This window comes from Dermacentor variabilis, chromosome 6 (assembly GCF_050947875.1).
Source record: "Dermacentor variabilis isolate Ectoservices chromosome 6, ASM5094787v1, whole genome shotgun sequence".
Taxonomy (NCBI): domain Eukaryota; kingdom Metazoa; phylum Arthropoda; class Arachnida; order Ixodida; family Ixodidae; genus Dermacentor; species Dermacentor variabilis.
This window is the reverse complement of record NC_134573.1, coordinates 145,633,867-145,778,045: the sequence shown is the minus strand read 5'-3', so window position 1 is coordinate 145,778,045 and position 144,179 is coordinate 145,633,867. Positions and strand designations below refer to the sequence as shown.

Sequence of the window (144,179 nt, the reverse complement as noted above, 5' to 3'; positions counted from 1 at the left end):
TGATGGACTGCTGATAAACGTGTCACAGTTACACAATTTCATTCCAAGGCGCTGCACAAGCAGGTTACACTAAAGAAACGTATATACAGTAGGATGATGGGCTTGTAACTACATTTTATTGTGGGTACTGGTAACCACATAATAATTAAATGTCGTTTTAGTACACAATCATTCATGTCACGTTAGTTTTTTTAATTGATATAATTGACTGACCGGCCCAAAGCACGTGACCAAGTTAGCCGCTGGCTGGAAACATTGAGAGAACGCTGTGAAGGTGGTTGGCCAGCTAAGCTGCGGTATCACCTGGTCCGATAGACATATGTGACGTAGCCTTGAACTGGGTCCTACCGAGCCCGAATACGACGCCGTTGTGCACATTGACGTTGCTGTTCCTGTTTACAGCTGCTGCAGTTGCCGCTTCCTGGCAACTGCAGCTTATGCAACCGTAATCTTTACCGGGAAACGCTTGCGACGAACGTTATGCGCGAAGGTAAGCTTTCTGGTTCTTTTTTTTTCTTACCCCTGCACGGCCGGCGCCGCCGCTGCCGCGGAGGCGAGCGCCATCTGGTGTAGTGCAAGGAACCCAGCGGCGCACGTGGCTCGCGCCTCCCGCTGTGATTGGTTCGGTTTTTGCCCACGGACACGACAAACGCATATAATTGGGTGGTAGAGGTATACAGCTTCGCTGTAGAACACATGATTATTTCGCCGTAGAGATAACGGAATGCGACTTTTGCAGCATCCCGCCGAGCATGATAGTGCGTTCACCAAGAGGGGTCGTGTGCAGCCGCACTCGGCGCACTGTACCGAAGTGGAGCTACACTGAGAATGCAAGGAGTTCAATTTTACCCCAACATCAATGTCAGTGGCTATTTTCCTTCTCACCAAGACCCGGCACAAAAGTCGCGCGCACAAACGTGCACGCCGCGACTACGGAGGATGCAGCCTGCTTGTAACATTATTCTATCGTGGTGTGTATATATATATATATATATATATATATATATATATATATATACTCTTCCTGATGTGCTCACGAGCTGTCTTTCACTCGTATTCCCCCAACCCACCGTCTGTGTGGTGCCATTCGGAGGGTGTTTATTATTACTTTTTTTTTCATGCTCTCGTGACCCCGAAAGCGTCACAGAGGATAGCGAAGTTACAAAATGTCGCTAATAGAATTTGAGCGTAGCAATGGAAGAAGGAAGGTGGTTCCATTCACCGCTGCTACTATGCTATTCCTGCTACTTCCATTACTGCTGCTACTATGCTATAAAGTGATAAACCTGTCCGTCGCCGTTGTTTTTCGGAAGAATTTTAGTCGCGACGCTCGCGGGCTCCTGGTTCAGACGAGTCGCGCGAATCTACTGCAGTGATTCCAGGCTCCTGGTTCAGACGAGGCGCGCGAATCTACCGCAGTGATTCCGGGATCCTGGTTCAGACGAGGCGCGCGGATCTACCGCAGTGATTCCGGGATCCTGGTTCAGACGAAGCACGCGAATCGACCGCAGTGATTCCGGGATCCTGGTTCAGACGAAGCGCGCGAATCTACTGCAGTGATTCCGGGCTCCTGCTTCAGACGAGTCGCGCGAATCGACCGCAGTGATTCCGGGATCCTGGTTCAGACGAAGCACGCGAATCGACCGCAGTGATTCCGGGATCCTGGTTCAGACGAAGCGCGCGAATCTACTGCAGTGATTCCGGGCTCCTGCTTCAGACGAGTCGCGCGAATCGACCGCAGTGATTCCGGGATCCTGGTTCAGACGAAGCGCGCGAATCTACTGCAGTGATTCCGGGCTCCTGCTTCAGACGAGTCGCGCGAATCGACCGCAGTGATTCCGGGATCCTGGTTCAGACGAGGCGCGCGAATCTACCGCAGTGATTCCGGGATCCTGGTTCAGACGAGGCGCGCGAATCTACCGCAGTGATTCCGGGATCCTGGTTCAGACGAAGCGCGCGAATCGACCGCAGTGATTCCGGGATCCTGGTTCAGACGAAGCGCGCGAATCTACTGCAGTGATTCCGGGCTCCTGCTTCAGACGAGTCGCGCGAATCGACCGCAGTGATTCCGGGCTCCTGGTTCAGACGAGGCGCGCGAATCTACTGCAGTGATTCCGGGATCCTGGTTCAGACGAAGCGCGCGAATCGACCGCAGTGATTCCGGGCTCCTGCTTCAGACGAGTCGCGCGAATCGACCGCAGTGATTCCGGGATCCTGGTTCAGACGAAGCGCGCGAATCTACTGCAGTGATTCCGGGCTCCTGCTTCAGACGAGTCGCGCGAATCGACCGCAGTGATTCCGGGATCCTGGTTCAGACGAGGCGCGCGAATCTACCGCAGTGATTCCGGGATCCTGGTTCAGACGAGGCGCGCGAATCGACCGCAGTGATTCCGGGATCCTGGTTCAGACGAAGCGCGCGAATCTACTGCAGTGATTCCGGGCTCCTGCTTCAGACGAGTCGCGCGAATCGACCGCAGTGATTCCGGGCTCCTGGTTCAGACGAGGCGCGCGAATCTACTGCAGTGATTCCGGGATCCTGGTTCAGACGAAGCGCGCGAATCGACCGCAGTGATTCCGGGCTCCTGCTTCAGACGAGTCGCGCGAATCGACCGCAGTGATTCCGGGATCCTGGTTCAGACGAAGCGCGCGAATCTACTGCAGTGATTCCGGGCTCCTGCTTCAGACGAGTCGCGCGAATCGACCGCAGTGATTCCGGGATCCTGGTTCAGACGAGGCGCGCGAATCTACCGCAGTGATTCCGGGATCCTGGTTCAGACGAGGCGCGCGAATCTACCGCAGTGATTCCGGGATCCTGGTTCAGACGAAGCGCGCGAATCGACCGCAGTGATTCCGGGATCCTGGTTCAGACGAAGCGCGCGAATCTACTGCAGTGATTCCGGGCTCCTGCTTCAGACGAGTCGCGCGAATCGACCGCAGTGATTCCGGGCTCCTGGTTCAGACGAGGCGCGCGAATCTACTGCAGTGATTCCGGGATCCTGGTTCAGACGAAGCGCGCGAATCGACCGCAGTGATTCCGGGATCCTGGTTCAGACGAAGCGCGCGAATCTACTGCAGTGATTCCGGGCTCCTGGTTCAGACGAGTCGCGCGAATCTACCGCAGTGATTCCGGGCTCCTGGTTCAGACGAGTCGCGCGAATCTACCGCAGTGATTCCGGGCTCCTGGTTCAGACGAGTCGCGCGAATCTACCGCAGTGATTCCGGGCTCCTGGTTCAGACGAGGCGCGCGAATCTACCGCAGTGATTCCGGGCTCCTGCTTCAGACGAGGCGCGCGAATCGCCCGCAATGGTCCCCGAGGGGTTCTCACACACTCGAAGTCGCGTCGCGTTCCGCTTCCCAGCACAAAACCGCGCGCCGCTGAATAGATCGGGGGCACCCACGCGCACCATGCGCTGTGGTGCCCGCCGGTTCACCGCGCGGTGGAAAAATAAAGAAGAAAGCCAGCAGCAGCCGGGGCCACTAAACGTTGCGTCGAGGTGTGCTTGACCTTCGCGGCGCGTATAAGAACGGGTCAACGCAGCTTTCGGGTTAAGGTCTTCTTTCGTGTTAAGTCCGGAGAGGCGAAACCCATTGTGTGCGCGCGAGACTCCCATGCCTTGGCTTCGGCGGAACCCGTTTAGCTATAAGCGCCGCCCGGATTTCCGTCGTCCCTTCCCTGCGTGTACGCATACTACGCGCCCTCGTAGGCGTGAGCGACGGCTTCTTGTGCAGCCACGAACGAGCCGGAGGTGCGTCACGCGATCTTTGGCACAGCTTTCAGCGAGGTTACCGGAACGGCCGCTGCCGCGCGAGACCTGTAGCATATACAGTCCAACGGAGAGCTTGTCGCCTCCCCCCCCCCCCCCCCCTTTTGTGGCTATATAGACGAGCATGCGGATACGCCCACTTCTGGGAATGCCCGCGCTTGGTTGTCGTTACACTTTGGACACGAAAGTTACTCTCCTCGGCTCGTACTTTTCGCCTTCATTTCTTTCTCCCCCCCGCCGCCTCCACCTTCTTGAATGGGATGGAGGGCGCAAGGGTTGTTGGTGATTGGGGTGGCGGACCCTGACGTGTCACACGCAGCAGTAGAAGAAAGGCGGGTAATATAACGTGGAAGCCTCGTGCATGTGAAACGGGGTGGCGCAATTCATCACAGTGGGACACGTCCGTTATTGCTCGAGGGCGGACGCGCAACTACCGATACAAGCTGGGCAATCGTTCCCCGAGAAGAGGCATGAACCGGCGCCGCGGATGATATCCGCTGGGAAGAATGCGCCTTCGATTTGTTGCGCTCGGCTGGCTAGCTTGCCGTTCGCGTGCACATGCTCAGGTCACTGGAGCAGTTGGGCCTTTTGTTCTTTCTTTTTTTTGTTTTGTTTTGTCTTTCTTCTACGGACACTGGCACACACACACCGCCACGTTGCGGATAGCCGCGCTGAGAAAACAGATCGCTCCTTCACAGGTCGTTAAGCACGGGACTTAGTGCGGTGCGGATGCGTGTGCACTCGACACGCAAGCAGCCGCCGCCGTGTGGTTCCGAGGAGGGTTCTTTAAAGGAGCAGCGAGAGCCGGGGGAGGGAGAGGGGGGGGGGGTGCAAGTAGTGATTTCTTGGTAAAGCAGAAGCGTGTTTGAGATGACGGTGATTGCACCACGCGATATATAGGATAATAAGATACATTGTCGTGTGGAAAGATGCTCGCGCTTGGTTTGTACATGTATATACAGAGCGGCTTTGTGAACGCGAGAGGCTGAAAGAGAGAGCGATAGGATCAGTCTTTTCGGATGGACACGGAGCTCGCCTTGCTCTTGCTCGTAATTCTCATTTCCGTATTCTTGTGTCTGTCTTTTTTTTTTTTCTCCTTCTTTTTGTTCCCGTATAGACGGACGGTCGGCCGGTCGGTCGGTTGGTCGGCCCGTGCGGGGCTCTAATTGCAACTTCAATCACTGCCGCCCTGATGCGGCGCCATCGATCACCTCCGGATGTATGCAAATTGGTGGCGAGGCCGAAGCCTCGCGGAAGGAAGACGATCCGTTGTAGAAGCGGCTCGGCGATAGCAGCGGTGAAAAGTGTGTCTCCGTGGCTTATAGGCGGGCGTGCGTCATCCGCGGTCGGTGTGTTACGTGGGTCACCGGGAGGTGTTACACTGCTGCTGCTGCTAGCAGTGTGCGGGACGTCTCTCGTCGCGTCGCGAGACGTGGGCCCAGTTCACGGACGAACTCTCGCGAGCTGCCGACGCCGTTTTGCATGCAAACTCTGTCTTCTTCCTGTGGCTGCGGACGTCCCACATTGAGACGGCGGCGGCGACACCGCGTTCCTGCATGGGTGTGAGCCTCTGCTGCACGTTAAGGCTCGTGACAAATGCTGGTGGCGAATTGCTACGTCCGTGTGTCGCCTTCAAAACTTGACTGCACTGTACGACACGGTTATACATCGTTGAATGAAACCTGTTTTAAACAAAGATTTCAAAAGGGAGATGCAAGCAAATAAAGGATATAGCTTCCGGTATACCAGCGATGGGCAATGAAGGACATTAAATGCCTAAACTTGCGTAATGATAGTACTCGTAAATGTGGGGCTATAGTGCAATAATTAATGTCGCTAAGTGCTGCGACGATGATATGCTTAAAACTTTATGCAGGTCTTCAGCTGAGGTTTCCAACGCAGCAGCTCAGTGGCCGATGCTCCAACACTTCGCGAACCGTATCCAGCTACGCGAACCTCTCGAATTCAAACTCAATCTGGTGTTTTTTTTTGTTTGTTTTTTGTGAACAGAGAAAGACATGTATAGGAGTGACTAATTTCGTTATAGAGTTTCATGTAAATATTCTAGCAGGTGAGTTAATTTGTCTGACGTTGTTAGCGTACGTTATACAGGACGAAAACGAACAACGAACGAAGGGATGAGAACGCTCGAAATTGATCTCACGGTTTCTATCTATAGCAGCAGCAAAGCAGCACGTGAACATAACGAAACAAGGACGAAAGAGACATTCCTTGTCGAAACGGTGCACGTGACAACGTTACGAATGGATCGAGCTGACGTGACACAAGAGTTCATAAGGGTAGCTTGTTGGGTGAGTTAGCGCGTGGTACTTTGTGAGGATATGTGAGGAACCAGAAAAAAAAAAAAGAAAAAAAAAGCAGGAAGAGCGCTAGCTGTACCCTTCCTGTTCCCGCCTCTGTGTCCTACCTCGCGATATATATATATATATATATATATATATATATATATATATATATATATATATATATATATATATATATATATATATATTGGTTATCCTTTCCGTTTTCTGCCATACCTTTACAAGGAAAATGACAGAAGAGGCGTATGTTGGAAATCGTGCTCGCGCGGCTCATCGAAGAAGCGGAAGACAGAGATGGGCTCGCGACCGAGAGTATGCTGATGTTAGGCTTGCCACCTTGAGTACGCCACGTTAGGACGGCTTAACGCCCTGCGACAAGAAACCTGGCAGAAGTGTCTTTTCCCACAGCGTACACACACACACATCTCTGGACTACAAAAACAAGGACGCGGCGAAGCGGTCGCGTGCCCGCGGTCGATCAAACGCGCGAGGACGTCGAGATACATGAACCGCGTCGCTTCGTGCCATCCCTGTTGCGACAGACAAGCCGCATAACGACTTGGGCGGCAGCGGGCAGAGACTTGGAAGAGGGTTGGCCGGCTATGACCAAGCGTCTCGTATACTATACGGTTAGCCGCAGCGTAGCGATTGCGCGCTCACTCCGCGCCCATGCTTGCGTTTCGTGTCGTCTCGATACGCCCGCCGGTCTCTCCCTCACTTTGCCATCGCGATCTGCATATACGAGTGCTGCGAGAACTGCTGCGCTAGACCCACCAATTAATGTGCCTGGACGCGCGCCCGCGCTTCTGCGAAGCAACCGTCCCGTTGAAAGCAGTTGCTTCGCTACGACGACGACGACGACGCAAATTGTCGGGTATTTAGCGACGAGGGGGGGAGCGATGCTTTGTCGAACGCATTGCCCTCTCTATCAAGAGCGAGGCTCGAGTGTCGTGTGCGCGCACACGCCGCGTGTTTCTGGAACGTACTGGTGTCATATTACGGCCAGCTCTAGACAAGTGTACATAGTGTAACTGTGCAGTATAACTTGGCGGTGATTACGAGGGAGTTTCCACCGTCGAATCGAGGCGCGGTGGCATCTTGCGCCACATTGCAGCGTGCTTCTAATTCACTATATACATGTTTCAACACCCTATTCTATCCGCGGCCATTTACCGATTTTTCTATTGCATGCTTTTTACTCGGTTTTCGCCTGTGCTCCATGCGCCCCACGGATCTTGTAATCATCTTTCGCTTAGTTCGCCGCGCCATTGTTCACCTTCTCGCTGGTGTCCTTAAAAAAGCCCTGACGCTTCACTTCCTGCGCGACATCCAGTGCAACTTTTTTCGCGCCCCGTGTGCCTCGAATCAGGGAGTACACGAACCCTGCGACAAGACTTTCGACTCCTTATGGTGTCTCGAGTTAAACACACACACACACACACACACACACACACACACACACACACACACACACACACACACACACACACACACACACACACACACACACACACACACACACACACACACACACACACACACACACACACACACACACACACACACACACACACACACACACGCACGCACACGCACACGCGCGCACACACGCGCACACACACGCACACACACACACGCACACACACGCACACACGCACACACACGCACACACACACACACACGCGCGCGCGCACACACACACACACACACACACGCACACGCACACAGGCCACACACACACGTACGTACGTACGTACTCGCCGTGATTCTGCACTCTCATTATTACTTCACAAGTAAATACATTCGTGCAGCTGGAAAATCTTCTTTACGGCTTGAACTCGCACCTTGCGAATCACGCAGATTGCCATTCGGTTATAGAACTCTCTTCCCAATTTCATCGTCTCCGAAAAAAATCCTGACAAATTCCGCCAGCTCAAAAGTTCATATTCGACTTCGTAACTTCGGCAAAAGACATGTCTTTTCTTTTTTTTTCTTCCCAGTTTGTGCGTTCTGTACGCTCTCTTGTTTGTATTTATGAGTTCATTATATTTTTATTATTCTTGTATTTTTTTATTCCATGACGGTGGAGTGCCTACATTTGTACATTGTTATCTTTTGCTGAATGAACTGAATATTTTGTCTTTTGTCTAATATGTGCACTACCGTCTCAAGTTATTTTTGTGCAATGCTGTCATGTTCGTATAAAATGTTGTATACACATTATTATACTGTCTATTTATCATGTATGTATAATACGTTTTGTTATATGCTCATTTAGTACTTACTGTGACGCCCTCACCTTTACGCTATTCCTCACACGAAGCCCGTAAGAATTTTTTTTAAATAAATAAAGTAATAAATAAGGTTACCGAATTCTAGGTCGCATAATCCACTTAAATCAAATGTTTCCCATTTGTGCTTTATAAACAAGCTAAGCGCAGTAGAGTGCTTTACCTCCTCGATGAACGTTTAGGGGTACATAATCGTTAAAGACAACCGCGATAAATTTAACAGCAGCAGAACAAACCCCTGTGTAATTCTGACAGCAAATCGCATCGCCTCACTGTCGTTGTCGAAGCGTTGGCGAAGTCTGTTGAGATTCTTTGAGATGCGCGTGAGATACAAAATATACTGTAATCACTGGCACAGTGCCCCGACCGCCGACTAATCTAACAGCTTGAAATTAGAACTCGGAAAAAAGAGAGAAAGCGACAAAACCACGGTGCTGACAGTTTAGTCAACCAATTAGCCCGAACCTGCATCGAGTACCGAGCTTGAAGTGGAGGAGCGAAGTTAAGAACAGAGATCTGTCGTAGTCAGTAACACGTCGCTGTCGCAATGTGCGTATTGTAAATGAGTGCATCTTCGGGAGTGCTGACTATGTTTGGGACGTTAGTTTGCACTAATGTGCATGGAAGCTTGTCTCTGAAATCAAGGTCACGCCCTTCAGCCGCAGATTACAGCATCGACGTCACAATGGTCGCGGTGGGTTTCGTATATTTGTTTCTTTCTTCAAGAAACGATACGGGCGATTTACCTGGGCGTCTTGAAATAGTGTGAGCCAGTTTTTTTTTTATTGGAATGAACATAAAAGAAATAGATGTAGTCACTCTACTATAATGTTGACGGCTGCTCCTTTTTTTCATAGCAGAAATAACAATATATATAAATATATGGAGTAGGAAAAGGAAAGGAAACGACGTCACAGGGTCAGAAACCCACAACACGCAGTCGTATACTTCCATGAACATATAAATATAAAACCAAAGGCAAGTCACACCACAATGAGTTTGTAAACAAAGTCACACACAATCACACAAGCGGCCGCGATGTAGAGTGCGATGAGCATGTTGGCAGATGAGGTGTTACAGAGTTAAAATAATACACGCACGGAATATGACAGTCAAGAGTGAGTTTCAGCACAGAATACAAGAGAGTATAACACGTAATATACAAGCGCTAAATAATTGGTGATAGAGGGATGAGTTGAATTTCTGCATCTTTATGGGCCGATTTTGCCAGCGAGTCCGTTAATTCGTTGCCTGCTTTACTATAGCATGTCCCAGAACCCACTGTATTATAACTTCACGTTTTCTTTGAGTAGCCTGAGTTAAACTCTCCAGTATATTACGTATGTTATTCGTGTGTGTTGTTGGTTGTCGTCAGTGTATTCAAGACGTGCTAAAGCCGATAAGGAGTCCGTACAAATTGCCCACTTTTTGAGTATCTCGTATGTTTTGACGAAATAAGTGGCTTGGAGAATTGCCACTAATTCCGCTGTTGTTTTTGGCGACGTGCGTCCCAGCCGACACGCGTATTCTACCTGTAAGGATCGTATAACGTAAGCTGCAGTTGCACTTTCTTTGATTACAGAACCGTTCATGTACACGTGAACAGACTCCTGGTGCTTGTGAGACAGCTCATGTAAAGATGATTGTTTCGCTGCTAATGTGAAGACGTCACCTTTATTTTGGTACCTTAGATCGACGTTTCTATTTTCGGTGCCTGTGGATGCCATGGTGGGTATAGCAGTGGTCTGAGCTAGTGCCAGAAAGCCGATCGTGGAAGTCGTGATTTATGCTCCTGACACACGTGGCGTGTATCTGTGTACCCGGACGGTTCTCTGTCAGAGAGAGAAGTGTGTGCGCAGAATGCTGGGTAGAAATTCTGAAGAGACGTCGGCATGTTTTCGGGGCTGCGAATTTTGGTGAAATGTGGTTCTCGCGCATCTGCAATAGTGAGGTTACTAGTTAGAAATTTCCACACTTCGCGTTATTTTAACGTAAGGACAAAAGAATAATCATTATCGCCTAGTGAACAACGAGTAACGCCTACTTCTGCACGCTAACTACAGTTCTTTCTTCTTCTTTCTTTAAGAAACGTGGTGGGAAGCACGTCGCTGCTGTTTTGATGCTGCTATCGGCGAGATCAAGTCATATGTCCGGCGAGGAATAAACCACCGAAATTTTAAACTTTGAGCCACCGGCAGTTTCGGAACTAGTCACTTCTTTCAGATGGGACGAGCTGTCCAAGTTGAACCACGTGCGACACTTACGCGACACCTCTCACAGCTCGCAGCGCCAGCTGGGTGGCGTTAATTCAACATATATTACAAAGAAAGCACATCATCCATACTCATCAGCATAACTTAATCTAGTTAACCTCTTTGTCTTTAACCTCTTGTTCTCCTTCTTTCTTTCCTTCCTTCCTTCCTTCCTTCCTTCCTTCCTTCCTTCCTTCCTTCCTCATCAACATGCGCGATACACCTACGATACGAGAGCCAGCCACGTATATGCAGGGAGCTTGGAGATGTATAGGCTACTTTCACTGTTCACTGGACGCCTGCTGTCCCGGTTTAAATTGTTCGTTCACTCTGCGGCAGCAAATGAAAAAAGAAAAGTAAGCGCCGGAGCGAGCCTCCAGCGTTTGCGACTCGTCAGATAACTGCTCGGAGGTCGCCTGCAGCACAATGGGATAATAGAATTCAGGCCGCGATCAAGGTTGGCGTCCGCTAAAGAAATGTCGCTAATACGGCCATTTTGGAATTGAGCCGACTACTCCGACCACCTTACCCGAGCGCTTACAAGGCATTGTTGTCTTTCTTTGTCTTCTTCTTTTTTTGATGGAGCGTCCGCATAGAATAGAGCGGCCATCGCGAGCAACAGATGGAATCAAACAACGAGCCTTTCACGTTCTCGACATTGCGCCGGCCGAGCGCGTGACCAAGCACAAAGAGCGTCGTCGTGAATGAGAGAGTTCGGTCGTGCATGCAGTTAGTTAATCAGGTCGCGATTTGGATGGTCGAATTGCCGAGGTGTATAGCAAGCGTGAGCTTCAGGAGATCGGTGATTTGAGGAGTGAGCGCATAAAAGAACATTCAGTGTTTAGTTTTCTTATTTTATAAGTAAGTGAAGTTATATTATGAGGCGCCATCGGGATCGACTTCAGGGAACACCGTACAAATGTGGCACCCACACGTTTTGCACGTTCTCTTCTTTCCCTGATTTACGGAATGTGTCAACCAGCACGCTCGTCAGCCGCATGGGAGATAAGCAAACGAATTATGTCCTACTGTATAATCCGTGACGATAAGAGTATGATGGTGTGGTTTCATTATAGAGAAAAAGCAGTCCGTGGTTGCGTAAAACTAAGGTGAGTGCCCTAAATTTACCGGTGCATACACTGTGGACAATACATTTGCAAGCAATAGGTGAGTGTTTCGCCTACCCGACATTGGCCGAGGCCTTGGGCAGACGTTATGTGCACCCTTGGCTTACATTTCGGGCGAGACCTTGACCAAGAGTGTAAAATATCTCTGGGCGACGGTAGCTTGCACGACATTACCTGAAACATTGGCAGACAGCACGTGAAACGCTTATACCAGTGGTATATGATCCCTTGGCTAACACTGCACGAAGCCGAGCTGGGCCAACAGCATGTCAACCCTTGGCCGAAATTACCTGAAACATCGGTCAGCAGTTTATGAACACTTGGCCACCGTTGCATTAAACCTGACATACGCGAATACTTTGTCGACGGTTTGCGGTTCTTGACCGATATCGTGTGAAAGCTTGAGAACGCGTGCGAACACGGCAATGCACTTTAACTTTTTTTTCCTCGCGCTCATATACACGCAGCTTAAAGAAAACTATGTGACAGGCTCTGTCTGTCTCCACCTCCTCCGTAAGTGCAGACTTTTTTTTTTTTGTGCCTGAATTTTACCTATGCAGAGCGTTTCTGGGTACGCGACTGGGCAGCTGATTTCGGCCTAGTGTAATAACGTTCGCCGCAACGATAAAGCGGTGCCGGAGAGTTCCGATTCCCAAAATCGTGCCGGCCACCAGCGTCGGCGTTGAAGTGTGACCTCGCTTCTTCTCAACTTTCACTCTCCTTTCCCCCTTCCGAGAGCAGGGTAGCCAACCGGAATCAGCCTGGTTATAAGCACCCTGCCCCTCCCTTATTCTCTCTCTCTCTCTCGCTAATACTAACGTCGTCCTTTTCCAGCTACGAATCGGACTCTCTGTCCTTTAAAGCTCTGCGCTTTTGAAAGCGCTTCAAGGGTTTTCAAATTTTTGATCGGTACGTGTCTCATCGGTATCCACCCCCCACCCACCCTTTTATTTTTCTGTCCCATTCGTGTTGTCCACTTCTCTACTCTTGTGTCCTGTCTGCACGCCTCACCTTTTCTTTTTTTGCATAATGAATCCTTACCAACTAGCTCAGCTTTCTGTCGTTCTAAGCTATTTTCTTTCTTTCTCCTCGTTTTATACACTCGGCTGTTCTCTCTACCGTTCGACGCGACTCACCAGAGACCGCGGGGTTATCGCAATCGTGCGCAGACGTTGCGGGACGTTACAAGTGTCTTATACGCTAGTCAGAAACAGGAAGTGACCGCCGCCTGACGAACTGAGGCGGCTCAGTTTGCATAACCAGGCCGGCGGCCGTGCAGAAGAAAACACGCGCGGCAGCGGCCGGCGCCGGAACCGCACCGCGATGCTCCTCGCTTTTTCATCGCGGCCGCGGCGCGACCGACCTACATCGCCCCCCCAAGTGGGGGCGCTGCGGAGCGATTACAGAAATAAAGAAGCACATTAGGGGGCCTGATGCGCGAACGCCGTTCGAAGCCCGGCTGCGAGCCGGCTTGTGGGTCCTTTGTTTTCGACCGCTTTTCAAAGAGGGCGGTGGTCGCGGCGATTTCTCGCCCGGCGCTTCCGATGACTTTCTCCGCACGCATGTTTTGTTCATTTATGTTTTTTGATTTCTTTCTCTGGTTCCGCTCGATTTCGTCTTGTGGGGCATGCACGGCAGATGTTGTCGCGCGATGGCTCCGCGGCGGGCCGCCCACATGCCGATGAGCGGATGGCGAGGTACGTCCGACGATCGAGGCCGGCGCTCATTACGCCGGAGTCACGTAACGAGACGACGTGCGCGCGCCCGACGCGTGATTATTTCGCGTACATGCGTTCCATCCGAGAGCGGAAGAAGAGCGCGCCGCGCACGCGGTCATTAACATCGGGACGCAGAGCGGCAGCTCTGCGAAGTGTATAGCCGCGGGGTAGTCTGCAGACGTTGTGTAAGCAGTCCTCGCGGCAATGGCACGTATTATAAAGCGGCTATCGCTCGATAGCCCGCGCCGCGTTAATTCCCTCGCAATTTAAGGATAAGTCGGCACTCGCTTCCTGCTCCCGAACGATTTCTCGAGGGCGGGCGCGTCACCCTTGTTTGTGGAGCCCTGCGATAATATGTGTTCGTGACGGCGAGACATTCGTCGCTCATGGCTCTTCAGCAGTTTCTAAGCGGCCTCGCTTCTGTTGCCGTATGCAATTGCTTCTTTTGCCATCGAGAGATTCTGTCGAGCTTCTGCTATGGTTTAAAGTTCAGCGAGGCTCCGTGGAATATTATTTTGAAGTTACAAATATTCATGGCTACCTATACCTAGCCGTTCACTAAAGCACTGAAACGGTGTAAATAATGCAGGACGAGGCTTAACCTGTTGACAGAACTGACAACGTAAACACACTTTAGTTCCGTCCCTCGATATCCCCTGACCTCCGTAGTTGGTTTCTCCAGAGAACACAACTCGACTACACTACGTCACTGACTACTCTGTATTGACTACCGACTTGGCTGCGCGTTGACGCAGGCGCTGTAACGATAAATCGAGAAACGTTCAACTCGACTACACTACGTCACTGACTACTCTGTATTGACTACCGACTTGGCTGCGCGTTGACGCAGGCGCTGTAACGATAAATCGAGAAACGTTTTGTGCAAGTTCACTGTCGTAACAGGCTCTTCAACTTCATTTATTTTCCGGCGTATTGTTGTGGTAATGATTTCTTCTGCATCAGTAAATTACCGTTCTACAAGACCAAAAAACACCACTCTTACAACGATAAGACGTTTGGTAAGCCAGAAGAAGCGCAAGAATGAAATACGGGTGGCGACGCCGCACCTGGGGGCTGTGACGTCTTGCATTTTGATGGCATCTTCTAGGCCCTACTAATTATATATAGCGGTACAGATTGACTACATTGTGTTCTAAAGGACCCAAATATTAAATGCGGCAAGTTTCGGGAACCTTTAGTCAGCCAACGCGGCCCAAATGCAAAAACATTCTTTGGAATCCCTGACGTCACGCTGAAGTACCGGCGCTGGGATTTCGGCGCGAAATTCAAATACTGATACTTGGACCTTCGTTTTCTCATCTAATAAACAAACTATCTTTTTAATGACTGCCTGCAGGGTTCTCAAACAATGGTTCATTAGTCTAAACTGATTTATTGTTTCGCTTTAGTGTCCCTTTAAACTTCGTAAAGTAGCGGCACGCTTTGAAGAATGCCGCCTCCTCCTCGCGCGCTCTGGCCGAGGCCGACGCCGCGTCGCTATTGGCCTGATAGCATCACGTGGGCCCGCGCACCGTGGTTCAGCGCCATCTTCGCTCGAGAAGCATCTACGGCGTGGCGAGGAGCGCACGTTTGCGCCCTTGCTACGCTCGAGTGGTGTAGGCGGCGCCACGGTCGAGGAGGGAGCGTGAAGGAGAGGAGAAACGAGGAGGAGCGAAGGCGGAGGAGGAGAGTATCGCCACTTTACGAAGTTTAAGGGGCTTTAATGTTAACCAGTCAAAAGTCTGGTTGGCTACCCTAGGCTGGGGGAAGGGAGGAGGGGTTGAGAGAGAGGAGAGAGAGAAGGTATAGAGATGTGCACAGACAGCTGGTGGTGGTGGTGGGGGTGGTGATAAGTTGTAACAACTGGCGGGTTTATCCTGGCGATCAAGGCCGGCAAGCGCTCCGCCCAAGCATCTCTTATAGTAGTATCGCTGCTGTCACAAACAGCTTGAGGGGTGCCTGGAGGCCCGCGTACTCGGCAGCTTTCACACTGGCTCAGCAGCCTATTCACTGTTATTGCGTCATTTGCTATAAAAATCAAACAGTGCTAGGAAATTGCTATTACAAGCAATGGAACTTACACGTAGAAAATACGGGAAAGATAAAAAAAAAATAGAATCATGGCAGAACTCGTCTCAGGATGACAGTAACGCGATTAGCATTGGAGCAACGTCGCGACGCGCTGTATTTCTGAAGTCAGGCTTGGGTAAAATTTGTAGCGGTAATTCTGAGAGTTCCGTTGCTCCGGCTACGTGCGGCATACACCTGGGTCGTCCGACTTTTCTGTGGCAGTCGCTTGCCACGATCACCCACGAGCATGACGGCATGAAGACGATGGCTTGACGTCGACGCCGTCACGACGATGAAATGACGAAGAAAGAATGACGTCGATGGAAAGACAAAGGCGGTATGACGATTACGGCATGACGGCAGTGAAATGGCGATGCTATGCCGACGATGGCGTGATGACGACAACTACGTCAGGACAGTGGCATGGCAACGAGTGTATGCATGACGGCGTATGTATGTATGTATGTGACGACAACCGGATGACGAAGTTGTAACGAAGACAATCGTACGACCACGATGGCACGATGACGACGGTATCACAACGGATGCACGGTGACGACTATCCGAAGACGCAACCCACGAGGATAGCATAACAACGGTGGCACAATTGCGACTGAACGACGTCAGCACGATTACAATAGAATGGCGAAGAAGGAATGTGACGTCGATCGATAGATGGATCCGGTAGTATACGACGGCGGAGTGACGACAACGACATAACGGCACTGAATTCTTAGCGATGGCAAAAAAGACAGCGTGACGACAACCGTACGACGACGGCCGTGTGACGACAACGGCGTGACAACGGCGGCGTGACGAGTGTCGACGTCAGAATGATGACGATGGAACGATTGCGACGGTATCACGGCGACAGCGTAACAACGAATACGCGACAAAGACTGCATTCATGGCGTCGACGCCGTGACGACGATGGCATGACAACGAATACGCGACAGAGACTGCGTGACGTCGACGCCGTGATGACGATGACATGACAGCGCGGTATGACGAAAACGGGATGACGACGAGTGTAGGACGACATTGGCGGGACGGTGACTGCATTACGAAATCTGTATAACGAATATAGATTGGTGGCGACGGCATATCGATAAAAAATTAAATTATGGGGTTTTACGTTCCAAAACCACTTTCTGATTATGAGGCACGCCGTAGTGGAGGACTCCGGAAATTTCGACCACCTGGGGTTCTTTAACGTGCACCTAATTCTAACTACACGGGTGTTTTCGCATTTCGCCCCCATCGAAATGCGGCCGCCGTGGCCGGGATTCGATCCCGCGACCTCGTGCTCAGCAGCCCTACACCATAGCCACTGAGCAACCACGGCGGTGGCATAACGATAGTCGGATGACGAAGCTGGAGTGCACGATGACGTCACGGGAAAGGGAAGGTGGGGGGGGGGGGTGTTCCGTAGATAACTGTATTGTTACGGATGTTACGGATGTACTGTTACGGATCGAATTCTACGCTGAATAGTGAATGGAGCTGTAGATGTTTTCTTCGAGAGGTGCGAACCTCTCCATTACATAATTTACTTCTACTATTTAACCCTGTAGCGCCCAAACACAGTTCCACATCAAGTAGATTTGGAACAGTTAGTTTACCTTTATTTCTGGCTATGGCGAGCGCACTTGTGAAAAAAAAAAAAGAAAATTAAATGTTAGCAGGTGTTGGTACGTCGTTTCTGGTGTTTAGCGCAGGAACTTTAAAAATATAGCTGAAAGCGGAGGATACGCACACAAGGACTGCTTTTTAGGTGTCTGCGCTGAACACCAGAAGATAATGAAATGATATTTGAGTTAAAGATGCGCTAATACAATGATTAATTAACTAATAATTAGTTCGTTGAACTATCCGAGGGTGAAACTTCATTCCATACTCGAAAACGCAACTACTAACATTTCGCGAAGCTTCGCGCGCCTCAATCAACATGTTGAGACGTCGGACTCGGCTTAGCATATGATGATACGTTGGGAATTACGAGGTTAAAAAGAAATCTGTCACTCCTCTCCGTCTCTCTCTCTCTCTCTCTCTCTCTGCCTGCGCAGAATGGAAGCATTATCGCGTCACATCGTACGAGCTAAGTACGCTAAATGACTTTTCTCTCCTCCGGGTGCCCGAAGGGTGACAACAAAATAAAATACCGGGGGCAGCGGGCAAAAGGCCAGCGCGCATGTGCGTGCAGAAAGCTCCTGCAGCAGTGGCGAACGCCCCGACGGTTCGTCGTTGTTTCGTCAGCCCATCGCGCGAAGCTTCCACACAATCGCAGCAGCAGTGGCGGCGGCGGCAGCAGCGGCTGCTGCTGCTGGCGAGTGGGCCGAGCAGCGGCGCGGAATGCGGGCCACTCTCCTTTGGCGTTTTCCGATGGCGTGGGAAGCCTCCAAGGCAACAAGCCTCGCCGCCATCTACTCCCCCCTCCGAAAAACCTTCCGTGCGTGCGTGCGCGGCCTGGGCGAACGGGGAAGACGACCGGCAGCTCCTCCCTCGGCCTTTTCCTTGCGTCTCGCGCGAGAGCGGCGGGCGAGCCGCTTGACTCAGCTTTTGCGGACGCTCCGTGCGCCCGCCACTGCGATCCGTCTCGGGCAGTAGTTCCCTTCAGCGTTTTGAAGGGTGCAGGCAGTCTCGGCCAACCGGGAATGTGAGCACCTGCTCGAGTGTATTGATTATAGAACGTTGTCGTCTGCTTGTCGTCTTTTGTGCGCGGAGTCTGCTGCAAGACACACAGACTGACAGACTGACACGGACTGGATAGATAGATAGATAGATAGATAGATAGCTAGATAGATAGATAGATAGATAGATAGATAGATAGATAGATAGATAGATAGATAGATAGATAGATAGATAGATAGATAGATAGATAGATAGATAGATAGATGCAGCCTCTTTGTGTCGAGGTGGAGAAAGGTGCCGCTTTATAGTAAGAGATGTGTGTGACCTACATTGTCTATCTATCACGCTTCTCCACCAGTCCTATTGCCTCCTCTTACTGATATCGCCGTAAAATTTCGCTCGCAGTAGGGAGTTTTAGAAATAGCATTCCTAAGCGGCTTTGGGTAGCGGTAAAACAGCAACAAGAAAACAAAACAAAAAGTAACTCTTTTGCAGTCTTTTTCGTTCTTTTGTGGCACTTGACCGATAGTATTGCCTAACATTGGGTCCCCTATTTTTTAAATTTATTAATGACCCACCCCTCGCTTGGAACGTACACGCTCCCTTTGAGGTTGTGATAATACAAAAAGAAATATATATTTTTTAATGTTCTCTTTAGTCGTCTTAGAGAACTCTAGTGTGGTCTCTTTTGCATCTCAGTTCTTGCTCGGACTGAGAAGGCACTCGCTAGCTCATCGTGGCCATTAATAGAGGTAAACGACGGCTTCATTCTCCCCGACGTGTTCTAGTGGCACTGTCTCTGTCATTACGTACGTCATGCCTATGGAGACCGGAGCTTTAGGGAAAATGCCTTTTTTTTTTCTTACGCCCTCATCGTGCCTATTTTACATATAAGCATGAAGCATGGAAACCTAGGAACCCTTTAATGGTACTTTTATCGTGCCTATCACGCCTATGTGTCCGTTTTAATGTTGATGACATTTATTTTCAGAACCTAACAATGCATTTTTTTTTCGTGCTTTGTATTAGCCTTATTTTGTTTGCAATGTAATCACCTGCTGGAGAACTTAGCTGACGGCGGCCGATTACTACTGAAAACACTTCCCGAGTGTAATTGTTGTTATTAACAGCTTCGCACCGGACGAACGCATCGCTGTGAGAAGGGTCTAAACGGCATTACGCGACGATACACTACAAGGTGACATAGCGAACTTGTGCGCCTACATCACGCTTTTTTTTTTTTTTTTACCGACATAAAAGAGAAATATGAATGTTCGGACGCAATTCTGATCCAAAATGCGGAGCTCATTTTGGAAGTTCGGGAAAGGTTCGCGACCATTCAAAATGGACTTGTTGCTCCAAGAGATAGTCCGAAACTTCAGCCTGTCTCGAACAAAAATCCCACGTTTCCCCCAGGAAGTGGTGTCAAAGGTTGTGACCGGCGAACACTCTGTAATTCTAGAGAACATTGGATAATCGAACGTTTCAAAGTTCCGAATATGTGCCTCTAACTTCGGTCAGTGTTGAGCGTACCTTTTTTACGTACAAACTAATACTCAGTGAAAGGAAGGCGCAATGCGAATCCGCAAATCTTGAGATCGTGCTTGTTTGTCATTGCTTTCGCAAGTTTTCTTGTCATGTCTATTCACACTAAATTTCAGATGAAGCTCGTAATCTGCGCAACTTTCCCCATTCCGGTTTATCGAGAAAATAAGGTTAATTTCGCAAAACAGGGGTTTAGTGGACTGTGTTCCTTAGAGAATCATAATTTATCCTCAGATGCACAACTGAAGTTCTCTTTCTTTCCCTCCTCTCTCTCCCTGTCATCTTTGTTTTCCCATTCCCCCGGTGTAGGGTAGCCAGCCGGACGTTATTCTGGTTGAACTCCCTGCCTCCTGCTTTTCTCTTCCCTTCCTGCCTTCCTTATTGGTTGAGCTTATACATGGCCTAAAGGACTGTTCTTGGGGCCTATATATGCCTTAAATTACAGCTTTAGTGCCAGGTGTACGTGTCTAAAACAACATTTTCGGTGCCTAAACTTCCGGTGTTTAGTTATAACCGTTAGGTTACGCAGTAACTCCAACGCTACGTGCTGGTTTCCGCCCCGGCACAACGCACTAGTGAAGTCCTGTTACACCCTGTAGCTTCGACTGCGCTGAATGGAACTACAGAGATAGAGCACCGTATGTATATAACAACACAACCGGGCCTTTCTTCGCTCTCACTCTCCGCACTCACGAACAACTCGCGTGCCGGAACGAATGCAGGGCCGCTCTTGAATGCTCGAGGCGTAGTAGACAGACGCTGGGAAGTCCTCGCGCGCCGTATTTCTGGTGCAATGGCGGCCGGCTCATCGAGGGTGGTATAGGATGCACACGGGTGGAGGGTGAGAAGTCTTCCGCGGGCCAGCGCGCATGCAACACGCAACGCCGAACTAGTTCGAAGGTTGCTACGGAGTCCCGAGTCGTATCGTCCCTCACCGAGGTTGTATATATGCTTCCTCTGTCAGGGTCGAAAGCTTCGTTTCGTCTTGATTATTTTTCTTCCGTGGTTCACGCGGGCGTTCTCCCTGACAAACCAGTTGAAATGTGGACTCCTATAAGATGTTCAGATGACTTTGTTCGTAATTCATACTCTACTTTCGCCGCTCGCAGACGACACGCAGATGAAAAGAAACACAAAACAACAAGTACTGTGCAGACGACGAACAGACGAAAAGAAACAGAAAACAACAAGCAAGGGCGCTGTGTTTTCTGTTTTTCTCGTCCGAGGGTTGTTTGAGCTGTGGAATTGCGGAGAGGCGGGCGGAGTGTCGTTTGAATACTAACGCGGGAGCGTCTCTTTTCCTAAAGTTATGGGTTTAATAAAGCTGCTCCAACAGTCTCTGCTCCGGTCGCTTCTCCGCACGTTCGCTCTGCTTGTCGGAGAAGTTCTAATGCGCGGAGTTTATATGCGCGTTGGCTACATTCAGAAAATGTGGCGGTCGTTGTGCTAGAGGTAGTTTGTATTCTTTCACCGCCTATGCTGCGGTTTTTTTTCTCGGGCGAGAGCTCTGTGACGACATGCGTCCATTCAGCAGCTCGGTCTGCGTGTCAGGGCTTTTTGGCTACAGTGTGGCCACGGAATGCATCTAAATGCTCGGATTAAGGAAGGGACAAAGAACGCCTGTTTCGCGTGCCGGTCTATATGTCACGTGCTGTGCAAGGTGACATACTGACTAACCGCCCTGTTAATGAGTGGTGGGAACACCGGCTAATACGTAAGCTGTAGGATGAAACACCTATGAGATGGAAGCAAAGGCACAGAGGAGCGGACAAAGAAATCGATCTGCCTACAACCGGAGGTGGGCGAATGCCCCCGTTCTTGGTTTTTCCTCCCTAGCCCTCACGACGAAAGTAACGTCTTCACCTCGCCGTCACCCTCACGTTAGAAAAAATTGCCCGCTCTCCCTCGCCCTCGTATTGAAAAGGAGGCCGTTATTCTCTTACCTTCGGATTGCTACAATTTCAAGTAAACCATTCACTCATCCCGTGTCCTTAGTTTACAAACATGATTGCCCGCCGTGCCGTTCCGATTGTCGAAGCGTGCCACATTGCTTTTCGTGTAGGGGCATTAACTAAACTTAAGGATTAAGCCGTCCGCAATGCTCGCGAAGCGACAACCACACCTGCTGCCCCTCTTGTCTTTTTTTTTTTTGACGTGAATCCTCTTTAAAATCGGTCAGGGGGGGGGGGGAGTCGCTCGGAAAAACCGCGTGTAAGGAAAACATGTTATGCAATTGTCGCTTATACATTTCGCACCCGTACTGCCCACGCGCCTTGCTTTGGTATCGTTGTGTAGAGAAAAGAAGCCATTACTCGATCATGAATGAGTCGCGCGCCCAAGTGGCACAGTCATCGCGTTACGTATGACGCAATAGGAGCTAAACTTGGTCTCTCTCGCTCGGCGTTCAGACAGGCATAGCTCGGCGCTATACAGTTGTCGATCCGAACGGGAGGGGTCACATTTGGGAGAGCTCACTCTGTCATGGTAGGTATAATCGATCAAGCTCAAACTTGTTCTCATCATGAGTTATGTAAGGGCTACAAGTGTGCAATTTGTTTTGTTTTGTTTTTTTTCTGCAGGAATTTCACGCTTGGTCGGGCATGGTGTCTCCCCGCGTTCGACGCGCAGGGCCCATAAATGGCGTGAAGAGATTCGGGCACCGAGAAAGAGGGATGCCAGTTCACATCCACCACCTTTGACCACGGCGGGCGCACTTTGTACAGGGAGCGAGCACGTCCGTGGCCAACATGCATATTCATTGAAAGGGCGAGCGTTAATGGCGCTCCAGAGGTATGGGGATGCGAGCGATATTCTCGACAAACATTGAGTAGATTATTTATCGCCCATTGTAAGCTCAGTGTATACGTGTTTTATTTGGCCTGACCTTGTTGCACTCGGTGCCTTAGTTCATCTGCCTTCGTGTAAACTTAGCCGTGTTTTTCCCTGTGCTCTGCCTTTAGCGTAGTTGATTATCTAAACTTGACGTTTCAGCGGTTTCTCCAAAGTTTTTTTTTTTTTTAGCTTCTTTAAGGCTTGACTTTAGCACTGAGGGTGCTGCACTTATGTGGCTTGACTTTCAATATGTTTGACTCATTTATATAAGTTCGCTCTAGGTTTGAACTTGTCTTTTAATGTTATTTTGTCTTACCTGTCACCTTCATTAGTTGCATTTCTGTGTGAGAAGAAGTAAAACCGGCCCCGCTTAAGACCACCAGCATCACGTGATCATCATATATTAAAAAAAAGGGATGCACGTTTTTATATGGGCTTCTTTTATTTTATTAATTTTTTTTCTCATTATGCCGCGTGGCAAATCCTCCGAGATAAAAAAAAGAAATGCTACAGAAACTGAGAATTGTCTACTAATGCGTAAGTATTATTTGGCTCGGCTGCTACCTTGCTTTTGCTTGCTTATTTAGCGAGCTACAACCACAACCACCAGCCACAACCGTTCATTTTCTCCACACTGCAGCTTTTTTTTCCCCTTTTTAATGTTCCTTTTTTTGTTACGACCTTGACGCGGCGATGGCAAAGTCACCAGTTTTCTTTCTTCTAACGCTACCTATCATGTAATGATACATCATTATAACGATTGCATGTGTTAACTTGCTTATTTTCCTTTTTTGTTACGCCCTTGACGAGGCGATGGCGACGTAACCATTCGCTTTTGTTTTCTTTTTCTAATGCTACAAATAATCTACTATTACACTATTATAACGATGTGTTAACGTGACCGACCACGCATCTATTTTGCAGATGTAAGGCCGAGGTATACCTCGCCAAAGAATGCCTACGCATTAATAAAGCTGCATTGACTAGATGACGCGTGTGCCAACGAAGCCTCGCCGCCCGCGTCGTATCGGAGAAGCCGCCTCGAGCAGAAGAAGAAGACATTGTGCGCTACTGCGGCAATTACGGAGGGGTGCACTCAGGCCCGGCGGGTGGCGTTGCGTTGCATAATGCGCCAGCCGATGTGCGTCTTCCCCTGCAGTCCCTGAGCGCCGCGAGCCCCCCCCCCCCCTTCCCCCCCTCGTCTGTACGCTGTACTTCAACCTTGGAGGAGGATGCGTGTGTATACGCGCGATTCTCTAATCGCGCGTCGTTGTGTGCCCACCCGTGTCGTCTGCGTACATCGGTAGGAGTACGTCTCGCGTTCTAAAGCGACGTTGCCGCGTTCGGTTTTTTTTTTTTTTTTTTGCGCAGTAAGCGCAGCGGCGACGTCTTCCGTTACGCTGAGCGAAATTTTTACGAGCTCTCGTGTTGCGAGGTATTTCTTCATACGGCGCGCGCGGTCTGACGCTTCGCGAACGTCTGCTCGTGAAGGCGTCAGTGGAAAGCGGTTGTGCATTTTATTGCGATATCAATTGTGTGGACACTCTGCAGGCGAATTTCTGCCGTCGGCGTCGCCGTGAGGTTCCGTATGAGTGATAGGCGTGTGAGGGTGAGCCGGCGAACGCGGTTCAATCTCGCGTGCGCAAGCGAGAAACGCGGCCCGGATGCGTGCCCTCTCATGTCGCGCGCGAGGCAGGGGAGGGGGTGGCAGGCGAGGGAGGAGGGGCGTTCTGCCAACACCACCTAGACAAGAGAAGGCCTGAGCGCTCGGCGAGTGACGTCACGGAGAAGAGGCCGGGGGCGTGCTGGGGATACGGGTTGAATGAGGGGATTGCGCACTGATGGGCAACGTTAACCAGAGCGCAGTTATTGTTTTTTTTTAGCCATAGTTGAGCAGATGGCCCGCAGGGAACAGAGGGTGTTCCAAGACTATTTTATTTATGCAAAACTATTTACGCGCTGCTATATTAAAAAGCCCGTCCATAAAAAATGAAGTGGTTCAACCTTAGGATTGAGAACGAATTTCGGGTAAATGATGACAGGGAGCATGGCTTATATTGAAAAGTCACAGTGCTGCCCACTTCTTCAGAGTAGCTTCTTTGCCTTGATTTATCGTCGGCGACAAAGAGTTTGCCGTTCATGCGCCCAAAAAAGCTCTTCAATAAAATGTTGGCATTGCACCATAACACATATCTCACGACAACTTCACTGGTGTGCCCTTCTTCACATTCGGGACACATCTATTTATTCCAGTCTAGATTAGGCTCTAAACGAATAATTTAGCTTGCGAGGCATCATTACATACAGTACCGCAGTTCACATATTTACAACACCTCAAATGAGTTTAACACTGGAGATACAAAACATCCGTGCAACTATTTACAAAGAAACAGCTGCCTTATTCCGCAGAACTCCAGCTTTTCCCTTCTTTGCCTTAGCATTGGCACCCAATATTCTGTCATTGATCTATGTGCTCTCTCTCGATCCCCCTTCCCCATCTTTCATGCTCTCATCCCGCTCCCATGTGTAGGGTAGCAAACCAGTTAAGCTAAACTGGTTAACCTCCCTGCCTTTCCTTCTCCACCTTTTCCTTCCTTCCTTCCTTCCTTCCTTCCTTCCTTCCTTGCGGAAACATGAACGCATGATTTTCCGGCCCCGATTTGTAATTGCTCCAGCAATTGTGCACGCAGCCCTTATTAGGCATGTGCTGGCATGAACGTAATCCACATTCCGCGGCAATGAAGGCTTGCCGGACACACAGCCGCAATCACAGCACAAGCGCAGAGACTACCATGAACGGTTCACGCCCAGAAAAAAAGTGCGATCGGAAGCATGTCGCAGCATGCCAGGAGTTTTCTAAACCCTAAGCTATCCAAGGAGCAGCAGGGTTCCCGAAACTAATCGAATTGTTATCACCGTCGTCGCCCACTCGGTCTCCCGCGTCTCATTTTTAACACAGGTGCGCCGCTCGTAGGTTCGTAGCACGCTGCACGGAACTTCTATCTGGGCCTCTTTTGCGTGACGTAGTTGAAGGGGAGAGCGTACAAGCAGAAGGCCGTAAGTTCTCTAGAGGGTGTTGATTCTGCTCCGGCGGTTGCTAGGGTGCCTCAATGTCCTCCTCGCCCGCCTCTGCCTACAGAGCGGAGAGAACCGCGGCGTCTACTACGGCGTTCGCCAACCGAATGGCGGATGCCGTAGGGACGCTGAACCGGCGCTCGTGTGTCTTGAAAGCTTTGAAAGCGATACGCGACGTGGCCAGAGTGCGCGCCCGCGCGTGCCTCATCTTCAACGCAATCTGCGATGCTTGCAGAGTGGGCGTAGTGCCGGTAGTCTCGTATGCGCTGTGCTTTCGACGTTTCGTTCGCGTTGGAGCGAGAGATGCACGAAGGTCAATTCGCTTGCTGCTGCCGCGATGCCTCGCTCCAAAATTCTGACAGCGAGTTTCCGCGGTCGTCGAGTGAGGTGTACGTGTTCATGTTTGCTTGTGCTCGCATGACACCATGTTTGTTAATTTACTTAAAACACGTTGGCGGGCTAGTTGTTTTGAATCCATGGCAGAATTTCTAAGTGCGACTGAACAAGGACGTAGAAAGAAGCAGACACACAAAGACAGCGCTGTCTCTGTTTTATTCGACGTCCTCGTTGAGTCACGCTTACACATTCGACCATTGCTAATTTAATTAGTAAGCGAATGTTTACAAGTTTATACGGCCGATAAAGCTACTATCCTTACTTCGTACAGCTATCTACTAATTTGCTATCGCAATCGGTGCTTCGCCTTTCGGGCGGAACTGCGACTTTTTTTTTTCTTTTTACGCGCCTTTTAAGGAGGGCGCGTTCGTGGCCTATAGGTGTCAAATGCATTCCATTCGGTCACATATGTGGCACCCCCAGTGTGCGCTGATCGGCTATAATTAAAGGAGGGAGCGAGCGGAACGAAACAAATTACAGTCCCTCTCGTAGCGCAACGTGTCATGGTTTTATCGTTACTTTGCATTTCGTCATTGCGGGTGCATCGATGTTCGCTCCGCCGAGCCCACATGCCCGACGCTGCGTCGCGCAAGAGTGAAAACGTCCCCGAATGTGATCGGGCGAGAATACAGCTCCGGTGTTTAAGCTATGGGCGACTTTCCAGCAACCGATCTGAAATGCACGTATAGGATAAGCATGGCCACTGAAGGCTGTTATCGCCAAGACGCTTCGCTAAGCTGTTCCATGGAGCAGCAATTCACCAGGAGGCACTTCCCTGCTGCAGGGGGCAAGGCGTGTAGAGAGCCAGTTGGCTAGTAAGTAGTAAGCCCCCCACCCCACTTTTTTCCCTCTACCCTCTTTCATATAGTGGTATTGTCCACGGAGCAATCCCTAAATGTAACTTAATTGGCATCTAGCCGAATGTATAGGATATCAGATCACCAGCACCTCCCGCCCAGATGATGTAAGGGCAAAGCGAAGGCATGCGCCAATCACGTCCGTACGGCACTTTCGCTTCTGACAACCGTAGAGGTGGAAGCGCAGGGCTGATCATTCCTCGACCTTCCGGAAAACATTGTGCCGATCGACGGCCTTACGCGATAAAAGGCAGCGATACGGTTGGCGAAGACGTCGGTCCGTCATTTGGCCCATCGTTGCGCGCGCAGGCACAATTTCACCGTTAAATACCTTCGGAATATCAAATTGAACATTCCTGCCGCTTCCGAGAGACAATCACGACGACCGCATCGCTGGTCGTTGTTTGCCCTAATGTGGAGAACGCATGCTCGAACATGCAAGCGGGGGCTACACGGGCACACAATCGACTGCATTTAATGTCCCCTCGTAAGTACGTCGAAACGAGGCATAAGAAATAAAGAGAAAAAAAATCATTTGGCAATCGGGCGAGCCACGTAGCAGCAGCAGCAGCAGCGGCGAGCACTTCTTCTCCCCTTTTCACAATTCCATTTCGTGCTCATTCGTGTCTTCTGCTGGCGCAACCAAGTGGGTCACATAACTGCGCGCGTTTGAAGCCTCCGCTTGTGGCGCACACGACAGCGATAACAATGAGATGCCGCGTTCGCCGCGCACGAAGACAATCGTTAGTGCATATGTAATGCGGCGGCTACGGAATATCGATGACCGCTACGTGTCGCGCTCCGCTCCTTTTCGCAGGCCGGAGAGCGTCGGTGCGCATCGAAATCGATGCAGGGGGGGAGGAGGGTGCTGGTTTGTGAAGGATTACGTTGCAAAAGATGCGTACGATTTTCTCGTCTTTGTTTTCTTTTTCGCCTCCAACCACACGAAGTGACCGCCTCAGCACCCCGCTGCGTCCGCGGAGCGGTGTTTGGAGAATGCCTGCCTAGCTAGACGCGTTGTTGAATGGCGGATGAGTTTTAAGGCGAGAACCTCCCGTTGTCCTTCGCATCCTTTACTCTTCAAATGTATAGTTTAGGAGACGGTTGAATTTAAAGCGCACGGCGTGGATGCGCTCGCGCGGTACTGACCTAGCTGCGGGGGGAAGCTTTTCCCCCGGCTGCTTAGTAGAACAAGCTTCGCACGAAACTCTCCTCCTTACCTGGTTTCTGGCTGCGCTGAACTTTCGGTGCTTGAAGGGTTGGGGGTGTAGCAAGCGTTTCTTTTTTACACTAACTGATTTCTTTCTCTTTACTTCTCTTTTCTTCCTGACCTCCTTCTTCTCCAGTCTGTAGAACACAGGAAACTTGAATCTGGTTATACCTTCTCGCGTTTTCTCTCTTCGTTTTCTATCGCAGGTATACTGCAGACTAGAACAATATAAATTGTTCTAGTCTGCAGTATACCTGCGATTGGAGGACAATGCACAAGAAAGCGGTGTACACGTCAGAAAGTCCGTACGCATTTCTAGCGCGTTGCTTCTGAATAACGAAGGAGCCAGATTTTTAGCATTAGTAGTGTCAAAGGGGAAAAACGTGTATATGTGTGTGAGTTGCGGGAAGCCGGTCACGCGGTTGAGTCAAAGATGGAATTGGAATGGGAGAGCTTAGAAGAGCGTGTGCTATATATATATATATTTCCCAGAAGCTTAAATGTCGCTTGTGGCAATTCTTGTCCTTGAGCCGAATCATTCGAAGAGACGGGCATTTCTAGCACGGGAAATCAAAACACGCATTCAACTAATTATAGAAAAGTCACGAATTTACTACTTAATGAATTACTTTGCAATTCATGAATTGTAGCCGCTGACCTTGCAAGGCATATCCACTTGAGATAAATCTCCAGGATGACACCACTTCAGATATATTCTTTCCCAAATCGTGGGACGAAATGCGTGGATGCTTCAGTTACTTTTGTGCTTAAATGCATAAACTAGCATTTTGTTAAAAAATAAGGGGGACAACAGTGCACTTTTACAGTGAGCTTGAATTCGTAAATTGCAATATGGCCCGTGAAGTAATTAATTATGAAGTTATTTAGTGATTTTCTAATTAGTTGAATATGTGTAGCAATACCTGTCTCTCTGAGTAGTCCATCTCAATGGCTAAAATTAGGTAATCTGCAACAGGCGATTTTTAAAAATTACGGAAAGCTTATAAAATGGCCTCCAATCCACGCTGGATTGGACAGTGAAGCTGTAAACCACAACTTGAAGAAGTACCCATTGCGATGCAGGTTGAAATTATTCACGTGGCGACATTCACGTGTACTTTACCTCATTATTAGCCTAAGATGTTTCGACGGCCTGCGACTTGTTTGGCTTGCGTTGCTACTCCGGGTATCGACATAGAGTGGACCAGAGAGAAGAGAAATTCGCCTTACCTCGTCTGCACGCTGCTCTTTAGGAGTCCTTACTATACGTGGCCTTCCCCTAGCACTTTCACAACACTGATAAGTTGCTAGGTGGGTTCTTCTTTTACGTACGAAATTGCAGTTACGTCACTCCCTGCTTCGTATGCTGCAGTCAAGCTGCCGTCGCCGCGGCACCTTGAGCAACAGTCATCTTTACCGGGAAACGTATGCGGGGAGCTCTACGTGCTTCGCATTGTATGTAGGGGCAGGAGCGCCTTATCATCAATTAGGATCGAATGCTTGCTTTCAGCTTGTTTTTTATTGAAACGTACGTTGATCTGTATGTTGCATGCGTGGTTTTAAAGAGTGCACGCATTGTTCGCTCCACTTTGCTGAGTGCTTGTAGCCTCCGCCTTACGGGGGTATGAGCCATGGCATTTGGGGGTATGAGCCATGGATGATGATAGTTTTCTGTCGACGTTACGCCACGAAGAAATCTCGGGATCCTAGCCATATAGACAGCTTCGCGGTAAAAGGACCACCCCGTTTATATATAGTGCAACTGACGGTGGTCCGGAGCAGACCACCGTCAGTGGCACTTTGCTGTGTCGTGACATCCGCTGTGTCGTGACGTGTGTCGAGTGACATCCTGAACAACGCGTTACAATGTGGTGAACGCGGTTTAAAACATCAATGCGGGACTTCAAAGAGATGCGACGTAATGCTCACGCTTCTCTCTCGCATTTGCCGCTAAATCGCCACTTGTTCTTTGTATTCTTTCTTTTTCGTGCATAAAAGAGATGTCACTTGCTGTGTTTTGCTGAGGAAAGCAATCTCCGCATGTCATCCGACGAAACCAAGTCCTGTTCCAAACTGAACCGCTATGGACCGCTTCTGAACCGCTATAGCGAAATAACGGTGCAACAAAGCAACCGCCCGCCTCCTCCTCCTTCGCCTTCTTCGCTATAACGAAGCAGGATCACTGCATCGACCGTCAGTGATTACCGCATTGCGCCACGATCGTTGTACGAACATTTCGGCAGCGGCGGCACTCGGTCAGCCGACGGGTCAGTAATTGGAGCAGCGAGAGCTGCCGGCGCACTCACGAGCGCGGGGGTTGCGATCGACGCACTTGCATCACGATCGGCCGTCGCGTTCCAGTGGGATGACATTCGCTCAGCCATCCAGACGAACAGCTGCTCGTTTGTTCCGCTCTCGAAATGCATAGCGTAGCAGCGCGCTACTGCAAGGAACGCGGTCGCGTGCCCATATAATCACGGCACAAGTTCGAGCAGCTAAACCGGAGTATAGTGGGCATTACACGGCTTGCAAGAGGCGGCGGCGGCTTTGCTCATTGATAACACACAGGCGTTGTACATTACGCACGACGCATATCTTGCGTGCAGTGCTCAGTGAGCTCCTCTGCCGTTTTCCATTAACAGTGATGGTCGTACGGGCACCGCGTCGTTTAGGTAACAATAAGAACGCCTAACAGGAACATGTTGCTGCTGAACTCGAAACCAAGATTCATGATGGCGAGGAACGAATCAACGAATGACTTATTCGTAATAGCTGTCCCTCATTCCGTCTTCTTCACACGCGCCTAGCCAGTAGTTATCGTTCGTTTTTTCTTTGTTATGGGGTTTTACGTGCGAAAACTACGATCAGATTGTGAGGCACACCGTTGTGGAGGACTACGGTATAATTTCGACCACCTGGGGGGGGGGGGGTTCTGTAACGTGCACCTAAATCTAAGTACACGGATGTTTTCGCTGCTTCGTAACAACTTCGGGGAAAGCGCCCCGGTATCGGGAATGATGGATCAGCGTTACTCGGCTTGAGCAATTAACCTGGCGTTAACTAACGCCGGTTTTCCGTTTTATACGAGTCTGTGCAGTATTCGTGACACGCGTCCCGGTCAACTGCGCCGCAGCGAGAGATTGCTCACAATTCTACGGTCGCCATGAATAAGAAAAAGAAGCACGCGACCGCACGGTTGCAGACAGTTAGCTCTGGGCGCCCATGGCTTTTCGCAAACCCGGAAGCGCTCCCCATTGCATCGTGACAAGACGGTTTTGCAACCTTACGTGCTTGCAGATGCGCGGTTTCCTGGTCAAGTTAGACAGACAGACAGACAGACAGACAGACAGACAGACAGACAGACAGACAGACAGACAGACAGACAGACAGACAGACAGACAGACAGACAGACAGACAGACAGACAGACAGACAGACAGACAGACAGACAGACAGACAGACAGACAGACAGACAGACAGACAGACAGACAGACAGACAGACAGACAGACAGACAGACAGACAGACAGACAGACAGACAGACAGACAGACAGACAGACAGACAGACAGACAGACAGACAGACAGACAGACAGACAGACAGACAGACAGACAGACAGACAGACAGACAGACAGACAGACAGACAGACAGACAGACAGACAGACAGACAGACAGACAGACAGACAGACAGACAGACAGACAGACAGACAGACAGACAGACAGACAGACAGACAGACAGACAGACAGACAGACAGACAGACAGACAGACAGACAGACAGACAGACAGACAGACAGACAGACAGACAGACAGACAGACAGACAGACAGACAGACAGACAGACAGACAGACAGACAGACAGACGACGGACGACGGACGGACGGACGGACGACGGACGGACGGACGGACGGACGGACGGACGGACGGACGGACGGACGGACGGACGGACGGACGGACGGACGGACGGACGGACGGACGGACGGACGGACGGACGGACGGACGGACGGACGGACGGACGGACGGACGGACGGACGGACGGACGGACGGACGGACGGACGGACGGACGGACGGACGGACGGACGGACGGACGGACGGACGGACGGACGGACGGACGGACGGACGGACGGACGGACGGACGGACGGACGGACGGACGGACGGACGGACGGACGGACGGACGGACGGACGGACGGACGGACGGACGGACGGACGGACGGACGGACGGACGGACGGACGGACGGACGGACGGACGGACGGACGGACGGACGGACGGACGGACGGACGGACGGACGGACGGACGGACGGACGGACGGACGGACGGACGGACGGACGGACGGACGGACGGACGGACGGACGGACGGACGGACGGACGGACGGACGGACATCCGCTGTGCACTGCGCATCGAAATTTGAAAAAGTCTCACCTTTTAATGGCAGATGTGTGGGACATGTGGCGGATGCATTTACATAGAAATAAGGCGAGAAAATGTATAAATGCCAAGCACCTTAAGGGGCGAAAGGTGTCAAGGGTGCCAAAAGAGTGTCAAGGGACAAAGGCTAGTCGATGATGTCTGTTAACTGTGGGAATGAGTTAACGCACGGGTCTTTAGGTTCTCGGAGAACAGCAGGCGTCCTCAGCTTCGGCTGCACTACAGGGCAAGATCACGGACACGAGAAGACGCAGGTGCCTGAAGAAGTTCTCACTTGCTTTAAAAAGAAAAAAAAACTGATAGAATTTGTCGGTCGATCTGCAGGTTTTGCATGCACGGGTGTCCCTTATACTCGCGAAATTATGGCAATTTCAAACCGCCGTTACACCCCTACGATCACATGCCACGCGCTCCCTCTGGCTCTTTGGGTACGTTCTTCCTCGTTTTTCTTTCTTTCTTATTTTCTTTCTTCCTTTCTTTCTTTTGCTCTAGTGCTCGAGAGACAGCCTACGCAAGCACGGATTGCCTCGTTCAGTCGACGACGGCTGGCGCAGTGGTTACGAGCGCCGCCAACGTAAATCGTCTCGCCTGATTGCGTAAACAGAGTGGCAGCCGCGCGTTCGCATAACTGTGCATACCCGCGCACATCTCTGGGGTGGCGCACGGGTTGCGATGTGGCGGGCGGACCACTGTAGAGCAGGAGACCGCGGTTGTTCGTACGCTTCCGCCGTTTTTTTGTTCTGCGCTTCGTTAGCCTTTGAGGCGCGCTCGCCTGATGAGGATCCAGCCGGTTGTTGCGTGGTGCTCGATTTATAGGTTCTCGTAGAGATAAATAAACGAGCCGGATGGCACGCACTTTTGCTTCTTTGTCGCCTGAGCGTGTTCATTGTTTCGCTTCGAACGTAACTGAACCGGGGGCTTTGGAAAACAGGAGAGGAACGAAAATTTATGCACGTAAGGCGTCTACGCGCGAGAGAAAGCGAGATAAAGATCAACTTTGATCACCAGGACGGCTCAGTGGTCTGAGAAGGTGAGGCGGTTTATGGGAGAGGGTCATAAAGAAACAAGAAAAAAAGAAGCGCTCAAGCTCAAGCGAACTACCACAAGCCAGCAAGGAAACAGAAAATAATCCAAGCAAACGGACAAAAAAGAAATGCCACAGACTTCCAGTATAATCGACTGTCTTGAAAAGAAGCCTCAAAAAACTTTTTTTTTGTGTGGGATTTCACGAACGTGGTCGAGATTTATTGAAACAGCTGGTTAAATTTCTGCTCCATTGAACCTGGAGTTACTTGTTTGGTAATTACGGACCGAATCCTTAATTTCTATTACAGTGTTAGCTTGCGTCCTGGTGAATTCTATGCAAACTACTCACTGTGAGCGCTATATTTTTTTAGTAATGTTTGTTGCTTCCTTATTTATTCCACCGATTACTAGTGAGCGACCTGTCGTACGTGTTGAGTGATAAGCAGGCACCTGTACGGCACGCATTCCTCAGAATGCCTGCCGAAAGCGGCATTCCACTTTCATTAGAGGACATTGAAACACGCGCGGTATGTATCGCACATGACGCTTTGCTCTTTGAGAAAGCTATAGATATGGCAAAACGTTGCCAGTGTGACCCAAAGTGAACGGACGCCTGTGTGGATGCGGTCAGAATTAGTTTTAAAAAGCTGCGCTTACGTCACTAAACTTCAATAATATTTATTTTGGTTCATTCTCGAGCCGGTGTTTGCCGACTGTGACCCAAGGTGGCAGAAAAGATGCTAGAGTTCGGCGAAACTTCCCCCTTCCCCACTGCAGGGTAGGCTACCGGGCTCAGCTCTGTTTAGCTTTCCGCCTTTCCCTTATTTTTATGACTTCTTTCTTTCTCTCTCTGTCAGTACATCGGGTGTCGGCGCTGTCGTAGACGAAGACAGCCTGCTCAAATGAAGCGGTGTGGCGTTGTGGCGCACAACACAGCAGTTGTAGAAGTGCATTTTTCGCATTATAAGGGAACGTCGGTTGTGGGCAATTCTCCGAGGCCGGCGAAGTTTTAAGTTCGTGTGCGTAAGACGCGTAGCACATCAAAACCAGTCGGTGAAGACGTGACCGCTTTTTTGAAGCCAATCTAACCTTGCATAACGAGCGCTATTTTGATTCACTAGGTGGGAAGCCGGGTCCCCGAGAAAGCACTGAGTTGGTATACACGCAAGAGAACGCTTCAATTTTTTGGCCTTTTAGGCGAGCGAACCTTGATGAAATCATTATGTGGTCGACAAAATTATTTCCCTTTAATCTCGCCGTCTACAAATAACGGGCTTACGGCTCCCACGACGTGAGATCTTTCTCTCGAATCGGCCGCCGCTCTGATCACGCGACGGCGAAGATCTGTCTCAGCGTGCATCTATTAAGAGAGCGGCTGACCTTGAGAGACAATGCCGCAACGTCACACAGATTGCACGCACACGCCGTGACATCGTCCTCACAGCCCAACTCTTCACGCGGCAAACAAAAACCCTTCAAGGGCGTTCTCACTCGGTTGAGTCCGTCTGCAGATTTCGGTTTCCCCGGCCCCTCGGCCGCGGGTCCCAAAGGCAGCTTGCGCGAGAATGCGCATTCTCTCTTTTTTCGCTTCGTTTTGTTCCTTCGGCTCTCGGCACGCATGATAATGGACGATCTTGAGACAAGCGTTTCGTGCTGCGGCAGCCCCGGCTTGCTCGCCCGGACCCAAGGGGCGCTGTTTGAGGTCGGCTTCGGCCACTTAGGCGTCATTTGTGTCATGCAAGCATCTCCTGCCGCTCGATGCATCTTGCGTGCACGCGCGCGCGCGCGCGCGTTGGATCGTTTTCGCGAAGCAGCGTTCATCGCTCACTGAGCTAGCTGCTCCCTCCGCCCGCGGTCCTTTCTCCGGCGCTCAGAGAGGTCTTTGTCTCTTTTCCCGAACGAATCCCTGGCGGCCTGCCCAACCCACGCTCTCGCATATAGGAAGACGGAGCACAAACAGCCTCTAAAGCGTCGTCTGTGTAACGCGACGCGAAAGCGTGGCGTGTATTTAACCGCTTTCTTCTTTACTGCAGCCTATCCAACACCGTTGTCCTATCGACGCGCGGCGAAAAGCGTGACGCGAGTAAAACTTGAGTCGACAATACAAAAAGGGTTTCGCGGTACCTCGCCGCCTTTTTCGAAATGCAAATGCGATCCATCCAGCGGCCGCGGGTCGAATTGAATTGTGGCGACTCGCGGCCACGTTTCATATGGAGGCGTCATTGTGGCTCGGGTGTTTTTCTCGCGTCGAAATCTTGCAGGCACATGCGTGCGAGCTCTCGGAGAGAGATTGACGCTGCAATTACGAAGCGACCTTCGACACGTACTACGCTGCCTTCCGACGCGGGAGGTCCGAAGGCGCGATGGGCGATGCTGCAAGTTTCGCGGGTGTCGCCGAGAGAAGGCTTTGTGTGCCTTGAACAGCGCCTGGTACATAGAGTGCTGCAGGAAGTCGGAGTGGCTGAACGCATGCGCCGCGGTGGTGAGTGCTATTGCCGCGAGACGGAAGACATTGAGCGTGAAAAACCACTTGTTGCATATTCGCATCTCCGATTAGAATGTGCACTTGCATCGTTTTCTCCTTCTTACCACCATTTCTGTCTATCTTTTTGCTCAGTCCCCTGGTGTATAGAGAACTCTCTTACTCGCACGCGCGATTCTTTTACAAGGTATTCGCCCTGATCGCGGTGTGTACGGTCACGTGATCGAATCACACTATAAAGTCATCCACGCGTTATCCGCGATAGTGAGAATATCGTCAGTCCGAAATTCGAACTGGGCAAAACCCGGCCGTTCGTTAATCGTCACGCGACCGCGTTGGGTCACGTTCAGACGAAGCCCCAGCGACGTCCTTGCACACTGCGCTAACATGACGACATGTTGTGCGCGTGCGCATTGTATAGTGTACATCCGTGCTTTAAATTGGTCTTTCGTGGGCGTTCCCCAGCCAACAAAGTGATGGGGAACAGCGAAGGATCACAGAACAGTGCACAATATCCGGGGCGTATTTTTTCTGGATACTGTTAGAAAAGGAATGAAACCAAACACATCTTTGGCGTACTTCATCTCCTGCGTGTCATTTGAGAAAGGAGCAGCTGCGTTAACTGCTATATATCCTGAACTTTGGCTGCGGCTTACGACAGTTGTACTTAGCTACATGGAAAGTCTTACTGCATTTGTGCATGCAGTTACTGTAGTTATCGTAATAAACACGATTAATTTGTTAAGTGCCCATGCATAGATATGCGCGTTAAGTTGCATCCTATAATAGGGGTCATTTTTATCTAAACGATAGTCTTTCTGTTGACCTGAAACATGTATGAGGAACGAGCTATAGCCTGATCTGGCTTTCTCACATGGAGGAAGGGAAATGCTTAGGAGAGAGCGTCGCACAACTCAATTACGCGCAACCCGTGACGTCAGAGCGTGTGGCACAGTCTCAGAAGAAATTCGCACCCCCCTTTGGGGTTTATGTTGTCCCACAAAAATAATCGTCATCTATCTTGCGCGCCTTTCCTTCAACGCTGCGTGTCCAGTACTTCCAGGTCACGCACGAAATGCGCGTCATCAACGTCACATTGCATTCTTGACAGGAAAGTAGCGAGCGCAGAGTTTTCAAGAAAGGAAACGCAGGCAAGGCAGATGACGATTATTGCTCTCGAACAACATAAGCCCTAAAGGGTGCAAACATTTTTGAGAGTGCACGCACTAAGAAAAAGTACACCCCCAACGGGGGATCTTACGTCGAAACACCCTTTTTGCACCCTTCCTTCTTTCTTTATTTGCTCACTTTGAAAACTGATACATTGGTTAGCAAAACACCCTTGCAGAGGCGCTAGAAGGGTGTTTTATGCAAAGCGTGTATACCTTGCAGAATTTAAGGGTGTTCGGGAACTTCAGCATTTCAAGCAAGTGAAATGCAATCAGTGCCTATTTACCAGCGGTTTTCGCTGCATCATTGTTCGAGCACGACGTATAGTCTCGGTGTCTATGGATGTCGACCTGTTACGTCATGTACATGGCGGGGCCCAAGTAGAAAGTCATAGTTTTTCCTTTTATTTCATATTCTGCCTTCTGCTTTTTACCCCTGATTTCGTTTAAGTTGTTTGACCTCGGCGTTGTTTTATACGTAAGCTGACAGTTGTCAGCTAATCATAGCGCGTCAGCCAATCATAGTTTCTCATGCGCATGTTCTTTATGGTGTAACATTGGGGACGGCCCAGTATTGTGCACAGTAAGTCTTGCGCCGTTTCATTCACTATCGGTTGGAATAAAATGTGCATATGCATTCGGGGCAATATACTCAGCCGATATGAACTCAGAATTTATTGTGGAGGTGGAGCGCCCCGGTCGTAAAGTGGAAAGGCACAACTACTCTGTACACTTCTCTTCCTCCTGCCTTTCACATCTTACTGATATATTCACTTAAATTGTTCTAACCTTGGTGTTGATTTAAACTGAAGCACTGTAGAGCATGGCGTCAGCCTATCATAGCACGTGGAGGCGCTACTGCACTCTTAAGGTGCTGTAATATTCCGTTTGGTAGTGTCGGAAACAAAGAAAAAAGAAAAACGGGAGTGGTCGTAAAGTAGGACTTCCGACGGCCAGGACATCAGTTCAAATCGAGGCGGCGGAAGCTTTTTCTTTCTTCGCTTATTCTTTTTTAACGTCTCTGAAAGCACTTCCGGATTACTTCGGTGGACATCCCAAAGACTAAGGGAGGGATATAACAAAAGATATCGCTGTTAAAATGAAACAAAGTGTGCATTTCCGCAAAACGCACATTGGGGGAAGGGGCGCAACGCCAAGAAATCATCCTTTAAAGCGGATGTATTACTTCGCTTAAACACCCTTTTCTGTGGATTTAGGAGGGTGGGTTATATACACGAGAAAACACTCCTAAGGGTGGTGCAGTTTCCCTCAGCGTGTAGGTTGTAGTGCTCCCACTCTACAGGCACAGCTACACTCCTAAGCAAATGTGCACCCTTTGGGGTACGTGTATATTTGCCACACAACAATAATCGTCATCTGTCTTGCTTGCGTTTCCTTCTCTGAAAACGCTGCGCTCGCTACTTTCCTGTCGAGAAATGCTCTGTCATCTTGATAACGGGCATGCCGTTCGTGACTTGGAAGTACCGGGCTCGCCACATTAAAGAAAGGAAATGCGGACGAGACAGATGACGATTACTGCTGTCTTGCAGAAGGGTGTAATTTTGCTTAAGAGTGTACGACAGTAAGGCCGAACAAGTGCGTAACAGTTAACAACTACCGGAAACCAAACACTCCCGGCCAATACGCTGACTCTCAGAGGCCGCCTGTTGTTCCGATACTGCGAGGGGAAAAACAAAGCAAAGCGAATGTCTTCTCGGAGAGTTTGCTCACCAAAGATGACTTTGGAGTTTATTTCCTTCCTCCATGATTTCTATCTCGATGTTACGACAACGTAATGAGTCTCTTCGATCTGCCGTCCCCGACTGACTAAGACTACTGGAGATGCTGGTTACGTCAAAGCTACTTGGAAGAAAGTCGCAGCTCGTATACAGTCTGGCCAATCCGGGAATACAAAAACGAAGGAAAAAAAAAAAATTGTCCCAAAGATCGGCTCCCTTTCTCCTTCAAAAATGTGCTTGGGTCCTGGTCGCGCACCCCACAAGCAGAGGTTCTCGAGGCTCAACTGGATTTTATCTTGGACAGTGACTTCGTAAGTAAGTTTCTTGTGTGCAGCACTTTATATGATCTATGCTTCATAACCTGTTTATGTTTGTGCTGTCCTTATGGCCTTATAAACTTTTCCCCCCTCTATATTTTCCGTGGACTTTGTCAGTGTTTTGCTATTTTTTAATACACATTGTGCAGTGTTTTGTATTTTAACCATTTTTTGTTTTTAGTGTTTTTCCTAAGGTTTTGGGATAGCACGCTTTTTCTGGGGCCGAACTTTTGGTGTTCCGCATCTAATAATGGGAGAAGATAAATCATAGATGGTGTAGTTAAGTTGCTATAGGCCAGTGTTACCCTTTGAATCTTCTAGATTTTCTTCACGTCACCCTCCTTCTTTTGCCCAACTGCGTAGTTTCACTTTGCCGAGGTTGCGAGAGAGTCAATTGAAGGCCGCTGTCAAATAGTTCGCCTCATTTTCTGCCACTCAATTGCGCCTCTTCATAAAGACCTAGATAGCTTTATCGGCTTCTGCAGTTAGAAGAACGGGATAATCCTTACGGAGATACAAAACCAGTTGCTGATTAAAAAAGATGGCCTGTTGTGTGCGTATGCGTAAATCTATTAACACGTTACGACATCTCAAACGCTATATATTGCCCCTTATACATCATAAAGGCATCAGAGGACGCTAGCAGCGAGCACACATACGACCACTGAGATTTCGACTTAACCAGTGTCAAAATCTTTCTTTCATTTTTTCTCTCTCTAAGAAAGGGTGTTTAGCCAGCCGATATGCATCGCTTTAAACGCAAGGCTTGCAGGAAGTGTATAGATACACAGATGTCTAAGAGTCCGGTTCGCAAACAGGCTTGTAGCCTTGCTTGGTCCGATGGCCCTGTTCGATATCTGGCGGTATGATCCGCAACGCAAATTTGAGGTGCGTTTGTTAAAACTGGCTTGATTTACGTTCTCCAACGCTGCGCGGGTGTGCCGAATTATAATTAAGCACAGGTTCAATCTTGATAATTTTCGGCTAGGCTGACCATGTGGCTTCATTTGAATCCCGATGTTTTAAAGATAGCGAAGCGGAGGTTCATGTGTCGATGCCGCAGTCTGACGATCCCGTCTTGCTCTGCTCTGCTAAAGGGCGCGGCCTGTAGTAACGATGCAGATAACTAGTTAGGTATAGTTAACGATCATATGTCTTAATGGTACATTAAACATGATCTGCGCTGAGTGCGCGCCACAGATCGTATAGGGCAATACATGTTAGTGAAGTACGCGAAGACGATTGATTGCTCGTACCGTCTCTCGCGTCGTTGCCACCGCTGTTTTTCACCGAGTGGCGAATGACCGCTTAACAAGAGAGCTCACTGTTATCGACTGTATGAGAGAGGTACAGACGCATTTCCGTAGTGTTTCAGTGTCGACGAAGCCTGCAACACTATCCGACATAACAAGTGAGCCCGACTTTATGGTGTAGACTATACGCGAGAGGCACATGCATTCGAGGTATCATATTTATTTATTTGTTTATTTAGTTAGTTAGTTATTTCTCACAGTACTGCATACCAGATTGTCCCAAGCAGGAGTGGAATATGATAAAAAGAGAACTGCAAAAAAGCGAGTATCAGACATAGTTTATTAGTAGACGAAACCTTAACAAATATGAGTATTCGAATACACTAACAAATGAACAGGGTCATGTATCTCTACAACTGTAAAAACATAAATTCAAATAAAAAGTGCACTAACGAAACAACATATGTTCAAGTGGCCTCAAAAATAGTTTAGGAAGGGCGTTACAGTCTGAAATCGTCCTTGGCAAAAAAAAAGGAAGAAAAGAAGACACTCTCCTTAAATGCATTTGTTTTTGCAAAGACTGCTTTCAGCGCATGATTGTGCATGTATCGAGTCCTTCGAGTACTTGAGTGTTAGACATGTGGACATGTCTAGATTACCTATTAACATATTATGCAAATACGCCATGCGAGTATATATTTTCTACATGCGCATATTTGTAATGTTGGAACTTCATTTCACGCATAAGCTTAGTAGGGAAGTCATTCCTTCTGTATTTCCCATAAATGAACCTGTCAGCGTTCCTTTGTAACATATCTAGCTTTCGTACAGTCTGCTTATCGTGGGGATACCAAATCACGGAAGCATATTCTATTTTAGACCAGACATATGTTTTGTATACCAATAATGTGAGCTTTGTTGGAGCGTTTCCTAATTTTCTTCTTTAAAAAAAAACACAATTCGCTACATGCTGAAGCACAAATGTCACAAACACGAGCTGACCAGAAAAATTTTAAACTGAGTGTAACGCCTATTTGTGTTCAGTTACCTGTCCTATTTCTCGATTATAAAGTGCACAGGCATAAATACTACGATGTACTTTACGTGTAGTTTTTAGTAAGACGCCTTTTCTTTTTTTTAATGTTAACTTCCATGTCACATGTTCGACACCACTGCTCAACCTTCAACAACCGATCCAGTAAAACAGCATGCGTTCACTTTCGCGCAATATTTTTTTGTATATAATACAGTCATCTGCGAAAAGTTTTATACATGCCGAGTCAGACACAAATTCAGGTAAGTCATTTATATACGCTAAAAACAGCAAAGGACCCAGTACACTGCCCTGCGACACACCAGAAGAGACAGGAAAGATATCGGAAGCTTGATCAACCACCACAACAAACTGACTTCTATTCTGCGAATAAGCTTCCACCCAATTCAGTAAAAAAGCAAAATAGACCAATGAATTCTAGCTTACGTAACAATTTTCCATGCGATACTAGGTCGAATGCTTTGCTAAAGTCGATAAAGAAAAAAAACACATCTATTGACCCCGAGTGATTTAATGCCGTTAAAATATGACGCACAGGGGTATGTAGCGGAGTCGTCGTAGATTTCCAATTTATGAAACCGTGTTGAAATGGGGACAAAACATTTTTGTTATACAAGACCTGATATATAACCCGCTATGACATGCTCCATGCGTTTCGAGCAAATAGAAGTAATCGACGCAGGCCTATAGTTCTTTAATATTAGCTTTATCCCCTTTCTTGTGTATAGGCACAACGCGCGCCGTTTTCCGATATGCATAAAGTCCACTAGTGTTTAACGAAAACTGAAAAAAAGAAGACATATATTCTGCAACCCGTGCTGCAAAGCGTTTCAAGAATCCATTTGGAATTTCATGTGTGCCCGCGCTTTTTCTTGTTTAATTTCCGTGGCATTGACGGAACCCCGTCAGATGTTAAGGGTGCTATATCCGACATCGAAAGTTCCTTCTGTGCGGCATAGCTGACCTTAGAAAAAGAAGAGAAAAGAAACACTATGAAAGTACGTGTATAATGGTAAAACTGGTAAAGCGCTGGCAAAATTGCGTACGCGTGGCAACGACGTTAAATATATAGAGGACGACAAATGTCAGCTTTTTATGTCCCTCACTGCATGTCCGATGCATCCTCGCTCGTGTCTTGTGCATCGCTTCTGCCTATGGACATGTGTTATTGCGCGCCATTGTACTATAAGGTAAAGTATACCGCGGAAAAAAATGTGCACCTTTCTTGGAGAGTGCAGCAACTATAGATGCGCGGTCGTCGTATGACTAGCAAACCTAGGTGGTGTCATCAGAATAAATAGCCCAGGGAAAAAAAAAAAGAAAACCTCGTTTTAACCTCGCGGCAGCGCACTTCTGCTCGCGCCGAGGAGTGACGTCACGCGCCGTTATCGCCAGCCAATGGGAGCAACAATGGGCCTTCGGCAACAATTAAATATCCGCTGCAGGTCGTCTGCGCCAGAAGAGGGTAAAGTGCACCTCTATTACGCCGACATCCGCCTAACACAACGTGCCCATTCTTTGTTTACAATCGACCGACTCGGCACGCGTGCATCAATTGCTCTTGTGCAAACCCCTCCCCCTCCCCCACTGCCCCCCGCGCAAACGACTCGCATTGACGACCGGCCACGGCGCGTGCTAGGCAATGAATCAACAAGCCGAAGTTGACAAGGCGGACCCGGCGCAAAGGGATTTTTTGGCCGGCTCCGTCCGATTGTGTAAGGCAGATGACGGGGAAGCAGGGAGTCTCAGCAGAAGGAGGTTCTAAAGAGGCCCCCGGAGTGGAAGTCGTGCCCAAAAGGTGAAGCCGGCCCGCAGGCTTTTTGAGCTTAGCCGTGGGCATCTGGGACACTGTAAATTTGCCGTTTCGGCGTCGTTGCGCCAGAAATTCTATTGAATCACTCGTACGATGTAATACCGGAACTGGACCCGCTTCACTCCTGCCGCACATCAGCCAAACCAGATCACGCAATGCGATCGACGGTGAGTGGTCGAGCTAGGGAAGCCTCAGCCAGCGGCCAATGTTTCGACGACGGGAATTTGTTTTCGTCAGGGCAGGTACATCTTGCGACATACGGAGGTCCATGCATACGAATCTGAAAAACGTTGGAGGGCGATTCAACCTCCAGTTGAAGTCGATGAAAGACAATGTCTTCCTGACGAGTTGTTGTTGAGAATGGTGTGTGTAACCCTTATGATGTAGTGTGAAAGCCGCTGCCCGAGCGAGATCGTTTGATCGACGTCATCAATTATTGTGATCGATTATCATCAGCATCGTCATCTTTATCATCATCATCCATGTCATCATCACTGCCACCTTCATAACGATTGCAATCATCATCATTATTATCGTCTTCATCAACTCTATGAAATGCTGCCAGCTACCCCTTTGCTCGTGGTATGTTCAGTGAATCGATCACCCATAGAACTGGAATAAGTACATTAGGTTTCCATGTAGTTCGAGAGCAACGACGCGAAGAAAGCTGGAAAGGCACAGGTTCCGATATGGTCCGAGATGCACTACGCAGTGCGTTAAAACAGCCATTCCAGCAAATGTGTAGGCCAGAATAGTACCTCAATTTCGCTCGCAGTATAGTCGTATAGTTTTGCCGGGGGTGAAAAATTTCCGCCGTGGAACTTTACATCTGTTGCAAAGCGGAAATGTGAACATTCGGCTCTCAACGGAAGTCAGCTGTTCCCTTTCATATTGGCGTCTACCATGTAGAAGAGAGATGCAGAGAAAAAAAGATAGAATAGGAAGAGAAGAAACGTGTAGGTGCAGTTAAACGGAAAAGCGTCCGGTTGGCAATCTTACGCGGTTTCGTGCCCATGGCCATCGGAAATAGCACAGCGAAAAGCATTGAACTCACTTGAACATTTTTACGAAGGGACAGGCATCATTAACAAGTGCTAGATACTGCGCTGAATAATCACACGAGGTTACTATAACTTGTTCCTATAATTTGTAATTATTTGTAGTTGTATATTACGTGTTATACTGTTTATATGCCCTTCGCAATCTGCATCACGGGTGTTTGTGTGTGTTTGTGACTGTTTACAAACTCATTAGGGTGCAACTTGCATTTGACTTTCATATTGTTATTTTCACGGGCGTATAGGACTGTGCACTGTGGAGTTCTGACCCTATGGACGTGATTTCTTCTCATTTTCTTACATATATGTTTTTACATTGTTGTTTCCGCTATGAGAAAAGGAGTAGCTCCTTTTTTACTTTTACGCCTCTTTATTTTACTTTTCCTTTCAATAAAAAAAAAGAAAGGTTTCGTGAAAACGCGCGGTTCCCTGGTTGCGTGACACTTTTCTCCTGCACCAAGCTCAGGTTAACCGATCGGAATACCCACGGTGTCGCCCGTCCTCCCCTCGTACAAGCTGGGACAGGTGACTGCCACTCCAGGAGTCGTTGTTGTTATACGACCTCCCGGGAGGCTTAGCCGGCGCGGCGTTTATCCGGTCGCCACGCCGAGCAGCGTCTCTCTCCGGCGCTGGTCGACGCAGCACGGCAGCAGCCCCCAGCTGTGGTGGCCCGCGCCGCTAATGATGCGCCCGCGCATATTCATGGCGAACCGAGCCTTAAGCTGACGGAGCCGCGTCGCCGGCGGTTCCGCTCCGCTGACCTTCGCCATTTAATTTGCCTGGGCGGGGAAAAGAAGCGGCGGCGACCGCGCCGAGAGATGTCTCTGATGAGGAAGCGAAGCGAGAGCGACCGCCGGAATTGGAACGAGGACGCGACGCCGGACGACGCCGCCGCCGCAGTGCCGGGCACGACGCGCTCTTCGGCCACGCCGTGCCCGCTCCTTCAGCTGCCTTGCCTCCCTTCACCGCCCCAAGGGCGTTCGAGAACGCTGGTGGGGCGGACAGAGCCGGAGCGAGCGGAAGGGTTGGAAGAGGAGGGGGGGGGGGGGTGGTTCTGCGTTGTAGTGCCACTCGTTGGCTCGTAGCCGTATGCCCGACGCTCGGACTATAACTCTCCCCGCGAACGAAAAGCAGTGTCCAGCCAGGCGATACGCTGCACGAAGCAAGGATGGCAGATTTTCCACGCGATGTTTACGCATGTAGATTGCGGCTATTATAGTTTTGGTCATATGTTTGAGAGGGGCGGGAGAACACGAGCAAGACACTCTTGAGAGACGGGCTGGAAACAGCCTTCGGAGAATGCCGCGCGACGCTCACCTGCCTCAGAGCAGCGGGGTTGTGAAGGTACGGTGGAATGAAAAGGCGACGGATTTGCAAACAACAGGAAAGAGAGAAAGAAGTGAGCGACGAGTGTCCACTGCAGGTGCTTGAAAAGACACGTGTGATTGTGTGAAGCGTACGTGCGTGTGCGTGCGTGTGCGTGTGCGTGTGCGTGTGCGTGTGTGTGTGTGTGTGTGTGTGTGTGTGTGTGTGTGTGTGTGTGTGTGTGTGTGTGTGTGTGTGTGTGTGTGTGTGTGTGTGTGTGTGTGTGTGTGCGTGCGTGTGTGTGTGTGAACAGCAGGTTGCCATTAACCCTCAAGAGAAAAGTGTGTAACAGCTGTGTCTTACCAGTACTCACGTACGGGGCAGAAACCTGGAGGCTTACGAAAAGGGTTCTACTCAAATTGAGGACGACGCAACGAGCTATGGAAAGAAGAATGGTGGGTGTAACGTTAAGGGATAGGAAAAGAGCAGATTGGGTGAGGGAACAAACGCGAATTAATGACATCTTAGTTGAAATCAAGAAAAAGAAATGGGGGGCATGGGCAGGACATGTAATGAGGAGGGAAGATAACCGATGGTCATTAAGGGTTACGGACTGGATTCCAAGGGAAGGGAAGCGTAGCAGGGGGCGGCAGAAAGTTAGGTGTGTGGATGAGATTAAGAAGTTTGCAGGGACAACATGGCCACAATTACTAAATGAATGGGGGAGTTGGAGAAGTATGGGGGAGAGGCCTTTGCCCTGCAGTGGGCGTAACCAGGCTGATGATAGATGACTATATATATATATATATATATATATATATATATATATATATATATATATATATATATCGTCTATTAGAAAAGGAGTAGCCGTCACCATTATAGGGTGCTGAAAGAGAAATATAAAAGAAAGGTGCTCCGGCCTGTACCACTAACCATTATAGGGTGACTACATCTCTTTTATTTTCATTTCAATTAAACAGAGAGAGAGAGACGGGGTTCTGGCACCCCTTTAACGGAGCGCCCGTTTACGCCTACATAGTAAAGGACCCCCAGCTGTTTGCGCGCAGAAGAGAAAGTTCACAGACGACATGCGGACAGCCCAGGCGTCGACACCCGCGTCATGAACGATTTTGATGCTTCTCGTCGCATCGGCCGTCTCGTGCCGACTTACGGAGGCTCGTTCGTCTGGCCTTCGCCCGAGCTTCCAGTGACACCTACACCCGTCCGTTGTGCATAATTTCATCCTTGCGCGGGAAGCATTTGTGGAACGGCGCGTGTCTTCAAATTGCGTCAAGCAGCGAAGTGCCGCCTCGCACGCGCAGCTAGCCTCGCTCGGAGCCTTGCACTGGGACGTCCGAGCTTCCGGTTATGTCACGTCACGCATATATACACTCCGTCCTTGTCACTGCCCTCGTGTGTCACTGCCCGTCGGCATCTGTGCTGTCGGCGATATCGTTACATGCTAAAGGCATTGACCGTTAATCGATCGCGCATAGGAGCGTGCGTGACCGCGACCTGATTGGGGGATTTCTCGCGCCAACAAACTGTGCGTGCTGACAGTGGGGCAATTAATTGGCAACTCGTTGCTGATAAGGAAATTGAAAGGATTCGTGTCTCCAAGTGGGCGAGTCGCCCAACCGCGCCATTGCGCAATAGTCGTTCTGGCCCAATAGCAGCGCGCAGCGAGGTGTCTCTCAAGTGGGAAAAATCTTCGGTCTCAACTCGCGGGCTGCTGCTCATGGTAAGAGAAAAGTTGGCAAGAGAATAGGTCGCAGTACATAAGATTCAGTCGCAACACGTGGGGGGTACTGCGAAGACCCATTGCTTCTGAAATTGATGATGATGATGATGATGATGATGATGTCATTATTATTCAGGGGGAGAAATACGTACGGGGACTCGATGACTGAAGTTTGTTCGCATAACATGAAGGATATGAGATGAACCGCTGAATGAATGAATCCTGGCGTTTTACGTACCAAAACCACGATTTGATTATGAGGCGCGCAGTATAGTGGGTGACTCCGGATTAATTTTGACCACCATGGGATCTTTAACGTGCCACCAATGCACGGGACACCGGCTTTTTCGAATTTCAACCCAATCTAAATGTGGCCCCTGCTGCCGGGATTTCATCCCGCGACCTCGCGCATAGCAGTGCAACGCCATAGCCGCAAAAGCCACCGCGACGGGTCAGACGAACTGCTAACCGACACGAAAGAGTGATTGGTAAAAGAAAGTGTATACGGCGTGCTGAAGGCACGCGTGCAGCAAATCGCATTTCGTTGCATGTCAATGGCGAGGTCTCGAAGACTGAATTTTGTCCGCCACGGAGAGGAGGTCGAACCATGCGAGTACGGGCCATCACGGCCGTCTAACTCGCGTCGTTCGGACGCCTTGTGGCTCTTTAAGGGTGGCGACGACTATGGTCGCTATACACACACATGGGAGGTGTCGGAGAGAAGGCTCCATCTTCACGCCACCGCGCGAGCTTTCGACACCGCGGGCAACTCGGAAGGCGACAAAACTCCGCGCTTTCGTTCGGAGCTGCCGAAGCAGCATCGCTGACCGAAGCCGCCAGGCTGAGGAAGGCGCCAGAGTACGTACGCCGCGCTGCAGGGTGACGACCACCAAGCGGCGTCTCGACTGACCTTCCCTTTTGTGGCGCGTCGAAGATCTCGTTAGGGGGCATGCCACGAGGGGGGGGGGGGGACGCAGGAGACCGCGCGCCCGGTCCTCCTGACGCAACGGGGCCACCTTTGCGGACTCATTAGCCCCTCAGTCGCCCGCATTGCAACGCTCCGCGCCTTTGAACGGCGCTAACCCCACCGTCGGTGTTGGCTCACTCGCCCAACCCCGGGGTCCGGCCGCCACCTGAATGAAACAGCCTCCCCCCCAACCCTCTCCTTTGATGTGTCTCCGGCGTTGGCATAGCTATGTCGTATGAGGGGATGGTACGACTTCGCCCCGTCGTATATAAGGGGCGCCCCGACATCTTCCGTGAGGCTCTATCGTATGTGGTTGCGTCGCTGAGACTCCGCTCGTGTCTTACCCGTGTGCTCTGAACGCCGAACCAGCAGGATTCGTGATCAGCCCATAACGTCATCCGGGCCTCCGCCAAGACGACACGCCGACATTCGACATGAAGGTTGGTAGAGTTGCTGGCATTTTTTTAATCGAGGAACGCTGGTCGGGTGCCCGTGCGAATAACCTCGACAAAAGAGAGACACCGATAGGTATACCTGCTGTGCCGTCTTGGACTGGACCGCCAACCCCTTCCATGTTAACTCTGGTGCGCTGCAAATCGTGGGACACATTTTGTTGGAACGCCGAGGTTACACAGACTAGAGCACATGCTTTTTTTTTTTTTTTTACAATGAAGCTGTTAAGGGCTAGTTTGCCCAGGATGGTGTCCGCGTGTCGACACAAAACTCCCCGTACGTTCGCCGATCCCGAGGCTAGTGCATTGCATGGGCCGACCCGTTGCGGAGCTGAAGCAGGCGTTAAGCACTCCCCATACGTGCGCCGATTCCGAGGACACTGCAATGCCGGTCCTAGCCGCGGCGGAGGTGCAGTATGCTATTGAGGGGCCCACATACAGAGCTTCACTGATTATCCATCTTCACAGAGTGGAAGGCCACCAAGTTTATTTGTAGAACCGGGTCTGCTTCCCAAGAATCACTAGATTTAGAAAGCTTACATGTCCCATGCCTTCTACTCCAAAACAACATCAAGCTTAAATTTCTTTTTCTTTCGATACCTTAAAACGAAGCGCTCCCTATGCTTGGGTTAAGAGTGCGGATTTATACGGCTCTCATTCTGACTTCGAAGAGTCTTGGGCTGTATACCTGAGCTGTATTATTCGGAGAGGCGAGCGTTGCTTGTACGGTAAATCGAAACACAAAATTTAAGTAGTTAACAAAACTCGCTTCGTAATTGATCACATTACGGCGCATATGGAAACTTGCCAATTGTAGCCGGTTAGTTTGCAAGGCGTATCCACTGGGAATTAATTTCCAAAACGACACCAGTTTGGAAAGACGCGCTATCAGACTCGCCGTAATAATGCGCTGGTGTTCCACTTACCTTTTTAACAAAACGCTCTTTTATGCATTGAAGCACAAAAGTAACTGGAACGCCCATGTATTTCGTGCCACCACTTTGAGAAATAATATCTCGGAACTGGTGTTTGTTAATTAGTTGAATATGCGTTTCTATTTCTCATGCTACTAATGTCCGCCTCTTCTCAACGACACACTGCTCAAGGACAAGAATTATGCTATCTGGTAGAGGCGATCTTTTGAAGATTCCGTAAAACTTAATAATGATCGGCCTGCATGTGCGCACGGTGATGTTTTGTACTTCCTTTTGCATAGTTGGGTGCACCCTCTAATTATTTATTATTATTATTATTTGTTTTGAACACATATACACATATACACAGTTAACATGAAAGGGAAAGCGAGGAGCAGGCTGGCAACTGCCACCGGAAGGGGCACAACGCCTGCCTGCTCTTCTGAAGCGAGGTGACAGCAACACAGAAATGGAAGATAGGAAGGAGGGGAGGAAAGAGGAAAGGAAGAGCGAGAAAACGAAAAGCAAACAACTTTTTGAGTGCGCCAGTTGATAACGCGACAATGCAGGAAGCTCTCTTAGACAGGTCTCTTGGAAGTCGCCATGCCTCGATAAATTGACTCCCAGTACTTCGTAGCTCCGTAATTCACACAGCCATCAGACGGGCTATGATTCTAGCGGAAAGCCTTACGTCCTCGTCGGAACGGTCATACTGACAAGTGCACCGCGAATCTTATCGCAGCCGCGTCGGGGTTTGCAGTTATCAATTCCAGGCTGCGCATGCAGAAGCTGCGAGAAAATTCGTCATTTTAACGCGATAAATTAATCAGTTTATCATTATCATTACGTCGTCGGTTAACTAGAGCGTATAAAGTGTGCAGACGAGGACTGCAAAGAACAAGACTGCAACGGGACCCTCGCACGGGTCTTATTATCGCACCGATCTGTCTGGTCAGTCCAAAATAATAATAATATTTGGGGTTTTACGTGCCAAAACCACTTCCTGATTATGAGGCACGCCGTAGTGGAGGACTCCGGAAATTTTGACCACCTGGGGTTCTTTAACGTGCACTTAAATCTAAGCACACGGGTGTTTTCGCATTTCGCCCCCATCGAAATGCGGCCGCCGTGGCCGCGATTCGATCCCGCGACCTCGTGCTCAGCAGCCCAACACCATAGCCACTGAGCAACCACGGCGGGTTCAGTCCAAAATCCAAAGCGCTAACACGTTTTGAGAATGGCCCATCGCGAAAGGCGGTGTGAAAGGCTCCGGCGAGCCCATTCTGATACCAACGACTGTACGATATGTGTCCTCGCTAGGATTTTAAGTTATGCGGATTGCAGCACGGGACGATCACAGTGGCATTGCAATCAAAGGCATATATGGGGCGATCCCGGTTCCAGCAGATGGAACAAGGTAGAAACAGAGAGAGATTATAGATAGATAGATAGATAGATAGATAGATAGATAGATAGATAGATAGATAGATAGAAGAAAATTCACACGAAGTTATAGTAGGAGGAGGACTTTCGTGCGGAAGTCGCCGGACTATAGTTGAATGAGAGGCATGCGCCAACGATAACGCATTAGAGCCTCTCAAGTGCAGCATAAGGACCCGTGAGCCAACCCCCTCCCCCCCCCCCCCCCCCAGAATAAGCGCTGACGGCCACTGCTAAACAAAATCGACATTTGCTCACCACACATCGCACTCACGCCTCCCCTCATCCAGGGCCGCGCACTCAATATTCGCCGCTCATCGTCCGCGGGGCACGCGGGCAAACCTGGCAAGAGAGAGGTCATTGGAGAGAAAAAAAAAAGTTGACTGCGTCGGATTATTCTAATCCCTTCACAATGTGTAGTCGAGCTGACAGGTAGGGCGCCTCGTAAACAACTGGGGGTTTCTCGAGGCGGACGCGCACAAATGCGAGGGCTCCAGCTGGACACTCACAGCAGTGCCGCGGCGCGACGGAGGCGCGCGATGACGCTCGTAAACACCGCGCGCCGCGCCATGTGGTTGTGCGTGCGCGCGCCTGGAACCCCTGCAAGCGCTGGAGAAGAGCCTCACCAACGCCCCCCCCCCCCCCGAAGGTCTCCTGCATATGTCATCCTCCAACCGACGCCGCGGACGCGGCGGAGGGAAGCGAAGACCGACCGAGGAACAAAACGAAATAGTAGACGCGAAGTGGAAGCGAATGGGGAGGGGGGGGGGGGCTGCAGCACCCGACAAATTTGCAGAAGTGGGTATTAGCATATGGCAGTTGCTGCGCTAGCTTAGGAAACGGAGCGCGGTTAGAGGAATACCAAACGGCGTCACGAACAAGGACAGAAGTAGAAGAAGAAGAAGAAGAGGAAGAAGAACAACAGCAGCAACAACAACAACAGCAGCAACAACAACAACGACAACAACAAGACAAAGTGGCGCGCGCCGTCGCTGGCGTTGTCTCGTCGGTGCACGTAGTGGGCTCGCGCCGCTGGTATTTGTCTTTTTGTTCCTTTCCGTTTTCTTGGCGGGTTGTGGGTGGCCCGGACTGGCGCAAAAGAGCGTTCGTCATCGCTCGTGGTCTGGTTCAGTGAGAGCGAGCGCAGAGCTTTGCCTGAGTCACCGGCTGTGCGCGACGCGGCCATGTGCATTTTTTACTTTATTTATTTTTTTGTCAGCGAGAGCGGTATACGTTCCGTCGTAAGACGTGGGCCACCAGGCCCTCCCCTCGTTTTCATCAGCATGCGTGGTTTCCCCCCCGGAGGAAAGCGTGGTCCTCGCTGTCTGTGTATGCGGAGTTGCTCTTTGCATGCGAGCCATGGAGCGGAAGGCGGCGCGCGCTTCCGTTGTGTGTTACGTGACCGCGAAGATCAGGTGAAAGGATCGAAGCGCTACACGAATACTCGCATTCACCGAGCACGACAGAACTCCGAAAAAGAAATTAACTCTCCAGCGAAGTGTAATTAGCGTCAATTATTGACGACGAGAAAGAAATAACGCCTGCGGATGTTGCTCAGGTTCCAAAAAAAAAAAAAAAATTGAATCCTGTGGCGCTCCCCGAACTGTGTCTGTATGCGTGTCGATGTAGCAGGACTGGTGTCGGTCACTGAGTTTCGGTTAGTATATGTTGGCAGAAAAAAAAAAAACGCAGTTAAAGCCCTGCCTTAAAAGGAGGGCTTTAACTGCATTGTCCCGACAATGCTGCGGTATCGGGACACGGCGAAATATTTTGATAACTCCTGCTAGATGGATGATGAGAAACATGTTGCGAGCAGGTCGAGATACCTCCAAAACACTCGTGTACTTAGATTTAGGTGCACGTTAAAGAACTTCAGCTGGTCAGACTGTGGTTTTGGTATGTAACAAACCCTCCCCCCCCTCCCCGCCACCGCCATGCAAAAAAAAAAAAGGAAAGCAATAGAACGCTTCCAGATATATCCTGGCTGCGTCGCTGATTACAGTAGCTCTATAGCAAAACAGCATACCGAATAACAATAGGAATATCAGAGGGGCCGTGAGGGCTGCGATAAGGAGGTTCAGGACACGCAACTCGATTCTCGGCACAGGAGAGACACCTGATGCGATAGCACTGAAGTACTGACTCCCCCTTCGAGTCATTATCACTTTTAACGTCTGCAGCATTTTTTTCCACAAAGCTATCATCGCCTTTCTCACACTGGCCAGAACGCCAAAATGCCTTGAAGGAGCAGCAGGAGCAATCTCCGGCATGGTCTAGTGGTTAGGATACCTGGCTCTCACCCAGGAGGCCCGGGTTCGATTCCCGGTGTCGGAACAGTTTTTTTTTTTTTTTTACTCATTGAAAACCGCCGTGCTTTGAGACAAAAAAAGGAGTTCGCTTTAAGCATCATCCCTGTCATCCACAGGATTCTTTTTTTTTTTTGCGTGTGAATTCTGCATAATATATGCTGGGTTAATGTTTAGTGGTCACACCACGCTCACCACGTCATCGGGGCTATAGCGCCGTCAGCACGGCCACCTCAAAGCTGCAGGAAGTGTGAGGGACAGTGAACTGGATATCTGGCGGAGCAAAGACCTAACGCTTTTTTTCTTTTTTTAAACAGGCTAGATCCGCCTGGTAGCTAGCAACACTCCTCCTTGCAGGCAACACGCTGTCACCTTTCTGACTGCCCGTTTCTACTTCATCTTGTACTATAGAAACATTTTTATTAAATATGTAGTACTCAAATTTAAGCAACGGTGCACAATGTGTCCCGCTCTTGCATGCTCGGTTACAGCTTTGATCGAGGCTGCATGTGCATTCTATACTCGAGAAAAGAAACCGGCACCTACTGAACAGAGTACGTCTGAACTTTGAGCACTGACGTCATGCACGAAGGTAAAGAGCTCATTGAAAACCGCCGTGCTTTGAGACAAAAAAAAAAAAAAAGCCCGCTTTAAGCGTCATCCCTGTCATCCACAGGAATTGTTCTCCGCCTCAGCTCGCGAGCTCACTGATCCTTGAGGCGCGTCGTGAACGGACACTAACGCGACGTGTGTATAACGACGAACAAACTAATCTAGGTGTCACTTTCTTGTGTTCCTACTGGTGTCACCTGTACAATGTGTATTAACTTCGAACAACGCAGTTGTGCTCATTCTAGCGTGAAAGTGTCCGCGAAGGATGGCGAATGATTCGTGCAGATGGAGAGAGCAAAGATGGATGTCGCGCAGGATGTCCCGCATTTATTGTTTAAAGAAGTTATGCACATCCCAGGCATTGTGCTGACCAATATTATGCGATTGCATTTTCCGGGTAGCTGGCTATGTAGCCTTTGTTTGAGGCAGCGTAAAAATGGCACAACGTGGCCGTGTAACCTGGTGCGTGACGACGACGGCATGCACGTGCGCACTGGCACCGACGTTGGCATGGCAACGACGACTATCACATGATCTAGCGAGAGCCACAGAGTCGCTAGGAAGAGGGGGAAAAGCTTCGCTATAAAAGCCACGTAGGCGCATCGTGAGAGACGGGACCTATCTATACCCCGAAGTGTCTGGTAAGATGCATAAAAGCTTTTCGCATTAAAGTTAGATGAGGTTCGGAAAGAAAATCGAAAGGCCGTGTCCATTGTGTCTAACTTTAATTCATTTCATTTCATTTATTATACCCCTCAGGGCCAAGGGCATTACAGAGGGGGAGTGGTAATTACAAAAGAATGAAGAAGACAAATACAGTCGGTTACATGAGTGTTTAAATGGCACCTGTATATACAATGTTAGCTAAGGCTTCACGGAACTGTTCATAATTAATAAGGCCTACAACTTCGGCGGTAAGATGGTTCCAGTCACGCGAGGTTCGCGGCAGGAATGATTGCGAAAAAGTTTTAGTGTTGCATGACAAAATGCCGACTTTGTACCGATGATCAATGAGACGGGATACATAAATTGGATGGGGGATGGGGTGATCTCGTAGAGTATGATGATGGTACAACTTGTGGAATAGGGAAATACGAGACACTGTTCTGCGAGATGCCAGCGATGGGAGGCAAAGATTAGATTTCATGTTAGTTATTACACAAATACGAAAAGTAGGGCCTCATGATAGCGTTTCGAAGTTCAGTGTGAAAAGGCCCGAAGCTCCGCTCCATGGCTCATAACGTGCCACTCTGCGTTGGCGCTTTCGCAGCCATTTCGAACTGAGCCTGACACCTAGCAGTGTTGAGGTAGGCGCGCGCTCTTTCCATCTTCGGAGGGACGCGTTCTTGCTTTGCTTCGCTCTTCACAAGAAGTGGGCGTGAGCTGTCGCATGACGGGTAACGTGGGGAGTAGGGGCGAGAGAGGGGGAGGGGTTTAATGTTGGGGAGGCGCATGGGGGGGAGGGGAGGTTGCAGACCTTGCGAGACTAGAAGCGGTGCACTGCGGCAAAGCCGGAAGTGGCGAAGGCGTTGATGAGCGTGAAGCCTTTATTTCACCGACTCCGTTGTTTCGCACAGTAGATCACTCGCATTATTATTTTGTTTTTCTTTTTGCGGCCTTCGTCCGTACGAAGGTCGCGGAGGCAGCACGTCTTGCCGCCCTCTTTCCCGAGCTCGTCTCGTGTAAATGCGTGCTCGCTCTGTTGACGCTATGGGCACGAGAATGCTGAAAGCAAATTGGATAGCGGGTCGACTCGGCAGCTTTTCTTTTTTTTTTCCCGCCACCCTCCTTCACGCTGTCAAAGGCACAGCAGAAAGAACAAGGAGGCTGTCACCGCGCGAGGAGCAATCTTCGGCTGGTGCACCAAGGTCTCGCATGTCGCTGAGTCATCAGAGGTTAGTTACGAATGCTGGTTGTCGAGTGACTGACCATTTTAATGGAAGCGAAGAGAGGTGGTTTACGATTGTTTGCTGGGTGAGCGCTTGTCGCAACAGCGTGTTCAACAGAATTGCAGGTGTATGAACAGAGCTTGCGCTTAATAATCTGCACTGCAGGCATTCGCAGATAGCCGCGCAGTTCACCCGCATTCGCAAGAGTTCTTTTTATGTAAGTGCAGTCCGCGACAGGCCGTCTCCGCCACGATGGTGTCGTTACCATGCCGGTGGCTATCGACATTGGCGAGTTTCCGAGCACCGTGCAACCAGGGAAAGCTATTACGTAAGAACAATTTTAGTTTTTAGCGAATACGGGGGGTCCAGTTGCGTTTAGGAACGACAGCAGCCTTTTAGTAACTTTGCGCATTGATGATCGAAGCCAAGGACACCCAAGATTATTTTTTTTTACTAAATGTACGTGTGTAGGATCTTACGTTCCGGGAAAAATCGGTTGCCTTAGGTATCAGAAATATTTTGTCATCAAGAGCACGGTAATGCTGAAGAATGTGTGCGTAGTTTCGTTTGAAAACGCGAGCAATGCGACAGCAGAAGACGGCACTGGCGCTGTCAACCGGGTCGATAAGGAATCAATAAGCAAGATCGATCCAAAATAGGTCGCGAAGCTTCGGGCGAAAAGCGGTTCAGTACAGATTGTCACCGACATCAGCCAGGGGGGTTATGGGAGCAGCGATTGAAGCGCGACTACGTTTGGAGGGAACAAACATTGGGAAAGAAAAAAGCGTTTTTCTTTTTAAATTCAAGCGAGACACAGTTAGATTCATTCAACGAAAATGAAATTCCTGGTCAATTTTATATATTCGTGACGAGTTAAGAAAATGCAAGTTTATTCAATTTTGTTATTATTAATGAATGCATTTATTTTCGGCGCCCGTCGTTACAGGGGGCGCCACCATCACTCGCAATGCAATGCACGTCTTGAAATGGGCAGAAAGGCGCACCACTCGTAAAGTTCACCTGTTGAAATACGCCCCCCTCACAGTTTGTGCTTTCTTCCTTGTCGAAGTTTGAATTTGGTGACGCGGGTAGCTTCATCGCTTCTTAATCTGTTCAGTCAAAAGTAGTGAGTTACGACCGCCATATAATTGTGTAGTTGTTTTCGTACGACTGCGCCGGCCGACGAGCTTAGCGTCCGATCGACGATAGGATCAGCACTCTACACCTAAAGCTTTCATCGGCCTCCAAAGAAAGTATGTTCTGTGCAGGGGTGCGATTTCGACAACCGTACGGCTGGCTTTTCCTGCATCGCTTTCCGCGCTGAAAGCTCGAAATGCCCATCAAGTCGAACGGCGGGGCACTTGAATATATAGCTCCAAAAGCAGGCTAACAAAACAGATTTCGCGCCTTCGAAAACAAAATGACGTCACTTCTGTTTTTAACGGACATGGCGTTACATTATTTTTTTCTTCCGCCGGAAGTGTTCCCACCACATACAGACGGCGCTAAGCCCAATGAACCGCCGATAGACCACCATGATTTGAACGTACGGGCTCCCATGGAAGCTTCGCTACCAGGTATGTTTACCTTGGAATAAGTTTCAGCGAAAGCAACGCCCACCTACAGGCGAGGCAGGGAAACAGCATCGCAGCACGAACGCCCAAAGGGAATTGAATCGCTGAAAATTTCCAACAAAGGACCGAGTGAACGTGGCCGAGTGCTCGTAAAGTTCGCTGGATTATCGTTGTTGCGACGTAACGTTACGAGAAAGTAACCGAAGCAGCCTCTGTTGACCATAGGACGAACACGCTGTTGGCTTGCTGTTGGTTGGGGCTGCTTCGTCGACGCCGCCGTTACAAGTGATGCTGTGGAAACCCGGAATCGACTGCACCACCTGCCTCCGATACGACAGTGAATCGCGCATCACAACCTGTCGATGTCTGATCGTTGTCGAGTTGCCTTAGCATTTGAAGCTACGTCCGCGCGAGGATGCTCGAGGCATGCCGTTATAGGATTCGTTGCTCCATTGGTAAAGCTTTTCCAATAACAGTTCTTTTTTGTCTTACCGCAGGCAGGAACGAGTGCGACCATGGCAGTGCTGCTGGGCCTAATATCCGGGAACCTTGCGTTTCCGGGTGCAGCGGAGTTGGCGGCTCACATGGACGAGATACTGCCGCCGGAGCAAATCCAAGACGCTCAGGTATGAGCGATTGACTCTGTGATTGGCGTTTTCTCAATACCTTTCGCAATCAACTGTTTCGTTGGGGCATTCAAAAAAAACAAAAGTGGGGATGTCACACGTAGGCGATCCCACGGTACAATTCGCCAGCGGGTATACAACCGTTAACGTGGCTTTTGCTGTTTTATTGCCAATAAGCGGAAGAGATGATCGTTAATTGTGACCGCTGGCAGCGATGGACCGTCAGAAACAAGAGCCTGCATGCGCCGTGGTTACCTCAAAGAGAAAAGGTTTCTTCTCTCTTGTTTTTTTTTCTCAGCAACCTAGACAGCAGCGTGAAATCTAAAGGTGAAGCGCAAAGCTATGTAAAAGTCCCATATAGGGTGAATGTGAGCGCTTCAGTCTGTAAGCCTCGTCAGGCGCCTCACCATGTGTAGGTGGACAGTTCTTTGGTTTTCTCTCATTTTCCTTTCTTTTCTTCTCATTTATCCAACTATTCAGTCTCCCCCTTTAACAGGGAAGCCAACCGGATATTCATTCCCACACCTTCCTCTCCCATTTCTCTCTCAGAAGTATAAAGGACACAGTTGCACTTCTTTACGTCATCAAACTTCCTTGATAGGCTTCAACAATGCTTCATACTCTCGCGTATCATGCTTTTCACCTCTTATGTGCTTCTCGCATTCTTTCATTCCCTTACCCCGAGAAAGGTGCCTAATCATAGGACCTTATGAGGTAAGCTTACCCGATTGTTTTCTTACCACCATTTTTTTTATCCCTTTCTCAAAAAGCACCAGCAGGTACGAATATTTTGCCTATGTGCAACGTGTTTGTGCTAGCTCATTTTATGCAGACGAAAAAAAAAAAGCAGTTAGAAAGCAGTGGCTTTCTTAGCAAACCATGTAGCAAGCAGTCCACGTAAACACAATCATGCAGTCATAGTATGCAGTCATAGTAATCATGCAGTCATAGTATTACGCATACAGTTCATTGTATGCACTGCACATAGCCGATTTTCACTGCTGCATCATCCCTTCTCAGATTCATTTTTTCTTCCGCTCTCTCCTCTCGCCCCACCACGTAGTATAATAGACCAGAGCCACTGTCTCGGCCTTCCCTCCTCCTCTCAGATCATCAAAGTATCCCGCACGCTCGCCCGTGCGTGTGCAATTAAAGATTAATATCCGAAATTTGTGAACAATGCACATGTAGCAACTAGTGCTATAGTTAACGTCTGTCAGAGGTCTAAACCGATCAGGAGAGGTTGGCACTGCTAAAGAACAAGGGCAAGTTCGCACGATTGACTGAAATACGATCCAGTTGGGAGCGAGATCTGGCACTATAATAGAGACTATGATGACGAATTGCCGGCTAGCAACATAGAGATGTCCGTAGCTGCTACGTTATGTCCTGCTTTGAACAATGCCTCGCCTTCTGATTAGGAAACGTCGAATTCAGCCGAAGTCAGCTGTTGCAGCCACAACTGGCACCGTATCCCTTTAGTTGGTAAATTAGTTTTTCGCTATTCCCATGTTCAGCAAGAGGATTGCGAAAACTTTACTGCGAAGGGTAATCCACATCCAAGAGTTCCAAGGGCGTCCGGCAAACTCGCACTTCTTAACGTGGAGTCACTTGGCAGCGCACTGCAGAATCTACGCTTAACAATGCTTCAACGGCACATCGTAGGACTCGCGCTGCACGTAACAGCAGCTATCTTCAATTTGTGTCTCGTGCTGTGCTTCGCCGAACGCTGACCAATGTCGTTGTTTCGCCCAAGAAGCCTGATCCGCCGTCCGGGGTGCAACGACGCCCCTGCTGGTCTCAATTCTCAGAGCAGCGGCGCCAGGGCAGAAGAAATCGGTCGTCAGGAAGTCGCAAAGCCGTACCTGCCGTACCTGTACAACAGCTATGATCAAGTCCACCGACAGAGTTCCGCGGCTGGACGCAGCGGCGGAAGAGCTTTGTTTCCCAGACATACGACGGGCCGCTACAAGGAACAAGTGTCAAACAACGTTCGACCCGCGACCCCGCCGGCGCCGTCGGACGGTCCCGTCTCGACCACGCAAAATCGTCGCCCGCAGAGAGGGCTTCTGATGCTCGTGCAGCCAAAGTCTCGCCAGGGCATCGAGACCTTCACGGTGAACGGGTTCCACAGGGCCACGTGCGACGTAGTCGGTCACGGATTGATCAGCTCCCGTCTCACGGCCCGCGGCGGTATCCTCGTCGAAGTCGGCTCCGCGAGCGCCGCCAGAAGACTGCTGAGGACCGAGACGGTCTGCGGAGTCGCCGTCGACGTCCAGGTGCCCAGGAGCGACCAGCACAACGTGGGCCTCATCCGCGGCGTCACCAAGTGGTACACGGACGAAGAGGTCGCCGACCAGCTCAGCTCGCAGGGCGTCGTCCAGGCGCGGCGCGTCAAGACCCGCACGCGGGAGGGCCAGGCCGCCGCCGCCGCCGCGTCGTCTCAGGACAACGCGCAGCCGACGGACAAAGTCGTGCTCGTGTTCATGCCCCACGAGCCGCGACCTCGCCAGGTCACGCTGGACGCGGTCGACCGCCAAGTGGAGGAGTACAGGCCCGAAGTGCCGCAGTGCTACGAGTGCCAGAGGGTGGGACACGTCTCCAGGCACTGCCCGTTCAACCAGCGGTGCTTGCGATGCGGCGGACCTCACCCGGTGGTGCTCTGCGACCAGCGCCGGGTCCGCTGCGCCAACTGTGGCCGGGGACACCGAGCAAACGACAGACTGTGTCCTGTCCGCCTAAGACGGCTTGGCCTGGCCTCCTCCTCCGCCGCTGGCCACGCCCGTCACGTGGGCTCAAATGTCCAGAGCGTCGTCCGGCTTCCCGAAAAGGAAAGGGAAACGGACACTTCCAACGAACGCAGTACCCCTGGAACGGTTCATCGAAGTTAAATAAGTTTTCCCTCCGTTTCGAACTGATGCGCAATCTCTGACTCACGAACGTAGAGCGTTGACAGTAGTAGAAAATGGCATGGCGTGAGAGGTGACCAGTACACGTGCTATTTCAAGTGACTTGGAGTATGGGACGCAGAGTACGCTTATGCGCCCTGCCTCAAGTGTGGTTCCGTCTTCCGTTGAATAGCAAACCGAATAGTGGGATCTGCTGCGCTGTTCAAGGCCCCGGCAGTTGCCTTTTTACTCTCGCCACAATCATTCAATATGACCCAGCTCTCTATATTTACTATGGCTTTCAGCGTTAACTACGTGGGAGCATGTCTTCATAGCTGGTCCGGCGGACATCTGATTCATCAACGCCTATGGCACCCCTCCCTCCACCTCTTCGCCAATCCACCTGAATAAAGCTTTATCACAATCATAATTAACTCGCCTATCATCGAAGTACGAGTTGAATGCTGCTTTAAAATACTACCGAGCCGACCGACCGAAGGTGGTGTCCCGCTCAGTGGCGTACCTGAATATGTTTGTTGTTTGAGTATTTTAGCGTACCATTAAAATTTTGCAACAATCGGCTACCGCTTCCTCCAAAGTGCGCATGCGCGTCCTACACAACACGTGCACAGTCGGCGGTATTGGTAACGGTAGAAAGGTAACGCCATGCTAACATTTAAAAGAGCGCCCATTTTTCACATAGCTAGTATCGTTGACCAACGCTATTTACCTTAAACCATGGCGATATCCGGCCGAGCTTTGATGCATTGAATATGTCAGGCACAAATTAAACCTCAATCGAAGTAAACTTCACCAGAGGTCAGTGGCGGCACTAAATGTCACTTTACAGCGAGTATCACATGACGCTTGTCGCTAGTGGTAAGAGCACACTCCCCCCTATGAACTTTAACACCGTTAATGTTTACCTTCAGACCTAACTAAGGAAAAATAACCAAAGCACTTAAGCCTACGTGGTTGTTACTGCCATTCAAGGCAAAGAGCGCTGGTTACCTATAATTTCCTCAGAAAGGCACAGACGCAGCAGGTCGAATTCAAGTACTGCGCTAAGCAGCTCCGCTGCGATGTAGGCTCAGGCCCACCGCATGCGTGCGCGAGCTCACCACGGCTTTCCTCCGCCTCTCTATCTTATCTTTCTATTCCCTCTTTCCCGTCCCCCAGAGTAGGGTAGCCAACCGGACGCATTTCTGTTTAGCATCCCTGACTTCTCCCTTTGTTTTCTTCTCCTCCTCCTACTCCTGAATTCCCAGACGACGAAACCACAAGCAGACACTCTATCTGCTTGTGGATTCTGCGGATTTTGGTTGTGCGCGCCTACATAGCGATGTACAACACGTGCCCCGTGACGTTTCGAGCGGTAGAAGTAAACGACGGTGAAAAAACTGGAAACAAGACCAGCCGTTTCAAGACAGCGTTGCGTGTTGTCTCTTATACAGTCCGTGTCGTTTGGCCTGCGTTGAAACGCGTGCCACTGTGACCGTCGCGCGCGTAACGCCATGCTAACATTTAAAAGAGCGCCCATTTTCACATAGCTAGTATAGTTGACCAATGCTATTTACCTTAAATCATGACGATATCCGGCCGAGTTTTGATGCGTTCAATATGTCAGGCATAAATTAAACCTCAATCGAAGTAAACTTCACCAGAGGTAAGTGGCGCCACTAAATGTCACTTTACAGCGAGTATAACATGACGCTTGTCGCTAGTGGTAAGAGCACACTCCCCCCTATGAACTTTAACAATGTTAATGTTTACCTTCAGACCTAACTAAGGAAAAATAACCAAAGAACTTAAGCCTACGTGGTTGTTACTGTCATTCAAGGCAAAGAGCGCTGGTTACCTATAATTTCCTCAGAAAGGCACAGACACAGCAGCTCGGATTAAAGTACTGCGCTAAGCAGCTCCGCTGCGATGTAGGTATTCTTGCTCAGGCCCACCGCATGCGTACGTGCGCTCACCACGGCTTTCCTCCTCCTCTCTGTCTTATCTTTCTATTCCCTCTTTTCCGTCCCCCAGAGTAGGGTAGCCAACCAGACGCATTTCTGTTTAGCATCCCTGCCTTCTCCCTTTGTTTTCTCCTCCTGCTCCTCCTACTCCTTCACAGGAACTGCGTTATATGAATTCCCAGACGACGAAACCACAAGCAGACACTCTATCTGCTTGTGGATTCTGCGGATTTCGGTTGTGCGCGCCTACATAGCGATGTACTACACGTGCCCCGTGACGTTTCGAGCGGTAGAAGTAAACGACGGTGAAAAAAACTGGAAACAAGACCAGCCGTTTCAAGACAGCGCTGCGTGTTGTCTCTTATACAGTCCGTGTCGTTTGGCCTGCGTTGAAACGCGTGCCACTGTGACCGTCGCGCGCTGCCCCCTTCCCTCCCCCCTCCCCCCCCCCCCCCACCCGGCACCCCTCAAAACAGGACACCCGCCGTGGTTGCTCAGTGGCTATGGTGTTGGGCTGCCGAGCACGAGGTCGCGGGATCGAATCCCGGCCACGGCGGCCGCATTTCGATGGGGGCGAAATGCGAAAACACCCGTGTGCTTAGATTTAGGTGCGCGTTAAAGAACCCCAGGTGGTCAAAAATTTCCGGAGTCCTCCACTACGGCGTGCCTCATAATCAGAAAGTGTTTTTGGCAGGTAAAACCCCAAATATCGTTATATATTATTCTCAAAACAGGAGGAAGCGCCCGTGGCCGTGGCTGCCCCCCGGCGGCCCTACTCGTTCAGCTACACGGCGACCGACCCGCGCGACGGCTCGTCGCACGGACGCTCGGAGACGGCGGACGTGACGGGACGCGTGACGGGGTTCTACACGCTGCGCACGGCCGACGGCCGCAGCCGACGGGTCAACTACGTGGCCGACGAGCGGGGATTCCGCGCCGAGGTTCTCACCAACGAGCCCGGCACGGCCAGCCTCAATCCAGCCAACGTGGTCTTCAGGTGAGAAGCAGCGCGGCCCCGGCCCCCCCCCCCCCCCCTTCCTCTCGCGCCGACGTCTCGTTCGACGCCGCCACTATACTACGTGCTGCTGCCGAAATCCCCCAGTGGGGCAACTGGCTAGCGCACGGTATACTTATACTATGCGACTACTATACTGTAAGTGCTTACTCGTTGGCCACCGAAAGTGGCTGAAGCGCCGAGCCTGAGTGACCACTTAACGTGGTCACCCCTTTCATTATCATCACCTCCCCCCCTCCCCCACCACCATACCGCTCTCTCTCCTTCCCCTCCTGGTGATCATCATCATCATCATCATCACCATCATCATCATCATCACCGCCGATGTTAGTACCGTTAATGGTGCTACCAATACTTTAAAGGGCGAAAAGCCTATCACTATAAGCACGATCTCGGGAGCGTGGCGTCACGCACGTGCACTGCAGTAATAGAAATCCGCAAGATTGCTATACTGCGGTGTCTGAAGTCAGCCGTGCTTATAGTGACCGTCTGTGAGGCGGCGATGAACGTTCCAATTGATCTGGCGTCTCCAGGGTATGCGCCTGTAACTTCGACCTATTCTCCTCCGGGTGTCAAATTAAAACAAAAAATTGTGAGTTCACCTGCGCGATTGCGTAACCACTACCCTGATTACACAATCAGCTATATATTATACTACTCACGGTGCTCGTCGACTTACACCGGGTGTCTAATTATGCGTATCACTAATCTACAGGTGGGGGCAACGGTAAACTATGCCGCCTGCTGTTGAGCTCGGTGATTCAACCGCGCCATCGCACGACGTAACGAAAATTAGCAGCAATTAATTGCGCGGTCATCCATCCACGACCGTGGTGTTAATGAGCTCGCGCATCTTTACACGCTTGCCTTCAAGTCTTCGCGCAGTATCGCATACGGGCTGCAAATCGAAGCAATCAATTCTCGGAGCGCCATTTCGTTTCACACGTAGTTTATTCTGGTATTTCTATATGTTAATGCCCACCACATGGCGTTGTCTGCTCTTGAAGGAAATTACTCGACTGCGAGGAAAACGAACGCGAAGTCATTCTTGTATCACCATGATGATCACACTAGCCTCGTTCTCCCTCTTTCTCTCCCTTCTTTCTGTCCCCCCCTTCTCCCTTGCCACAGTGCAGGGTAGCCAACCGGACTCTCGACTGGTTAACATCCCTGCCCCCCCTCTCTCTCTCTCTCCCTCTCTCTCTCTCTCTCTCTCGTTCTATATACCGTACCAACCCACGCCTTTGCATTGTTCGAGGTTTTTACCTGAGTAACGCGGACGGAAGTCATCCATCTCATGCTTCTGCATCCGCCGACGGCGTTACATAAGCTCGCCCTATAGCAAAGGATGCGCGCTCAGGAAAGTCATTCCTGGTTTTGTTTGCAGGTGTCTCGCTGCGTTTGCCGGAATTATTTTTTTTCTTTCCTTTATACGCGAGCCAGTTCACGCCAACGCGAGGTCGACGATAATGCGGACGAGATCGTGGTGACGTGAGAACAAAAAAAAAAAAAGTTTCTCGCTTATCTTTTACAGCTAAATAACCGAGTTGAACTCATTCCGCTCGGGGCTGTGTACATTCGTCGACCCAGTTTCGACCTCCCGATCCATATTGTTAATTATACGGTACCCGGGGCAGTGTATAATCGAGCGCGATGAGCGAATTGATGCCTGCTCTTGTAGCCACATTTCCGTGTTGCGCGGTCACTTTTTTTTGTTTTTTGTTTTATATCTGCACGAGGCGAAGGCGCGTGTACGCGAAGACGGCTGGGTACGAGGTCGTAGGTTCGGTTCCTCGCCGTGCCACAGCAAAACGCCGTGAGACTTCCTTGCTCCAATATTTCAGGGCATATTTAGACAGCCTCAGGCGGCGAATCTTATAGGTTAGCCCTACGGTCGATGGCACCGCTAGAATGCTGTTTTCTTCTTCTTCTACTACTACTACTTGTAAAGAAGATACGCGCCATTCGGCGCGCTCTTATGTGGAGGCTGACAAGCTAACTTATAAGCCTTATCTTACATGTCCTGGTTTATGAGCACTGGCATGTAAGCGCTGGCTTGCAGGCATATGCGCCTACTACGTATCGGCGGTGGTGCAGTGATACATAGGCTTCGACGTAACGCGAGCATTTGTTTAAAAGCCCCCGCAGACCGCACGTTGCGCATTAGCGAACGAGTTTCGTTTACAAACGTTACTGCGACTGTATGCGTAACGTCCCCTCTGGGAACGCCGAGTAAGTTGTTCTCGCGCTATGATGAACTGGTGCGCCAGAAAGTTCCCTCAGGCCTGCAGCTCCCGCAGTGCGGAGAAAAGCGATGGCGGCTCAGGTCATACGCGGAAAGATGGTCTACATACCTTTGATATAAACCCCATTATGAGTGCAGTGGTGTTTTATGGCGAGGTCTTCGTCTTCCGCCATTTTCCGGTCAAAAAACAAAAAATTTGCGACCAAGCTTACGCCACCGGTTGCACGTAGCTTAACTAATCGTGCAAGAACGTACACGAAATGGAAGTGTTGGGCTTCTTGGTATACAGCACTGCAGTGACTGAGACGCAAACACGTGTTTATTACTGCTAAAACTACGATTGTTGGTGTGTTACGTTGTTTGTGTTCTTTGTACTTCATTCGTATCGGACGGGCTCACGAAGCTTACCGAAAGTTGCTTCTCAGTCGAGTAACAATTTGCTTTCCGTCGCCGAGGCGAAATTTTCGAAAACTTTTCTCAGCCGTTAAGCATATCTCCGTAATCCTTTTCTTACTCTTTTCTTCTCACCCTTTAGCACTTTCGTTGATTCTTCGTCTTAGATAACCAATACCTCCGTAGAAGTTGCTGGAACAAATGAGCGTTTCGCCGTCGCATTTTTCAACTTCGTATACAGGTGAATATGTCCGGAAACTTACGTCGTGCCTTAATATCCAAACCAAACTGTATCTTAAGCGTTCAACTCACCATTTTCCAAATTTGCAAGTGCGTTCCATTGCATTGCTTATTTGCCCAGCCGGTCGTGGTTCAAATGAAGACAATGTGCTACATGGCTACATCTGTGCTTGCTAGAGCTTGCTTCTTGCGCATGATTTTATCACGAGCGATGCTATACGCTTATACCATGTCACAAGACAAGCAAATTGTGCTCGTATATGTACGAACTGCAAAACTGACTGTGTTCCCGTTTGCTTGGCAAACTGCCTCGCGAGATAGCTATAACTTTACGATTATGAAAAGGGCCTGACCGTGATTAATTGACTGACCTTAACATTCATTCTGGAAACAAATTGACTTTAACTCCGTACTTTTTATCTTTCGGCATCACTAATAGAAGCAAATTTGTATGGCCAGCCTATCAAATGGTAAACATTTCGAGAGAACGCAAAAGGTCACGTGACGTTTGCCATGTTCGCGCCATTGTCATCTCAGAGCGCTCGTTAGTACATGATCGCGTCCTGAATCCGCGTCGTGCCATGAGACCCGTTGCGCCTACACACGCGTTATTTGTCAGCCGTGCCGAAAGCAGGGGAAAGAAATGAGGGCATACAGAATACGAAGAAGGGTCAGACCTTCAGACCACGAAAAGAGAGATTTAAAAAAAAAAACATACCGACGCATTATAGTCACCCTGACGAAGTTGCACACTGTCCCGGGTGGCAACCGCGGAGCCACGAGTTTATGCCCCTCCCCCCAACAAAACCCGGAAGCGGCAGCAATCTCGACGCGCGCTAGACTTCAGTGGGACACACCATACCGACTCGTCCTTCGTACTTATTACTTGTCTCCTCTTTTCAACGCTGCACCGAGAGGCACGGCGATCGCCCCGAGAAAAATGGTTCGAGAGTGACGTGTCACCGGAGGAGCACGCGTTCGAGGCATCCGGGACTCCCGAGACGGCCGACGACGCGCAGCTGTAGGGACCCGCACACGCATACCGGCCGAAGCTGCTGCTGCTTTGATGCGAACCGCACAACGCGTACGTACGTCGCTCTTCATCGTCCGTCGGCGGCGCGGACAGATGCCGCGGGCCTCTCTGCCGGTGACTCGAGCGGCCGGCATCCCGTAGACCCTTGCCTTCGTACGCGACGCCAGTCTTGACAAACGCCAGAGCCAAAACTACGAGCAAGCAAAATACTAACACGTAGTAGGATCGAGGTCGTTTTAACGCGGCAGTACCGCGCGCTGTTCGAGCGGAGGTGCGAGTGGTGTCCGCCGAGAAAGGAGCGGCATAAATTAGCGTCGCCGTGCTGGCTGTCCCGTCGTTGTGTGTAGCAGCACGAATATGCCGCGGCGATCGTGCGTGAAAGCGGTAATCATCGTTGCGGCCGCCGATATGGGTGACGCTCGCATGTATGCCAATCAGTTGCGTGCAGTGAGCCGGCGGTGGAGGTGGCGTGTCACATAGGGACAACGCCACCGGGGAGAGCGAATTAGCACGTTCGAAGACAGCGCGCACTCGGGCGCCTTGGGGAAATTAACGACTTTCAAGAGGCTCAACAAAGTCTATGTATGATAGGTGCATGCAGCGGAGCCAGCTCCATAACTTTTATGTGATCACTCTTTCTTTTACTCCCCCATCCCCTACCCACCTGTGGGTTAGCAGACTGGACTCAGTCTGGTTAACCTCCCTGCCTTTCCCCCTCCCTCCCTCCTTCCTCCTCCCCTCCCTCCCTGCCCCCCTCTCTCTCCTATCGATACATATGATCGTCCACTCACTCATCAACTCGCTGTGTAAATAATCTCTTAAAGGTGAACTCGGCGGCCACAGCAACATTAGAGTGGGTACTGGAGGCAATCGGCAGGTTTGCGGCTTCGACATGGTTTGCCCTTAATTAGTTTCCGTAGGAACAGCCCTATCATCGGCGCGCCGTCGTGCAGTCTTTGTTGTGTTAGGCGTTGTCGTCGTCAGGCCAGCTATTAAAACTACCTGTTAAGCAGGCTGGATGTGGAAGTGTCAAGAACGAAAGAAATTGCGGTCTTGAGCGACTGCTCCGGCATTGAACACATCTTGTGTGGCGACAGCGCATTCTCACGACAAACATGCCGCCACAGTCTTCACAATAACTAACTTCCGCTTTGTAATGCACACGACGTCGTCCTCGCCTGCTAGAGTGATAATGTCTGGTGTGACTTAGGCCTGTAACCTCCGAAATGTAAGCACGGGAATTCGCGCAGACGCCACCCCCCGTAAAGAGACTGTGTGACTCTAAAACCTCGCGCACAATTTTGCCAGGTGCCAAGGACACGCGTAATCGCCGCGGTTGGCGCGTCCTGCTCACAATTACACATGGCCGTATAAAACCGTGCGGTCGAATCCCACTGACGGCGGCAAAGTTTAATTTCTGTTCACCCTGCGACAAGGCGGAGCACGAGGGCGAGGGGGCGTGACCTGACGATAACGTCGGCTTGACGGTGACGACACGACTACGGCACGATGGCTTTACGGGTCGCGGAATTCGCGTTTGATTCCTGGGGTGGTGCGGGGCGCCTCTCGGTGGCCACTGGAGGAACTACCACCAGTGGCACGTGACGCGGGAATCCAGCCCTGGCCAGTTATGTGCGCGCCCGAGGCTCGGAACATGGCCTGGACTGGAGAGAGAGAGAGAGTGAAAAAAAAAGGAGGAAGGGCAAGAAGGTTAACTAAGTTGCCCCTGATTGGATTGATTAGGTTCGGTTAAGTCTCAACGACGGGGACAAACGGTCTCGCTTTTCTGACAACTTTGCCGCGACAAGAAAAAAACAAGACGAACGTGACGACACGATTACGCCTGCGGCAGACGCCACGTACTCCGGATGAACCAAACGCGCACATCGATGCGAAATGTGTCGCACGAACGGACCGACCGTGCGGCGTCTCGCGAATGCCGCGCTTGCGACGTCGCGCGCGAAATCGGATCCTGTGAAACGGGATTCACGCGTTTCCCGTCGCACTGCACGTATATCTCCGTATATCTCCGGTCGGAGGTGGGGTCGGCGTTACACTAGAACGTGTCGGCAAAGCCACCGATTCACGCGGAAGCCCCTTGCGGTGTGCGCGGCTCTCCCCTCCCCGCCCGCCTGTTCAGCGGGAGACAAGTCGGGTCGTCACCCCGCGGTCAGCCAGCACGAGGAAACGGCCACTGCTGCCACTGCATGGGTGGCGCCTGCCTGCCAGCCGCCTGCAGTGCGGGATGTTGACTGACGGCTGCAGAACGCGTGCTCATTTGCATGCCCCGATGTGTTCCGTGACTTTCTCTTTTCTTCTTGCGCGCGTGAATGCGGCTGCCCCGTACCGCGCCGCGTGAACCGCACTGCGCGTATAATTTGATAGGGTCATTTCACTGTCTTCTTCGCCGCTTGTAATGCGCTCAACGAGACGGGGGGAAACGTTTTGCAGCCACGGATGCGCGGGGACTGTGGGGGGGGGGGGGGGGGGGGGGGGGGGGGGGGGGGGGGGGGGGGGGGGGGGGGGGAGTGTTTAACTGTCGGTTGTTGCTGATAACGGCCGCGTCGCCATACGAGCGCGCTAGTTTAGAAGAACGTTTTGCTGGGCGAGTCGCTGCATGGCTATGTTCCTCCTCATTCCCCCTTCCTTTTCTTTTTGTCACGTGTGAACACTGCCTACATATGCAGATTCGACACAAACAAACCCAGTTGATAGTTTTAGTCTATAGTTGATAGCCTACCTCGTTTTTTTTCCTGCGTAGACAAGCGCACTCATGTCGTAAAACTAGGGGAAGAGACCCTCTATATATAGTGCATGGATTTCTTTCGTACCGTTCTAGAACCTCTCTGTAGTCTTGCACTTTAGCTATACGCGAGGTGCTTTTTTTTTTTCTTTTGAGACCACACAGAATTTTTTTTTAAAAATCGCCTCTGGCAGATAGCGCAGTTCTTGTTCTTGCGCTACATTACTCAAAGAGGCGGATATTACTTGTGCGAGAAATCGAAATGCTTAATGATCTAATTATCCAACTTTTGATAATTAAATTTTTTATCTAATTACTTTACGGCACACATTGCAATTTACGAATTGTAGCCGGCGAGTTGTGTCAAGGTGCATCCACTTGAAGCGAATTATCTGGATAACGCCAGTTTCGAAATATTCGTTCCCGAAGCGGGGTATACAAGTGGTCCAGTTACTTTTTCTTTGTGCTTCGATGCATAAAACGACGCTTTGATCAATAAAAGTAAGTGCAACAACGTTGAATTTTTTTTTTTACCGCAAGTTTGTCGGCGTGTATCTCGAGACCGGTGCCATCCTTAGAATTGGTTCCAGGTCTATATGCCTTGAAAACACGCGCCGGCTGCTATTCGTAAAATTGCATCATGTGCCGTAAAGTAATTAATAACTGCCTAATGAGTGAGCTTTCCTTAATTAGTCGATTACTAATTTTGAATTCTCGTTGATGTCCGCCTCTTTAAGTAATCCAGTTCAAGAATTAGAATTGTGCTATCTGCAACAATCTATCTTTAAATTCGGTATCGTCCAAAAAAAAGCATCATATGAAGTATATATATATATATTTAGTGTGAGCATTATTCATACGCTTCATATTCTCACCTGTACTCATCATCACCGTTTTGGGGCCTGGTGGTGGGGCTCTGTCTCGGGAGAATAAAGAAGAGACTGGCTGCCTAAACCTCGTCTCACAAGTGGTGGAGGTGCTGTCCGGTCCCTTCGCCCTCTCGCTCCCGGTCTCTCTCCAGCTTCACCTACGCTACATCCCTGGAGCTCCGCTCGGGTCGCCGCCTCTACCAACTGCACTCGACCATGTCGCAAGACCAGCAGACCAGTACCTCGACATCCACCTTGCCGACTCCTGCGGGAACCCCTTCTTGGGTACCGCTTCACACCGAATCACCACCTTTGTCTACCACAACTGATTATCACACTGCTGCCGCTGCTTTAACGGCCGCGATAAATCCCGATTTGACCACTGCGCAGAAAGAAGACCTTCTGGCACTCCTGCACAAACACAGAGCCTTATTTGACGTCCACTCCAAGCTTCTGGGGCGCACTTCCGTCGCAGTACATCGCATCGAAACCGAAGGCAGTTCGGTTGTACGCCGCCGCCCGTATCGTGTGTCTTCCGCAGAACGGAAAATCATTGCGGATAACGTTGATGACATGCTCAAAAGAGACATCATTCGGCCATCCTCCAGTTCTTGGTCGTCTCCTGTCGTGCTGGTTCGCAAGAAAGACGGCTCCGTACGATTCTGCGTCGATTATCGAGCCCTTAATAAGATCACGCGCAAAGACGTATATCCGATGCCAAGAATTGACGATGCCATTGACTCCCTCCAGGGTGCAGAATATTTCTCTAGTCTAGACCTCCGATCCGGATACTGGCAAATACCCATGCACGAAGCGGACAAGGACAAGACAGCCTTTGCAACGCCAGACGGACTTTACGAGTTCAACGTCATGCCATTCGGTTTATGTAATGCCCCTGCAACATTTGAACGCATGATCGACACAGTTTTACGTGGCCTTAAGTGGAAGACCTGTCTGTGCTATTTAGATGACATCGTTATTTTTTCTACAACTTTTAGTCAGCACCTTGAGCGCTTGGACGAAGTTTTCACTTGCATTTCCAACGCTGGACTCCAACTCAACACAAAGAAATGCCATTTTGCTAGAAAGAACATCAAAGTATTGGGCCATCTTATCAGCAAAGATGGCATTCGACCAGATCCCGAAAAGGTTGCTGCCGTGCATCGCTTCCCTCGCCCTGAAAATCAAAAGCAATTAAGAAGTTTCTTAGGCCTGGCATCCTACTTCCGCCGCTTCATCAGTCATTTTGCAGCCATGGCGTCGCCGCTACACAAGTTGCTCACGTCGGGCTCTGCTTTCCCTTGGACATATGAATGCGAACTTTCTTTCCAAGCCCTCAAGCAGGCATTAACCAGTGACCCTGTCCTCTGTCACTTCGATGACAACGCACCGACTTGCTTGCACACCGACGCTAGTGGCCATGGGATCGGTGCTGTGCTTTTACAGCGTGATACCACCTCACGAGAGAGAGTTGTTGCCTATGCCAGTCGCGCACTAACACCTGCCGAAACGAATTACTCGATCACAGAACAGGAATGTCTCGCAGTAGTTTGGGCGATCCAAAAATTTCGACCATATCTTTACGGACGCCATTTCACGGTCATAACCGACCACCACGCCTTATGCTGGTTGTCGTCAATCAAAAATTTGTCCGGACGACTTGGTCGCTGGGTGGTACGCTTACAAGAGTACGACTTTGACGTTGTCTACAAGTCTGGGAAAAAGCATCAAGATGCCGACGCTCTCTCTCGCTGCCCGCTGCCATTATTAGCTTCGAGTACACCTCTCCATTGCTCGCCACTTGATGATGAGACTAAGTCGTCACTCCCGTTATTACCGTTATTACCTCTCACGGTTACCGACGCGTTATCTTCCAATCACCTCACTCACCTCGCCTCGTGTCAACGTTCTGACCCCTACTGCGACAGCATCATCCAACGCCTGTGCGGAACTACATCTGCACCAAATGCCAGATTACGTCGACAACTGCGACTATTTAAGCTTGACAACGATGTGCTGTACCGCTACATATACAACTCCGACGGACACAGCTGGGTACCTATTCTTCCACGCTCGATGCGCACACAAGTCCTTGAAGCCTTGCACGACGACCCATCTGCTCGCCATTTGGGATTCCACAAAACATACCACCGCGTTAGGAGCCGTTTCTTTTGGCCAGGCATGTCTACCTTTGTGGCCAAGTACGTCGCTTCTTGCGTTCAGTGTCAACGGCGGAAACGACCGACTTCGCCTCCTGCTGGGCTTTTACAGCCCATCCCATGTCCCGAGACACCGTTTGCCATCGTTGGGATAGACCTAGTCGGCCCTCTGCCCATAACGCCAGCGGGTCATCGATGGGTCGTGACAGCTGTTGACCAGCTCACACGTTACGCAGAGACCGCTCCTCTACGCTCTAGTTCAGCCTCCGACGTCGCCACCTTCTTTCTAGATGCCATTGTGCTGCGCCATGGTGCTCCTCGTGTACTGTTAAGCGACCGCGGCAAGACTTTCATGTCAACAATGCTCGCAGAAGTACTCGGAGCTTGTGGCACAGTTCATAAGACGACATCCGCATATCACCCACAAACAAATGGCTTAACCGAGAGATTTCATCGCACACTAATAGATATGATATCGATGTATATCGGGCCAAACCACGACAATTGGGACAAACTTTTACCTTTCGTGACTTTTGCTCACAACACCGCTATCCAACGAACTACGGGATACTCACCTTTCTACCTAGTTTTCGGCCGTTCACCGACATTCACCATCGACGCCGCTTTCTTCAATGCTCCAACTAACACCTCAGACAGTACACCCGAACAGTTCGTTTCGAGACTTGAGGAATGCCGTCAACGTGCTCGTTTCAACACAGAAGTCAGTCAGCTAGATCGCAAGCAACGTTACGACATCTCTCGTCGCGACGTCTCCTTTCGTCCCGGAGAGGAAGTGCTTCTTTGGACGCCCATTCGTGCACCCGGTTTGTGCGAGAAGTTTGAATCCCGCTTTCTTGGACCCTATATTATTAACGAACAAACATCCCCCGTGAACTATCGCGTTACTCCCGTAGACGTTTCTTCCGACCTTCGTTGTCGTGGTTCGGAGATCGTTCACGTTTCGCGCCTAAAACGATTCGTTCGGCGTTCCCCTCCTGGCTAAGTCGCGGCCTGGCTGGCCGCTTGCGCGTGCGGGGAAATTAGTGTGAGCATTATTCATACGCTTCATATTCTCACCTGTACTCATCATCACCGTTTTGGGGCCTGGTGGTGGGGCTCTGTCTCGGGAGAATAAAGAAGAGACTGGCTGCCTAAACCTCGTCTCACAATATATATATATATATATATATATATATATATATATATATATATATATATATATATATATATATATATATATATATATATATATATATATCCCTTTCAAGTTTTGCTCTGACGTGGACACCCGAGTGGTTTCATTGCACGAAATCTGTAGACGTTCGTTGACAAAAATGTGACAAGTTCACCTGCTGTCTAACAGATATATTCATCACACACACAAAAAGTTATTGACTTTTTATAGACTATCCGAATAAATGGTTGCGACGATTTCGCTTGTGCCACTTATAAAAAAAAATATAAAAAAACCGTTACTGCAACGTAACCGTAACTACAAGGCGCGTTCCGGTTAATTCCGCCTTCGCAGAGAGCGGAGCGTGTCACTAATACCTACGCTTTTCTTTCAGGGCGTGCTGTCATATACGTTAACTGCGGCTCGCACACATCCGTCTCTCACTTCCGGTCTTATACAAACTCGACGGGCTCTTCTTCCGTAGCATCCCTCCGTCCAAGCGGGTGAGATCTCGGCCGGCCAACTCTCTCCCAACCTTTTTTGATGCCTATACGGCAACACGCCTTCAACGGCACTCCGACCCGACAGAAGAAAAGAAGAAAGTAAAAAAAAATGAAATGGCAAGAGCGGTCAACCTTACACACACACACGCGCGTTCCGAATCCACCCAACGAAAAAGCGGTCTTCTTCCATTCGTTCCGTGAGCACTGCGACCCCGATCGCGCGAGAACGATCATGCGGTGCCTCGGTTTCCCTTTGGCACGCCGGCGCGATCGGCCGCGCCGGCTGAGCGAAGGAGAAGCCCAGCGGCGCGGCGTAAGCGGGACGTCGCGTGGTAATGCCAATTGTCCGCAGCCGTCCCTCCTCATCCTCATCCTCCTCCGCGGCTTTAGCTTCCTCCTCCTTTCCACAAGTTCCGACCGCGTGCTCGACCGAGACGGCGGGACCGTGTTTGGTATGCAGTCGTGCTCCATTAAGGATCATTCGCGGCGCGTCCGTCGCGTCCGTCGATGGCCGCGAGATAAGGGACGGGCTTTGCTGCCTGCGGGGATCGATTGCATTAGCCGTGCTGATATATTTTTCTCCTTTCCTCCGCGGCGATCCAGTGAAAGCGTGCGCACGCGTTGGCCCGTGTTGCTCTGTAGCTAAACGTGCGCGACGCAGTCTTGAACTACATACCAGTAACTTACCAACGCGAGAGTGCTATGCGCGTATGCTGCATGCGTTCGGCGTAGACTTCGGCAGACAAGCCGTTCAGCTTTTACTTTTGTTTGCTGGATACGCCGAGCTGTCGTCAGTCGATTAAGGGGCTACCGTGCGCGGTGTTTGTTCCGGTATTACATAGGCAGGCTCGTACGTTCCTTTATAATACCGCGCGTTTACATGTAAGCTGTAGTCACTGTAGTTAGGCGTATACGTACAGCCTTCGTCCAAAGCTTCCAAGCCACTGTACGTGATTTACCGCGCCTGTGCAGATAGGTGGGGGCTGCCGGACGGCGGCCCTCGTGTTACGAATTTTCGCTGCTGTCAGGCCCGCATACTGGGAGGGGTATCTTCAAGGGATGTACGGCAGTGCGATTAAAAGACGGGACAAAAAAAAAAAAAGACATCCAGGGACACACACACAGTAGCGCTGTGCGTGTCCCTGTGTGTCTTATTTTGTGCCGTCATTTAATCGCGCTACCCCTTGAAGATGCATTACCAACAAGCCCACATTGCAACCCTTGAGAGGGGTAGCTGCCTATAGGAGACAGGACACTACATGACAACTCAAGGCTCATTCGTTTGCTCATTCAGAAATCTGGCCCCGAAATCGAGATACACACGAGGAAGTTCCAAAGGACTAGGCTTTGCGGGTGGCATATATAACCTTTTTTTTTTTTTTACAGTAAGGTGTAGCATTGACATTTTTACATTACGTTGGTACACTGCAAGTTATCATAACAATGGATTCGTAGCACACTATCTTATTAGAGGCTACTGTTGCGACAGCATTCTTGTAGAGCACTTGCCTTCCAGCCCTTGCGTTCACGGGCACTGCTGAGGCACTAGTGCCTCAACAGGGCCCCTGTAAAACCTACACCTTTTACTACATCGTCGTTACGTAACGAAACCTTTATGGTCAAAGCGCACATCTCTAGCCATTATCACCCGCTGTGGTAGCTCAGTCGCTGTGGTGTTGGGCTGCTGAGCACGAGGTCGCGGGATCGAATTCCCGGCCACGGCGGCCTCATTGCGATGGGGGCCGAAATGCGAAAACACCCGTTGTACTTAGATTTAGGTGCACGTTAAGGAACCCCAGGGGGTCGAATTTTCCGGAGTCCTCCACTACGGCGTGCCTCATAATCAGAAAGTGGTTTTGGCACGTAAAACCCCATAATTTAACTTTTTTTTTCCTCTAGCCATTGTCACTATTTTGTTACATATACATTTTACGCAATTTATAGCGACTGATATTTAGGCTTTTTGTTACAGCCATGCTACATCTGTCATTTGCGACTCATTTCTCCATGTCGGACACAATTCGCTGACGACTCATCACCACGTGCATGGCGCGATCTTTAACCACATCTGGGCTTTGCACCAAAAAACGCACAGGCCTTGTGCAGCACGAGCAGCACAGTCACAGCGTCAGCTTGAGGAGCGGCTCCGTAGGAGGTCCATTTGCGGCATCACGCACTGGAGGGTCTCCGCGGCGAAGCCTCTTCGCGTCGTCTTCACGACAGTGAGTGACTGAGTGAAAACCTTATTGGAAATAAGTAAAAATAAGACACGATGGTTCGGGCCCATAAAACGATCTGAGCTGTTCGCCCGGCGTCGACGGCGAGCTGCGGCTCGCGCTGCCCTCTGCACAGCGGTCTGCTGAGCCCGACGTTGCCTGGTTGCAGCCGCGCGCGTAGCTCTGCGATTCGCTTCTTCAGCAGCGGTTCGTACCTTGCGAGGAGACGCCATAGCGTGTACCGAAGAGTAAGCAAACATGGGTATCCACACCACGGGCAGACGTGTCACATTCCTTAATGACACGCGGCACGATACGATGTCGTTGATAACGATGATGATTTATTATTGGCAAGCCCTTTGAAACGGGTCGGTGACAAATAGTCACCTAGCCTGCTTGAGTGCAACATGCAGCTGCTACATTGCAACTCCTACCATGTCAGGACACCCGGTAGAATACAACGCAGCTGCAATTCAAAGTTTGCACGTATCGACACTACGCGACGCGCATGTCACATCGTGTGATAAGTGGCATGATACGATGCTAATGTTGATGATGATTTATTGGCATACCGTTTCGAACGGGGTGGCGACAAGCAGACACCTAGCCTTCTTCATTTAATCAGGTATTCTACGTATGTTTTTTTTTTCATTCTACCAGTTTTGTATACACCTCCTTAATCTTCTTTTTCCTTCTCAAGACTTCTCTGTCTACCTTGTACCGCTACCAATGCAAATGCTCCATGGCGTGCCACATGGTGTAGTAACATGTAACTGCAATGCAAAGTGTGAGCGTTTCGACGCTACGTGGCGCGCGTCTCACATCGCGTTTCTTCTCGCACGCTGGGACGCGTGTGTAGGGCATGTTTCCGCAGCTAGCTAGCACGCGCTGGCGTGGCTCAGCGGTGGGGTAGCTGACTCCGGCGCTGCGCGCACGGGTGCGATCTCAGCGAGAACTGGGTATTTTCTTTTTTTTTTATAATTCCTGGCGATAGCTGGGACGGACACTGGCGGTGGCGGCATACAGCATCGCCAATCGAAACGGCCATTCGAATGAGCCCATGACAGCTTACGCGGTTAAAGCAACCACGACATTATCAAGCTTTGAGGGGAACTGACTCTTCTGACCTTTGTAGTGTCAGACACTTCTACAGCCGTCCTGCCTTAAAATTTGTCCTGTCTCTTGCCTGTCTGTTTGATTTGTTTTAAAACGTCTTTATCGTGCTCTTTTGATAGTCGCTTATACCCTGGACTTCTCACCTTCCGCTCGAAGACAATGGGAAGCGGTTTCATGAGAGATGAGAGTGATACAGGATTGACGCTCCTCTACTGCTCGCCCTGGCGGTGCTGGAGTACACCTTCTCTGCACAAGGGCATCAGGGACATGAATCCGGGATTCCGAATGCTTAATTTAAGTGAAGGTGTTGGACTGCAATTTAGTACAGGTCTGAAGATCATTATTCGGAGGTACGTTGTCGCCAGAACATTCCGCTGTTCCTGTTCAAAAATGAGGCTTGTATATTCACGTTCTTCAGCGCTGCGAGGCAGCTGGTTGAAACACTATTCGCAACCAATAACAGGCTGCATGACATCATTTCTAATAAAGGATTCAGCAAATGAATGAATTCAAGAAATTAATAGAGAAGTATCTCCTTAATGAGGTCAAATGGTCTTATCGTAGTCCTTACCTATATTGTATGGCATCCTGTAGTTCTGCAGAAAGCCCACATAATTTTTTTTTTTTTTTGAGTGAGACAAACGAAGAGGGACACCTAGGAAGAATAAAGTCTATAGATCGTCTATGAAGAGCTTGTGGACTTGATTAAGACTTTGCAATCTTTGTCGACTAATGTCTACAGACTTTCTAGCAAACAACCTAGTTACCGATTCCACTTGTTAACAACTTTTTCCGTAGACGGTGTATAAACTTTGCATGGCCAAAGCGATGAGTCTGTAGAAAAGTGAAGTGCTCTTCAAGAAGTTTACAAAGCTATGCGCGATCTCATGATTTTTTCCCACTCTTAACGCTAGTCCTAGCCAACGGATGACCTTACGCGACTCTTTTCTGCGGATTTTCCTTCCGTGGAAATGCGGCCGTGGTGTCGAACCTGCGACCTCGTTCTCAGCAACAGAAATCCCGCTGAGCCTTCGTGGCGTTCCTTCTGTCTGTCTCTCTCTCCCTCCTTTTCCTTCTTCTTTAAACAGAAATATTTCTTTTTGTGGGGCAACAAGTGGAGGCCGGACGCGCCATTGTACACAGTTCCTTATTTCTCTTAGTCTACAGGCACGCCTTCGACAGCTCACAATGAAAGTCACGCGGCCTTGAATGCGCGAGTCCAAAAAGCAACGGGACTTCGTGAGTGTCGCTCGTCCGTTCATTCTGGCTCGCTGCCGAATGCGCAGCTCTGCTTCCAGCGAACCGCGCCGCCTTGCACGAGGAATTCTCTCAGCGTGAGCACCGCACGCACACGCGCATTCAAAGTATAACGCAGGCTTTATGCACCGTGGGCGCTTCGCAACTAGACTTCCCGGCTAGCGGACGCACAGTCTTTAGCGGGAGGAAAGCAAAACGAAGTTTCCAGATGGAAGCAGCACCAGGGCGCCGCGTCGTTTATAATCATGCGCATACAAGAGCACTCGGGCTGTATGCGCGCGCATCCGGTGAAGGAAATTGAGAAAGCAAAAGAAAGGGGTAGCATAGCCTCTTTGATTCACCTCTCAACGCCTCACGGTATACGAGTGCGCGCGCAGTGATTTGGATACACGAGGCGCCCGTGCCGGCACAATGGGGCCGTCCAGAATCGATGGCGATTCCGTCCAGCGGACGTGCAAGCCGGCGGTCGCAAACCAAAACCCCGGAAACAATGACCAGCACGCTCGCCGCCGACTAGTATGCATGCGTATGCGTTGCCGCGTGTTCGAGTCGTGATTCGCCTCTGAAATGCGCGAGCCGCGCGTGCGCGGGACCTTCTCTGTGTGTTTTTCCGTCCTTGGACTTTGTTTTGCCGCGTGTATAATATACGCTGCGTGCGTCAGTCACGCTGAGTGGAGACACCTGGTGGTGCTCCGGCAAAGTTAACCCCCCCCCCCCCCTTTTTTTTTTTGCTCGTCTCTCTCTTCTTTTTCTAACTTTTCGGCTGTTTTGTGGTCGATTCTTCATATTTCTAGGGCTGTAGAGGGATATCAGGTGCTACGGTATCTGTTCGCCTGCGCTTCCAGTATGTCTGTTCAGGCACCAGTACATGGATTCGCCTGAACTTGGACGATCTTATGACCACTTTTTTCTATTTTCGCGAGTAGGAGTGCTGCAGCAGTACGGAAACGTAGCTATTGAACGAGCTGCCTCTAACTGCCGTTCCGTGCCACTTTACAGCGCTGTCCATTGCAGAAAGTGACGCACGTACTAGCCCAACGATTCGCTGTTGTTGGGATGAGAATCGAGTCTTTCGTTTGGTGATCCATTTCCTACCGTTCGATGCTTTTAAGAACATTGCAAAACAAAGAGGCGATTGCGCGGCGTCTAATGAATAACGACACATGGTAAATAACTTACAATACCGTCAGCTAGATTTAGCTACATATAGGTATATTCTAAAGCGTCGGGAGTTATCCCCGCTATGAAAATTGCGTATAGTGAAGCGAACTATCTGTGAAGGTAAAAAATGTTTGAATGACACTAAATACACAGTGCGAAAGCAATCACGCAACGCAACTGGAGCGCCATTCTGCACACTGCCGAATTGGCCATCTTGTCGGCTCTGATTGGCACAGAGGGATGCCACGTGATACGGCCTCTCCGATTGGCTCGGAACGCTGCCATTGCAGAATTTGACGATGTGGCGGAATTTGAAATTCGCCAACGAAGCACAAAGAAATGATGTGGAACGCGCTTTTCTCGACGAAAGCTTCCCAAATTCGTAGACAAATCTATGCGCTGCCTTTACCTGCGGATTTACAAGGTGGCGCTGATCGACTGCAGCGCCTAGTGTTCCTGTATATGCTCCCGCCCTGCGGGAGCATATACAGGAACACTAGCAGCACCAAAAGTCGCGTTTAGTGGTCGCAGTACGAAGCTCCTAAGAAATATTGGATCAATTTAGACTGACAAATTACTTGCTGGAAACGTTCGTTGCATTTGCATTCGTTTGGCGGCGAAAAACGTTGGTATTCTTTGGTGCGAAAGGCTGTCGGTATAGAAAGAAGGTGTGGTCACATCACCCTCGTTTGACACGATGGTGATTTTAATACTTATAATATTTCATTTGCATACCTGCTCAGCAGGCTTGCTTGGTGTTGTTTACTGGTTTTTGGCGAGTAGAATTCAATTGCTTCTGCACATAATAATGCATTTCAATCTTGCTGTTTTTTTTCCACCCCGGTGATAACCTAATAGCTCCGAAATGCGCTGACAGTATTAATAAATGTAATGAAATGAAATGAAATGACTGGAAGTGTGTCCCACTTGTGTCGCCAGTTGCGCTCCCTCTTGCAAGTATTAGACGGTGACGTAACTGACCAGAACGCATTGTAACCGTAACTACATGGAAGTGCGACGGGTAATGTAGCTCTTTAGCCGGTTTACAAGCATGGAGTAATCCTAAGTGTATACGTTTTGGACCCTGTATCAAGCCACGGTTACAAATGCAGGTGCACGAACCTGGAAACGGAACAACGCATCGGAGTATCTTCGAGAACGGCTCGCGGTTGAACGTACGCGGATAGTAACGTGGTGCGACGCCTCGCTTTATTGCGACAAATGTACGAACTCCGCAGACTCGACGCGCAAGCCTGCATACTACCATTTAAAGCGGAGCGGTTGGCGACTCGGTGCGCTGTAAAAAAAAACGAGTTCCAATGCCACACAGGCAGAGATGTGCGGCCGCACTGTCTACGCTCCCGCGGTATCGGGATGGGCCGCTAACGTGTCCGTTCTCTTCGCGAAACTTTACGATCGCATCGTCGCGTGCTGCACGTTAATTACGGGCGCCGCGGCCGCATTCCGCGATTCACGACCCTCGGTGGGCGCTCTCGCGCTATAATAAAAAAAAAAAAATTTTGAAGCCCCGCGCTGTTTGCATGTTCGCGGCATGTTGACGGGCTTGCTTGCCTATAGCTGCGAGTGTAGGAACACAAGGCGAAGGTAGAGAAAGAAAATAAATAAACCGTCGACGACGATGCGAGCGTTTATATCGAAACGGTATCTCTTCGGTGTGTCGGAGGCGTATACGCTCACCGCCCACCGCGTTGCAAAGTGGGAGTGATTTATCCGACACCGCGTAAAGTGTGCGGGATCGCAAATGGCCTTGAGTCAGTCTTAGCGTATTCGGGTCACAACGCAGGGGGGTCATAATACCTTTCCGCTAATTCTGCCATTTTTCTTTTTCTCTCTCTCTCTATCCCTCTTTAGCGACTGCATACGCACGTTTTCATGTCACGTTACATAATTACGACTCAATTACAAACTCCAGCAACCCAGGAAAATAGTGTCCTTCAGTTCAACGCTGTATAAGGCTATTGACACGTGTACGTGTTCATCTTTATCCCGCGGGAACCACATTTCCCACGCTGACAACTTACGGTTATCGCTCAGGGCTATGCGCGCCCGCATGATTTGGATCTTACTCGAATGTTATCGTTGATTCTGTCTGTTCTCTGTGGTTTCGCCTAACGTTGTGTAATGAGCCTGTATATATGCGAGACGCGAATAGTGTCGTATTTTCTGTAAGTCACGCGAGCACCAGCGATTGCACTGGAACCTTCGAAGAGTCATGAATAAATAGCCGACGCGCTTGACTCGCAGGTCAGAGTCAGAATCAGAATTTACTATTAGAAGTTGGGTCACATTAGCCTATCTATATGGCTTTCATAGATTATGAAAAGGCATTTGATTCAGTAGAGATACCAGCAGTCATAGAGGCATTGCGTAATCAAGGAGTACAGACAGCTCACGTAAATACCTTGGAAAATATCTACAGAGATTCCACAGCTACCTTAATTTTACGCAAGAAAAGTAGGAAGATACCTATAAAGAAAGGGGTCAGACAGGGAGACACAATCTCTCCTATGCTGTACACTGCCTGCTTCATTGGAAGAAGCATTCGAGCTATTAAACTGGGAAGGCTTAGGAGTAAGGATCGACGGCGAATATCTCAGCAACTTTCGGTTTGCCGATGACATTGTTCTATTCAGCAACGATGCAGACGAGTTACAGCAAATGATTGCGGACCTTAACAGAGAGAGTGTAAGAGTGGGGTTGGAAGATTAATATGCAGAAGACAAAGATAATCATGAATAGTCGGGCAAAGGAACATAAGTTCAAAATCGCCAGTCAGCCTCTAGAGTCTGTGAAGGAGAGTACGTTTACCTAGGTCAATTAATCACAGGGAACCCTGATCATGAGAAGAAAATGCACAGAAGAATAAAAATGGGTTGGATCGCATACGGCAGACATTGCCAGCTCCTGACTGGAAGCTTGCCATTATCATTGAAAAGGAAGGTGTACAATCAGTGTATTTTACCAGTACTGGCATATGGGGCAGAGACTTGGAGACTGACAAAGAAGCTTGAGAACAAGTTAAGGACCACGCAAAGAGCGATGGAACGAAGATTCCTAGGCATAACGTTAAGAGACAGAAAGAGCGGTTTGGATCAGAGAGCAAGCGGGTATAGCCGCCATTGTAATTGACATTAAGAGTAAAAAATGGAGCTGGGCAGGTCATGTAAAAATGCGCAGGTTAGATAGCTGTTGGACCACTACGGTTACAGAATGAGTACCAAGAGAAGGGAAACGCAGTCGAGAAGGACAGACGGCTCAGTGGAGCGATGAAATTAAGAAATTCGCGGGCGCTATAGTTGGAATCGGTTGTTGCAGGACAGGGTAATTGGAGATCGCAGGGAGAGGCCTTCGTCCTGCAGTGGACATAGAATAGGCTGACGATGTTGATGATGTTGTTGACGATGATGACAAGTTTTTAGCATACAGAATGAGCTCCCGTAGTCAAAGACTGTATCGGGACCTCCAGATTTCAGGATCGACGACTTGGGCTCGCCGCCTTTTTTTTTTTTTTTATTCATATGATGTAAGGAGATGTTGGCGCGCAATTTAAGGCGCCGGCTACTCCTTATCTCTTGGGTGGTTCCGTCATACATCATTCAGGGTGCACGGTTACATATCAAATAGTCTTTTCACACAAGCACACCTATGGCTCCACACCTACGTAGTCGAAAGTCTCAAAAGTACAAACGATACTGTCGCCTAATAACACTGTCGCCTAATAACACTTAGCACACTATGCCTCCACACCTATGTAGTCGAAAGTCTCAATAGTACAAACGATACTGTCGCCTAATAGCACATTTTCTAGTCAGCGGGTCAGCGGGTACATACAATATACACGGCAAATGTCTTCACACTTATGTAGTCGAAAGTCTCAAAAGTACAATCGATACTGTCGCCTAATAACACGTTGTCTAGTGAGCGGGTGGTATATACATCGTGTTAAAATATTAGCACATACAGTCACAACAAAGCAGTCAACATAACATAATTCCCAAACAGATGGATATATAGAGTGACATTCAAATGAACAGAACAATGAAAGCACTAATAACGTCCAACGATGCCACTGTCTTTAAAAAAAGTCTTTAGTGCTTTTAAAGCGCTCTTCTGCAAGGCCGTTGTTGGCCAAGGGCCCAAAAGTTTCCTTAAACTGAAAGGTCTGCGGTCTAATTTACTTAGCGCTGATTTAAGTCGGCATCTTGGTGTGTCGTGATGTGGGCAATCTAGAAGGAGGTGATATATATCTTCATCTACAAATCCACAATCACATTCGGGGGTTTCCGCTCGGCCAATTCTGTGTAAGAAATGCTTTGTGTAGGCAGTGCCTAGCCGTAATCGATGAATAAGCGTTTCCATAGTTCTATCTAATGACAATGAAAATTTGAATTCAATAAATGGATCAATATGATATAAGTCAGAGCTCTTAGAATTTTGGTCAAACCAAGTGTTTCTAGACATGTTGACAGACGTTGTCCTTATAATGCAGCGTAATTCATTTTTTGATATTGGGAGCGGAGCCGTATCATCTTTCAGGTGCGCTTGTCGTGCTGCTTCATCGGCTGCTGTGTTGCCAGGAATGTTGCAATGCCCTGGTATCCACTGGAGTGCTATTGCATGTTTCGCTTCGCTTGCCTTTGTGAGGTTTTTAAGTGTTTCATAAATTATACTGTCGCTGAATGCTTTCCCCTTTGTGCTGCAGAGTGATGTTAGAGCCGCCTGTGAATCGCTGAAAATCACCCATTTTTGCGCTTCTGTTACTGACAATATAAATTTTACCGCGCATAGGATTGCGAACAGTTCAGCCGTTGTGGACGAAGTCGCACGAGATAACTTAAATGATTCTTGTTTGTTGAGGTGCGGTATAATGAATGATGAAGTTGAAGAGGTTGCTGTACTGGAGCCGTCTGTATAGACGTGTGTGTATCCTGAATACCGCATATATATCTGGTATAGTGCGAGTTGTTGAGCAGCTTGAATGAACATGTCTCTTTTGCTGAATATTCCTTCTACTGACAATTCGATTTTTGGAACTGTAAGCAGCCATGGAGGATATTCGATGTCTGAGTTCCAAAATTCATTTCCTGGCAATATGTGAAGATTTTTTTGAATTTCTATATGAACATAACTTCTATCTCGTTTCATTATGTCTAGAGCCAATGGGTGGTTTTTATGCTGGGTTTGAAGACGGAAATAATGCCGGCATGTTTCTGTAGTTCGCATAACTGGTAATGGTGATTCGCGACCCTCAGCTATTACAAGAGAACTCGAAGTCGCTCGTGGAACTCCTAGACATAGGCGTAGTCCTCTAGCTAAAAGTCTTTGAAGTCTCTCTTCTGACGTGTGGGAAAGTCCGTGTAAGATGGGCGCGGAATATGCAATTTTTTGTCGTATTAATGCATTGTAAACAGTCAGCATGGACGATACTGATCCGCCCCATGATGTGCCTGCAAGTCTGCGAAGTACAGTCACTGTGGCATTGACCTCGTTTTCGAGTTTTTTTAAGTGGGGTGCCCAGGATAGCTGCCTATCAAGTATTACGCCAAGAAATCGATGCTGTGTGACAATCATTAGAGGGTGTCCTTCCAGATTAAGAGTGAAATTTTTAACTGCCTCCGAGTGAAGGGCAATACAGCAGTCTTTGCGTGTGATAGTACCATTCCTCTTTCTCTCAAAAATTGGTTGATGATATTTATGCCGTCTTGCAATGTTATCTGGAGTAGTTGAGCATTAGATCCAGATGTCCAAATACACACATCATCTGCATACAGAGAAAACTTTAACTGTGATGGCAGTCTTCGTGTTAAATCAGCCATGACGCAGTTAAAAAGGAAGGGGCTGAGTACGCTTCCCTGTGGTACTCCCTGTTTGACGAGATGTTCAGCACTCTTTCCTTCACCCGTCTGAACAAATATTTTGCGACCTGATAGAAATTCAGAAATCCATCGCAAGGACCTGCCAGACAGACCAAGTTCCAACATGCTTAGCAAAACATGAACGTGACTAACAGTGTCAAATGCCCTCTTGATGTCTAGGAATACTGCTATAGTCATGTTTCCACATGCACGCTCGTGCTCCACACAGGTTACTATATCTAATATTGCATCCATTGTGCATCTATGTTTTCTAAAACCTACTAAGTAGTTGGACAACACATTCGTTTCATTACACCACCATTGAAGTCGCGCGTCAATCATTTTCTCCATTACTTTGCATAAACAACTTGTCAAACTAATGGCGCGGAAGGATTCAAGGCACAAGGGCGTCTTACCAGGTTTTAAAATTGGTATGATCCGAGCGACTTTCCAAGAGTCAGGTACAGTTTCCTCTATCCATAAGTTATTATAGATGTCTAAGAGCGCATTTGTACCTGTCGGTCCGAGGTTTCTTAGCATATTGTACGTAATGCCGTCCGGCCCAGCAGCGGACTTTTGGCGACATGATGCAATTGCACATTGGAGCTCGCTTAATGTGAAAGTGTGATCTAATTGAGGATGTTGGGCCCAGTAGCAAGCAGTAATTTTTCGCTTAGCCAACTCTACTGAAATATCAAATTCTGCACATTGGGATGAAAAAGCAGATCTCGAAATAAGCTCACAAAATTCATCTGCAACTATTATTTCACACGTGTCCCGGGCTACAGCGAGAGCACGAAATGGGAAGCTTTGTGTTACAGGTCCGCTTAAAGAACGAATTACAAGAAAAATTCGTGGGACAGACGTGTGAGGAGACAGCGTGCCGCAGAAATCGCGCCAGCGCCGTTTGCCTAAGCTTTCCATTCGTCTGCGCATTACATTGTGTATTTTCTGAGCGTTTCTGTATGCTTCCAAACTTCCGCTCCGTCGGTAAGCTCTTTCGGATCGGCGTCGGATGGCTCTTAGGTGTTCATATTCTCCGTCAACTGCAGCATAATCTTTTGGTATTGGGACCTTCTTTGTGCATATGTTCATATTATCCTGCAAAAATTCTGTAAATTTTTCCACTGTTGCATGTTGGTTAACTTGATCCGTTAGGCGGTACCGAAAAGCTTGCCAGTTGGTTAGTCTGCTGTAACGCCTGATATCATAGTGCATGCTAGGGTGGTTAACAAGGATGGGAAAATGATCACTTCCGCGCGTTTCCATATCTGTTGTCCATCCCACACCATTCACTAGATCATGTGAACACAGGGTAACATCTATGCAGCTTGAGTAATTATATCCACGAAGGAATGTTGGCGACCCATCATTTAAAACAGTCAAGTTGCATTTATCTATGGCGCACTCAATAACATTACCCCGTGCATCACAATGATCACTGCCCCAGATGATGTTGTGTGCGTTGAAGTCGCCACATATAAATACATTAGAATGAGCTATTTTGAAGATATCCACTAACGCTTCTACTGAAACCCGGTTTGAAGGTTGTAGATATAGATTAATCACTGTTATACAGAGCTTGCCAAAGGATACTTTACATGCGATGAATTCCGGGAAGTCTGAATCACTGGACTGAATTTGATAAGATGGTAGGTCCTTTCTGACGCACAGGAGCACTCTGCTAACATTACCTTGACGAGAAGTCTTATATATCACATAATTCGAGAGGCGAAAGTCGTCAGTGATTCCCGCCTCTTGAATGCAAAGTATTGGGAAGTTGTATTGTACAAGCAGTTTACGAAAGTCAGCGCACTTTCTTCGAAGACTGTTGGCATTCCACTGAAATATGGAGACATTTTTGTAGCGGTTATTCATGTAGTGCCTGCCGCAGTTTCGGCCCGGATTGTTGACACAACAGTGCTTCTAGAGGCAACAAGGCTTTTACTTCTGGTAGGTTGTTTGCTTCCGGCAAAGCAGATAGGATTGCCTTAAGAGCTGCGAAAAGCATCGGCAAAATCAGTTGTGTCACCGATGCTGTGGTATGTTCGCTATTAGCTGGTGTTACTTCTGCAGTAGATGCGTAAGGTCGCTGAGAGAAATGTGTGCGAGAACAGGAGCTTTCTTGTCTATTACTTTCTGCCTGTTGTCCTGTGGTTTTCCGTAGCACTGATGCATAAGACTGGGCGCTTGACTCTGATCCTCTTGATTGGTCTCTTGATTGCACTGTTGGTTGTTCTCTAGAGGAGGGATATCTTGTTGGTGCTCTTGGCTGTGGTGGTTCCGGTGCCCGCTGAGGTGGGTGATCTGGCACTGGATGCACGATCTCGAGGTTTGGTGCGGGTTCATTGCGTCGCGGTTGTCTCCCATGAATTAGTTCATGTCGACGCATTTGTGCCGCTGCTTTTTTCTGTGGGCAGCCTGAGAAGGAGGCGGCATGGTTCCCCGCACAGTTTGCACATTTAGGTTGAAGAAGTGACTTGCACTCCTTGTGGTCATGGTCTTCTGAGCAGATTTTGCATCGACGTGTGCTACGGCAGGTTTTCGCCATGTGCCCAAATCTCTGGCAATTATAGCAGCGAAGTGCGGGTCCTAGGTATTCCTGGACAGGGTGACTGGTGAAACCCAAGTAAATTCTTCCAGGAATAGGGCGGTCGTCTCTGAAAGTCAGGATTACCGTGTGAAGTGGATATGACTTCACTGCTCCATCTTCTTGGCGGGAATACCTTATCTGTCTGCGTGCTGATATAACTCCTGCGTCTTTCAAGAAGTCTAGGAGTTGATCGTCTGTGTACTGCAAAGGCACATGTTTCACTTTCCCAACGTTTCGCGTGTACGACTGTGGGATGAATGGCTTGACTTCCAGGCCGCCTACACTTGAGAGCATCAAAAGGCGTTTCGCCGATGCTAAGGAAGCAACGCTGACACTGAAACTTCCATCTCTGGTCGTCCTGAAAGACTGTACTTTTTCTTTGGCAGCAGAAACTATTTCGGCAGACACTCGGTTTGGATTTACTTGCCAAAAAGTAGCACCTTCACTTGTTGGGCGAAAGACAACCGGAATGCCTTCGGCTCGCTTTTTCTTATACGTGACCACAGTAAATGGTGCATCTTCACCCATCTCTTCTTCATCACTTAGCTCATAAGTCGATGTTCTATCATCGTACTTGCCGTCTTCTAGGCGAGGTTTCTTGGTTTCGGCTTCACCATCAGCAATCATTCCTGAATTCGCTGAAGTTGATTCTGAGTTGGGGAGAACCAAACGTGCCGGCTTTATGAAGCTTTGTGACGCTTGCAAGGCTCCAGGCTTTTCATTACGGCCAGTAGCGTCATTCATATGGCTTGTGACGTTTGGACGAGCATAAGGCTCGTGATGATGTTCTCGGCTTCCGACCACCGTAGCGGCAGGGTAATAGTTGTGCTTTAGTGTTACTTGCTTTTCTGAGCACAAGTTCGCCCAATAAAGAGTAAAAACCACTCGCAGCTTGTGCGAATGCCTTTCTTTACCTGTTACTACGTCACAATATGTATATTTTAAAGTCCTTCGTTAAGGAGTTTTACAAATGTATATTTTTATCGTTTTTTTTTAACAGGCATCCTTGCAATTAGAGTTGCAAGGTGTCTGCACGTGCCTATCCACAATGCCTGGTGGGAAAGGTTCAATTGGGCCACATCGCACAGGCTCTCTGTCGTGGTTGTGAAGTTGGTGACGATGTTACTACACGCAGGCTTAATTGACTGGCAATGTCTCTCTCTCTCTCTCTCTCTCTCTCTCTCTTGTATTTGCTAATATGCCTTTCATATTCTGAACCTTTCATATAAACGTTATGTTGGTGAACGGACGTTCGGTCACTGAAGCCTGCGGAAGGCGGTTATTGCAAGCACTTTCTTAAGCGCTACGGAACTAGGTTTCTCCACTTTTTCGCAATAACATTTCCGTCGGCAACCCGAAACTTTCGCTTCGCTTTCGTTGTATTTCCTTCTGTATTTCCGTGCGTGACCTTGCAAAAATGCAGTGCACGGAAATACATCAAATCGGCACACAGGAACTGCTATACACATATTTCGTCTGTATTTCCTATTTCCGTTTGCAGACCTTGCAGACGTTATGCGCGGAAATACATTGAAACGATACACAATTCCCTCGAATTTGGACACCTCTGGTCTTTCTCAGAGACCGCTGTGCATACATTTCCCTCTATATTCCGGTGGATTACCTTGTCAGTGTAATGCGCGGCAATACATGAAAACGATACGCAAGGCTTGTCGCGTGCATTTGGACGCCTCTCTTCGTTCTCAGGGGCCGCTGCTTTTCCTTCCTGTGCGCCCGCGTTGCGCCGAATGTTGTGAGCAGCTCTGTCTGCGTGTCCTTCACGCGCTGGCCCACATCCGATCTGTCGCGTGCATTGTGTCGGCTTCCTTTACTCGAACCAATCGATACGCGAGCCGCCGAGGTACGTGAAAGCAGCCGTAATTCGCACATGCTTGTGTCCTTGGCGCAAACCTTATGCGAAATTCCGCGGGCGGGCTTTCCCACACTTCTCCGCTGTGTGCAACCGAGATGACCAACTTCTTCGCGCTTCAAGCTGATCGAAGGTGTCAGTACGTATGTTCTGGCGAAGGCGGCGGCCATTCTTCTTTCAACGCCCCCTTCCGCGCCACCTTTGCAGATTCGACAGCACTTCGAGCTCGAGGTCGGCCATCTTGGTTGCGTCAATCTATACTTCGTTTCACAATAACCTGCCACTGGGTAGTGAAAGCCACGAAGCGTGCTCTGTGCTGACGACGCTCTGACGGGAAGTGACAGACGGTGGCGTGTAGGAGTACGTCTGTTCGCACGATTGCGATTGGCTTACAACAGCTGTGGAAGCGCAATATTATTGCAGAACAATGAATAGGTGTTTCTCAATCTAGTTAGGCATCCAGGAAGTCAGTGCTGATTTGAAATTTCTGGCGGTTTGAGCAGCAATGGCAACAACTTACGTGCGGACATTCTGGATTCAGGCTTCATTATCGAAGGTTTGGTTTGGTAAACGCGTTTCTTCGGGAAGCTCGAAAAGTGACATTGTGTCAAATCAGAGATGCGAGAGTTCGCACCGAGACTACACAACACGGAGCGCTCATATAACGCATCATGTCCACCTAAAACGAGTCGCGTGAGTCCACCTAAAATTCCGTCACTGTCTACCGTCTTCTGCCGGTCGTCTGCAAGACAGAAAGCTTTCGGTTCCCTTGCGCAATTCTCTTAGTTAAAGGGCTATTTTAGAAGTTATGAGATGGTCAGTTTCAAGATTTCGTGTTTATGTGTGGCAATGTTGGAATACGGAATGTGAATAAGTTTTGAGACTTTACACGAAATTCCGCTGAGCTTGAAAGCGAGCATTTCGGCTCTGCAGCCGAAATTGGAGGGCGAACAGAGAGATGGGAATGTTTCGATATCGTGGTTCATACAGCGAAACTAAGGCTTTACTGCTTTCAACTGAATAAGGTGAAAAGTAGAATAGAGCAACTGTGTTATTATAGAAGTGTATATAGTCAGTATATATATAATAATATTTACAACTGTGTTATTATAGGAGTGTATATAGGGTGTTTTATTTTTTTAGGTGCGAAAATTAAAAGAAATAATTACGTGTGACAGCACAATTCTAGCGCTCGAGCTCAGTTACTCAATGAGGCAGCTAGTACTTCTACAAAAAAATCAATATTCTTGAATAATTAACATAATTACGCTGATTAATATTTTAATTACATTACGGCATATATTTCCATCTACGTAGCTAGTGATCTTGCAATGTATATCCACTTGGAACCAATTCTTAGCATGGCACCGGTTTCGAGATATGCGTCGTCATATTTGGGGTAAAAAATGCGTTGTTCCACTTAATTAAAAAAGAAAACGTTGTTTTATGGATTGCAGCACGAAAATAACTGGAACGACTGGAAATAACTGGAAATAACTGAAGGTTAAATTTTCGCTATCTGCCACAAGCAATTTCTTAAAATTTGGGGCAGAAAAAAAAAAGGAGAAAACAACAACAACAAAAAAAACACGTGGTATAACTACGTCTCACGAACTGTTTTCTGTTATGGGGGAAGGAGGAACAAAGGGCTGTCCTTGATACAAAAAAAAAATAATTTAGACGGGAGAGGAAGTCGGTCGTATATTGAAATTCCGTGCAGAACTTGCATCAGAATCAGCGTCGCGTTACCGAACCCCCCGCACGCTCGAGAGAGCCTTGTCCAAATTTTAGTTCGTCGTCGGTGAATAAAAGGAGAAACAAGACTGACCAAAGGTCCGCTCTTAGGGCTCTAACTCTCGAAATATCAATTGTCTGTGGCCGCGACAAGTGTCGGCACCTGAGAGTTTTAATCTGCAACTGTCCGATTTTTGACATACCATCCCATCTCCTACGGCGCACAACACGATCTGCTTTTAAAGGGAACACTGCATTCGTATTCGGCAATCGAGTACAGCTGTGTTATCACGCACGAAGGCCTCCATATTATTTCTGAAAGGATATCTGCACAGCCCGATATCAGCAGCTCGCTTTTTTTTTTTCCCCGAAAATGTTCGAAGAACTGGGGTATGGTTAAACCCACTAAATTACCAGTTAGGTGCGCCCTTTAGGTGCGAGTCTTACTGTACGTTGGCCTAATCGAAAACGGGACCTTTCAAAGAAGAGCTCATATCGCACAGCCGCACCTTTAATCACAGCGGCGGCGGCCGAAATAATTGAAGTCTATAGAAAAGCTTGAGCTTGGCGTATATATGCTCCGTGGGCTGCGCAATGTGTGCTAAGCATTTTCCCGAGTGCATGACATTTTTTGTATCCTTCACTTTAGCCTTATGTTATAAACGCGTACCAACGTAGCTAAGCGGACGTATGTATGGCTAGTGTTCGTGATTAAAAGACTAGAATTACTATATAATGAAAGCGACCACTCCATCCCCCCTCCCCCCTATATTTGTTTAAACCCAACGTAATAACAAAAACTCCGAATCACGAGGGAGGGGAGGAGGGAGGGGGGGGGGGGGGCAAGCCTGTGGCGGCAACGTATAACGTCTAGCCACCGACGTTGCTGAGTCGTCCGTGACTCGCTTCTTTGAACGACTTTCGAGTGTGATACGCTTTAAACTACCTCGTTGTAAGTGTTCCTACTGTGTCGATGCCGAGCCCGCCGCGGCAGCTTAGTCGCCATGGCGTTGCGCATGCCAAGCACGAGGTGGCGCGTTCGATCCCGACTTCGCTAGGCCGCATTTCGATGAAGGCGAAATGGCCGAAATGCACAAAATACGCTCGCGTACTTAAATTTAGGCGCGTGTTGAAGACGCCCAGGTACGGTCAAATAAATTAATCCGGAATCCATTGTTACGGCGTGCCTCAGGATCGGGTCGTGGAACACTCCATCCAATTCGATGTCGAACTTCGCATTCTGGCCCTTCTCCCTCTCGGAGAAAGATAACTCAAGCCCAGTGATCGGCACCACTTCCTGCACTGGTTGTGTCGCGCGAGTCATTCAAAGCCTGACACCTTTCTCTGAGCAAGAAAGAAAAAAGAAAACGAAAAAGCGACGACAACAAATGGCAGCCCTCACACACGCGATCCAGTTTCCGGTGCGCTACCGGTTATCGTGCACGATGGGGGCGTCATCACGACGAACCGTAGCGTTCGCCTGACCAAACCTACACAGCAACCGTTTCCCACCACTGACCCCCATATAGCCGGTTCTGTACGTTCTCCTTGATGGGTTACGCCGGACAGTGTTTCCTCGGGATAATTGCCGCGATTTGTACTTTTACATGGACACGTAACGGTCAGGCTATAGGGTGAGTTTGGGAAACGTCGCGCGCAAGCCACGTATCTATACGCACGGAGAATACGGAAGCGCGGGTTTGGATAACAAAAGACCTCTCCGCATGGAGCTCGCAATCGCAGGCCACGCCAGTCTGCGCTTCCAGACCGCGGTGACCTCCATTCGCGTAAATACGGCACGCCATTTCTTCTCGTGGCGCAGAACGCGCGAGGACCTCGATCGCGTCCGTTACTCTGCGTGAAGCGATTCGCCGCAGGATGCGGATTGTAGGGCCATGTGCGCGCATTCGGTAACTATGTGAGTGAACAACGAACTTCGCTATTGCGAAGTTAAGCTTTCTTCAACGTCGTTTCGCACAAAGACAAACGACCTCCAAATTTCAAAAGCTCCGCAGGGCTCCACTGAGCTGCTTTACGGTGCCGAATCGGCGTCACGCTTCGGATTTGTGCTATGGCCTCCGTGCTGGCGTAGCTCTTGGCTTCAGCCACACCTCACCTGTAATCAAACTATGCCTACCTAATCCGGTCTTGAAGGAAGAATAGGTGACCTTAGGCTATCGGAGATGTGTGACGGGAGTTTCGAGTGGTGAGAAAGACGTATAGTCCGGCCTGTTTCTTTTCGTTCCGTCATGCGTATAGTCACCAAAAGTAAGTGTTCGACGGTGAGACGCCGTGGCGTGTTTGTAACGTCTGGGAAGTAGCAGCCTCGTGACGCCTATAGGATCAGTTCGATTTCGCCATAGCAGCCTCCTTGTTGAAATTTGTTCGGCACGAGAACTGCAGTTCACCCTCCGTGGTTGCTCACTGGCTATGGTGTTGGGCTGCTGAGCACGAGGTCGCGGGATCGAATCCCGGTCACGGCGGCCGCATTTCGGTGGGGGCGAAATGCGAAAACACCCGTGTGCTTAGATTTAAGTGCACGTTAAAGAACCCCAGGTGGTCAAAATTTCCGGAGTCCTCCACTACGGCGTGCCTCATAATCAGAAAGTGGTTTTGGCACGTAAAACCCCAAATATTATTATTATTAGAACTGCAGTTCGAAACACTTGAAGACTTCGATGTTATCGCTCACGACGAGAAGTTTAATCATGCCCCGACGACCAGAACGTCGTCGCGCGCGCGGTTTTCGCCAGCTCAGTGAGTTACGCGCATTGTCGTTATCCCGCAGGCACGTGATTAAAGCTGGCTCCGCGCCGAGTAGTATAGTCGGGTTTTCGTTGAGATTCCAGTACACTACAAGTCCTTGAAGGCAGCCGAGGAGAACACTTGTGTCCAGCTTTCGGTGCGTTGAATCACCAGGACTGACGCACCAGGTGACCGCCTCGAAACTCCTCGGGTTGCTTTAATGTGAAATGCTGGAACCGACCCCGCCGTGGTATACCAAAGTGGCTATGCATGGCGTGGCCCTTCGGAGTTCGAGGTAGCGAGTTCGTCTCCGGCAGCGGCGGCAGCATTTCGATGAGCGCGAGAGGATGAAAAATGCCGATTTATGTGCACGTTGAAGAACCCCAGGTTGTCGAAATCAATTCGAAGTCCCCCCACAACTGCGTGCCTTATAACCTTATCGTGGTTTTGACACGCAATACTCCAAAATTCATGATATTTAAAAGGCAGGAACCGACCTTCGAATAGCAGAACGGTGCGTAACAACTTACGTCGGTATACCCTCATTCAAGTTTGATTGCAAATCGCTAGAGCAATCAGTTATTCGCGTGTAATGCTTCAAAATTGATTAACTGTGGCCACCAGCGAACGAAATGTGTTCAGATTTCGATGGTTCTGCACTTGCAGATTACTACGGCTTTCCAAGAACACTTATTTCCGTACATACATTTCCGATTTCGTTTATGCCGGGAAGGACTCCTCTGTAGGAAGGCCGCTGTTACCAAGGTGCCGAACTGAACCGATACCGGTTCAGCTGAGCCGAATCTGTATGTTTTCAGCCATCTTGGAATCGAACCGGAACACTCTGGAGGAACTGTTTCGAATCGGTTTGACATCTGGTTCAGCCCAGGATCGTTTTTTTTTTTGTTTTTTGTTTTTGCTGAAATTACAAGGTAGTGCAGGCCACTGCGCCGATGGCAGTAGACGACGCTTCTGTGGCGTCAATTTGTCGCCCCGCGCACTGTAATCTCGGTAACAGTCACGTGGCTTGCCGCGCCGATCTCACGGACTGACCCGAGTGTAGGCATCGTCGGCTCGGGCTGCCTAGACAGAGCATCGCCGACGTTGCATGCTGCTTCTATTCAGAGTGAAAGAGGATTGTATTTCTAGGAAGGCAGAGAGGTCGGCCTTAAGCCTGCGTACTCAAGCCTATGCACTTAGCGATGGGAGAGGGGAAAGAAAGAACGACTGGGGGCTTGGGGAATGATGATAACAGCAATATTTGTGCGGTAAATGCTGGTCGTTAACGCAGCGGCAGACTTATCTGTCTTGAATTTAGTCCTGTGTTGTGAAGAAATCCTGTCACAGCCCGTACTATTTGGGTATCACGTTTCTGGTGGCGCCAAGGACGCAAAATAAAGTCCTCTGAAGATAAGCAAGTGTCTAGTCGCGTGTTGGGGGCTTGCGTGTCTTGCCGGCAGGGCACTTACACGTAACCGCTATGCTGCAACAACACAGTGCAGAAGATCGAGCAGTTTTATACAACTTAAGCTACGTACCGCTTCACAAGTATTCCAACTTGCGCGTTGGAAATTGTATAACTTGTTTAAAATAAACGATTACAAAATAAAACAAGAATACAGTAGGACCAACTGGCGTAGTTCGCACAATACTAAAAGCTTCCAGGTGTCCGCAGCGATAAACGCATCGCTTCCTGACCTAACGTGACAGGGACGCAGAAATCTGCATAAAGTTTTCCGACGAACCGTGACGGTCCCGCCTGACGTCACCGGTCGGAAGAAGATCGACCGTCGTGTATACAACAATCCCTTTCTCGCCGTTGACCCGGCTGCCGCGCCCACCTACGGCGCCGTGTATCAGTCGGATACACGGAGCGAATGCGTTGACATTGTGACGCAATATTTTCGCATCACGCGCTCGCAGAGCCGCGCTCTTAAAGCTGCAACTTCTTACAAGAGAGAGAGAGAGAGAGAGAGAGAGAGAGAGAAGGAAACGCGGCGTATAGGAAGAGAACGATCACGCAAATCCCCGGGCGGAGGATATTACATATTCCCGAGACAGGAGCTCGGCGTGCACGTGAGCACGCAACGCGCTGTTGTTTGCTGTCGCGTGCTCGCCGACCGGCCGATCCTGCGTCTCCTCCATGTGCGAAATTCGCTGCAGACGCGAGGCCTGCGTAATCGTCGCGAACGTGCGCCAGCGGTATACGCAGCACTTTCTCGGCGTGGCGCTTAGGGTGTATAGTATGAGGTGGGGGAGAAAGTGGTGGGTATTGGAGGTAGTATCGGAGGGGCGGAGGGGGCGGTGACATCTTGCTCGTGCGAGACGCGCAGTGTTTTCTTTTCAAAAGGACACGACGGGCCAGCGTTCTGCCTCCCCCCCCCCCCCACCGCCCCCCACCCCACCTCTTTCAAAATTCGGAGGACGCGCGCGCTCGCTCGCCTGACCGCGAGAAGAGACGGCTGGTTCATCGTCGGGGTTCTCGACGCGAATTCTGCATAATGCCATACAGCAGCGGCAGTCCCGGCCAGGCAACACCGGCCAGGTCCTCTCGCAGCAGTGCCAGTATATACGCGCGCGGAGACACACAAAGGGCCGGCCGTCGGCTACACAGAGCGCGTGACCGGAGTATTTGACGCGCCCGCTTCTTTTAAGGGCAGTAGGCTCACGAACGGAAGTGCAATCCGCCGCCTATGTGTGCCAGTCAATATGGTAAACAGTCGGTCGTGCTGCGCGCTTGGGGCGCGCGCGCGCGGTGAACCTCCTTTTCTCGCGTTCGGCGAACGCTGCCCGTAACTCTCTCTCCCTCTTTCGTGACCGGCGCTCAGGAGTAGCAGCAACAGCAGCAAACAACGCGAGTTCGAGCCGTGCGACTCGCGCAGAGCGGGGCCGCACTGTGACGCCGCTGTCAATCAAGGCCGCTGACGCGGCTCCGTGCGTGTGTGCGCACGGGACGGCAATGTCCCTTGTTGCTGCAGTCGGCCGCGCCGCGCAAGCCGGCCGGTGCTCCCCGCATTCCGAAGCGTGCGCACTGCTGTCGATCACGTTGCTGCCTCCCCCCCCCCTGCCCCCCCCCAAACGCCGGGCATTCGAAGATATATGTTTCTGTAGCACAATAGACGAAAGCGTCAATGACGGAGGCTCGCCGCTAAATCTACACGCAGCGCCGACCGCAAGGAGCGCATTTCAAACGTATTCTCAGCGCCCTGTGGCTTCAGTGTGGGTGCGCTTCCAATGGGGCGCACTTCGGAGTCGGCGGGTGCATGCCCTGCACTCCGCCGTGTGCACGGTGCTGTCACACCGCTGGAGGTCCTTCTGTAATGTTCAGACGCTCGAGTAATATATAGGTAATACGTAGAACAACCGGCAAGGGCGCGAACGACGAAGGTACGCTGCCACGTCCATATAGAGAACGTATTCTCGGCATGTTCTCTTTCAGGCGTATTCTCGGTGTGCGGTGTTGTCATTGTCTCCCACAGGACCTGCCCGGGGCCTTGGGCTTTAAAGACGGGGGAAAGGTGAATGAATATGGAGCTAGTGGAAAATAGTGGAATACGACTGGCGAGTGGTGATTGTGCTGATGGCTGCTCTGCCTGAGCGCCGCTTTCCAGAGCGCGAAGCACCCTGGTCCATTAGCTCACATTCGCGCAAAAAAGCTAACGCAACACTTCCTCTCGCATTACACCTCCAGCGGGCTTTCAGGGAACACAAGATCTTGCGTATTTGCGTTAGGAAATCCTCTGTTCATCAGTTCGCCAAGTAATCTCTACCTCTCTGCACTGGAGCACCGGCAGTAGCAGAAGTCATACTTCGCGTCGCCTGTCCTAATGCGGTTTCTTCTGAGGGGGTTCCGGCCTTGAAAAGCCGCGCAGGGCTGAGAGCCGATCGGGCCTCCGGATTCTGAGTAGGATGGCGTGGTTTCATTGCGGTCGAGCTCGTTAAAAGAAATATGACTCGTACGGAAAATTCCAGAGGGAGCTGTCAGCGGCGAGTGGTCTCCTTTTGATGGAAGTAATATACTTGAACATTCCATGGTTTGTTGAAACGAGCTGTGAATATTAAGGGCGGATGATTGAATGATTGACTGATCGACTGATTGGTTGATCCAATAAATGTTTGTTTGCACGCTGCCGAAGGGGGAGAAAACGGATAATGGCGGACGGGTTATATTGAACGGTTTAACAAGCACATCTCATTAGCAAACGCCCTGAGAGCCAGTTCAAAACTATTTAGTGGGTCGGTAAGCCGGCTGGATTTATTCAGGTAGTGTAGTTAGTGGGTGCTGGTTAAGTGATCGTAGATGACATGCCTGGGCAGCGGAGTGGAAAAGGTGAGCTGCTCTTGGTCGTACATACGTGCGGCAATATTGGCACACGGCTGTCAGTGCGACCGTATGGTGGTTGATACTCAGCAGAGAAGTAAAAAATGAAGGAGCTTTGTAGCACCAGTTAACACCTTGTCTAAGCGGAGATGTTCATAGAATCGATCCATTCATTCATTCACCCCGCTGTCAAGAAAAAAATATATATAGACTGTCCAAATTCATCTTTATAAGGATCAGACAATTGTAGAGGTTAATGTAGAAGTTAATCTCCGCACTCTTGCGGGGGGCCCTTGCTCTGTTACCCCTTTAGGCTTTTAATTTGTTCTGTCCACCGCAAACTTCGTTTCACTCACCACATTTCTTGCATCTTCAGAATCAAGAATTCGCGTACAGCTGCAGAACGGGTTACAAATTTTCGATTCTACGCTGAGATTTTTTTTTTTAGTTTACAGAATGTGGACTCAATCCGAGAAATCATTACAGGAGCCTCACATATGAGAACTATATTTGAGCTATTTCGAGTTTAACGTATCCAGCCACTTGAAAAATGCTCGTTTGCCCGATGTAAAGCGTGGTGAAAAACAGTGAAATAAGTCAACCCGCTACATGATGCCATACTAACACAGGGAGCAAACATTTAGATGTTTATATGGGTTGTTCAATAAAGACTGAGACTTATGCACTGAAATCCTGAATTCTTAAAATTTGGCATCGGCACTTTTTATACCTTTCAATAAGCTCCCCAGTAAGTGAAATGAACGCATCCTACCGTTTCTACGAAGCCTGGATAACATGAGTCACGTCATCTTTTAAAACCTATTTGAAAGAGAGAGAGACACAAACGTTTATTGATACGAAATGCAGAGAGGTCGGCCTGAGGTACATTCCTCTATACAGCTACTCTGTGCTGGGTAAAGGGGAAGAGAGTCACGTCATGTTTTAAAACCTACTTGAAAGAGAGAGAGACAGAAACATTTAATGATACGAAATGCAGAGAGGTCGGCCTGAGGTACATTCCTCTATACAGCTACTCTGTGCTGGGGAAAGGGGAAGAGTAGTGAAAGAAAACTCACTTAAAGATCCCCTCCAATGTGTTAACTATAAGTCTGGTTCCATGTCATGTTTCATTTCAAAGTGATGTAATTTTTTTTAACCGCTCAGAGAAGCGTCGCAACAATTCGCTTACCTGTCCTACAGTCCAGACGTGGCACTCTCGGACTACTTTATGAACCTCACTGTGAAAAGGGGCACTACTTTGACAGGAAACAGGATGTAGTTTAATTAAAACAGTAGAAGTGATTTGAAGTAGGTGTCAAGAGCCTTTGCACTCCTTTCTTTTTGCTAATTCCCTGTATCCTACCCTCACGCAATATACTCCTTCGGCCTTCGGGAGCCTGTGAGGTAACCTAAAATATGACTTCAATCACGTTATCTAGGCTTGGTAGAAACGATAGGACGCGTGTATTTCACTTACTCGGTGGCCTACGAAAGGGACAAGAAAGTTCCGATTAACAACTTCCAGAAATAAAGTTTTGATATAGCACGAGTCTTTATTGAACAGTCCTCGTGCATACCTTCCAAACTTGTTTCTATTAAAACGCTTTACAGAAATTATGCGAAGCTTGCAGCACACTTCCAATCAGAAGTGTTTCAAGATGTATGCGGCACATTTCGAATGTCTTTATACTTTCATCAGTGCAAAAAAGGTGAGGCGTGCAGACAGGACACAAGAGAAGTGGACAACACAAACGCGACTGACACGTGGTGATACCATTCCAGAGCTCGCGCAGATGAGCTTTGTGTCTTCTTTTCGCCTCAGTGCTCCCTTCAGTTGATAGTCGGCGTTCGTGTTGTCCACTTCTCTTCTGTCCTGTCTGCAGGCCTCACCTTTTTAACGCGATAGCGTTAAGGAGCTCGTGTCGCAGAAAAGCCGGTGTCGTCGGCGTCGGTGTCGGCGTCCGCGGCGTTGGCCGTGAGCGATAAATCACGGCAGGCACTTCATAAATAAAAAATTGGAGGACGCTTAAGCTTCGCCTTCAAGAGTGGAACGCGACAGCGTTCCCGTCGACCCGCCAAGGGGTATTGGGCTACGGCGCAGCGACTACGCGCCCCGCATCGGACGCGGTGAGCGTCGAGCAACGCAGCGTTCGGCGCGACAACGAAATGAGCAAGCAACGCACGCCTGAGCCTTAGAAACAGCTAGTTTCTAAGGCAACACCGCGTTCACTAGAGGCGCTTTTGTACCGCTTTGAAGCATCGAACTCGTGGCTCAGTGCAATAAAGAAAAAAAAAAAACTCGTGGCTCAGTGGTAACGTCTCCGTCTCACACTCCGGAGACCCTGGTTCGATTCCCACCCAGCCCATCTTGGAAGTTGCTTTTTATTTATGAAGTGCCTGCCGTGATTTATCATCATCATCATCAGCCTGGTTACGCCCACTGCAGGGCAAAGGCCTCTCCCATACTTCTCCAACAACCCCGGTCATGTACTAATTGTGGCCATGCCGTCCCTGCAAACTTCTTAATCTCATCCGCCCCCTGCTACGCTTCCCTTCCCTTGGGATCCAGTCCGTAACCCTTAATGACCATCGGTTATCTTCCCTCCTCATTACATGTCCTGCCCATGCCCATTTCTTTTTCTTGATTTCAACTAAGATGTCATTAACTCGCGTTTGTTCCCTCACCCAATCTGCTCTTTTCTTATCCCTTAACGTTACACCCATCATTCTTCTTTCCATAGCTCGTTGTGTCGTCCTCAATTTGAGTAGAACCCTTTTAGTAAGCCTCCAGGTTTCTGCCCCGTAGGTGAGTACTGGTAAGGCACAGCTATTATATACTTTTCTTTTGAGGGATAATGGCAACGTGCTGTTCATGATCTGAGAATGCCTGCCAAACGCACCCCAGCCCATTCTTATTCTTCGGATTATTTCCGTCTCATGATCCGGATCCGCCGTCACTACCTGCCCTAAGTAGATGTATTCCCTTACGACTTCCAGTGCCTCGCTGCCTATTGTAAATTGCTGTTCTCTCCCGAGACTGTTAAGCATTACTTTAGTTTTCTGCATATTAATTTTTAGACCCACTCTTCTGCTTTGCCGCTCCAGGTCAGTGAGCATGCATTGCAATTGGTCCCCTGAGTTACTAAGCAAGGCAATATCATCAGCGAATCGCAAGTTACTAAGGTATTCTCCATTAACTTTTATCCCCAATTCTTCCCAATCCAGGTCTCTGAATACCTCCTGTAAACACGCTGTGAATAGCATTGGAGATATCGTATCTCCCTGCCTGACGCCTTTCTTTATTGAGATTTTGTTGCTTGCTTTATGGAGGACTACGGTGGCTGTGGAGCCGCTATAGACATCTTCCAGTATTTTTACATATGGCTCATCTACACCCTGATTTCGTAATGCCTCCATGACTGCTGAGGTTTCGACTGAATCAAACGCTTTCTCGTAATCAATGAAAGCTATATATAAGGGTTGGTTATATTCTGCACATTTCTCTATCACTTGATTGATAGTGTGAATATGGTCTATTGTTGAGTAGCCTTTACGGAATCCTGCCTGGTCCTTTGGTTGACAGAAGTCTAAGGTGTTCCTGATTCTATTTGCAATTACCTTAGTAAATACTTTGTAGGCAACGGACAGTAAGCTGATCGGTCTATAATTTTTTATGTCTTTGGCGTCCCCTTTCTTATGGATTAGGATTATGTTAGCGTTCTTCCAAGATTCCGGTACGCTCGAGGTCATGAGGCATTGCGTATACAGGGTGGCCAACAATCTGTCCACCATCCTTCAACAAATCTGCTGTTACCTGATCCTCCCCAGCTGCCTTCCCCCTTTGCATATCTCCTAAGGCTTTCTTTACTTCTTCCGGCGTTACCTTCGGGATTTCGAATTCCTCTAGACTATTTTCTCTTCCATTATCGTCGCGGGTGCCACTGGTACTGTATAAATCTCTATAGAACTCCTCAGCCACTTGAACTATCTCATCCATATTAGTAATGATATTGCCGGCTTTGTCTCTTAACGCATACATCTGATTCTTGCCAATTCCTAGTTTCTTCTTCACTGTTTTTAGGCTTCCTCCGCTCCTGACAGCATGCTCAATTCTATCCATATTATACTTCCTTATGTCAGCTGTCTTACGCTTGTTGATTAACTTCGAAAGTTCTGCCAGTTCTATTCTAGCTGTAGGGTTAGATGCTTTCATACATTGGCGTTTCTTGATCAGATCTTTCGTCTCCTGCGATAGTTTGCTGGTATCCTGCCTAGCGGAGTTACCACCGACTTCCATTGCACACTCCTTAATGATGCCCACAAGATTGTCGTTCATTGCTTGAACACTAAGGTCATCTTCCTGACTTAAAGCTGAATACCTGTTCTGTAGCTTGATCTGGAATTCCTCTATTTTCCCTCTTACCGCTAACTCTTTGATCGGCTTCTTATGTACCACTTTCTTCCGTTCCCTCCTCAGGTATAGGCTAATTCGAGTTCTTACCATCCTGTGGTCACTGCAGCGCACCTTGCCGAGCACGTCCACATCTTGTATGATGCCAGGGTTAGCGCAGAGTATGAAGTCTATTTCATTTCTAGTCTCACCGTTCGGGCTCCTCCACGTCCACTTTCGGCTATCCCGCTTGCGGAAGAAGGTATTCATTATCCTCATATTATTCTGTTCCGCAAACTCTACTAATAACTCTCCCCTGCTATTCCTAGTGCCTATGCCATATTCCCCCACTGCCTTGTCTCCAGCCTGCTTCTTGCCTACCTTGGCATTAAAGTCGCCCATTAGTATAGTGTATTTGGTTTTCACTCTCCCTACCGCCGATTCCACGTCTTCATAGAAGCTTTCGACTTCCTGGTCATCATGACTGGATGTAGGGGCATAGACCTGTACAACCTTCATTTTGTACCTCTTATTAAGTTTCACGACAAGACCTGCCACCCTCTCGTTAATGCTATAGAATTCCTGTATATTACCAGCTATATTCTTATTAATCAGGAATCCGACTCCTAGTTCTCTTCTATCCGCTAAGCCCCGGTAGCACAGGACGTGCCCGCTATTTAGCACTGTATATGCTTCTTTCGGCCTCCTAACTTCACTGAGCCCTATTATATCCCATTTACTGCCCTCTAATTCCTCCAATAGCACTGCTAGACTCGCCTCACTAGATAACGTTCTAGCGTTAAACGTTGCCAGGTTCATATTCCAATGGCGGCCTGTCCGGAGCCAGTGATTCTTAGCACCCTCTGCTGCGTCGCAGGTCTGACCGCCGCCGTGGTCAGTTGCTTCACAGCTGCTGGGGACTGAGGGCCTGGGTTTGATTGTTGTGTTCATGGGAGGTTGTGGCCAAGTACTGCACCAGGGTGGCCAATCCTGCTCTGGTGAGGGAGTGCGTTACCGGTTCTGGTCACCGGGATCAGGCCACACTCCAGGCCTGTTTGTGCAATTTTATCAACACGCGGATTTTTTTTTAATCCGGTGGAAAATTGCCGGCACCGGGATTCGAACCACGGACCTCTTGCACGCGAGGCGGGTGTTCTACCCCTACGCCACCGCTGCAATTCACCGCCACCGTGATTTATCGCTCACGGCCAACTCCGCGGACGCCGACACCGACGACACCGGCTTTTCTGCGACACGAACTCCTTAACGCTATGGGGAACCAGCGCTGCAGTTTTCACGGCGCCTGCAGCGCCGCCCTGGCGGTCAGAACGTGCACAATGCAGCCTCCCCCGCGGACGAAAATTGCGTTGCGTGCCCTTAAAGTCGAAGGAAAACGAAAGGGCGCCGACGATACTGTTGCGTATACAAGTGCCACAACTAAGTCGGGATGAGGGAGGATGTATCCTTCTGCGTCTTTCCATCTAAACCCTACGAACAAGAACGGAGGCGGCGTTGGATCTAAGCAGTCAGGCGAGCGGAGTAAGCTCCCGTCTTGTCGCCTTGTCAAGCGGTGTCGGGCTGGTTTCTAAATCAAATTTCGCGTGCATCCTTGGTTTATTCGATAGTGAAGACGGTCAGCCATGGCAGACAGTACCAAACAGCAGAATCTGCAGTCGGTATTTCGTCGGAAACAAAATGAGCAATAGCATGCACCATCCGGCATATGTACCATTTTTCCTTCGCAATGCCACCGCCAAGCCCCTTCCAACGCCACCGCACCAAGTGAACGATACGAAAGGTAAAAATTATCCATTCATTGCCAAGAATTATATGGGAGGGAAGCTGCCTTGTAATACGAGTTGTATGCGCATAGTGCCGGCGCGCGCGCGACTAAGCCACCTACGTGTTTATAAAAATGCGCATGCGGATGAGGACTCGGCGCTGAGATGCATCCTGCAAATTTATGTAATTAGTGCTAAATGTAGCCAGGATTGTTACGGATCAAGCAGCGGAGCACTCAAACCTTTGCTTGCGCGAGTCAGCTGATGCGATAAAGCTTTCTTCTCCATTGACTGCTGTGGCGAAGTAACATCAGAATTTTTTATGTCTAGCCAGAGAAATATGGAATATCTTCAGGCCAACTAATACTTACGAAACCATAGCGCAGCACGACCGGAGCCATAACGGCTAGATTTGCGAGGCAAGCAGCCACGCAAGCATGGCATCGATACACAACGGAACCGTTAAAGAAACACGTGCTCGTCGCGACGCACTGTGAAAAATATATAAAGCTTAAAAAGCTTCTTTCGTCATTTCTTCACTTGATGGCGCTAGCTTCTTTACAAAAACTCCACTTGAAGCGGCGCGAAAACGGAACATACGAACTATAATACGGCTGCGTATGTGTCGTCTGGTTGTGTGGCTGGAATATGCCGCGTTTCGTCGCCAGGGCGGCGTGCAACGCACTCTTTTCGACGCGCCGCCTATACAGCGCTGGTTCCCCATAGCGTTAAAAGCAACTTCCAAGATGGGCTGGGTGGGAATCGAACCAGGGTCTCCGGAGTGTGAGACTGAGACGTTACCACTGAGCCACGAGTTTTTTTTTTTTCTTTATTGTACCACTGAGCCACGAGTTCGATGCTTCAAAGCGGTACAAAAGCGCCTCTAGTGAACGCGGTGTTGCCTTAGAAACGAGCTGTTTCTAAGGCTCAGGCGTGCGTCGCTTGCTCAGGCGCACATTTCGTTGCCGCGCCGAACGCTGCGTTGCTCGACGCTCACCGCGTCCCATGCAGGGCGCGTAGTCGCTGCGCCGTAGCCCATTGTCTTACACCCCTTGGCGGGTCGACGGGAACGCTGTCGCGTTCCACTCTTGAAGGCGAAGCTTAAGCGTCCTCCAATTTTTTTTTTTGCGTTATGAATCACTACCAATTAGCTCAGCTTTCTGTCGTTCTAAGTTTCATCAGTGCTTTCTTGATTTGTGAAGCGCGATCGCGCGCCGTTGTGCGCACGGCGCCCGAAACGGGGTATACGTCACGCCCCGCTTTCATCTCGCCGCCTCCCCTTCTAACCGCGTCGCGCCGTATTCCGCAGGTCTTCGGCCAGGCTGCCGTTCCCGTCGCGAGGACCGTCGAGTAGCGCCGCGGCGTCGGCAGCGGCGGCCGCGGCGTCTGCGGCCTCGGCGGCGACGTCGTACGTGCCGGTGTCCGTGGTGCTGCCGTCCCAGTCCGAGAGGCATCCGGCGAGGACCATCACGGTACCGCCCGGACACAGGGCCATCATCGTGCCCATCGAACAGGAGGACGACGCGGGCGGGAAATGAAGCGCCACCTGACCCCTGCTCTGCACTCCCGTCATCGACATCTGGACAGCTTCAAGAACCCCGCGAACGGCAGTGACCGGCCCACTTCTTTTCATTCCTTTTCCCCCCTTTTTCGTTCTGTTTGTAAATTTGCGTGTTTTAAGACCGAATAATAAACCACCGAAACGGTTCTCTCTCTCTATTTTTATTGCGCTAAGCAATTGACGCGCACACAGGCAAACTTCGCCGTCGCCGTGGTGTTCCGAATAAAGTGAAAGTGCTACGAGAACGAGCAACCCGCGCGGATTATGTTGCGGGTGCGAGGGCACGCTTCCGAGGGTCGCCGGGGAGGTTGGCGCGCGCCATCTTTCGGGCGCGCCTGACGTCTCCTCTTCGAGTCCGACCGTGGCTGCTCGCGACTGCTCGCGCGGCTGAGCGCACACGCGACCCGCGTGCCGTACGTTGGAAATAATTTGCGGCGGGAAGCGAGGGTTGAGGCCGAGCCGCGATGGCTGGTACCTTCGTGCATACGCGGGCCCATGTGATGTAAGAGGTCGCGCAATCTGTGTCTTGGAGACTTTGCACGGTTGAAATGCTGAAGCGAGCGGCAGCCCGGAACGTTTGTCTCGCGAAGAGCACGCGCGCTCTCCGCCACCGGCGCACCTGGTCACGTCGGAGTTACGACAGCGAGTGCTCGTGGTGATGGACTGAAATCTGCTCCTCTTCATCTGTGCGCGCGTGACTGTCCTATGCTGTCCTATGCTTGTTTAGTCAGTAAGATATTGTTTACTGTAATTTGTACTTCCTATAAAACTGCCAACATAACTTCACGTAATTGTCTAATAATACTTTGCTATCGCTATCAGTGTTTCGACTTTCCGAGCGATACTGCGATTTTTTTTCTTTTCTGCTAAAGGCCGTCCAGCAGGTCTCGGCAGCTCTAGAGAGGCAGCGACCTCGCGAAACCGAGGAGAAGGGGGGAGCACCCCTAGGAAGGGGATGGCGGCCCTCTCGGATCCGCGGAAGTAGCGAGGAACCAAGACCTCGAGGAGCACAATGCACGAGACTGACGTAGTGGCCGCGTCGCGGTAACAGCTTGTCCTCCCTGCGTGGAGGGAGCCTAACCGACTCTGCAGGCATATTTACTAAAGTTGTTCTCTCTCTCTCTCTCTCTGCTGAGTGTACGGTTGAACAAGCGCGCTTTGACGCACCGACGCATTTGTTTCTAAACCAACCATCTTTGTGACGAAACCGTGAGGCTGCTTACTCTGCGCATGCCCGAATATAAAGAGCTATATGCTTGTTTCTTCTACATCGTTAAAGAAACAGAACGGTCTCCAGCGAGGAGTTCCGCACAACTAAACCCAGTTTCAACCGCTTTAGACATTACAGCGATAGTTCTTAAGGGTACTCCAAATTATTGCAGTTTTTGTACCAGGTGCCGGTATCACTAACACCATTGTAGTTATTTCTTTCTTTTTTTGCTTCGTTGTTTTTTGACAGAGCTAATCGCCACAGAAGATAATTATGACGAAAATTAGATGGCACCGAGCAAAAAAGCAAAGATGGAATGACGTTTCGGCAGCTCCCACGGGAGCCTTGTTCACAATCTCGAAACGTCATTCCATCTTTCCTTTTTTGGTCGGTCCCGTGTAATTTTCGTTATGTACCATCCCGACCAGATGGGATTCCGTCAGACCTTTGACTTCAGAAGATAACTATGCTTTTTTTTCATCTAGTGTGTCATCCTGAAGCCGTTCTCACCCGCTGTAAGAACGGTTGGCACTCTATGTTGCACATAGAGGGATCACTGTCCTATTTTTATGACGTATACTCTTGCGATAGACACAAGGGTAAACGATCTTCACGTGTGCTTCATTATCAAAGTATAACTACCAGGAACCTGGAGGAGTTTCGATGCAAAATTCTTGACTATGACTGGATTTCCATCCTCGCAATACGTACAGTGAATGAAACGTATGAAGAATTTACACACACACACACACACACACACACACGCACACGCACACGCACACGCGCACGCACGCACGCACGGCGTCTCTCACGCTCGGAAAAATACTTTTATGTAGCACACATTGAGCAGCAAAAAGCTGTATCGGGAGTTCTTTATCTTGCTTTATAATTTTCTCATTGACACTTTTTATCGACTCGAGATCTCGATACGCTGTCTGCTTTCAAGAGACTTCGGAATAAATTAAATGTAATGCTAAGAAAAGCTAGAGCTGAGTATTATGATAACCTCTTTCTTGGCCTACCGAATCGAACCCTGAACGCATGTGAAAAGCTATAAATGATATTCCCGGTAACCGTCTGACCGCTCACACACATGTTCCAAGTATTACTGTTGCAAACCGCGTCCTTTCGGGTATTGCACTTTCCCCCCACTTTGATAAACACTTAGTAACTAATAAGTATCATGCTCTTCCCAACAACAAAGCCTGTTATGTCACTACACGTATTAGTTGTAGCGTAATATTGCAACCAACAGATTCTTCAGAAGTTTCAAGAACATTTTTTTTTGCTCAAGAACACTCAGCCTGTCGACGTTGGTAACATGCAGATTCGCCCAGGGAAATTTGTTATTGGCATCATATCTCCCTATCTGCACGGAACACTCATTCAACCTTATAAAAGTATCAGGCCCATTTCCTACTGATGTGAAACAAGCAAATGTGTCTTTATTGTTTAAAGAAGGACATAAAAACGATGTCACTAGTTACAAATTAATTTCCGTCCTCCCCGTGTTTTCGATATGTTCCGAAAAAAAAAATTATATCAGGACTTGAGAAGTTCTTCACCGCACGCCATGTCATATCCAAATGCCAACATCGCGAACGTAGTTCTACGGAGTTTGCAATACTAATGCAAAAAGAAATAATAATACGAAATATAGAAACAAATCAGCTTACTCTTTGAATATTTGTAGACTACAGCAAGGCTTTTGATTGGTTCTGAGTCACACGGTTCTTCTCAATGTATATTATTTGTACGGTGTACGTGAAATGCCGTATTCACTTTTCGATATTATTTAACAGGACGCCAACGATCTGTTGGTATTAACGATTTTGCTTCGTCAGTCTAGAAAATTCATTACGGTGCACTCCAAGGCCGTGTTATCGGCCCCTTTTTATTCACTGCGTATGTAAATGGCATTACTCTTCTTGATGCACATGCACGGCTTGGTTCGTACGCTGGTGACGCAAGCATATCGTTAAAAAGAAAGCGAAGAACTTGCATTCTCTTACAATTAACGTTTTAACAAAGTTACTAGATTGGTCGACCGAAGAGTGGCCTTCGCTTCAACGCTAAGAATAACTAAAGCAGTAATTTTTGCACCTAAAAAAACAAACCTGTGCACCCCCCCCCCCCACACACACACACACACCAACCTAGTGCTGATATTTTCATATAGTGAGGTAGTTACCGAGCACAAAATTCTAGGAGTGCTATTTTCAAATCGGATGACATGAGACACTACAGGAATTGACTTCGACAGTTTGTCGAAATGCACTGGCACGCTTTATCGGTGTAACTACTTCTTCCCCACTAAAGCCAAGCTTAAAATCTTTCGTTCGATTTTCAGATTCTATTTAAGTTACTGTACCATGGTGTGGTCAACAACTACAAAATGAAATATTAACAGGTTATTTGTTAATGAAAAAAAAAGGCCTTTCGTTGCGCTAACAACGTATCGTATCTACACCCTACGAAGGAACTGTATCAATACGGCAGGGTTATAACTGTAGAACACTCGCACGCATATCATCTCTCTCATGTACTCTTCCTTTCTAATGAAGCTCTCAAGCAGTACTGAAAAAGCGTTTAACTTTTACCAGAACGTCTTCTCAACGTATTTACTCGGAGACCAGAAAAATGGTACATCATTCCTCCTCTATTTGTTCTTATCAGTTGTTAGCTTATCAAGTACCCTCTTTACTGAACAATCTTCAGGGCCACCTCACTACATGCACAACACTATTACATGATAACCTTCGAAATATTCATCTTAACCGCATATCTTAAATTTGAAAATGACTATGTTCTCGTCTGTGATTATCGAGTCAGAAGTTTTTACTTCTACGTACACTCTATCTAAATGTTCCTTCTATTCACTGTCAAATTTCTTTTTGTACAACTTGGATGTGTGCACGTGATTCTGACGTGATCAAATGTTTCCAAATGTCGTGCACTCAGTATACAAAATTAGTTAACTTGATTGTACCATTGTGGCACGGAAATGCAGTCCTGTGACCAAATTCCATAGCGATTGCTTTGCCATGTTATATGTCATATTGCTAACATCGTCTCTATATTTGTTATTCCTTGCATTCCGTTGCTTGAGAGCTGCTCTTGCTGCATGAAAAATGCAACGATCATATCCATTATACACTGATGGTTCAAGCACTGTGGACGGTTCCGCAGGATCAGTGATTTTTCCTGCGAACGCCACCGCCTTATTTTTCCGTTTCTTTGCTTTTTGTCTCCGCTGTTCTTTCCGTATTCCATTTCCCCTTCCGCTTCCCACAGTGCAAGGTAGCAAACCAGAATCTCTCTCTCTCTCTCTCTCTCTCTCTCTCTCTCTCTCTCTCTCTCTCTCTCTCTCTCATTCTGTCGCCTCTCAGTAGCCCCGTAAAGCTATTTGACACAGCTTTCACGCCAAAGAGACCACCAACATGTGTATATATGTTGGTAAATAAAATGGAATTCCATACATAAAGGTACTATCAAAAAAAAAAAAGAATAAAAAATAATTGCTTCAGTTTTTCATCCCAAATTTACGACTTGCGGACGAAGGTCGCTGTACTGGAGCAGCGACCTGCATCAGATAGGAGTGCTTTAGAGCTCACAAAATTGAAACAAAATCTGGGGTTTTACGTGCCAAAAACGCCATCTTATTATGAGACACGCCACTAGGGGTGGGTCTCCGAATTAATCTCGACCACACGGGGTTTAACGCGTTTCCCAAAGCATGGTGCACGAGCGTTCCTGCATCTGAATGCGGCCGCCACGGCCGGCATCGAACCCTCGACCTCGAGCTCGGCAGCTCAACGTCATCGCAAGGGAGCGAGTGCTGCGGGTGATTTAACGCTCACACCGAAAGCCGCTTACCCTTTTCATGCTTTTCCTTCCTGCGTGCACTCATTCACGCACATAATTCACCCAGTTCGTCATTTCGCTTATAGCGTTAGGTCACTAAATAACTACAGTGAGAATATTCCCGAGTGACCATTTCAGAAAGTGAAGAAGACGTACACAAGTTTCGGCAGAGGGAATAGCCTCCTGAAAGTGTCCTTCGCTGCACTTCTTTACTGCCGTGAAAGCCAGCTCCTCAACGAGCTGCTGACAGTAAAACGAGCATGTCCTCCTTCGATTGTGCGCTGTATTCTTTGGGTAATAGATAGCCAACTATAGCTTAACTCTTTACATTGTTGAGAGAACGAGAGAGAGAAAGAGAGAGGGGTGGGTGGGTTCATTAGCTTCGTACATTTGCAGTAATATCTTTCTGACTCTCTACTCTGTTTGACCAAGAATTATTTGCTGTTCGCCTCTTTGAACATAATTCTTCGGCACTGAGCTAACGAATAATAACTTTAACATTTATTTCCTGACTCAAATTTTGCTAAACGTGCCACAAACGTTCCACTGTGCAATTAATCTTGACAGCACTACTCGAAGTCATGCATTCATTCACGCATATGTCGCTCAAGTTAGCACGGCCATATCTCTCGCGATAGAGTTTTTTTTTTTTCTTTCTAAAAATGGAAATGTCGCGTGACGTCTCAAATTCCTAGTCAGGACGACGTATCTGTAAAATACAACGCCTGTATCTGACCAGCGGACGGGTTTGATAAGAGTTCCACGTGACTTGCTTCTTGCCTTCGTTAACGAGTCTGGTTTGCTGTTCAAGGCCTACGTAGACAGCTGACTGACCGTCGTTAACTGCTTACCCGTCTCTTTCCAGCTATTCCTATATACGAATTCCCCAAGGCCGCCAACACAGGCCAAAGTGTCAACCTCTTCAATAAATATATCAATAATTTATTTAATATTCATCCATGCTAACATTTATAAAGGGAACTGTGGCACTGAGATTGTTCAGCTACCATCGGAATGACGGTTAGCTCGTGACTTTATCTATTTTTTTGTTGATCGAGCGACTTAGGACTACTTGTGACGTTATTTATTACGCTTTGTCTGCCTTCATGGGCCTAAATTTAATTTAGCAATCCAAGCAATCACATTTTACGAAGGCAACAAGGCACGACGCATGTTCGTAATCAAGGCAGACTGTTGCATGTATATCGCAATGCTTTGCAGAATAGGATCAACTTGCGTATTCAAGGAGTCGTTAAAATCCCGAAAGGACGAAGTTCACGCAGATCGATGTACTATCTTTCTTATTGTGGCTGAATTTTCCCACTTTCAGCTCCCAGAGCGCGGCAAGTTTCCATCTAGTAATTGATGCTGTGCTTTTTTGCCCACACTGAAACTAACGCCAATGACTCCGCATATTCTTCGTCTCCTTCCGTCCCCCGCCTCCAGTCCTTATGGTGGTTTTTGAATACTGTAATTTTATGTAGCATACAGGAACAGTTGGGGATGAGGTTCAGAATCACCGAAGGAAGAGGAACGAGTGAAAACGTAGTAAAGTGAGGTGTTTGTCGCATTAAATGACTAAGGCTACAAAAGCTTTGCTGAATATGCCGTTCCGTTATTAGCTTGTTCCCTTATTATTAAACGAAAATCGGTTACACTCTTTATTCATATTAAGAAAGAAAACCGGGATAAAGAAGCAGTTCGCGCGTTTCTGCCCGCCGCAAAGCAGATGGTCTCGGTTACCATGTGTCTTGCGACCGGTTTACAACATAGCGCACGTAGCCATTTAATTTTTCCGCTGTGGTCCCATCTGTCGGTCGCGAGAGAAGTTGTTTAGACTTTGGTGCCAACACCCTCTTACAGGCGGCGCTGCAAAGCCAGCGTGGACAGAGTCACTGGAAAATTTTTTTTCCAGTGACTCTAAGCGTGGACTAGGAGTGGCCAACAGTCTTCAGGTCACCATGCATGAAAACAAACTCTCATACAATTCGCGAGCACAAGTATTTACGGAACTCGTGTTCCCTGCAAGATCGGAATGCCTGCATATTGCATACATCAAGCTCGACGAGTACATTTTTGGTTCTCGCGTGGCCAAGCTCGGACGGCTGAATAGATATATAGACCTCAGACTCTGCCCAGGCGGCGCTGCAGAAAAAGCCGTCACCAGCGCCCCCATCGGAGCCTTGGCGCGAACTGAGTAGTGCAAGGAGAGCTGTCCGCAAGCGAAGGTGCATAGGCCACAATGTACCCCTCTCTTTCGTTTGTGTTGAGGCACGGTTTCCTAAAAAAAATCAAGGACCTGGAAAGCTTCTTCCGCCCATCCATGCTTCGGAAAGGAAGCTCAGCAGGGCGAAGTACGTGTACAATATAAAATAAAGTCTCAAGTGTTATTTCGGCGTGCTGAAACTCGAAAGTACAGAGAGCATCAGGTTTGTCTGTATGCATATCAGCATAAAAATCTAAGCATTTCAAATTGGTTCATATTGAATATGTCCTGAACACAAGACTTAAGTATCTCCAATATTTTTATGTATTTTATCGTCATGTTTTGTCTCGCAATTATTTAGAGAGAGAACCCTTTCATAACTTTTTCCAGCGCAGCAAACAGAAAACGTTTTCCAAGGCAGCAAACAGCGTGAGATCATAACGAAAGAAGCTTCCTACAGTGCTTACGCGCTGCATCTTTATTTCTCGCAGGAGCTACAGCATCGCTCATATCTTAATTTGAACTTTTCGCAGGCGCTTCGAGCAATAAGCGCGCACAAATAAATGTAAATACACGCGACATTTTTTTTTTCTTTACACACGTGCGTTACTTCTACTCGTCCAGTGCTCCTACAGCAACTTCATTGCTCCCATTTGAAAAACGCAGCCGAGCAGGCTCAGCACATTGCGAAGCGTGCTCATATCGGCGCAGGACATACAAAATACCGAAAGTAGAAATGAGCTCGCGATACAACGATGCTCTAGAACAGGATTTTGAATTCATAAACGAACCAAAATGCTTGGGTAAGCTGACCTGCGAAATCTCTCCGTTCCACTTGTTGAGTCAAGCGGAGGCGGACGTCTGTTAAAAGGTGGAGATATCGATGGCACATAAGCAGGATGGTTCGCAACGTTGTTTTTTCTGTTACCAACGAAGTGGCGGCTGCAAATTCTTGAGTTTTCGCTTGGTTACCACGGTCCTCCGTCAGGGCTACGCAACACAATTACAGAAGAACAAAATTGTCGCACTTTCTCATGCGAGCCGATGTGTTGTGGGGAATGCAAGTAATCCGATTACCCAACAGGTTGAATGGCCCGTATCGAGCGCTCTCGCCTTTTCGCTTTATACGATCGCAATGGAAATCGGTAAAACTGAGCGTTATTATTCCGTCCTCCACGTTCATGGCAATTTACCACACAACAGTAGCGTCGATTGCGGCGTTTCTTCGTAGCGCGCGGAGCTATTGCGGTTGCCGTCGTTTCCGCCATCAGTCTGAAAAGTGAGCCGGCAAGCGCTTTATGGCAGTTCGGCGGCGCGTCCGACTAGCGTAGAAATTCATAGCTCTCTGTCTGGGTGTTAAATGCGCAAAACACTCGCAATATGGACCAAAATCTAGTTAAATTGTTTCGCCGTCGCTAGCTGCATAGGCAACTTAGCAAGGGAGTCGGGCTTCGCACTACTCAATTACTGCCTCTTCGCACGGGCAGGTGGCGCTACGCGTCTTGCAAAACTCCAGAGTCTGACGTCCATATGCTGCATTCCAATGTTAGGCGGGGGGGGGGGGGGGGGCAGGATACGCTTTGTCGCGAAATTTATGGCTTGTGTAACGTTTCTCACAGGTGAACGCAGAAATATGAACTCAAACGAATCACTATTCGTGCATAGGCATGAATATTTATTCCCCAACTGCCATTCACCCAACTACGTAGTACTCTAAGTAGGGGGCAACGTTGAGCCAACGTTATCCAACGTGTCGCCAATGATAACCAACATTGGGTGACAGTGGTCAGGCTTCCTTTTCTTTTTTCTCTGCTAGCGCACTTTACGCGATGTTGTGCCGCGGAGTGCCAGTGGATGGCGCCGTAAGATGCAATGCCCGGGATTCATGAAGTCATCAATTGTCCTCGACCAGAAGCGCACCCTGGAGGTCGAGGGTCACGAGTCCTCGTCGACCGCGTGCGTCTTCACGATGTACGCCAGCGTCTTGCCATTTAGCCAGCTGTAGCTGTTGTCAAACTCGAGGATATCTGTGGTGGATGAAGGAGAAACACATGCGCAAGAGATGCGTTATTTGCAATACATAAGGCCCGGGAGATAACATCACAAACATATAATTTCTGTAAGGGCTCGTATCATCTCGCGCGCCCACCGTGGTTGCTCAGTGGCTATGGTGTTAGGCTGCTGAGCACAAGGTCGCGGGATCGAATCCCGGCGGCCGCATTTCGATGGGGGCGAAATGCGAGAACAACCGTGTACTTAGATTTAGGTGCACGTTAAAGAGCCCCTGGTGGTCGAAATTTGCGGAGTCCTCCACTACGGCGTGCCTCATAATCAGAAAAGTGGTTTTGGCACGTAAAACCCTATAATTTCATTTTTTTTTCATCTCGCGCCATCTTTTCGTTCGCGCAACAATTTGGAAAGGCCGGCGACGTGCTTGTTACGAACGTATCCAATGTCACAAGCAAACGTTCAACTCAAACCAAAGCGCTTCTAACCGGACGATGATAATGGCGTCGGATTTCTACTTCGGCAATATCCGATCTTATGAGAGGTTTGTTTACGCCTCTATTTTATTGCTGTTCACCCGCTGTTCATAACCACAAGTTAAAAGCGTTCAGTGAAATGTCCTTCACACTCCAACATGCTTTATTAAATTAGCAGTAATGATAAACATACATAAGAACGCCCACCGTGGCGCAATGTACAAGTCAATTCCATGCACTCGACCGTGGATAACCCTTAAACACGTATTTAATAATTCAAGTGGAAAACGAGACGTTGAACTTATCTTCTATGGGAGAGAAATTGCGCAGTGATACTTTTTTTGCAGCGCAAAACGGTTTCGTCTTTGTAAGACCGCATTACCAATCACCCTAACGAGTTGTGACTCTTCACTACGGGTTCAGTTTGCAGTAGCGGTGGCTTCATTATGATGGTGACTGAATGCAAAAACGTTCGTGCATCCAAGATTGCGCAGCAACGTTAAAGGACCTCAGGTGTTTCAAATCAACTTGCAGCCTCTCACCTCTCTAAATGTCCGTGAGTGGCTGTGTGATGCTAAAACGTGCATGTATTTGATTTTATTTTTCGACCACGACACACTGACACTTCTTTATTTCTTTTTCCGTATTTCCTGAATTAGCTTCGGAAAATTGGACGTTTGGCCACTGAAAGGTCCGCGTATCCCCAAATCTTAGCTAAAAAAAATACGAAGACATTAGGCGGATGCTACGCATATGTGAGAATATGTGTTAGGTTGAGCATTGTTAGATTGGTGCGTAAATGTCAAGTGAAATGTTCTGCAAACATAAAAATAATCGCGCAAACGTTCGTCGATAAATAGGCGCGAATGCAATAGAGTTAGTGTTTGTGAGATTTTGATGCTGGCGACGCAAAATGCAACGCATTGTTTATGCAAATGTAAGGAGATTGCGCAGACGTTTCGGTGAAGGTGAATAGCATAAAGATATGACATACTAGTGGGCATAGCGGTGGCAGTGGGTTCGTTTCTGCTCGGCAAGACGGTGGCCGGTCCGGCACCCGCCTAACTATATTAATACTAGACTATCTGAAATCCGGCGTCTTACGCAGTCCAAAATTTCGCTGTAGTTGGTCTTTAAAGTGGGCGAAAGAAAACAACATAAGTTCAAGACATGAGTTTAATAAGACGACTCCGGATCGCCAGGCTTTCGTATTTTTAGTCTATTTGCAACATGGGGAAAGCGTGATGATGGCAAGGGCGCATTGCACCGCTGCTGCCCTTGCAATCCCTCCTGCGACAAGGAAAAATGACGCTCACAAGATCGCCCTGCATAGTTGAAACGCAAAAAAGAGAAGCTCCCAGTTAATAGCTTTACGCATGCACTGTATAGCATGCACACGCGAGTTACTGGCTACGTGCCAGTCTTTATAGAGGATTTCCTTCGATCGCCCATTGAGTAACCGAATGTGCTCATCGCTTCTGCGACGCTGCCGACTCGAGCTCCGAAAGCAAGGTCGCCTCGCAATCACGAAACGCACGAAAAAGCGGTCCTTCTTATGGCACTTTGTGTACACTAGTATACGTATGCTGTGACAGATGCATCACTTGCTGGCTTTGTGCCAGTACAAGAAGCAGCACGAAGACACATTGCTGGCTAAGAACTGCACGCACTTAGTGTGACGCTTTCCGTTTTATACATGGAGGAAAATGACGCCAACACCACAAGACCAGGAAAAAAAACGATTCGTTTTTTTTTTTTTTTGGTCTCATCTTCGCACTTTTGTTGTTGGGCTTGTCTTCTCTTTACGAAAGGGAAAGCGCAATAATAAATGCACTCACTTCTTAGCCAGCGTCACAGAACTGTGTCTGTGCGTTTCTTTGTTGCATCGTCTCTAGCGCTATGCTCTTTCTAATCGTGAACCACTTAACTCGTCAGTCAATCCTCCGCGTTAGTGTTTTAGGGCCACCTTTGATCACCGTTTGAACGAAGAAACTATGTATAGTACGGCGGAACTTCTGCGGTGTTATCGCGTTGCGCTTTAAAAATAGACGACGTCGTCCGCGGTCTGCATGCTAATGAACACCGACGTTTACGGCGTCGTTCGCGACGATTAGCTTCCTTCACTCGGACGAGATAGGCTCTTGACGAAGCGCAGAACCAAAACGGCGAGGTTTATTGTCACTTATCTCAACTCTCAAGCGAGGGCCTAGTCTCAGCTAGTGCCAGGAATAAGATATCTAGCTCTGAAAGCTCTACGGAAGTTACTCCGCTACCGTATACGTATACGTATATGTTTGTTGTTGTTGTAGTTGTTGTTGTCCGTGATCTCATAACTCGTGCGGAATTTTCCGTCTTAAATACGACTGGATGCGTCATGAAAAGCTCGCATAGATTCGACGTTCTTGATACCGAAGCTGAAAAGAAAAAGGAAAAATAAGTGTCTGTACCACTCCCCAAAAGCCATGCAGAACCCGAAACGTTGAAAACCAACGCGGCTCGTCGGCACGGCCTCCGAGATGAAACGGTGCGCGTCGGGAAATCTCGGAGGCCATGGTCCGTGATTCGATCCACATGCGCGACTAACCAGGTGCGCGCGTCGTCTGCTTCGAAACTGTCTCAAGTCCGTTAATACGATTTTGACGCACCTGAAACTTCCACACCTGCAACTTTGCCAAGATTTCGTTAATAACTTACACTGTTCATTTGTAACCAAATTAACCATGCGAAATTTCGTTGCCGTTTGCCTTGAAGTGAATGGTTCTAAGGTCTGTCGAAGGTGCAAGCACCCCCTCCTTCCCCAGCTCTCATCAGCTAAATTTAGACAGTCTTTATATTTGTAGCAAGTTCGTTTGTCTTCCCATTGAGTTTAGTTTGCAGTGGCACTTAGAAAACATCCGTAATAACCGCCCACGTGTTGAAGAAATATGTGCAGGCTACTCAAATAAACCTCAATGAAAGTTTTGTTAAACTTTTGAAATTCACAACTAGTCAATGGCTACGGATTCTAGTGAAATTCTAGGATTTTCAATTAGCCAATGGATATGGATCAACATGCTTATATGGCCACTTGCTGTATAAGTCTATACTTTCTGTATAAACGATGAACGTTTCATCGAAGACAGCAAAAAAGACAACAGAAGGACAATAGGGTTTCTGCAGCTAATTTTGTAAAGGTTGACGACGGTGACTCTAACGCATCCGTAAGTCATATACCGTATACACTCGAGTAAGGACCGCACTTGTTTAAAAACCGCGCCTCCAAATTCATAGCCAAAAATTTAAAAAAAACATAGTAAAAAAAAAACGCACACCCCGATTTGTGCTCGTCCGCGCGGTGTCTACGGAGATTGTTGCGAATAGCTTTCGAGTCCTCAGGCATATCTAGCGTCACGGATGACGCGGAGGTAGAAGACAGTATCCACGAATGTGCCGTCGAACAGAGAGCTTGAGTAATGGTACCATCGACAGCGGTGAAGACCAGGCGAGCACCATGCAGATGCATGGCGCGGATGCGTGAACCAAAAACTGGTTTAAAAAAAAATACTACAGCGTTTGCATTTTTTTTTTTGTACATAGGAGTCACTGTTATCACGAACGGTTTGAAAGAATTGAACCGATATGGGGCATCCCTGTGTGCGTAAGTGCTGCACCTGATGATAGCGAAAGAAAAAAAAAAAGGTGCTGCTGCTACACGAGTCCCATAGATAGATAGATAGATAGATAGATAGATAGATAGATAGATAGATAGATAGATAGATAGATAGATAGATAGATAGATAGATAGATAGATAGATAGATAGATAGATAGATAGATAGATAGATAGATAGATAGATAGATAGATAGATAGATAGATAGATAGATAGATAGATAGATAGATAGATAGATAGATAGATATCTTTAATGAAAGGCAGTTATTTTAGTCGGCTATAGACATAGCCGACATGCTACTCTGCCTGGGGAAGGGGATTGAGGAGAGAAACAAGGAGAGAGGCGCAAAAAGGAAATAGGAATATACGGTATAGTCCACAGCGTTCAACGTTGTCATACACGTGCCCGGCGTGTCGCACTGCCAGCACCCCTCCTGAGGCTCCTCGCTGCAGGAGGCGACGCGTCGCGTGGGAACCAGGGTGTCGCCAGCCTCGGTCCGCACGCCGAAGCCCAGGTCACCGGAGGACGTCTGAAAGCGCCAGCTGATTCGCACGCCCGCCTCGGTCGCGGTCACGGGTAGTTGCCACCGCTCGCGACGACCGATGCTTCGAAGCTGGACGGCGTCGTCCTTGAACACGGAGGGCGCCGCTCTCTCCTCGAAGCGACCCCCGTGGTTCACCTGTACGCCACAACATGCGACGAGATGTCGGTGAGGTCAGTCAGTCAGTCTTGCGCATCGGTTGGCGAATTCAATATCGCAGACGCAAGTGAGGGTTTCTGGATAGAGTGATTTCAAGGTCACCGCCAAAGCGCGTCTCGGAGCGTTATCAAAGCTGGACGCTTAATGAAAGAACAAAGAAAGAATATGACGCATAAATAAAGAAGTCCCGTCACGCGAGGTCACAACAAAAGAAATAATGGTAGGAGTCCCTCGTTACCGCTGTCTGCGAGTGTAGCTGAGTTAAATTCTACTAGCTAAAGCCGAATGAATTAAGAACGTGACTGTAGCACTCCGAACCAACCTTGTGCCTACATCTTGGGTCGTTGCCAGGCCCCACCATGTTTCCACCCCAATGAGCCGGAAGTTTCTCAGCGTCCATGATGTCAAGGAGAACGTCTTTCCAGCCGTCTGGGATGAAGGAAAATTTTATAGCATAGCATTATGTCGGTATTCACTAGACTGAGTGGCTTGTTCGGCGTACAGTAAATATTTTTATAATAAAAGGACCCCGAAGAAAAATATTAAGCCGAGTCAAATCGATAGATTACTCGTGTAAAAGTCTATCATCGTTTTCTATTTGCCAGTACATGACATCTTTGCGTAAAAGGTTGCCACCAAAAATCCAGCTGCTGCTCCTCACATTGAATCGCCAATTACCAACACGGACGAGTTCACGTGATTCCCACGTGACCCTATCTTTCTGTCGCTCCCTGTGCATCCGCACTTCTAGTTAACATCCCTGCCTTATCCAGTTCTTTCCTCCTCCTCCTGTGAGCATCAGCTAGTGCTGACGTCACATGAGGGGTGCCATAGTCCAAAATAGGTGGCGCCACTCCGATTTCTCATATTCGTCATTTTCTCGCTTGCAAAAAGTTCTCTCCTCGCTACGAACGACGAATTCGTTATTGCAGAAGCGTAACGTTTCAGTCTAGCTCGGCTAATATTTTCCTTTAGCGTTCATTTAAAGCGCATACACCGCGCGCCAAGAAACTCCTCCGTAGTACCTAGGCAGTCGTATTTTCAAGGAACAAAACTCCCCACATTTCCTCTCTCGCACCCGCTCTCACTCGCGCATGCGCGCAAACGTCTGTCGTCTCCGCAAGTTCCACGCCCCGCTGTACCTACGAGCAGTTGGAAATACGCATCCGGGTATTGAACCCGAGAGCAACGTCTCTCTGAGGCGGTCGTTCTACCATGCGAGCTAACAAGGACGCTAGCACATCGTCTGAGCGAGGCCGAATTAATCGACAACTTGATGCACAGGGACAGGTTGACTGTGCTTCGGGTTGTCTATTAATTATATTCTGTGATTATTTATATCCCCATTGTGATAATGTGCGTGACACCAGGTCCAGTATATCTAGGCCAACGTTGTTAGTATGTTAGTAATATTATGTTATATTATATTTCGCTTCTTTCATACTTGCCAAGAATCACGCGAGGAGATCGCGATAGAATTTATATACAACTTCGAAATCGCGTAACAGTACTCCTTTAGCGATTAGACGAGCCTTCCGGGATGCTGTCACGTGTTATAGCCGTGTATATGTTTACGCTTCGACTAAACACCCCAGTCGTTACTTGCACGGGCTCTTCGCTACTCAGAGAGGCAGATTTCTCGCGTTAAATCACTATCATTCGCACTTGGCAATAGTTCCGAGTACGCAAGCAAAATGCTCATTTGTTCCTAATGTACAGTTTGTTATTTTAATAAACAACGACCCTCAATATGAATACTAATGACAGAAGCTTGCTTACATTGCGAATATAGCAGGACGTGAACATGATGTCATATTAATTGAAAATGACCGTTCATTATTCAAAAACTCTTCGATAAGTATTCGACATTCGATTCGATTGGCTTCTGTCCCTATTCGATTCGCACTCGATTTGATCACAGGAATCGCGATTCGTACAGCCCTAGAAACTACGGCAAGATTAGACGAGCCGAGTTGAAAATGCAGAACATCTTACTCTAACGTGCCAGTCGTTGCTTCGCTTTCGTAAAAATGCGCACTAGAATCTTTTTCGGCGTTGACTGCACTGTATTACAAAGTAGGAAAAAAAAATTGGAGGACGCTTAAGCTTCGCCTTCAAGAGTGTAACGCGACAGCATTCCCGTCGACCCGCCAAGGGGGGTAAGACAACGGGCTACGGCGCAGCGACTACGCGCCCCGCATCGGACGCGATGAGCGTCGAGCAACGCAGCGTTCGGCGCGACAACGAAATGTGCGCCTGAGCAAGCGACGCACGCCTGAGCCTTAGAAAGAGCTCGTTTCTAAGGCAACACCGCGTTCACTAGAGGCGCTTTTGTACTGCTTTGAAGCATCGAACTCGTCGTGGCTCAGAAATAAAGAAAAAAAAAGAACTCGTGGCTCAGTGGTAACGTCTCCGTCTCACACTCCGGAGACCCTGGTTCTATTCCCACCCAGCCCATCTTGGAAGTTGCTTTTTATTTATGAAGTGCCTGCCGTGATTTATCGCTCACGACCAACGCCGCGGACGCCGACGCCGACACCGACGACACCGGCTTTTCTGCGACACGAGCTCCTTAACGCTATCGCGTTAAAATACACTCCTCCTACCATGTGCACCTGTGCAAAGAAGGTACAGAGGGGGCACAGCAGGTGTACAGAACGGGGAAAGCCAGTGCTATTTGCATCTGATTCACCCTTCGAATGTGCTGGGCAACACAGTTATGGATAAACCGCCGCGGCCTTCTCTCACGAGGAGCTGTGGAATTAACATTGTCGGCATAGTCGCACGGCGCCCATCTGTTCAGTGCAACATGCCACTACTCGAACGCTCACCCTTGCCGTAGACTCTCACTTTGTCGGCCGTCCGATGGGTCATCAGGGGGCGGACCAGTTTCCACAGGAGGGGGAAGAAGTTGGGAGCTGCATGAGTCAGCACAAGCGCATGCGTCAGTACAATTCTTTAGTGATATTGATTGATTTCGTGATCGTGAGTGCAAATGTTTTCGAAGTATCAGGGAAACGAATTCTCGTCGCGGCGTTAACTGGATTGGCTTTAGTTGATCGTGTATTGTATCTGGAGCAGACTGTATTTATATTAACGTATTCAGTAGTTAGGCGGAGCTATGTCTAGGATTTGCCTCGATATCACCGAGATTGTCACGCATCACGGAGAAATTTATAAAGAAAAAAGAAAGGGGGGGGGAGGCGGTTTGGCCGGCCTCCGTGTTTTATGCACGATGTAATCAGAGCTCAAATACTAATTAGGTGTTGCCTCTAACCTCAATCCGGACTGTACGGCGAAGAGGGTCTCACCGTTAATGCAGATGCACTTCTCTAGGCACTCTGGAAAATGGTCCTCCATCATTCTCAGCATGTCTGTGATCGCTTTTATGGCTGCAAAGATAGCGATCATCAGCGCCACTGTAAATTGCCACTGGTTAATTACGCGTACCTTTAGCGAAACAATGGCCTCTGAAACAATATAAATGCATATACTGATTAAAGGTACTAACTTCGGGCATAGATCGAGGCACAGTTTCTCAGTATACATGGTTGTTAAGGCAAAATTGTCGTTGCTTAGGATCGAGTTCATCACCCCAAAGCGCTCCCACTTTTTTATTTATTTACTTACTTGTTTGTTTGTTTGTTTGTTTCATGGTAGCTTATGGAAAAAAAGCACGCCGACGTGGGTGAAACTTTGCAAATTCTTTTTCATCTTGTTTCCTGTCATTCAAGCATCTCTCAGGCATGAGCCGCCCTTCGTCAGAGTAATGACGAATAATTCTTTTTCTCTACTTCCTCATACTATCCTTCTTTATTCACCGTGGTAGCCCAGTGGCAACGGCGTTGCGCTACTGTACACGATGCCGCTGGTTCGATCCCGGTTGCAGCGGTCGCATTTTGACGGGGGGCAAAATACAAAAAGAAAAGAAAAATCGGCAGAACCACGTGAGGATGAATCTCGACGTTGATACGATCAGCACTGAAACAACGAAGCGACAAGCCATACTGCCACCGCAGAAGCGCGTCATGCGTGAGGCGTGTGCTCCAGCCGGGCTCCTCTACAGCGCATCCCTCTAGACACGCTCGCGCCATCTAACGGCGGTGTCACGAAATTCGCGAGAAGTGGTTGTCCATATATATATATATATATATATATATATATATATATGAATGTGGTTCAATTCTCCCCACCACCGGATACGTTTTAAATGATCTTCTTGGCATTGAAAAGCGGCACAAACCCATCATAACATGCCGAGTTACCCAGGCTGTTCCAACGGCTCGGTTTCGAACCGGGTTCTCTGAGCACCGCAGCCGCATGCTTCACCCATTATACCGGGAACTACCCAGAGACACAAGTTGGCGGGAGACCGTTTAGAGACATGGAAACAAAGATAAAAATGCTCCCCGAAGGCACGTGAAGCGTCCGAAGAATGCCAGTTGCATTAGAACGCTCGCGCACGTTGATTTAGGCGCTCGTTAAAGAAATCCAGGTGGCCAAAATGAATTCGGAGTCCCCCACTAACGGCGTGCCTCGCAATGAGATCGTGATTCCGGCACGTAAAACTTCGTAATTTTATTAGTTAAATTACCGTCCTTTTGAAAAAGTATATGGGCAGGCATCGTGCCTCCTTTCGGCGGAAATCGCCAGCCTGCTGCTTCTCTTGTTTTCTTTTTTCTTTTCTTTCTTTCTTTGGGAAAGATATCAGGGTGCAGCATCAGTCGAACCTGCGAGCTTCTAAACCCCAACCCGACGTTCACCTGCCCCTTATTGCGCATGCGCTGTCGAGCTTTTATGAATTGCTAGTCGCACCACTTACCCTGCCAGCTATAAATTTGACGTAGGCTGAAGTTGTCGAAGTCAATGACGAGGTACTGATTTTCCAATTCTTGGCCCGCCTGTAGATGAAAAAAATATGAGTTTTGCTTGTCACCGGATTCGCCACCAGTGAAACCAAACCAAACCAAACCAAACCAAACCAAGTCGCCAGGTTGATGCATTGGAACTGTGAAAAATAGCCTGTTGGCACGATTTCATGGATACTTACCGTGAATATTTAAGAGCTTTACCAAGGCTACGGGGGGGGGGGGGGGGGGGGGGGGGGCAAGCGACAGTGAGCAATGCCGTAAAACGACTGAGACTTCTTGTAAGTGCCTTAACGACATTACCGCTAGCCATAAATATTTTCTTTTTTTTAATCTAACGTGAGTCTTTCATGGCGAAGTCAACGTGTCGTTCCAATTCTCCAGAAAACTGCGCGTACATTCCTCTCCGCCTCCAGCTCATATCTCTCTCTGTCTCATTCACTTCGGAATTAATAGGTGAAAATTGAGGAAGCTTCTGTTTATTTGCGTTCAAGAGCGGCGCAAACGCCGAGGACAGAGAAGAAATAACGCAGGGTGAACATCAACCAAACTTTATTGCAGAAGAAAAAGAAGTTATGCAGATTCAACGCACACACATGATGGAATCTTCGTGAAGCGAAGCTCTCGTAAAGCGGTTCGGTAAATGCCATACAACTGAATGCAACGCGTGCAGTTGTGTTTACTTTCATCCCCATGCAACGTGCAACCTCATGCAATGTTCATGTTCATGTTCATTTCTATAATGGCATGCCTTACACCGTTCACGAGCTACGTCGAAATTAAAACCCCGATTGAGGCGGATGGAAGACAGAGACGTCGACGCAGCAACGTCACAAGCACGAATGCGGCGTTTTACGCATGACGCTTGTCAGGAGAATTATTGTGCGGAGATGCGCATGCGCAGAGAAGTACGTTACATATGTAAATGCACTTAACGTTTTAAAAGGAATAAAATACTAGGGGTGTGCGAACAGTGATTTTTTTTTTTTGAGACCGAATCGAAGACGAATCGAATAGCTAGTGCCAGAAGCGAATCGGATCGAATCGAGTTTCGTATACTTTTCGAGTAGCTTTCGGATAACGAACAGCCGTTGTCACAATTAACATAAAACGGCGTTCACGTCCCAGTATTCTTAAAGTTGGCAAGCTTCTGCCACCACGTAGTACGTTACGAAGCGTCGTTGTATTAAAAGCACAAGTGGAGCATTAGAAGCAAACAAGTAGTTTCTTCGCATGCACAGGACTTATCACAGAGTGGGAATGGTCGCTGTACTGCCTGTGGAGCACGGCGACCTGAGTGACGTAGCCTGCTCGACTACGCAAGTTTTCAAGTTTGATGTCTGTACTGCGCCCGGCGTGGTGAAACATTACCGTACTTTTCCTCCCATTTCATGTTTATTTTGGTGCAGCTGACGTTCATAAATATTCGCAAAGTATTCGAAAAATATTCGCATTTACGAATAGGGACTATTCGATTCCATGACCGAATCGAATAGGACACTATGCGCCTCATTATTCGCAAGTTTCGGATATTCGCACACCCGCAGATCAAGTACATTTGAGGTCAAAGAGTGATTCGCTCTTCGTAGAAAAAAAAAAAAAAAAAGCGAGGTACGCCTGCGGCATCTTTCAGCCCATTTTACGCGCTGACAGTACACATAAGTGACTTCACTCCTTGCATCCAACAAGAGGGTATAGCCTACGGGATCTCGTCCAGGTGAACGTTCCCGTCCTCGCCTCGCACTATGCGCTCTTCCTCGTGACGCAACTCACCTCTCTTCCGGACGAGCGCTTGAGCGATTCCATGTACTCCAGCAAGTAGATGCAGTGCCGCTGCACCTTGGCCGGCGTCAGTGCGGCTACGAATGCTGCAGAAAAAAAGAGAGACAAAAGTAGCCGCAGCGGTTTGGAACGCGCAAAAGGAAAAACGCTGAAAACGAGGAAAAGGCTCAAGCAGTTGGCACTTGTATGCATTGGTATAGAAAACTGGCTCCGGCCAGCAATAGTTCTTTTATTCGTTTCCGTATATCGTTATGGTAGTTTTCTCAATTTTTTTTTTTGTTTCAGCCGTACTCTTTATTTTCTTCTTCGTTTTATTTGTTGAGCTTTGAGATGGCGTTTTCTCTGCATGAGTGCGAAGGTTCCGTAGCTGTTCCTGGCCACTAAAATGAACATTTGATTGATTGATTGATTGATTGATTGATTGATTGATTGATTGATTGATTGATTGATTGATTCATTGATTACCTCAGCCTTCTCCCAAAATTCTCGGAAGCATAAAAGCTTTAGGACTGAGGGACCTCCCCTCCCGCCTGCCTGCCTTGGCTACGGGGGCACACCCTGTGAAAATGCCCCATAACCCAACAGTCCTGTACCTTTAAGCTCGTTGCTATTTAGCCTGGCGATCGAGGCCAGGAATCGGTGCCTGTGCATGTCTTGCACACGTGTAACAGACCAGTGTTTCTTAGGGATGAAAGAAGAAGGCGGGGAGCTTGTTTGCAGGCTGTGACTGACCCTTCCGGAAATACAAGGTGCTGCAGCCACACACGCGGAAAGCCTTTCTTCCTTGGGTGCTCAATTAGAGCCTCCCTGAATTTCATCACGGCAGCTGCAGGCACGACCACAGAAATGATCCGGTGACCCCTAGGCATTGCATCTCCACCTCCCAACCAATGGCTGGATCACTCGCTGAACCCACATCCCGTTTTTTTCCTGAAGGCTCTTTCTCAGATTTTCCATGTAACGTGTCGTGCGGTATCACGGCAGGCAGTGGCAATTTCCAAAATTATGCAGGTGCAACTCACATCATCGTGAATGTACAGATCGAAGGTTAAACGCGGACGTAGACAAGACGTGGGCAAGCGCTTGTCCTGTCTTTCCTTTCTTTTTTCCCGTGCATCTAAAGGTGACGCGCACAATTGTGTTTACTTTCATCCTTTGCAACTTGCCACCTCATGCCAGGACCGCTCGATGAAAACGCGGGCGGCCCGTTTTTACGTTCAAGCTCTACACAGCTCTCAGTATGACGAAACGCAACAATCAAATCAGGCGCATGCACTGTGTGACACATCTACACAGCAATGAGCAAAACGTGAACAAGGTGAATGCAGGAGCCAACGTTTCGACAAGTGGACTTGTCTTGTCGACGAGTGGACACAGCAGTACCACGAGGACCGAGGAAATTTGGTATACGCTTCTCGAGGGAATAATGGCGATGCCAGGCGTATGACACCATATCTAGCTACATTTAAGGGTTCTGTGCCTCTTATGTCACAGTGCACGGCGCATGCCCATTCTGGAGGAGTGGCCAAGAGTGGTACACCCAGTAGTAAACACCCAGTGCTACATACAGCCAAACAAAATCAAGTAAAACCAAAGAATCCGTTGAATACAATGCGCTATTTTATTAACTGGTCGGTGTGCTTTAGACCTACACCTATGAGCCAGCATTATACGTAGAAGTTCTATGAATGATTTCTTTCTTTATTATTAATATTACGCCGAAAAAGAGGTTTCGGTTACTGTCGCCATCTTATCAGTGTAGCATACAGGGTCTACATAAACTCGTATGATGGTACTTGCATTTGGCATACGTATAACCTTCGTAAGTACGTCCGCAAACGTATCCTCCGATGAGCTGATCACTTACACCAGCAGCCATGCCAAACGCGGGAAAGTAGGCAAAGAAGGCTTCGCTTTAAGTTAAGATCACCGGAGCAGGGTCTGAATTAGAAGGACATTAATCTCTCTCTCTGTCAATGCTGAGCTGCTTTGGCTGACGCGTAAAGGACCGCGTTCTCTCGTGCGACAAACGTTGGTTGTCACACTTGAATATATCCAGCGGTCACCTTTTATATCCAGCCCGGCTGGTACCAACCACATGGGCCGGCCGTCCCTGCACGGGTGCAAGATCGCTCCGGGAAAGTTATCCCTCACAGTCTGCAAGGAGAGAGAGAGAGAGAGAGAGAGAGAGTTTAAACTGGAATTAAATGAGTACCAAACAGTAATATCGAAACTTTTCGTCCCGGCGTATCTTTAAGCCTAACTGCTACCCGTATACTTTCGTTTCCGACTTCTTTAGTTCGTGTTGCATCGGCGCTTATAATTTTGACCACATTAAACCGACAGACAATGACTTATAGAAATCGGGTGCCTCGGTTTCTCCTTCTTCTCGTTCGTCGGCGTAATTCTTGTTCTTATGCTTGGATCAGAGTATGTGCAACACCTTTAGGGACCGGGGGCCGAACCCACAAAGCTTTTCGTTCGTAAGTGCTGTCTTTCATTGGCTGATCGCCTTCGCTAATAACATGTCCTGCATCACTATTGGCTGGCACGAAAGCTTTTAGCCTAAGAACGTTTTGTGAATGCGGGCCCAGATGCGCAGCGGCGTGACCCGTCGAAATCTCCTGCACCTATTTTTGTGTTTTACTGTAAAAATTCCCCTGTCGCGCTTCATTCTGTGAGTATACATAGTATGCCTCTGCGTACGCATTTTTGTGCGCAGCCTGTTCTTGCCAGTTCTATCCGGTTATAGCAAGGAACAAAAAACATCTGACCTTGAGGTGCACGTCAATTTAACCATTTACATACTCAGTGTGGCTTCGGTCCACTTCAGAGCGCTGATTGTTACTGCACACCTACCACTTTACTGTCTTCGACCCCATGTTTGACGGGGCGACATACATGGTGGAGCACCTCGGATCATTTCGACCCTGTTATAACGAGACAGCTTCCGACTTAGTAAGGAGAACAAAAAAAACTCTGGCAGCTCAATCCGTTAGTGTTTGCAAATACTTCCGCCTTTATTATAAGATTTGTATCTACAAGTTCTGCCCGCGCGCCTAAGTACAAAAATAACACACACACACAAGTATAATTTGCATGACCGTCACAAATGGTTTCATGTAGAACTTCGAGCGTGTGGGTCCTTTGAACACCAATCTGCAAACGCAGATACAGATTTGGACAAATGTTTCAAAACCGCTGCGAGTGTTACCATATACGACTTCATGTTGCGTACGCTTCGAAGCGCGTGGAATTTTTGCACCTTCAGATTTCTGGGTATTGATATGCATAGACAGCGCTGCTCGCGCTCGCCCTGTCTCATCAGCTTCGAATTACCAGTAATTGTTAGGCAGGCCTTGCCGGAAGAGCAAGCGACCGTTATTTTGTCACTCGCGAAGTCCGGACAAAGGTTGCACAATTCGCCGTCAGGCGGTGTGGAATGCGATTGATACTTACTTCCGGTGTCTCGTAGCGTTGCAGCATGTCGTCGACAGCGTTTTCCTTCCGCCACTCGAGGTCCTAATCGTCAGCAACGCCAACGAGAAAAAAACAACAGAAACACAGCTGAGCCGTGTGAAGCATTCGTGCCCTTCTTTTTTTTTTCTTTATTACCGACATGGCAACAAGGCTACAAAACAAGACATTTTAACAATACACAACGGTCACGACAAAATCTCTGCCATTGGTTGGCAGTCACAGGGCTAAAAACGCTTGAAATTCGCTAGCTCAGTCATCACACTGAGCCATGTTGGTTTTTCTTTTTGCAAATTATACATTTCCTTAATATGACAAATGCTTTCAATGAAGTATTCTCTAACAGGCCGGGCATTGACATCGGCATGTCTCACGGCCATTCTAGTTTTCCATAAGCTATGCAATGACACGAGCGTGAACATGTCATAGGGTACTTTGTCTTCATTTAGAGTAGGCAAGAAACGTATCCCATATGGTGTAATCGGCAAGTCCTTCTTTAGTGTTCTCTGCTCTTCGAAAGTATGAACCGGGAAAGTGAGAGCGTTACTAGACGCGCGATACAAATTTCGAATCTCCTGCATGGGGCCCTCAGCGGTATACTATATCGTCGTGCCGGCTGTCGCCGAACGGCACAGGCTTAGAGCTACGAAGATTGAAATGTATCTTCGCGTCATTTTCAACAGTTAACGTGAGCGAGGCGCTCATTAGGAAAACGTTTTCCTTGAAGCGAGATCTTGCTTATGTTCGCTGCCTCGTGAAGACTAGAGAAAAAGTGCGTAAGATAGTCCTTGCACGAAGTTGCAGATCTATTAGAGGTTGCGATTGCTCGCAGACGCGCACTGACTGCACGCCTCAGCCTGCTGACTGTTGCTTTTAGAAAGGCCAGGCGTCGAGGCAGAGTTCAAAAGACTCCGATAAAACCGTTCGCTCGCGCACATCACCGAACTGTCGTTGTTCGGCGAATACCCGCATTCCAAGGCAGCATCATTTCGCCGCACGAGATGTCCTTATCGGGAAAAGTCGGAGTGCGCAGCTTGTACGTGTCAATCAACCGAGAGTCTCTGCCGGGAATAGGGACCTATTGTACTTTCGATAAGCTCGCAATAGGATAAGATAAATGTAAGTAAGCAAGGTTATTTAAATAACGCGAAAAGGGTAGACAAAGGGGGTCACAACTCAAGGTTTTCGCACCCTGACGTGCGTAGGGCCGAGCTATAATCCTGCATATCCAAGGACGTCAGAGAGTTTTAGCCATGCGGTCACTGCCGATAACAGAGGTCTTGTGTGCTCTCGACAAGATAGCTTAGCAGGGTAAAGTGTTAACGAAGAGAGTGCGAAAATAGCACCAAGATGGGCACGTGTGTAAAGCTTTCGCACCTCTACATGCACCGCCCGCAGCGGCAAGTTAACAAATTTAAACGATGACGTGAAGTAATTAAATAATGCCATTCACCAAACGGAGCGTGATCGAGGAACAGGGTCGCTGTATTGCCGTATAATGCTAACAAATTAAGAGAGAGAGAGAGAAAAAGAAGAAGGCACTCTTTCTCGAAGGCGAAGCATTGAAAGTGTTTGGATCGGACTGCTGGTACGATCTGTTGGGAACTCGGCGCTGACGCCCGTGGTTGTACCTGGGTCGCAAGCCCCAAGGGTAGCGTTGGCCTGGCGGCCTGGGGTACAACTGGAAGCATCCGAAGGTCCTGGCAAAGCATGAGTCGACTGGTAACAACAAAGCAACTTGTTTATTTTAACATTGCAAAGAGTTGGCGGTCAGGTTGACCGAAGTAGAGAGACGGGAGAGCACTTCACTCAACAGAAGAAATCGGAGCCCTCCTTTTGGCGTCCGGGGGCAGCTGTTTTTATACTCTCGCAGTTGAGGGCAAGAAGGAACCCCTCAAAAGACGAGCACGATCTCGTAGCACCCTGTCGTAGCGCTACCGTAGCACCATGTCGAGCACGATCTCGTAGCACCCTGTTGTAGCGCTGCCGTAGCACCATGTCGAGCACGATTTCGTAGCACCCTATTGTAGCGCTGCCGGTCGGGCACAATGACTGTAATGAGAGGATGATCCCTGCTTTCGCATCGCCTGGTTCTGGCACAATGACTGGAATGCGAGGATGATCCCTATGCGGTCGCATCGCCGCAGTCGCGCCTGGAAACACCTGGCGATGAGTGTTGCGGCGACGACGATCGGGCCAAAATGTCTGCCGCCCCGCCGCAGTCGCGCCGGCAAAACCACGTGTCGCAGGCGAAACGCAACAGACCGCCCCGCCGGGGGAAGGAGATCCCGATGGACAGGGGACTGCATCCGCTGTCCGGAGGGATGTCGCTCGATGATGCACATAACCGAAGTCGGGCGTCCCTCGACGTTTCTTGAGCGCAGCGCACAGAGAAGGCCTCGTTCTCTCGTTCAGGTTCGCACGGGACACTGCAAAGTGACTTCGGGAGAGTTCACATTTTTGTTCTCGTTCCCGGCAAGCGTTAGAACTACGCTGAAACTCAACCGCTCAGTCAGCAAGCACGGCACAACCCTCACTAAGCCCTGCCAGGCGCTTTCCCCTTTTTATACCACTGCCTAGTTCCTTACAGTAGTCTAGCATCACTCAGAACGCGTCCACAAATTGGAAAATTGCACTAGAAAGCATATCATCACTTTGAAACACTAAACAAAAGCAATATGTTAAAAAAAATCCTGCCTCAGGAAGAAAAACATCAGTAACAAACAATTTTGAGGCTGATTCCTACGTTAGGGGCTTCGACTTAAGCCATCGGCGTTACCGTTGAGACTCCCCTTTTTGTAACGCACCTCAAAGGAATATTGTTGTAAAGCGAGGCTCCAGCGCAGGAGGCGGCCATTTTTGGGAGAGATGGTCTGCAGCCATTGGAGAGGGCAGTGATCCGTCTCAATGATAAACCTCGAGCCGGCTAGATAGCATGACAATTTCTGAACGGCCCACACGAGACATGCACACTCTTTCTCGGTGGCGCTATACGCCTGCTCACGACTGGTCAGCTTACGACTAGCATACAGGACGGGGTGTTCTACTTCTCCATTTTCCCGTTGGCACAGTACAACGCACATGCCTCGCTCACTAGCATCGCACTGAACAATGAACCCTTTTGTATAGTCTGGCGATCGTAGCACAGGCTGGCTTGTTAGGGCACTCTTTAGGGCGCTAAACGCTCTTTCCTTTGTCTCGTCCCAGGCGACTGTTTGAGGCTCTGTCTTTCTTAGAGCATCCGTCAGGGGAGCCGCGATATCAGAGTACCTGGGGATGTACCTCTGATAGTAGCCGGCGACACCTAAGAACGACCGAATATCGGTCTTCGTGCGCGGTTGCGGAAAGTCTCGCACAGCGGCCACTTTTATTTCAGAGGGGCGGCGACGACCCTGACCAATCACGTGACCGAGGTAGACAACCTCGGCCTGTGCTAACTGGCACTTAGGAGCCTTGACTGTCAAGCCTGCTTCGCGCAGGCGGGTTAGCACTGCCCGCAAGTGTGCCATATGCTCAGACCAGGATGCGGAGAATATCGCTACGTCGTCTAGATACGGTAAAGCGAATTCTTGCTGTCCCCGCAACACTTTATCCATGAGACTTGAAAAACAGTATGGCGCGTTCTTCAAACCAAAACTCAACACTTTAGGACGGAATGTTCCCAGTGGTGAAATGAACGCCGCATACCTACTAGCCTCTTCTGTAAGTGGAACCTGCCAATAACCCCTGACAAGATCTAGGGTGGAAATAAACTGAGCGCTACTAACTTTCTCAAGGCGCTCCTCGATGTTAGGGATCGGATAAATTTGATCCTTAGTGATGGAATTAAGCCTGCGGTAGTCGACGCAAGGACGAGGTTCCTTGCCCGGTACCTCAACTAAAATCAAAGGGGAGGTATAATCACTCTCACCTGCCTCAATAACACCGAGCTGTAGCATTTTCTTTACCTCAGCCTCCATAATATCGCTCTGGCGGGGTGACACCCGATACGCCTTGGATCGTACTGGCTCTGTGGAGGTAAGTTCTATATCATGAGTAAGTACAGAAGTCCTACCAGGCCTCTCAGAGAACAGACCTTGAAACTCTTGTAATAGCTGGTGTAGTTCGGTTTTCTGCTCGGGCGACAGCGGTGCTTTACTGATAAGGTCACTAATGACTTGACCGGTGTCTTCCCTGTTCGTCACTGAGCCTAGTCCCGGAAGCTCGACCGGAAGCTCTTCAGGAACGTTTACCATCATGCGCACCACTGCTTCCCTTTGTCTATAAGGTTTGAGCAGATTACAGTGGTAAACTTGCTGTGCTTTCCGCTTTCCTGGCAGACTTACCACGTAGTTAACGTCCGACAGTTTCTGAACAATTCGTGCTGGGCCCTCCCACTGCACGTCTAGTTTGTTGTTTAGCGATGTGCGCAATATCATGACCTCATCGCCAACCTCAAAACGACGGGCCCTGGCTGTCCGATCATAATAAACCTTGGCCCTCTGCTGGGCCTTTGTCATTGCTTCACCTGACAACTCCTGTGCCCTTCTTAAGCGTTCGAGGAGCTTAAGCACGTACTCCACCACGACTGGGTCGTCGCCCCTACCTTCCCATGATTCTCGAAGCATGCGAAGCGGAGATCGAAGCGAGCGACCGTACACCAGTTCAGCTGGCGAAAACCCCGTAGCCGCATGCGGCGCGGTCCTTAAAGCAAACATCACCCCAGGCAGACACAGCTCCCAGTCAGTTCGATGTTCAAAACACAACGCTCTCAACACGCGCTTCATGACGGAGTGGAGCTTCTCAACGGAATTCGACTGTGGGTGGTACACTGAGCTGTGTAACAGCTTTACCCCACACCTTTCGAGAAAAGTTGTCGTCAAAGCGCTAGTAAACACTGTGCCCTGATCTGATTGAATTTCTGCAGGAAAACCAACTCGCGCAAATATGGACAGTAGTGCATTAACTATCTCAACTGAGCTGAGTTCTTTAAGCGGCACTGCTTCAGGGAACTTTGTCGCTGGGCAGATCACAGTCAAAATGTGTCTGTACCCCGTGGCTGTTACCGGCAGAGGTCCCACAGTATCAATAACGAGCCGTCTAAAAGGCTCCGTAATGATAGGTACCAATTTCAACGGCGCCCTCGATTTGTCCCCTGGTTTGCCCACCCGCTGACAAGTGTCACATGTCCTCACGAAATGGTCTGCGTCCCGAAAACACCCTGGCCAATAGTACTCTTGCAAGAGACGGTCCTTAGTTTTCTTAACTCCAAGGTGTCCGGACCACGAACCCCCGTGTGACAAGCGCAACAGATCCTGACGATAGCATTGAGGCACGATCAGCTGATCGAACTCCACTCCTCTGCGGTCTAGATACTTCCGGTACAGGACTCCACCTCTTTCCACAAAACGCGCAGTTTTCCTGGCGATACCTTCTTTGACATTGCAGCGCACGTTTTCCAGGCTGCCATCCTTTTTTTGCTCGGCTATCAAAGCCGTCCGGCTGACTTTTAGCAACCTATCAAGTCCGTCTGACGTAGGCGCGATGAGCAAATCAGTAGATAGCTCTTCTAACTTTCCCGCGTCGGGCGTTTCCTCTCCAGTATCTGGCGCCTTTAACGTTACAGACTCAAGTTTATTCAGTTCGGGCGTGCTCGGAATATCAGCTTGCTGCGCCTCTGACCCTTTTTCGTTGTTTGATAACGTCGGCCCCGCAACTACCGCCTTTGCAGCGAGCTCCCGAACCTTCGATCTGGTTAAGGCCTGAACACTAGCTTCACCAAACAAAAGCCCCTTCTCGCGCAGGAGGTGATCGGACCTGTTTGAAAATAGGTACGGGTACTGGGGGGGCAGCATAGATGACACTGCCGCCTCCGTCTCAAGCGCTCCGAAAGGTCCTTCAATAAGCACTTTTGCTACCGGCAGACACACGCTATGAGCTTCCACGGCTTGCTTGATCCATGCGCACTCGCCCGTGAACATATGGGGTTCTACGTAAGACGGGTGAACTACATCCATCGTAGCTGCGGAATCGCGAAGCACTCGGCACTCTTTCCCGTTCACGAGGAGGTCTCGCATGTAAGGCTCGAGAAGCTTCATGTTCTCGTCAGTGCTGCCTATTGAAAAAAACACAACTTTTGGTGTCGTTTCTGGACACTGCGCCGAAAAGTGACCCGGCTTCTGGCACGTATAACAAACGCCCGCTCGCCTCATCTCGAACCGCTTTCTGCGTTTGGCTGCCGCCGTCTCTTTACGTTCGGTCGCACTGCTTCCACTCGCATCCGCACTACGCGTGTTCCCCTTTGCTCTCATGGGTGTGAACTTCGGCCTCTCAAACTTCGAGCCAAATTCACCCTTTTGACCGTCCTTAGCTCCGCGAGCCCGACGCGTCACAAACTCCTCGGCTAGCTCAGCGGCTTTAGCCACCGTACAAACGTCTGGCCTATCCAAGACCCAGTATCGCACGTTCTCCGGTAACCGACTATAAAACTGTTCTAGCCCGAAACACTGCAGAACTTTATCGTGGTCACCAAACGCTTTCTCTTCTTTGAGCCACTCCTGCATGTTCGACATAAGCCTATACGCAAACTCTGTATATGACTCACTTCTGCCTTTCTCATTTTCCCGAAACTTCCGACGGAACGCCTCCGCAGACAGCCGGTACTTTTTTAGCAGACTCGATTTTACTTTGTCGAAATCCTCTGCCTCCTCTCTATCCAAGCGAGCGACTACGTCGGCCGCCTCGCCGGGTAACAAAGTGAGCAAGCGCTGTGGCCACGTTTCCCGAGAGAACCCCTGCTTCTCGCACGTTCGCTCAAAGTTAACCAGGAACAAACCAATGTCCTCTCCAAGCTTAAACGGCCGCATCAGGTCAGTCATTTTGAACAATACGCGTTCTCCTGCACCGTGTGCCTGACTTCCATTACGAGCGCGTTCCATTTCTACCTCAAGACGCTTCATTTCCAAAGCGTGTTGACGGTCACGCTCTTCTTTTTCTTTCTGCTCTTTAAGTTCGCGCTCCTGTTTCTCTTTTTGCTCTTTAAGTTCGCGCTCCTGTTTCTCTTTTTGCTCTTTAAGTTCGCGCTCCTGTCTTTTTGACCTCTCCTCAATAGTCTCAAGGCATTCCGACAGCTCGTCATCCTCAGCCTCTAACTCAAGAATAGCCTTTAGCAGTTCTGGTTTTCTGAGTTTGTCTGAGACATCCAGACCCAACTCTCTTGCAAGCTCCAACAATTTCGGTTTGCGCAACGACTTCAAATCCATGGCTGCTCTGAATGCTGCTTTCTCTACTGCCTATTATTGTCTTGCCGCAAACTAACCCGGCAGCAACGACAACCACAATTACCAGCTCTGTTTCTAACACTAACAAAAGCCTGGCAAAGCTCAGAAGAAGAAAGTCCCGCACTCACCAAACCTCGCAGGCAGGAATTCCGCGCAGTCGTTCCGCTGCAGGCAACCAGTCGTCACACAGGGCTCGTTGCACTGCTCCCGGATCGTCGTTGAGCTGCTCAGCATACAGTCAACTGCATCTCTTCGCTGCTGACCTCCGTTGTCGCGATCTCACCGCTGGCAGACAGTTGTTTGAAGTCGGAGGCGATCTCACCGCTGCCAACCAGATGTTTGAAGTCGGAGGCGATCTCACCGCTGCCAACCAGATGTTTGGATCGGACTGCTGGTACGATCTGTTGGGAACTCGGCGCTGACGCCCGTGGTTGTACCTGGGTCGCAAGCCCCAAGGGTAGCGTTGGCCTGGCGGCCTGGGGTACAACTGGAAGCATCCGAAGGTCCTGGCAAAGCATGAGTCGACTGGTAACAACAAAGCAACTTGTTTATTTTAACATTGCAAAGAGTTGGCGGTCAGGTTGACCGAAGTAGAGAGACGGGAGAGCACTTCACTCAACAGAAGAAATCGGAGCCCTCCTTTTGGCGTCCGGGGGCAGCTGTTTTTATACTCTCGCAGTTGAGGGCAAGAAGGAACCCCTCAAAAGACGAGCACGATCTCGTAGCACCCTGTCGTAGCGCTACCGTAGCACCATGTCGAGCACGATCTCGTAGCACCCTGTTGTAGCGCTGCCGTAGCACCATGTCGAGCACGATCTCGTAGCACCCTATTGTAGCGCTGCCGGTCGGGCACAATGACTGTAATGAGAGGATGATCCCTGCTTTCGCATCGCCTGGTTCTGGCACAATGACTGGAATGCGAGGATGATCCCTATGCGGTCGCATCGCCGCAGTCGCGCCTGGAAACACCTGGCGATGAGTGTTGCGGCGACGACGATCGGGCCAAAATGTCTGCCGCCCCGCCGCAGTCGCGCCGGCAAAACCACGTGTCGCAGGCGAAACGCAACAAAAGCGATAACAAGGTTTAGAGCTGCGCTAGACCTCCACGAACGGAGTTCTAACACTAACGCGGAGGTTACAGCATGCGCAGCAGCACGTGAGACAGCTGCTTCTGCGCTGCAGGAACAGCACCCTGGCAGATACCAGGCGCCACACAACGTTGGCGCGCTGAGGAGCATCGCCAATGGGGTTGCACGCGTGGAACCTCTATGGCGCCTGAGATGAGAGCGAAGGCAAAGCGTATGGGCGCTTTTAGCTCGGAAATTTACTGCGTGTTCCGCTCAAACCGCTGTGCAAACCACGATGGGATCACGACCTGCCGCTAGAATGCGAGCACTACAACGTACCAGCGCAGCCGTGGTGTAATAAACAGGTAGCTACTCAGGAAGGTTTGTGTGCACTACACTGTAAAATAGTCTACACGCTTAAACGTGAACAAGGATGTCAGTGCGCCTATAATGCGCACCCTTACACCCAAAAGGGTGTAAAATTGTGAGTTAAAACTTTCACGGTGTAAATTATGTTACAGTGCGTATGCGCTCGTGCCTGCAGCGGAAAGCAGCATATGCAATAACGCTGCCCTGGCTCCGATGCAGAGGCGATTGAGCGGAACTCTATACTTTCTCGGTCCACTTGTTCTTTTGGCTCGCGTCTTGACACATCGTTACATAAGTGATAACTAACTACCCTAGCAATAAGACGGCCGTGCCAGATATCTCTAACGTGCTTGAATTTGCAACGATGTTGCTTGTGGAACAGAGACGAGGGGCTACCACTCCCTTCCAAAAAAAGATTTTTATCCGTCCAGTAGACACGTGACTGCTGTTCCGTCAGCGGCTGCGCGCACGAGTGTGCACGAGGGCGGTGTGCATACTCACGTGACGGTACATGCGCTCGGCCTTGGCCACGTCGAAGTCCCGCGCTGTGCACACGGTATAGGGGGCGCCACATGCGAGGTGCAGACGGATCGAATTAGTACACTGCCCGTGGCAACTCACGCTGTTTACTGCATTGTTTAGGTTAGAATACACTCGGTTTAGCTGCGCTCGCACGTATAACGGAAACGGAACGGCAAGCACAACCTCTGCCTTTTTACCTATTGCAGGCTACGTGCGCCAACGTGAAAGCGTATACACCAGATTCTGGAGCAGATCGTTGCGGAGACTGATGCGTTTTTGATACTGTGGCGAATGGTTGGATTGTTTTCTTTTTTTTTTAATTACTATTGAAAAAGAAAAGGTTAGTCACCATATAACCGTGATGGCTACTGTTCTTCAAATAATAATAATAATTACTAGACAAATTCTGCGGTTTTACGTGCCAATACCACAAATTGATTATGAGGAACGCCGCAGTGTTTCCGGATTAATTTTGACCACCTAGGAGTCAACGTGCGAACACGACCGTCTTTTCGTTTCTTTTTGTTTTCGCGCAACGCCAATGTCACTACGCTACCGCGGCGGGTTCATAATAATAATAATAATAATAATAATAATAATAATAATAATAATAATAATAATAATAATAATAATAATAATAATAATAATAATAATAATAATAATAATGATGATGATGATGATGATGATGATGATGATGATGATGATGATGATGATGATGACGACGACGACGACGACGACGACATGAAAAAGAAGAAATATACTCTATGATTAAAAGACGCGTAATTGTGCGTAAGTGCAAGCTGGTTCTGGCTGTCGTTGCGCAATATTTATGTTGACTCTTGCAGTTTGTCTTCCACCCCTTTTCTCTCTTCCCCACACCCTCCCTTCCTGTAAAAGACCACAACAGGACAAGGGCTTCCCAAATCTTCGATTATCCCGGTAATGGTGTAAACTCAACCTGCCTTGCATAATCTGAGTCCATAATCTCATCTCTTGATTTATTGCTCCACCATCCTCTCTCTATATTGCGCTCCTTTCCTCCCGGCACCCATTACGTTGCTGGCTGCTTTTAGAGATTATTTTCGTTTCCTTTCTTTTTGTAGTCTTCTTTTTCCTTTTTTCCCTTTTTTTTCAGAGAAGCTGTTAAGGGTCCACCATGATCGGTGTCCGTGTGCCTACACAAAACTACCGTCATCATCAGCAATGGCTCCAGCGTCGTCTTCTTCCACGGCTGGCTCGTTGGTGCCCCTTGGCGCTACCGCGCGAACGCGCTCGTTCCAGTGCTCCTGTGTTCGACAACGTCAGTAATTAATTGATTAATTAATTAATTAATTCGTTAATTAGTAATGCTCGTGTCCGTGTGTAGACACAAAGCTCCCCATACGTGGGCCGACCCCGAAGATAGTGTTATGCCGGGCCGACCCGCGGCGGAGATGCAGTTCGCCATTAAGGAGCGCACATACACAGCTTCGCTGATCATCCGTCTTCATAGATTGGAAGGGCACTGAGTTTTTTCATGTTGTGTTATCGTTTACTTGTTGGGTCACATGGGCCCGTTTCACCGTCTTTGCTAAACATTATGCACGGAACAAAATTTATAGTGGGACGCTCATTTTGGTATTTGTATCGCGAAGGAGAGAAAGAGGTTACGGTAGAGTTCGGCCTGAATCAAAGTTGTGACCTGCTACTCAGCAGTGGGTAAGGCAGTAAAAAGAGAGAGAAGGGGACAAAGGTGTTGGTTACGAGGGTGAAGGTGACGGTGGGTGAACAGCAAAGACTCTTCAAAGTCTCAAATCTAGACGGCTCTCGCGCAAGAATTTGATTACAGCTTTTACAGCATCACGCCGACAAGAATCCGGCCATAGTCCCAATGGAACGTCTTCAGCACAAAGTTCGAGCGGCAAACTCCAGCGAATGTTGTACCAATGATTGTACTTGCACAGCTATAGCATATCGCGGGCAAATGCACAAGACGTGTACTATTCTCTCGGATACCTCGCACTCCTCGCTGTCCGGACTGTACGCGCGTATTTGTGTCGTAAATTGTATTGTGCCTAAGGACAACCTTCCAAATTAAAAAAAAAAGCTGAATAATAAAAAAGAAGGTGCAGCATTTTGCTGTTCCGCTTCTTCACTCGTCAAGGCAACAATTATTTTTTTTTTTTAGAGAACAACACTCTCTCAACCTTGCCGGCTATACCACTAATATAGGGTTCACGTGCGACCAAAACACCCGCTGCAAAGCCAGGTTCCGAAGACGGAATTTATTCCGACTGCCTGGAGAGATGCCCGATGTAGCTGCCAGCCATGGCTTCGGATGCGGACTTCTTGTATTCTGTCCTTTCCTGTTGGCATAGCACAGACTCCGATAGCGCCTTCTTTCCGTACCGTGTGAGTGCAACCTGGCTTCCACAATAGATAGTAAGTGTTGGACTGAAGCGGTGCGACCGTGACGGGGAATCCTCGCAGAGCCAACTCTCGAGACAAGTGCTCGACGAATGCGCTGCAACAACAAGATTGGGCAATGTACGCGCTATCGGTTGGTATTTGCAAACTCTCCGTGGTAACCCAGGGGCTATCACGTTGCGGTGCTCAGCTCGAGGTCGCGGGTTCGATCCTGCAG

General features: G+C 49.1%; 2 protein-coding genes and 1 non-coding gene across 12 annotated transcripts in view; 2 read left to right on the top strand and 1 right to left on the bottom strand.

The window, feature by feature from the left end:
• Positions 1 to 35,893: 35,893 nt before the first annotated feature.
• On the top strand, positions 35,894 to 108,231 carry LOC142584396 (uncharacterized). Its single transcript, XM_075694539.1, has 4 exons — positions 35,894 to 36,021; positions 58,125 to 58,253; positions 63,840 to 64,102; positions 107,849 to 108,231. The coding sequence occupies exons 2-4, from the start codon at positions 58,143 to 58,145 to the stop codon at positions 108,075 to 108,077; spliced, it is 603 nt and encodes a 200-aa protein (XP_075550654.1). The 5' UTR covers positions 35,894 to 36,021; positions 58,125 to 58,142; the 3' UTR covers positions 108,078 to 108,231.
• Positions 53,509 to 53,580, top strand: TRNAE-CUC (transfer RNA glutamic acid (anticodon CUC)). The gene has a single exon. It is a non-coding gene; the product is annotated as a tRNA-Glu (tRNA).
• Positions 108,232 to 117,038: 8,807 nt separating the features above from the next.
• Positions 117,039 to 144,179, bottom strand: part of LOC142585402 (SEC14-like protein 2) — a 46,522-nt gene continuing 19,381 nt past the window's right edge. For 5 of the 10 annotated variants that reach the window (XM_075696150.1, XM_075696149.1, XM_075696142.1 and 2 more), the window contains 10 exons: positions 141,536 to 141,579; positions 132,322 to 132,384; positions 130,929 to 131,019; positions 128,854 to 128,948; positions 127,035 to 127,113; positions 125,524 to 125,604; positions 125,044 to 125,130; positions 122,535 to 122,641; positions 121,912 to 122,191; positions 117,039 to 117,407 (listed from right to left, as the gene is read on the bottom strand). In XM_075696150.1, coding sequence (XP_075552265.1) covers positions 117,316 to 117,407; positions 121,912 to 122,191; positions 122,535 to 122,641; positions 125,044 to 125,130; positions 125,524 to 125,604; positions 127,035 to 127,113; positions 128,854 to 128,948; positions 130,929 to 131,019; positions 132,322 to 132,384; positions 141,536 to 141,547 — 987 coding nt within the window. In that variant the 5' untranslated portion in view covers positions 141,548 to 141,579 and the 3' untranslated portion in view covers positions 117,039 to 117,315. The remainder of the gene's footprint in view (positions 117,408 to 121,911; positions 122,192 to 122,534; positions 122,642 to 125,043; positions 125,131 to 125,523; positions 125,605 to 127,034; positions 127,114 to 128,853; positions 128,949 to 130,928; positions 131,020 to 132,321; positions 132,385 to 141,535; positions 141,580 to 144,179) is intronic. The other 5 variants (XM_075696148.1, XM_075696146.1, XM_075696144.1 and 2 more) reach the window with 3 other exon arrangements.

Bases quoted from the DNA above. Each gene is read 5' to 3' on its own strand.
- LOC142584396 (XM_075694539.1), top strand. From the start codon at position 58,143: ATGGCAGTGCTGCTGGGCCTAATATCCGGGAACCTTGCGTTTCCGGGT. The intron at 58,254-63,839 runs GTATGAGCGATT...TTCTCAAAACAG, and splicing joins AGCAAATCCAAGACGCTCAG to GAGGAAGCGCCCGTGGCCGT. The intron at 64,103-107,848 runs GTGAGAAGCAGC...CGTATTCCGCAG, and splicing joins CCAGCCAACGTGGTCTTCAG to GTCTTCGGCCAGGCTGCCGT.